We start from the raw sequence: 101535 nt of genomic DNA on the forward strand, positions 1-101535 counted from the left end.
AACACACTCGCCTTCGACAGCTGCCAATGCAGGCAACTCCAATACGAAGGATTGAATTCCTCTTCTCTACCACGGCATCCTGGAACTGCAAAGCTACAAAACCTGCACGACAAAACGACAAAAGAGAGAAAAACGAGCGAGTGCACTTGAAAGAATACGAAAGTGTACAATGAAGAAAAAACCACCAATATAAACTACAAAATACAAATAAATAAAAATAGTTATGAAGCCCTCAAGCAGCAAAATCTGCAAATCGGTAGGTAGAAGTTAAGGCAAATCGAAGTACATATATGCAGCCAAGGTACATGCATTTATAAAAAATACAACACTAACAACAATTTGGTACTTAAATGAAGCCAAGCAACAACACGAGCCTCGCATTCTGTTCGCTGAGCAGCCCGGCGTAAGCGCACGTGAAACTATCTCACATAACACTTTTTATATGCGCATGGCACAGGCGCGCCACCGATGATAAGCTGCGCAACGTCAGCAAGAGCACAATAGAAGTATATACATACATATGTATGTATATAGGGAGTAGGGATAGAGGCAAAATGTAATGTGAACATGCAATGAATTTCAAAAATAAATAAATAAATGCACCACCGGCACTACCAAATTACATATAAACATACTTAGTTTTGTAAATATGTATGTATGTATGTTTAAATGGAAGTGAGCACATAGACATGTACTCATCCATATGCACATACATACATACATACGTATCTACATGTACCTGTACCACACTCACTTTTCCATTTGCTCACCTACCGAAGAACTCACCAAGTCAATTCAATGTTATGGACAATATAAGTACGTATGTTTCTATGTGTGTATGTATATTTATATATATGTATGTGTATACATATCGATAGCAACAAAACTACCAAACACATTGGGAATAAATTTAGCACAACAGACATGCATTGCTGAGCTCTGCTGAGCCGAACTGCCTAAACAACTGCCTCACTGACTATCTGGCTTGGTCGTTAACGTGCTTGGCAGCCAAGCCTGCTGCCAGGCAGATGATCGAGTAGCTGCCGATGTACGAGTACATGTACATATGTATGTATATGGATGTGGTTGCTGCCAGAAGGGAGCGAAGGAAGCGGCGACGTTTGTTTTACTGACGCGTTCAGGTCGAACACGTTCTGACAAAGGCGCGCAACCGCAGTTGCGAAGGGATATGCGCGCCGTGTAGAGCTACGCGAAACTTAGATCGGACGAGCGAGCGAATGCGTTGTTATAAAAGCTAACGGACTATTATGAAAATATCCTCTTTATTGGAATGTTATAAAACAGTATACAAGAAATATTTAAACAAATTTTGTGGATATGAATATTTAAGATCCCGAAATCATTCCAATCATACTTAACCATATACATATACGTTTGTATGTATGTATATAAGTGAAGTGCCGCATCCTTTGGTGAAGCCACAAATGTTTGCAGGAGTTAGCACAACAACAACTAGAGTGAACAACTCGTGCTGCTACTTAAACATTCGCCGCATTTGTGAGATTCGTTTCGGAGGCTATGTCGTGCGCATCGCAGCCGCCTACTGTTCGAATGCGCAAGTGAGTGAATGAGTGACGCATGCGCGAGTGCAAAAACTACATAAAACTCGAGTAAAATAAATAACAAAACCCACATACATACATACATATATGTATATATATATAAATAACACAACGCAAAGGTATTCCAATAACAAAACGATTGAGCGGTTTTCTGCCTGTGGGAATGGTGGCAGCAGAATAGCGACAGCTGCTATTTTTCGATTTCTTTAGATAATTTAACTGTATGTGTTTAAAAAGTGCATATTCACATACATAATTACTTACATAACGGCATACGAAAGCAACAGCAGATGTATAAAGAAATTCAATGCGAGTCTAATAATAGTTTAAGCGATTCCAACTACAAAAATAATTATAACTATGTGAAGTGCAGCGAAATTCAAAAAAATTAATCCAATTGGAAAAATATCAGTGTTTGCATATTAAAAAATATTTTGCATAAAGTCCAATAAGAAGCTGATTTTTAACTTCACCAATACTTGGCCATTTATGGGTTTCTGTATTTAAGTTCTACGAAATTGGGTGAAGAGTTGTGTGTGTGTTTTTTATGTCTGGCAGTGAATGCAACTGCTTTATAAAAATAAATTTCTGGTAATTTCATTAAAATCCAGTGTATTGCGGTTTTCCGATTGTATTTTCGTATTACCAGTCTCTAAAGTGCTAGTGAATAGTTCAAAATGTCCCACTGCCTAGAGCGACACCGGTTGTGCAGGGCACTTGCCAACTTCTCAAGCACAAACAATAGCATATTAATAATCATTATCACAGTGTCCATGTATCTGACGACGCTGCCGCTAGCAACTGCACTGCATGAGCACACACATGCGCACCAACGCCATCATCACCACCAGCAGCACGGCGGCGTTGCGACAAATTCCACAGCCCCAGGCGCAGCTACACATGCCGCCAGCAGCAGCAACAGCACCACCAGCACAGCGTCCAGCACCGTTCCGATGACGGGCATTCATCACACCAATTGGCGTCGCATCGAAATGATGGATGCCAATGGCCTTTACTGGCTGGAGTGGTGGCTGAAAGGGTCCACATCGAAGGAGATATACTTTCGTGCTACCGCCAATACGCGCGGCTTTATTGGAATCGGGTTTGCGCGGAAGAGTGCGCGCATGGCCAATGCCGATCTGGTATTGCTGTGGGTCGATGATCACACCGGCAAAGCTAATGCACTGGTGAGTTTACAACACTCTAACATTCGGTACTCATAATGACATAGATATTTCACTTACACTCGTATATTTGTTCATTAGAGAAGACATTCTAAGGAGATCAAATTAAAATTGTTTACGTAGGTGAATCTTCAATACTATCACAAAAAATAAATAACTATAACGTGCAATGCTGTTAAAAGCTCGTTAATTAATTTCAATAGTCAAATGAAAAATAAGCACATAAGAGAGGCACACAAGCACACTTATCGAAGTCCGCTCGAGACTCAAGTAAAGTACAATCTGCTCAACTATCGGAAGTATGTATTTTTTCAGATAGTCAAGCAGCTATTTTAGCCTTAAAGTCACCTATATCCAATTCAAAAATCGTCAGAAAATGCAAAGAAGAATTTAATGTATTAGCGCACACCTGGCCTATCAACATAGAAGGAAATGAAAAAGCTGATGAACTGGCAAGATCTGGAGCATCCTATAACGATGAAAAGCAGTATAAATAGGCTGTCCCCAAGGAGTTCGCAAAAAGCAGATCTTTTCGCTATTCCAGAAGCAGGCCGTTTGCAGATGGACTAACAAGGATACCTGCAAAATTACTAAACAAACGTAGCCCAATTTCAACAAATCTAGAACTGACGAGTTGTTAAGAAAGCCATGAGCAGACACATTCAAAATTGCGTCAACAATAACCGGCCACTTAACTTTGAGAGACCATGGGGAGAAGATGGAGTGGTTGTACAACGATAGATACAGAAGTTGCAATTAAGAAGAATCTAAAGAAACGGTATTTCACTACCTGTGTGAGTGCCCAAATCTGGGTACTCTACGGCATAGAATGCTGGGCGAATTCTCAATGGTTAACTTGAAAGAAATTGCAGAAAAGAAAATAGGCAGGCGCAGATTCGTAGTCAAATCAAGATGGTTAGACTAATAAAAAGCAGCGGTTTTACAAGTGATGTATCAAAATGACATTTTTGTGCTAATTGGGTCTGGGCTGTGTCAATCAGACAGCACCTCCACCACCAACAGCTCCCCAATCTACTCGAAAAACAAAAAGTATGAAAGTATTCTTCAACATACTTCGTCCAACATTCAATTTGAACTCTCCAAATAAATCGACTACTAATGGACTTCAAAATATGGCACTTCTTTCAACGCTGACCTCTTCATTTGACCCAAATCTCTTACCGCCGACCCAAACCTTCATATCAACAGAATCTGCTGGATAAGGAGGTATTTCATAATTTTTTACATCTCTGCACCTCTTCAATGTAGTCGATCTCAATAAATGGCATCCTAAAAATAATTTCACCATCGCCTTGTTGACCGCTGAGCCTACTTCGATTTCGATTAATCACTAGAAGTCCTTGACCTCTTGTATGTGTAGTAAATCTAATTTTCGAAACGAAACGGTTTCATGTAAACTAGTTCGGATTACGACCGAACATCGCACATTCCTTTGAAGTTGTAAGATGATAACAAAATTTGTGATATGTATTTTTGTAACGCTGATATTACATTCGCATCACGCCGTGGATAGTACTGTTCCGATATCGCCACACGTTAAAAGTATCAGAGAAAAGTAATCGATACTTACTGGTATCTTTGCTATTTTATAAAGAGTTGCAAATGTGACTTTAAGATCTTCCCATTCTTCTAGCGGGTTTCTCTTTAAATTGATAACGCCATATATCTCGAAAAATCGCCAGTATTTTTTTTTTTGCGTATTTTCCAATCACGAGACCTCAGTGTTGTAACAAGCTCTCTGATCTTTAGACGGCTTTTGAATAAGGAACGGAGTCTGTGAAGTGAGTATATTTGAATCTAGGGTCCAAAGCTGTAGCTATAGCAATGGTTCTATGGCACTTTATTTGGCCGAATCGTTTTTCCAGCTCCAAAGTACAAGTATTGCCAAACCACTACATCACAATTCATATAATTTGAAACCAAAACTTCTTCAAAGGAAAGCAAGTTGGTACTCTAACTGCGTTCTCACAGTCACCTGAGTGACTAGCGAGAAGTGTTCGATTACAAAAAGTACTCAGTACTTTTAATAAAAGTATCTAATATTTGCCCGTAAATACTCGCATCGAAACAAAACTAGCTATGGATTGTGTCGAACATTTTTAGTGGTGACCTGAATATTCAGCGTTGTACGTGTATAACCGTAACGGTTTTCAGGAATAACGGTTTTCAGGAGTAACGGTTTTAGAATAAGAACTAAAACTAAAGAGTTTTAGCGTTGGAAGTATCCAATGCCATCAATGAAATAATATTTTTATCTTCCATTTCTTTTCAAAAATTAAAACGTCAAAATTCTTTAGACAGTTTGAACTTTTATAACTATTTACATATGTATGTATGTATATACTTAACCGAAAATAAAATTCTTGTACACTTTAACTTAAAAATTGTGGGATTTTTCCATGATTCAATAATAAAAGGTTTGCTCAGTAAGCAGCTTTCTCATTCACTCTTGACAAATCGGCTAGAAATTTTGACTAAAAGTGAAGGAAAAGTAAAATTTGTAGAAAAAACATTTCATTTTCAAAATGGACTGTTTACGAGCAACAACTCGCTCAAGAGTTTTCATCGGTATGTTCCGATTAAGTCAGGACATGATAGAGTATTTGACACAATCCGAGATCGAGATGAAGAATTTACAAAGCTTTATTTCTTATGATGTGGTGATTTAAACGGAACTCATGTTTTGCAAAGAGCTAGCGTTTGCTAAAGAGTTACAGCAGGGAGAATTATTGAGTACTCCCGACGCAATCGATTACATTGCAGACCTCATTATAAAAAGTTGGAAAAACTTGTTTCCAATGAGCCCACCTTCCTATGGATGGATGAAGTGTCCAGAGGAGTCTTAGAAAAGCACAGTACCAGTATGAAAGAGCTTCTCATAAAAAACCATCTACCGGAATCGGCTTAAAACTGTAGGGCCTTCCAATTGTGGAACGCGCTACAAATAGGAGAAGGATCTCGGCGAAACACCTAACAGAATTTTACGTGCCAATTATTTATTTAATATATTTTTAACAAAATAGTTTCATATTGGCGAAACGTCGCGATTGGTTTTAAATTTAAAAATTAATTCACAAAAAAAAAACTTGGATTATGTGAAATAATTTCTTGTTTTAATATTAGACTTGGCAATTTCCGCTAATCACTTCTATCTATACCATTATTTACATTCCAATATTAATTAAAATTTATTTTTTAAGCCGTTCGCAGTTTGTTTCCATTTAAGTAACAAAATATTTACTATTTTGCTACCATTTTTACCAAAAAGGATTTAATTTTTTCCTTTTTATGCACCTTCTTAAATACAACCTTTTGTAAGGGAGTGTCAAAATTCGAATGTCACTAGTGAGCAAACCTTTAATAATTGAATCATGGGATTTTTCTCTTTTCTACGACTTTAATATGTACAGTAAATGACTTTTCAGAATTTTGATTTATTTATTGTGCACCTAAAAGATTTATATAAAAATACTAGCAAACCCGGCGAACACCGTTTCGCCACCAAACGGCTTGTTTTTGGTAACATTTCGTTTGGGGATTAAAAGATGAAAAAAATTATGTTTTTTGTTTTATATTTGAAAAAAAGGAAAAATTTTATTTCATTTTACAACAGTAATTTTGGTTACAAAAATGAAGTGTAATTTAGAGGACTTTTCTCTAAGTAAAAAATGAAAGTGAATCCAAAGTAAATACTGAATCGAAGCGTTATACGTGTCCGCAATTTATCCGTTTCATTGAAGTGCTCTTTGGTAAACCACATTTTTTGTTCTTTGGTCTGACGTTAACACAAACAAAGCGGATGGTTTCCCAACTCGTGAACACGCAACGTATAGCTGCCCATGTGAAAAACAATGATTTTCTAAATTTATCCCGCAAACACTAAACGATTGGCCTTGCGACTTGTTAATTGTCATTGCGAACGCAAGGCGAACCGGAAATTGCAATCGTTTGAAGTCAAACGAAAGATCAGTCGGAATCATTGGTATACGAGGAATACATATATTTTCACCTGCGTACTTTGCGTTAATAATGGTTGCCTCAATCAAATTCGTCATAAGTCTTTTCACCGCAAGTCGAGTACCGTTGCAAAGTCGCGGTGGATTCAAATTACGCAATATCATAATAACTGAACCAACTTTGAGTTGCAAGTTATGTGGTGGAAATCCTGGTAACTCCAGAGAGTTCAAAGACTCCGTGGATAATTTACTACATCATCGGGATTTATTATGGAATCAACGGATTTGTATGTCACCAAATCGCCATCGATTTTTGATTGAATGGTGAAATTCAGTGCGTGTACATCATTATTCTTTGCGGCGAGAATTGCTCGTTGACTTAACCGAGCATAATTCTGATAATTCTCATTAATGCTTGGGAAAACATTTTCAATAAGAGCTAATTGAAGGTCTACAAATCGACAAAAGTCGTTGGTAAGAGTAATTAATCCAGATGTCGCATCAACTGGGACTTTTCCATTTCCAACAGCTAACAATTGTTTGGAAAATTGTGCAGCACTTTGATCATTTTGAAGTTGAACTCTTATACAGGGTGGCTGATGAAAGCCGCTACCAAAAAAAAATTGAATAACTTTTTTTCTTTTTAAGTTATCTGTTCCATTTTTGTTTTAATTTGCAGATTGATCTTTAAAATTTATTAAAATGGATAACTAGGACACGTAAACAAGAATTTGGATAGTCCGCCGCTATCACGCACTGGAGTCCGTAGTTTTGGTACAGAGAGAGTACAAGCGGATGTTTGGCGGCGATCCCCCGAGCAGATGGACCATAATGAGACTGGTGAATAATTTTGCTGAGCAAGGAACAGTCGCAAGAAGGCCTTATCATCGAAACCCACCAGTTCGGACGGAGGAAACGATCGCTGCTGTAGCTGCAGCTATACAAAGCAATCCAAGGGTTTCAACAAGAAGCTTATCTGCTCAACTTGGTGTCAGCCGACAGTCTTTGCAAACAATAATGCACAAAGATTTAGACTTATTTCCCTACAAAATTCAAATGGTTAACAAACTGAATGCAGCAGACTTGCCGATTCGCTTGGAATTTTGCCAGAAGATCCTGCAAATGGTGGAAGAAGACCAAAACATGTTAAACTGCCTTTTCATGTCTGATGAGGCCCGTTTCGATTTAAGCGGCAATGTGAACAAACAAAATTGTCGAATATGGAGTACTTCTAACCCACAGATACTCCACGAGACGGAATTGCATCCTCTTCGCGTGACAGTGTGGTGTGCGGTTTCTTCACGCTGTATTGTCGGGCCTTATTTTTTTGAAGAAAATGGTCACACCGTTACGGTTACTGGAGACCGTTATTTGAAAATGCTGAAAGAATTTTTCTATCCAGAACTACGCCGAAAGAGAATTCCTTTCAACTCTGTGTGGTTTCAACAAGATGGGGCAACGTCTCACATAGCCCAGACTGTTATGACAGAGTTGCGACGAAAATTTCCCAATAAACTGATTTCAAGAAACTCCGAATTTCGTTGGCCCCCCAGGTCGCCTGACCTTACTGCACCTGACTTTTTCTTGTGGGGTTTATGTAAACAAGAAGTTTATAAAACAAAGCCAACAAATTTGGATGAACTAAAACAATCCATTCGGGCAACAATTGCGGCTATTCCTGTCGCAACTCTGAAAGCAGCAATGAACAACTTTTTACTAAGATGCCGCACTTGTGTCAACGAGCATGGGGGGCATTTAAATTCAATTATTTTTAAAACTAGTTAAGCTACATTTAATAAAATTTAATGACCTTCAACTTGAAAAAAAAATAAATGAATTCCATACACTAAAAAAAAAGTTATTTGAGTTTCTTAATGTAGCAAAATTCATCAGCCACCCTGTATTAGTGGTTAGCGATAATGTGTTTACGTTATTCCACAAAGGTGATGCCTTCAGGCAAGCATTCAATTCATCTGCAGGCGTTCCCCGGGGAATTACTGGCAATGCCTGAAATCGCCTGCCAACAATATCATCAAGCCGCCAAAGATGTTTTTATTACGCCGAATATCCTGCAGTGTGAAGTTAAGTGCTTCACGTGATTTCTTATGTGCCATTGTGCACTCATCCCAAACAATGAGCTTGCATTGCATCAACAATTTTCCCATTGCATTGCATGTTGGAGTATCAATTGTGTTTAAATTGAGTGGCAACTTAAGCGCAGAATGTGCAGTACGGCCGCCATCTAGAAGAGTCGCCGCAATTCCAGATGATGCTATCGCCAAAGCTATGTCACACCTTGATCGAATAATGGCCAAAATCAATGAAATGACAAATGTTTTCCCTGTTCCTCCAGATGCGTCCAGGAAGAATAGACCACCAGTATTATTGTCCACCGCTTGCATTAATGTTTCGTATACTTGTTTTTGCTCTTCAGTAACGGCACATTATTTCGAACGAATTCCTACAATGTATCAACATTGCATTGCAGCTCTCGATTTAATTCTTGGTTGAATGCATCGATTTGGCGCAATTATTCCTACTTCAATCAGTAGTTTGTTTGCAATAGTCAAGCATTGATCCTCAATCAGAATCAATCCTTCATTGTAGATTTCATCGGTTATTTGCATGTGGGGATTATTCGTTGGAATGCGCAAGCGATGCAAGATATCTTCACATATGTCGTCTGTATTTGTTCCATAACTGAATTGGTTGTGAAGGGAAACACGTGGTGATGATAATTGTGAACATTTGATAAAACAACTGAATCCGCAAGTGTTAAATCCCAATGAGAATCGTTCTCCAGCAAACTCAATAGTTGACATGCTTCTCGATATGTTTGGCATTGGTGGCCATTCACAGTTTTCAAATGCGCAAATGAGGTGAGAATAGCGATAAAGCAGCTAAATAATAATAAAGCCGCGGCCGCCGACGGACTCCCGGCTGAGTTATTCAAACATGGCGGCGAGGAGCTGATAAGGTGCATGCATCAGCTCCTATGCAAAATATGGTCGGATGAAAGCAAGCCTGCCGATTGGAATTTAAGTGTGCTCTGCCCAATCCATAAGAAGGGGGATCCTGCAATCTGTGCCAATTACCGCGGGATTAGTTTTCTAAATATCGCCTATAAGGTTCTAGCGAGCGTATTGTGTGAAAGGCTGAAGCCCACCGTCAACGAACTGATTGGACCTTATCAGTGTGGATTTAGACCTGGAAAGTCTCCCATCGACCAAATATTTACAATATGCCAAATCTTGGAAAAGGCCCACGAAAGGAGAATCGACACACACCATCTTTTTGTCGATTTCAAAGCTGCATTCGACAGTACGGAAAGTAGTTACCTGTATGCCGCGATGTCTGAATTTGGTATCCCCGCAAAACTAATACGGCTATGTAAGATGACGTTGCTCAACACCAGCAGCGCCGTCAGAATTGGGAAGGACCTCTCCGAGCCAAACGAGGTTTCAGACAGGGTGACTCGCTGTCGTGTGACTTCTTTAATCTGATGTTGGAGAGCATCGTACGATCCGCAGAACTTAATCGCTTAGGCACAATATTTTATAAGAGCGTACAATTGTTGGCGTATGCCGATGATATCGATATCGCGCCAATCAAGAAGAGGAAGAATAACTCGTTCTGAAATTTGTAAAGAATGCTTACACAAATTCGGGTCGATATAATAATTCCAATAGAATCAACTTTCGAATCGAGTTACAGAATACGGCCCCAGGAAGCATTGAGATGCTAAATCCGCAAAAATAAAAACTACAAATATTTCGCCTTGTATTTTGTGTTCGACTGAACGCGCCAAGTTATTTAAATATTTGACAAAAACTGCATATTGTTAATTTCGTCTTCTTTAGTTATTTTCATTAAAGGGGCCGGTTGTATGTGGCAAGTAACATTAGCACAACAAAAACACGTTCGTACGAGTACATGCGAGTGTAAGCGAGTATATGAGCGGCAAATTCACGTCTTCCTGTTGTCACTACTCATAAAAAAGTTTCTCTTATTACCAGCTACTCCTATTACGCTTTATCTGCTATGTTCGGTTCCACTCCCTTCTTACCATCATTGAGCCACAATAGATGTGATGTGCGGTTCTTATTCAATACACATAAATTTTAAGGGCTTCTATCCGCTGCGCTGTTTATAGCTTTGTTTACTTTTGTTGTTGCTTCAATTTTGTTTTTGTTTTTGTTAACGAAAACCAACGCCTCTTGAAATTAAACTCCTGCCTTTTTATTGCGTTTGCGTTCAGCGCCGTTATTCGATATCAAATCCTCAGAAATAAAAAGTTGTAAAAAATCCTTTTTAGAGCGCATTTTTTAGCAGCTTAATTCTTAATCCTGTGAATTTTTTTCCACTTCTTACTTTTTTGCTTGTCGTTACCAGTTTATTTGTTGACTTTAAAGCATGTTTTCGTAATTTTTAATTTTTCATAATAGGCAATTGTCACAAATGTTTGAGGGAAAACTCCAACTATAAAGGGTGATTTTTTTATAAACTTTTTTATAATTAAATGGGCATAAAACTCGAGAAAATGGTTTTAAAATCCATGAAACTGTCTCTATTAATACGTGTTACATTGTTTTACTAAAATTTTTCAACTTTCATTCACCTAAAAAATAAACCTGAAAAATTTATATAAGAGGTGGAATGCAGTTAGAACACATAGAAAAGCTTTCATAATAGTGAAATATTTTCGAGTTCTTTAGTTTTTTATTAACTATGGGGTAATTGGATTTTTATTTTAATTATGTGTTGAATAAAATAGAGTGGAAAAACATCAAGACGCACACCACAAATATAAGGATTAACACCCAATAAACGGTGCAAGCGAGTGACAACATATGAAAAAATTTTGGTGGTTGAACCAAAATCGCAAATCTGAGCGACTGTGAGGCGGCACTCAAGGTATTGTCAACCTTTGTTGTTAATCCTCATTAGTGTTTGAGTGCATCGAGAAACTGAGTTTGTTGGGAATGTTCAAACGCATAGGAGTGCCAGAAAATTGGAGTTTAACTGTCAAATAAGGAGGACCCAACCCCTTCCTTGCCATGGAATCATTCATCAATAAGAAGGAGCTGAAAAACGAAGGTTTATACCTATGATGTGCGCCAAATTATAGGCGCACGCCATGCGAGGCCTTTACTGCGATGATATAATCACAGAAGGTTCAGGCAACTCACAATCCTCCCTAATAACAATCTGAGAATGATCACGGGCATACTCACAGGTCACTGCAGATTGCGCAGCCTTGTTCATAGGATTGTGGTATGGACCATTAATACCTGTCGTTTCTGCGCCCAGTACACGGAGTCTACAACTCGCCTTCTTCTCGAATGCGATGCTATAGCGCGAAGGAAACTGAGATATCTCGGCCGGATGTGGCCGGAAAAAAGCACATACGCTCAGCTCAACATTACTCTGTCTTAGATTTAAGATAAGAGCGCTGCGTTTCGATGAGGTTCTGTAAGGAATGGAGGGCACAAAAGACCGTGGCGTCGAAATGCAAACCTTATTTTCATTCATTCTAAATTCTAAGTTGATAAAAAAATTGTATGTAATAACTACAATATTTTGCATATATAATAGTAATTTTTTTAGTTTTTTCTCGAATGCATATACAAAAAATTGTCGCTGCAATGCCATTACAAATCTTTTCACCATGTTGCGGATTCACTTTTTATGTTGTTGTAAGGAAAATTACTATTTTTATTGTTTAAGTTAACCAGTTTTTGATGTATTCATATGAATGGAACTGCTGGTCATCTAGACCATGTGCCATGGATTGGAACAGGTGATAATCGGACGGCGCAATATCTGGAGGATATGACGGGTGGGGTAGGATTTCCCATTTCAGTGTTTCCAGGTAGGTTCTAACGGGTTTGACCACGTGAGGCCGAGCGTATCACTTTTTCATGCCTCTCCGCGTGTTGCGGTCACTTCTCGCGCAGTGCTCGGCTCAATCGCATCAATTGAAGTCGATACCGATACCCAGTGGTGGTTTCGCTTGGTTTTAACAGTTTATAATAAATAACACCAACTTCATCCCACCAAATGCATAGCATTACCTTCGCAGCGTGAATATTCGGCCGAGGTGATGACGTAGAAGCATGACCGGGTAGTCCCCATGACTTTCTTTTCTTTAGATTGCTGTAATGAATCCATTTTTCTCACCCTTCACGATGCGATGAAGAAACCCCTTCCTTTTTTGCCGCTGGAGCAGTTGTTCACATGCGAAAAAACGACATTCAACATCCCTTGGTTATAACTCATAAGAAGCCCAAGTCCCCTATTTCTGAATCATTCCCAAAACATGCAATCGCTTGGAAATGGATTGGCGGGTAACTCCTAATACTGAAGCAAGCTTTTCTTGCGTTTGACATGGATCCTCATTGAGCAATGCCTCCAACTTAGCGTCTTTGAATGTTTTTGGCCTTCCTTCACGCGGACGGTCGTCAACATTAAAACCGCCGTCTTTGAAGCGACGGAACCAATCTCGGCACGTTTTTTCACTTAAAGCAGCATCTCCATAAACTTTTTGTAGCTCTCGATGCGCTTCAGCCGCTGTATTTTTCGAATGAAAGAGGAAAATCAACACTTCCCGCAAATGACTATTATTCAGCACAAAATCCGACATTTTCACAAAACCAAAAGTATATGATACCAAAACGAATTATGTTAGAATCGAGTAGCACACACTGCTGGCGGCATATATTGACAAACAGCGGGAACTTAGTTGCGCACCTAATATATTAACACTTCAATTGCCAGAAGAGCCTCAACAAAAGCCAGCTATCATGGAAGAGTTGCTAGGAAGAAGTAATTTTGCCTAATAAATAGGCAAAAAGGCATTGCTTTCGCAAATGAGCAGATACACAGGCCACCAGAATTTTGGGAAAAGTTTTTTTTTCGGATGAACGCAAGTTTTTAATTTTTGGTATCAAAGGAAGAAAAGTTGTATGGAGTAAATCTTATTTGGATATTTGAAAACAAAAAGCATACGGCCAATATACTAAAACTATGGCTTCCCTATAATGTACCCAAGCTACTGTCAACACCTCGATAATAGCAAAATTTAAATCCTATTGAACACTTATGTGCGCTGGTGGAAGGAAATATAAAGGCACACCAAATTTCAACCCAAGAGGTCTTGAAAGATGCAGTGTAGGAGGAATGAGAGAAGTTTACTATCGAAGAGGGGTATTCAAAGTCTTAGTGATTTGTGGATAAACCAGATTTGATTGAGGCATCAGCATTACTTTTTCACGAGATACCGACCGAAGTCCTCCAGCGAATCAACTATTTACTTAAAAACTTCTTTTCGTGTTACTTTTTCAACTACACACACAAGGAGCGTAGATTTAGGGCACTAATACATTTGTAAATACAAATACAAGTAAGTGTAAATGCACACATACGTTCAAGTAGTATTTAATTTCCTTTGTTACGTTTCACACCATTTTGTGGTATTCTGCTTGAAGTGTTCATACGGTTCTTTGCGTGCAGTGGGATTTTAAAGGCACCAGCACCTGCGCCAACAAGCAATCAGTGGACTTTTGTTGCTTTTCCATCTTCATTGTTCTACTGAATCAGGCTATACCAAAGTTTATTAAAAGTAGATAATGAAAAGTTTACTTTGTATTCAGTTCTTTTTTCAGCGAAGTCTGCATAAAAGCCTTTGTTAATATTCATTTATTAGCAGTCGCACTGAGAGTTTTTCCGCACACATTATTTTCATAACCAAACGTACTGAAATGCGCATTTTCCTCGGATTAGCGGCTTGACGAATATTAGTGTTTGAAATTGAAGCTCCTGTCTATAATAGAGGTTATCGCTTATGAGACTTTTGTAGACCACTGAGGAACGTACAAAATCCGTATATTTATTACGCGTCTGATATGAAATTAATAAATTTCAAAAATCATCACTATTGTGAGATATTCTACTGGTATGTGGGCACACATACATACATATGTTCACCTGTATACACTTCGGTATATTATAGAGCCCATACATATACATATATAAATAAAAGTATAAATGTAATTATTTTCTGTTAAGAACGTGACAAGGGTAAATTTGCAGAATTATTTAAATGTATGTACCTGGACACATATGCACATAAATACGTACATATAAATAGGCATAAGCAGTAAAAAATTGTTCGCAGAAGTGTTTACCTGAATATGTGAGTTCGCCTAATAAATTGTTTTTGCTCGAATACCAAATTTTACAAAAGTAAAAAGTAAAATAAAATGTCGTAATATTACATGTATATTAGGCCGGGTCGATTTGTGGGGAGGCATTGCTCTGTGAAAATCATATTCTAGGGATCAAAATAAGAAACTTTGCCGAAGGAACCATACCTCTAAAACGAATTCTGATGTCCCCCAATTTGGGTCGAACTTTTAAGTTTCTTTTCTCATGTAAAGGCCAAAAATGGTGATATTTTGAAATGATTGTATGGGGAACCCCCCAGGGGAGTTCCAGGGGGTGTGCCACTGGCATGGGTGGATCGGCCGTCCACAGCTAGTGGGGGTCGGTCATACATTTGGACTCGATTGGAGCACTCTAAATGGGTCAAAGTGGGATTTTTCGTTCGACCCAAATTGGGGGACATCAGAATTCGTTCTAGAGGTTGTTCCTTCGGCAAAATTTCTTATTTTGATCCCTAGAATACGATTTTCACAGAGCAATGAGCGATTTTTAAATCGACCCGCCCTAATGTATATGCTCCTGCTAACATACAAATACATACCGTGCGGGCATATTAAATTCGTTGTAAAACTTTAATTCACGTAATAATTATTTTTAATACAAAATTAGATTATTTGAAATTTTAATTAAACGCTTAGCTTAAGGGGTTATACGCAGTTATGACTTTCAAAAAAATCGATTTTTTTATTGCATTTTTGTAATGTACATATATTCAAAAGTATACGCATGAAATTTGAAGTAGATCTAAGCAATACTTTCGGAGTTATACCTAAATATGTAGAGATGCCTCGGCACGTTTTAAGGTAGGTATTGAAACCTTAAACCTGTTTTTTTCAAAACGGCATTTTTCAAGTCGGTGTACACGATATCTCGAAAACGGCTTGTTTGATCGGTCAACCGTTTTAACTCAATCTTTAAAGATACATTTCCTAGTAATTAATCGTTCCTTTTGTAAATCTGAGTCTTATTTTCCATTTTATAATCAATTTACGGCCAAATTTTAACGTAAAAATCGAAATCATTTCTTTTAAAAGCTGCCATTTTGTGAAAATTCACTATTTTGATTAGCCGAACGATTAAATACTAGATAATCTAATATATTAACAAACTTTGTTTGGTTTTTTGATTTCAGATAATCCAATCCAGAGTTACGATGTACACCGTAAATCGTCTTTTTTTAAAGGAGGTTCCAGAAATCGCCTGCAGCGCGCTCTATAATCAACATTTTCATAAATAAAAAATTGTGTTACGTTCTTGAAGGATGCTTTTATAACCGCCAAAAATTTTTAAATTAAAATATTCTGAAGTTTCTTCAGGATAAATCCTTGACAACCCGTCTTTTATTTGCTTCATAACTGCGTATAACCCCTTAAAAAAAGCCATCATCTGTTTACTGAAAAAGTATAAAAGCTCACTATTGTTAACAATTTCGCGGGATATCGGAATGAAAACAAGGATAATAATAATAAAAGAATTTTCCAACTTTGTAAATTTTTCTGATATTAATTTGCTTACAGAGGGCGATAAATTTAGAGGTATCGGAGTTTAAATTGAAATAAAACAACGAAAGCTCAAATTGATTGTGGGCAATCTTTGTTATTTTCGTGTAGAGTCATTCATGACATCATTTTTTAAAGGCAATCGCTTTCAAATGTTGGCCGCAACTGCGCTGTAATTCAACCATTTTGAATGACTACTACGCTCGGTATCTCCTGAAAAACTGTAGTAATGCTGACTTCCAATGGATCAGTCAAAGCTGGTTTATCCACAAATCATTAAGACTTGAAATACCCCCACAAATATGAATCCAAAGGTGTGATATCACGCTATCCACTACGGCCAACCCACTGGTCTGAGACGAGAGATAAATGTCTCATCGAAACGGTGACGCAGTAAATCCATTGTTTCACGGGCTGTATGGCAAGAAGCGCCGTCTTGTTAGAGCCAAATGTTGTGAAGATCACGGGCTTCTATTGACGGCATCACAAAGCCATCACATTCTATGTTACATTGGCGCCAGTCTCGTCTTTGAAAAAATATGGGCCAATGATTCGTCCAGCCCATAGGCCGCACCAAACGATTGTTTTAAATGGGTATAATGGCTGTTCTTGAATGACTTTGGGTTGCTCTTCAGCCCAAATATGGCAATTTTACTTATTGACGTAACTATTAAGCCAAAAACTTTTCACATAGCGTCGATTTTCGTAATTCAATTGTACGATTTGTAAACGTTGTTAAGGCGTAAGTGTTTCCAGGATGAGATGTCAATGAATACTGAAAAAAATTATGTATTTAGTTTGACAGTAATTACGCTTGATCTGTCAAAAGGCCCTATTGGAGAAAGTACCTCCGATCTGATCACCCTTTATTTTATTTATTCAAAGAACTTACACCCCCATCTTAAACCATCCTAAACTAATCACAATAACTATCAACTATCACATATCCATTTTCGTCGGCGGCGCCATCACAGTCAGCAACGTTAAAATGAATGTTGATGAAATTTTTTCCTTTGCAGTAATTTGGCGCAGTAGTTCTGGACTTATTTTAAAAAAGTCATCGAATTCTGCACACGAATATTTCAAATTCCATTTTGACATAAGATTTGCTTTTAGCGTAACGACTTTGAATCTGTTCATGATTCCTTGATGCTCCATTGAAGCGCTAGAAATTTGTAAACATTTCTGCACTTCCACTTTTTAATTAGTTCGCCCATCAGTAATTCTTAACGTTTCAGTAATTCTCTTCTGTATGTGAAAAGTGGATTTAAACATTAAGAAAAATTTGTTCTATAGTAAAAATCATTATTGATATAATTTTCGTGGGATAGGTTTGCGGAACCTAAAAAAATAAGTGTCCCGAAAAAAAAATTTGATGATAAACTATTAAGTCATTTCACGTACAACCATAATTTTGGATTAAAAAACGGCGGATAAGACTGACTGTAGTAATCAAATCATTAAGTGAGATCAATGGCGGATAAATAGCGCTGAAGAGGAAATAGTTCGAGCACTCAGGTTATAGTCCAATTTCGTAATATTTTGAACATAAATCAGTCACGGGAAAAAGACTCTCTCAAGATTTTTTAGCAATGTTTCGTCCTTGGCATTTGTCAGAGTGCAATAGTACCACTTTTGATAAATGCTGAGTGGGGCAGCTATAATTTACTGTAATGGGTTCGATTCCGATCCAGAACCGTATAAGAATCCTTCAAATGCACTACGAAAATTGTGCACCTGTGAAAATTTGCAATATCCCTGATTTACGGATATTTTCGATCGTTATAATCGTTCAGCAGGGTACGAAAAAACACAATAATCGAAAAATCGTCATCGATTAGTCAGTTGAAGGCCGCCAATCATAAAGGGTGTTTTTTTAGAGGTTAGGTTTTCAAGATGAAATAAAACGTATATAATTTAATGTTATGGCCAAGAATTTAGCTTTATTATAAAGATAAGGGTTTGCCATTATGTTTTAAAAATGATTTCGGGCAAGTGGCCGCCGCGGCTGGCTCGAATAAATTCCAGCCGAGAGGCCCAATTTTCGACCACTTTTTGCAGCAATTGGGGCCGTATGTCAGCAATAACGCGCCGAATATTCTCTTCCAAGACGTCAATCGTCTCGGGCTTATCTGCGTAGACAAGCGACTTCACATAGCCCCACAAGAAATAGTCCAGCGGTGTTATATCGCACGATCTTGGAGGCCACGTCACAGGTCCACGGCGCGAGATAATGCGCTCACCAAAAGTTTCCTTCAATAAATCGATTGTTGCGTTGGCTGGATGGCATGTAGCGCCGTCTTGTTGGAACCAAAGGTCCTCCACATCAACATCGTCCAATTCAGGCACGAAAAAGTCATTAATCATGGCTCTATAGCGCTCTCCATTGACTGTAACATTATGGCCGGCTTCATTTTTAAGGAAATATGGACCAATGATTCCCTCTGCCCATAGAGCACACCAATCAGTGACTTTTTGAGGATGTAACGGCGTCTCAGCAATGGCTTGTGGATTATGTTGACTCCAAATGCGACAATTTTGCTTATTGACATACCCATTCAACCAAAAGTGAGCTTCATCGCTGAACAAAATTTTCTTGTGAAAATCGGGATCGGTGGTCATCTCGTTTGGGTAATAAATTTGCACGATTTGCAAACGTTGTTCAGGTGTAAGTCTATTCATTATGAAATGGCAAACCAAACTGAGCATAAATCAAGTGACAGCGGTCAAAAAGACCATCTACGAAAAAAGTAGTGCCAACTTGAAAACCTAACCTCTAAAAAAAACACCCTTTAGTTAAATATCCTCGAAAATTTCTCAAATTTCCCCAAAAAAATCGACATCTGAAGTGATGCTTACGCGAGGAACATTTAGAGCATATCATTTATCAACATAACCGGGCAGTTATGTTCCGGAAAGTTTACAATAAAACTCAAGCAAACTAAATAACGTTCAATATTTTATATCGAACGACAAAAGTCTCCTTTCTCCGTTAACTCCACACAATGATTTCTAAGTTCCTCCTACAATTCGATGCACCCTTCTTTATTCTTCGAAGTTAATCCGTTCACTATCGCGGCACTCAACTTCTTTGGCCTCCTGTGCGATGCCATGATGAGTTCCGTGGCAATGCCATGACACTAGCAGTCAGCGCTTATTACCTTCTAGTGAACAAACCACCCTTTACTGGTTGTTTGGCCAAGCTCTTCCTCCTATTTGTGATGTGCATCCTGATATTGCTCCACAAATGGAAGGTCCTACGGTTTTAAGCCGCCTCCCAACGGCAGATAGTTATTTATGAGAATCTTTTTCATGGCAGAAATACACTCGGAGGTTTGCCATTACCTGCCGAGGGGCGACCGCTGTTACCAAATACTTTTTCTATCATTTGAGTGTTTCGTGCTAACAGCGGTTGTCACATACAAACTCATTCACCTACAGCGGCATACCTAGTGGATTATTTCTAAATAATCATATCTACGGATATTTATTATAAACTCATTTACAAACAAACACGCAGGTAAATGGAAACGCAAAGTAGTTACCAATAAGAGCCAATATGAACAAGAAAATGGTCGGAGTTAGAGATGTAACAATATATCACTGCAAACATGTGTGTGTGTGAGTAAACGTGTAGGTGTGATATGTATGATAAGAAGCTTCTTAAATTTAATTACAACATTTGTATGCGCACAGGATATGGAAATGCACACGCTTATGAGAACAGGAAGCTTAGTTAACAATGCGTGAATTGTTGCTTCTTTCTAAGTATAAGTAGAAATATATGTACATATGTACATTCAGGTATTTTAGCACATGTTACGAGAAAAGAGGATTTATAAGGTTATGAATGTTCGCACGTCTCTCTGAAAGTGGACACTTATAAATTAATATGCATTACAATTTGGCAAGTGACAAATACGTTGTTACTTATGCATAAATATATGTATGTACGTTGTATGTACGTCATCTGTCGATTTCCTTGTGACACTCGGAAAAATAGAATTCGGAATTCAGAGAGCGAACGTTGGTTCGAATCTCGGTGAAACACTAAAATGAAGGAAAACATTTTTCTAACAGCGGTCGCCCCTCGGCAGGCAATGGCAAACCTCCGAGTGTATTTCTGCCATGAAAAAGCTCCTCTTAAAAACAATTTGCCATTCGAAGTCGGCTTGAAATTTTGGAGGGTCCTTCCATTTGTGGAACAACATCAAGACGCACACCACAAATAGGAGGAGGAGCTCGGCCAAACACCCAAAAAAAGGGTGTATGCGCCAATTATATAGGTATACAAATGCCCCACAAAGTCTGCGTTCACCCAAATAGCCTTCTTAAATTTATTGAAAACAAAATAGAATATTATTATTAAATTGAAATCTTTACAATTTGTTTATTCACTACATTCCCAGCTTTTAAAAAGATTCCTCACTTCACTTTTTAGATAGGTAGGTAGGTAGGTAGGTAGGGTGGTTGTCGCAAGACACACTTAGACCTTCAGCAGGTCCATTGTGATACCACTGGAGCTTATCCTTACTCTACGTGTTCCTTTTCAAACCATCCGGTTGCTTTAATAAACGAGCAGAGCTTCGTTAGTTTTAGATGGGCTATGTCCGCTACATCGGTTAGAAATGCTGTCTCGAGAGTGCGCAGCCTTCTCATAGCTAGGCTTTCACACTCACATAAAAGGTGTCTGACTGTTTCCCCTTCTTCTGTATTAAGACAGCTTCTACAGAAATCGAAGTAAGGGAGTCCTAACCTTCTAGCGTGGCTGCCTATTAAGCAATGACCAGTTAAAACACCTATCATTTTTCTTATAGATTCTCTGTTGAATCGTAGCAAGATCTTCGATCGACCGCTGTTCCAGTTCGGCCATGTCTGTCTGCTTAGTTCGCATGTTGTGAGGTTTTGCCAGATTGTATTTACCTTTTTGATGGTTTCCCTGTCTATAAGTAATTTACAAGTGGCTATGGGCATGGGTATCTGCGCCTTATCCGGTTGTACCGGTTCTTGCAAGTTCATCCGCCTTACAACTTTTTAGATAACGGGAAAATAATTTCAGCAGCATGTAAATGTGGCACCAAAAAGTCTGCGTTCAGCCTGTTTATTTTAATGATACCGTTAATTTTAAGATATTTTTCCTTGTTTATATTAATTTTTGATTGCGCATTACTTCGACTGTATGTTAACAAAGCTTAGTTGAACATTTTATTTATAACTGGAGATAATTAATGAACATGGAAGGAAAGAGAAAAGAAATAAGAGTTTCTGAGAGGAAAATAATTATAAAAATGTGGAAAGACGGAAAAAGTTTCCGAAATATTGGAAAATCTATTCGGGGAACGTATTTCTCTATTCAGCGAGTTGTAACAAATTTTCGGCAAACTGGAATTTTTACATCTAAGCCCAGGTCAGGGCGTCCGAAAAAATTATCGTCCCGGGAAGAGCGTTCTATAATCAACTTGGCAAAGGCTAACCCCCGGATTACATCCTCAAAATTAGTTGAAAACATCAATCAAATATTTAAAAAAAGTATTTGCCAGAAAAGTTATACGTCAAGCTGGATACCATGGTAGAGTCGTCCGAAGAACGCCTTTTATTTCTCTTGTGAATAGACGTAAATGCATTCAGTTTGCTAATGAGTACATAAATAAGCCTCCCGAGTTCTGGAAAAAAGGAATATTTTCAGACGAAAGTAAATTTTGTATATTCGGAATAAAAGGCCGTCAAATTGTTTGGCGAAAACCTGGAACAGCTCTTGAAAAGCAAAATCTTGTTGGAACGGTTAAGCACGGAGGGTGGAGGGGTTATGGTTCGGGGCTGCATGGCGGCAAATGGGGTGGGTCAGTTAGAATTTATTGATTCGTCGATGGATAAATGGGGATACTTGAACATACTAAAACGGAATTTAAAGCAAAGTACAGAAAATCTCGGCTTATCAAGAACATTTTGGTTTCAACAAGATAACGCCCCGAAGCACACAGCCGAGATCGTTAAGTTTTGGCTCTTATACAACGCCCAAAACAGCTTAAAACACCACCACAGTCCCCAGATCTTAACCCCATCAAGCATCTGTGGGATCTATTAGAAAAAAGAATTCGTCAGCAAGTGATTACTAGTAAAGAGCTTTTGCGGAGTGTCGTGCAGGCAGAATGGAGGAAGATAACAGCCGAGGAAACAGAGAAACTAGTAAGTTCAATGCCAAATAGGCTGAGTGAAGTCCTGAAGCAACGTGGATATCCAATATTAGATTTCATTTTTGCATATAGCATATCATGTTTTTGTATTAGATTTTAAGACTGAACGCAGACTTTATGGTCGCTTTATTTACTTGTTACAGCCATTATTCACCGTTATCTAAACACTTATGTGAGGAATCTTGAAATTTATTTTTGTTTTTGAAACTTAAACATAAAATAAACATATATGTAAATATATATATTACAAATTTATAAAAACTATAAAATCAGGTTATGTGTTTTATTTACTAAAAAGTTATTGTAGGGTGAACGCAGACTTTGTGGGGCATGTGTATATATATAATCAGGTAGCTGTCTGTCTACATTTAGAGAAGTCTATATTTATTCCGATAGTCAAGCAGAAATGGGTGGGGTGGGGTTATCACAAATACCATCAATACTCGCAAATGCCGAGCATCTCTTAATGAGATAGCGGAATATTTCCGCATCATTTGATATGGAAACCAGAGCGTAGTGACATACGATAGAATTGAAAAGCAGACAAACTAGCGACAATACCACTCGCCTGTACTTGGTATGGAGATTGTGCGTACGAGTATAACCCTCTCAACCTACAAACTGCGTGGAAAAGAAATAAATAAATGGTATTCAAAATCAATTTATCTCTCATTTTAAAAAAATCGCACGACATACGGCATGTTGAAAGTCTTCTAGTTTTCATAACGGTTTAGGCTTATTAAATCTGTATTGAATTTAATAAAGTTGTGCTTCGCGACGTACCTCGAAATCCCGAAATCGCAAGACTATGTTAGAAATATTCCGAAATCCTTACATTAACAAACACCGTTAATGTTGGCATCTTTAAAACATATATTCTGCAGGGATGTATGGTTCAGTACTAGTACTATTTGGCCTCTTGCGATCCACTCATGTCGCGATTCCCTTCCGAAAGTATAGGCACAAAATCGCCCTTCTTGCACATTACGATTAACAGGTGGTTAGTGAAGTACGGTTTATAAAATGCAAGGAAGGTATTATAATTAATATAAACTAAATTATAAGATTTACTTATGTGGAAGAAAATTACAAGTTATTTAACTATTAATACATATGTATGTATGTACATATGTGCAGGTGCACAAAGCGTATATATGAAAAAAATTTAATGAAAATTTTAAATGAATTTTTTTTTTATTTTCCAAAGCATGATTTTCAAAAAAAATATTCATAGCACCAGCTGATATATTTTATATATTTTCGCTATTTTTTCCTGAAATAAATCAATAAATTTAATATAACGCATTTATCACAGCTTCTAAGCTACGACGAGTATATTAAAATGTGTGCATAGCAGGCTGGAACAAGTTTGTCGAATTTAGTAATACTTCCGAAATAAACTAAAAAAACGAATGCCATGAACACAATGGACACTCCTTTCTTAAGAAACTATAAGAAGTATAGTACGACTGTGAACTTGTCGTGATTGCAAATTCCCAATAGCTATCCTAGTTTGAACCGAGACTATTTTCCTGTTGGGTGTATGCATACTTGTTGCAAACGTACATACACACAAACTTCCATTAGAAAAGTCCATTGACTAAATATATAATACCTGTATTTGCCCTACACATTCATGTGAAGTCTTGTCTTGACTTGCCTTATCTCACCTTTCCTAATAGATTTATAAAGGTCAAGCTCTTGTAATTTAGTGTTGGCTGTGTTGGTGTTCAACACGTGCAGTGACTTAACTTCTCCTTAATTAGCCACGTTCTTTTAATTGTACCTTACTTTTTGCTGGTTAGGCTTCAGAAATATGCACTCGTGTATCGTAATTTTTGACAAGTGACCAAAGGATAAGTGTGACAAAAGGCAGGCGGCAGCCAACAAGTCCAGCAACATATTTTCGCGCTATTAACAGTGACGACCAAATTTCCATATTTACGCAACTGGAGACTTCGTATGTGAATAACTTTATATACACAGGGTGATCCAATAACAAGTTTCTTTTTATTAAGCAATAAGTGATTTTAGCACTGGCATTTTTTTATTTATCGAGACGACCTCGTGCGGATTTTGTAGTGGTGTCATAATTAGCCGTAGTATTGTATTTTTTTTTTTTTAACACTATTTTATTAAACGGGAAGCAATACAGAGCCATTTTTAATGACTTTTGATAGTCTATAATTGAAGCTATGGACGTGGGTCCCGCAAAATGCCGCGTCATGCCACACAGCCTATCAAACAATCGATTTTGGTTCCGTATTCGTTGTTGTAGGTATTATTGTTATTGTTATTGTTGTTGTCGTTCTAGCATTTCATCAAGCTCTGCCAGTTACCGATCGTAATTGTCTCTCTAATCTAACGGTAGACCCAGGAAATTTGCTGTATCGATGAGTTGGATCCAAAGGGATGTGAATAGCTGGTTAGCATCGTGCGGAGCATCTTTACATGCCGGACATATGTTGAGTATGTCGGGGTCAATTCGAGATAGGTAGGAGTTTAATCTACTAAAATATCCTCAACGTAATTGTGCCAAGATAACACGGGTCCCACTAACAGCTGAAACTCTTTGTCTGACCACCAAATGAGCTACATTTAATAATCAAAGAAATGGATCTTTGTTTAATTTTTTTTAAACCTTGAAATTGAAACACACTTTACATACTTACATTATTGCTCAGCTACTATAGCGTCTACTCTTGTGGCTTTCATAACTTCGAATGACAACTGCCATGACGTATTCCCTGTTTTTACACGATTTTTTTTTTTTCAATTAAATTCCATAATAAAATTGAATTAATTTATTTAAACAAAAAATTGTTTTTCAGTGATAAATCCGCCTGGTATGGTTGTGTGAAGTTATATATATATACGCAAAAGAATATAATTGGCGCTTTTATCCTTTTTGGTTGTTTGGTCGAGCTCCTCCTCCTATTTGTGGCGTACGTCCTAATGTTCTTCCACAAATGGAGGAACCTACAGTTTCAAGTCGACTCCGAATGGCAATTTGTTTTTATGAGGAGCTTTTTTATGGCAAAAATACCATCGGAGGTTTGCCATTACTTGCCGAGGGGCGACCGCTATCAGAAAAACCATTCTCCTCATTTTGTTGTTTCACGGAGATTCGAACCAACGTTCTGTCCGAATCCCGAATGGTAGTCACGCACCAACTCATTCCGCTACGGCGGCCGCCAGTAGTACTATTAGAAAGGTTAAATAAACGATTAATTTTTAGACTTAAAAAAAAAATATAGCTTTGAAATTGGCTTAACAACTCCTTGCATTTTTCATTCGATATTATCATTAATGATATTATAGACAAAGATTATTGAATAAGCCAAGTAAATTACGGGTAGGAAAGGTCAGAATAATCTTGCCAGCCCAATTTAAACAACGCTATTTTTGTGAGGGTTTAGTGTGGGTTCCATATAACAGTACTCTATACGAAATCGTACTAAGGCAACATAGAGAGACTGCAAAGTTTCAGGGTCCTTAAAGTCAGTGGAATTTGTTCTGATGAGTCGGCTCATACATATATTTAGAAGATTCCACCTCCAAGGTTCGCATACCAAAAAAAACAAAACCATACTCATCTACACACATACTCATATACATACATACATACATAACAAAAGCGTAGCAAATTGCTTGACTTTTATATGCTTCAAATTCCATCAAATCCATAATCGAACGCAATGTCTACTGCTACTTCACTTTCACATTTCATGCACGTAAATGTGCATTTCGTCACAATAGTCCCTTTGTATGCAGACGATAACACACAGAAATTCGTTAACAACTTATAAAAATTCACAAAAGTAAGAACTTTGAGAGCTTTTGTTCTCAAAAATGTGCCGTTCAAAACATAAGAAAATAATTGATTGATTCTGTTACGTCCAAGTGACTGCTCTTATAGCCGAGAAAATTGGATAAATGTGGGCAACTGCAACTCAATTAGTTAAAATCAAAGTTTTCTGCCTCAACCCTTCCTCTTCTAATTCTTTTCGGTACTTTATTAATTAACTGAGAACAAGAGAACAATTTCACAATTAACACAACCTAAATAGTCGCTCGCTCAACCCAAGCATTGTGCAGCTGGTCATTGTTCGACAAATTATACGGACTGAGATTCGCTTTAAATAAACTTTGCTCTAAGTAAACTCTTCAACTTTTCCGCCAGCATTCATTTGAGTAATGTCGCTCCAACCGCTGCTGAGTTGATTGCATTAAGGTGTAAGTGTGAATGTATGTGTACGCTGGAATAGGCACGAGGGTGCAATTAACTCTTCTCTCTGCCACTGCTATTTAATCGCATTGGATTGACCTCTGAACAATAGCCATGGCCAATGGCACTGACAATGAACCAAGAATCGGCCGAACAGTGCACAATGACACGCAAAATAAAAGCAACCGTTTCGAATGGAAAGGATTTTGCGTTGTACTTTTTGCCTTTACTTCGCCGCCAAGGTTGGTTGAGAAACTTTGTATTGTCGTCTTCTCCGGTCATTGGATTATTTGTGCAGCTGGATAATTATTTATTTATATGGTTCTCAACACACCAGCAGCAAATGATGCTTTAAGCCAAGTGGGATGTTGCCATAGGAAGTCATCTTGTGATAACACTCGTGTTCAACTATCGAGCACTTTCTATGCCCTTTGAAATAGTATTATATTAAATTATGTTGATGCAGTAGTGTAGTATTAATGATGCCAGTTCTTAAAGAGTTCTACAGAAAATTGCGCTCTAATTAAAATGCGTACTGTAAATGTATATGCCACTCAATTTGCTTTTCTTAGCATTGTTTCTTGTCGATTTTTGACGAATCATCTTGAGCACAACAATCCAATAAAATCCAGACTTCTTTATTCAAGAATTTCGAGTGAATTCTGCTACATATATCGAGGAGCTAGAGACAGTAGTGAAACCCTGGCTTGATAGTGTACGTGGTGACTGCCCATACAACTTTCAAGAAGACTCTACTCCTTCAAACAAAGCAATGGCGACACAAGACTGGATAGCTGAAAATTTCCACCGCCACTTATCATTGAACTTATGGTCACGTAACACCCAGACCTTAATCCCCTGGATTACTACATATGGGGCGTAGTTGAGCGTGAACCCAACAAGCATCGTCATAACATCATTTCTTCTCTGAAGTCTGCAATTAATGATTTTGATTCGCGCATGCAATCGTTTCCGTCCCCGGATCTAGGAGATTATTGCAGCTAATGGAAATTTTATTGAATGATTTTATCGGTATATAATAAGTTAATATTGTGTAACAAATTCGTGAAGTTTCATAAAATTTTATAAACGCTAATTAGTTTTACTCTCAAGTTTTGTTCACGCTATACTAACACTAGAATTGAATGTGACCGATTTTTTTTTAATTCCAATTAAAAAAATTTAAATTTTGTATAAATTTATGAGCTTTAATTTATATGATATTTGTTGCAGAATGAAACATATTTTTATTGAAAAAAGTATGAAAATTAAAAAAACCAAGACAAATAGGCAAAACTGATCTAAATATTGTAGTACGTGAGAAACTACGTATGAAAATCCAATTTTTTTTCAATAATTATCAAAATTCTGCAGAATATGAACTGGAATTGAAACTGAAGCTCCCAAAATTATTTGCTCTGATTTTTAACATTCAAATATCTAAAATTATATACACACACAAATACACAAATTAAAAATGTTTGATCAAGTTTTCACTCTGCCTCAAAACCAAAATGTACCTGTGTATATATGTGTTTGCATCTACAACATACATATTTATATAGATGTTTTTGTTATTATTTGCGGCTTCCTGCGCAGAGATTTGATTGCACTTTGAGTTGTCCGCTGATAGTTAATGGGAGTATAAAGCAAAAGTAACTTCTTTGCTTGCGTTGCTTTTGATTTGAAATAATTTCACTCTCAATTTTTACCTTTCATTTTTGGCCAAAAGTATGAGGAGTGGGCGTGTACAAACATTTTTTTTTAAATTAAGCGATACCAGTGAACAACAAAACAGCATCAAAACAAAAGAACAGCAAAACGAAAGTAAAAAAAAAACTTGAAAGCAAGAAGCAATTTAAACGAAAACACTGCAAAATTAAATCGGCTCTATATGTGCACAGGATGTTTGGATTCGTCCATAAGATAATGATAACTTCCAAACCACTTCTTCTGACTTTAATTGAGGCAGCAATTTTCTGATCAGTCTGGGAGGCGTTTACTGTCAAATCACTGTTAGCTACCGTATAAGTGGTTGCTACGTTCAAAGCAACGGGCAAAGGTAATTTAATTCACGAACGACAGAATGTATACATGTGGCCGTATGTATGTATATAGTATGTGTATATGTTTACAATATTTTTACATAAACATAGGTATTTGAAACAAGGATTTATGTTTCCTATTTCATATTGAATAGTTGCTATGCTTATGTAAGCTAACGCCGTTGCTTGCAAGATCAAACATCAAAATACCAGCAACACAACAAGCGCAACTCAAAAGTTGACTAAGCATACCAATCTTTGTGTAACCCAACACCCACATCTGCAATCAACTAAGAGCTAACTAGAGCAGCATTTCGCTTTCCCATGGAAAACGCCTAATCAGCAAAATACGTAAAAATTACGTTGCCAACGCACGGGCATAACTTAGCGGGGACTTTAGCGCTAGTTTTACAATGACAACTCATTCTAAATTTACTTTAGGTTTTAGTTTCAAAGACCGGCTTAGCCGTAAGCTTTCTTCAGAAACCAAACGGTTTCATACTTATATGGGGGGTCGATCCCTTATGCCAGAAGCTTGAATGCGCACATTTTCCAACGTTCAGCTAATTTGTTGCATTGATTAGCCTTTAAATGGTTTATGATATACCAAAATCCAGAGTATCATGCATACATGAAAACTACGAATAATTGTTTACAGGGTCCGGCTCTCGAAAAAGGCCATAAATTTAGTTTGAAAAATTACTTTTATTCAATTCAAAGTAAAAAATATGTGAAAATAATACAACATTAAGAATCAATTTTCTTTAGCTCGATATGACCACCTTTTGCCTTAACTATGGCCTTGAGAAAGTCAATAAATGAATCGCAAGCTACCCGAATGTCTCTTGCAGGTATTTTGGCCCACTCGCGGACACTGGCTTTTTCTTGGTTCACTCGAGCTTTGTGAGAAGGGGCCGAGTCCTGTTGAAACGCCCATGATCTGCCACCGAAATATTTGTCTTCCCACGGTTTCAAAGCAACCTCCAGAATACTTTCCCGATAATATTTCGCATTTACCTTGACGCCAGGCGCGATGAAAACGATTGGAGAGCGCCCAAACCATTACGTGACGGGTGCAGCCTCCTAGTGGACAATCGATGACTCAAATTCTCGTATGAACGGTCGGTCAAATAAACTTCATCGTTTTGGAGTTTACGAATTGCTCAATTTGAAACATTTTCTCGTCAGAAAACACAATGTTCGGAAATTGACCGCTTTCGGCCAACCCAAGCAACTTCTTCGCTCACTCAAGTCTGACTTGTTGCTGCTTTTTCGTGAGCTCATGAGCCTTTTGGCTCATGTAAGGCTTGACTTTGAGATCATTTTTCAGTACGCGGCGGATACCACGGTCAGATATTTTCAGTTCTTTCGACATTTGATTGGCGGGGATCGTCGGGGAGTTCGCTCAAATCGCTTTTTCACTTTTTGAATCATTTCACATGGCGTTGCAGCCTTGTGATCACCACCTCCAAGACGTTTCGCGATGCTACCAATATTATTGTAACGAGTAATGGTGCGGCCGCCGTAGCCGAATGGGTTGGTGCGTGATTACCATTCGGAATTCACAGAGCGAACATTGGTTCGAATCTCGGTGAAACACCAAAATTAAAAGAAAAAGAAAAACATTTTTCTAATAGCGGTCGCCCCTCGGCAGGCAATGGCAAACCTCCGAGTGTATTTCTGCCATGAAAAAGCTCCTCATAAAAAATATCTGCTGTTCGGAGTCGGCTTGAAAATAGTGGGACCATTTGTGGAACAGCATCAAGACGCACAGCACAAATAGGAGGAGGAGCTCGGCCAAACACCCAAAAAGGGTGTACGCGTCAATTATATCTATGTATATAATGGTGCGATGAACAAAAACTTTATTTTAACTTTAAGTTAACAAATATTAGCTTAAAAACTAATAGTGAGGTTCAAAATGTGAATTGTTATTGTTATGGAACAAAACGAAATATATTGGTTAAGATAATTCCATTAAAAACTATAATATCAGTTAGTATTAGAGCAAATTAGTAGGAGAAGTATTTAGAAGAGAATAATTGAGTGTGTATTGTTAGTAGTGGGAGGATGGTTATGTAACGGTAAGCTACTTATATGACCGATTCGCACCACTGATTCCATTTCAAATCAAAAGAAATGGTCGATTTAAGTAAAAGTTTGCATTGGCATCTACGAAAAGAGTAACTTCATTGGCATCAATTTTACAGAGAAATAAAAGAAACCAGATATAGGTTGCACCAAAATGGCTACGGTGATTGCCGCTCGGTCCATATGAGAAGCCTTTTGATAAATTTAAGGACTTCTCCGATTTTTTATTCCATATTTCGAAAATTTTTACCACCTAGAAGGCTCTCTAGCGAAAGCGGCACATTCACAGACACAAAAACCGCAGGGGTTAAACCTGTGAGTTCACTGACTGACTGAGATTTAGTTCTCTGACTAAATTGAGGAATATATTTTCAGCCAGCTGTGATACGGTGCACTCTTGCAGCAAATGAACGATATATACAAATACAAGGTGGCATAAAATGAATCATCTGATTTTTTTTATAACTATTTTACTAAATAACCAACTAATTTACAAGGAAAAATGCACGATAACACACTACTATGTATGTACATCGATATCCTAAAGATTGACAGAATAATAATACTTATGACACAAGTTCGCCATGCCTAACAAAGTCAATTCAGCAGAGGTTTTGATATTTTTACTGACTTATTCCATTTGTTCACAAAAAAATTAAGAATAGCTGTGCTGTGTCCCTTTTTATTAAAAACAGGGCAAATTTTGAAGTATTCAACAACAAAAATGAGGGCATAGCATTGCACGCTGAGTATGGCTGGGATATACTTATATATATACATACACCCATACATACGGAAATAACTTATTTTCAACTGAAGCACAAAATGCGAGTTTCAACTACAAACCATTTTCTAGGCACTCAATGTATGTCTGGAAGACAGAATTTGCATATTCACCCAGTAGCAATAAAAAGCACAATTTCACCCACTTAAAACAGGCAATAAAATATGCAAACGATTAAAAAACTCTTTCACTCTTTGAAATAAAACTATTTGTGTGGGATGTTCATGGAAATACAAATAAAATATTTACTCGCAAATGCGCACCATTGTTATATACACACATGCACATATACAACATACTACACATACTTGACCCTCCAGCTGACTCACGCTAGGAGAAAAATATGTACGTAATTGAATATTTGTCGGCTATTTAAACATTTAAAGTGGAAAGATATATTGAGCTCACAAATCATTAAAAAACAATAATTTTTTTTTTGATATTTGATATATTTAAAATTGGAAACCAGATGCTACTGACAAGCTAATTGCGCAATTAGAAAATATAGGCAATAAAAGCTTTAATTGAGCTCAATTGATTAAAAAACTGAATCAAATTTCCCATGCAACCTTGTGTGATTCTACAAGGAGAAGAGTAAAGTAAGTTCAATGAGAAAAGAAAATGTCAGGCAAACAAGAAACAAAATAAGTGGAAGGCAAAAAGACATTTTGAGAAAATTAAAAAAATATTTTGAAAATAAAGTAACTCTCTTCAATTTTTATATTCTTTTAAACTTGAGTTAAGAAACAAATCAAAACCAAAACAAGAAGTGAATGGTGCGGAATAAAGATAATGGAGTAGAGCGGCTTTTCCTGATTTGCGATCTTAGCGAGTGTTGCTCCACAGGCAAAAAAAAAATTAAATACCTAAACACATCTACGGGCAGATGCAGATGACTTCTAAATTGTCTTTTATAGCAAAATTTGTCGCCAAAAAGTAAGAAACCAAATTGAAAATATTCAAATATTAAATGCTAATTGATTTGGCTTGATTAAGTGTGTTTGAACAACAAACTCGATAACTCAATTAAAAACTTAATTGCCTCAATTAAGGTGCAAGTCTGAACACAGTATACCATCTTGAAATCGATATTTGAAAAAGGCGAGCCCAAAAGCACCCAGTCATTGGTAACTCCTTAAACATTCCGACTAAAAAACCCATTGTATTCAAAGCTCTGGATAGTAAAAGGGTAGATAGTCAAGGAGGAAAGGGGAGAAGTAAGTCAAGAAGGGAGTCAAGAGAAGGAGTCAATCCAGGCAAAACACAACTCATATTGTTCACTAGGAAACATAGAATCCCTTAGCTAAGTCCAGTTATGCTCAAGGGGGAAGCTCTCGTGATTTCGGAAGAAACCAAGTACTTGGGAGACTAACCGTAGACAGAAAATTTACTTGGAAGTCAAACATCTTAGAAATAGTTAGGAAAGCGAGTCTAGCTTTTTATGTCTGTAAGAGAGCTTTAGTTAAGAACTGGGGAATTAAACCTAAGGTTGCTCGTTGGGTTTATACTGTTATCGTCACACAACACACTCGTTAAGATCTACACGGACGGATCTAAAATGGATACCGGTGCAGAATCCGGGTTATATTGCTAAGAGCTTTTTATCAGCGAATCCTTTAAACTATCGGTTCACTGTATTGTGTTTCATGCGGAAATAAACGCTATTCATGAAGCCTTAACACATTCGCATGGGGCTATTTTTCCTTAAATTTTCATAGAAATCGGGGTATTTTAGCAATGTAAAGATATTTAAACATATATGTATAAAAACTACGATAATTATTTTTGTAACTATTATAGTTTATAGAAAATTTCAGAAGTTGTACATAAGTAGTATTAGTGTTTTTTTTTAGTATGATAGTCGGTGAAACAGCTTCCTTTGTGTAGCGGTACTTCACAGAATTTGCTTACATATCATGTTTCGCTCCTTACCCCGTGTGTTTTACATACTAGACATATTCTTGTGGGATATTTTTTATTCTTTGTTGGCTTTATTGTCTCCAGGGTGTGTTTTTTAATGTGGGCTGTATTTCATCAACTTTTTCAGTTAACCAGGCCCTCGGACCTGCTAATAAATATTTTTTATACACAATTTTTTTATTTATATTTATCGCTTTGCTAAATGTTAAATAGTACAATTATATATAGTACTGCCTTTTTGGTCCATTTGGTTGTTTTTCGTATGATAAAATAATAGGAAAGGTATTGATCGCCGCGATCAACACCTTTCATGAATTTGTTGTATTCTATGATGCATAGTGGTTTCACAATATTCTCTTTGGTTTTTCTATTATGCTTTCCGGTCGGTACTATGTACTTCAGCAGAATGAATTTTACTTATCATTTTTATGTCTCTTTTATTTTTAAATATCAACAACAGACAAGCAAAATATTATTTGGGTGTAGGGAATAGTGAGACAGACCCTTTGAAAACGTAGTCGCCAACAGCTTTGTTTATTTAGGATCGGAATAGGAAAAAAACCCCAAATGAGATATTCGAAGTAAACAGTTAACATGTGTCGACCTAAAAGAGAGCCAAAGTAGACCGGGATGTAAATATCCTTGGAGAAAGTACAGGTATCCCTCGTATAACGCGATAGTTACGTTCCAGAAGAATTGCGCGTTATGTAATTCCGCGTTATCTAAAACACAGTTTTCATATAGATTTGGGGGTTATGTTCCAATAGGTTTTTTTTTTAATAAAATGCATACAAAATAACAGATGCACATATATTTCAACTCAATACTTAAGTTCAGACTTTCTTATACAATTAAAAACACAAGATATGAATAATAATACATATGTACATACATATTTCGAAATTCAAAAAACAAAATTTAAATAATTATGTGCACATTAAAAAATTTAAAAACAAACTAAAAAAATTAAAGGTTTATTAAAAACTTTATTGTTATTCTTTAAACTTCATATGGTAATTAATCTGTTTCACTGTCTTCAAAGATCTTTGCACGTGGGCGTTTTGGGGGAGCCATAGCTTCATCAGAAAATATTTCTTCAACATAGTTTTCGCTATTGGATAAGAAACTAGTTGTGGGACCTTGTGGTTCTTCTACTGATTTTATAATTGCAAAATCTGTTATCAGTTTTTGGTGGGTGGTTTTTTTAAGCTCCTTTTCAATTTCGTAATAAGGTGCTAGATTAATATCTATTTCCCTTATTATTTTGCTGGATCTCTCCAGCGAAGGATCATTAGTTGTAAAGAAAGATTTCATTTTCTCAACCAAACTTAAACCCTTTCGTATGCGCTTCAGAGGGAAACTGGGAATTGATTCACAGATATCTTCTACCGAAGTGACGTCATCTTGTGCGAGATTTGAGACGGATGGAGATTCAGTTGTTAATTGAATTAGGTCTGTTTCGGTGAGGTCTGTACCTTCATTCATAATTTCATAAATGTCATCTTCGTTTATATCGTCAAAGCCTTCTCCACAGCATTATTTTTTGCAATAATCTCCGGCCATACATATGTTTTTCCAAATCGCGTTATATCGAAACCGCGTTGTATAAGACCGCGTTATACAAGGGATACCTGTACTTATTTCTGTTCAGTCCAGGAAATCACACTTCTCACAAAACGAGAATTCTCGTTTCCCGACGACAACGTTTTTCTTTTGTAAACGAGAATTCTCGTTTCCCGATGCGAATGTGTTAAGATCGTTAAGAGTAAACAGAATATAATAAGCAGATATCTGCATTCTATCAGACAGCCAAGCTGCCCTACGGGCCCTGGATGCTTTCCAAATAACATCAAGGAGTGTCTTACATTGTCGCCAATCTCTTAATGAAATGGATAAACAGTATCGTATTATCTTATGTTGGGTTCCGGGTCACAGAGATATACCAGGGAACTGTAGGGCTGAAGAGAAGGTACCTGTGCCAAGCATAAATAATTTTATGGCGGCACTTCTCGCAACTTATAAGCCTCTTCTAAGTGGACGCACTAATTAATTCTTTAAATCAAAGATGGATTAGTGCCAATATCTGTGAAATTGCTAGGCAAACATGGCCAACGCTAAATCTACGTCTGTCCAAGAATATTATAAAATTTAGTAAACTTCAAATTAGGACCTTAGGACCTAGGGCCCTTACAGGACATTGTCTAATAGGAAATCACGCAAGGAGACTACCATAGACGTTTACAAGCATGATTTCTGTTGTAGCTGTAGGAATGAGGAGGAGTTGGAAAAAATTCAACAGCTTTTTTCCACACGCCCGGCTCGAGCCAGAAGCAGGAACTACTTCTTAATGAATATGGATAATCTATACACTTTATGTATCAACAACCTTTTACGCTTTGTCTAAAGCTCAGAATGGTTCAATCTGGAAGAGGAAATGAAGCCCAGGCCCTGTTGCTCACAACGGACCCATTTCGTGGCATTGCTATCTCTATGTGCTATGCGGCTACCAAACCTAACCTAACAGAGAGAAAGAGATAGAATAGAATAGAGACAAATCCATTCTGTGAGAATTTTCCAGATTCAGTGGCAAATCTGCAAATATCCTCCAGTTTGAGAGAACAAATATTACACATTCTCAAGTCATCGGAACCCAAAATTCGAAGCATTGTTTCAGCAAAGGCAAGACACTAACAGAGAAAATACTCAGTGCTATCCGCCTCTTTTAAGTAAGACAGGTAAATCCCTGGGTTATGTTCTGTTATAATACAAGTTTTCGAAAGAAAATTCGACAGTTTTCAGTTCGGGCTTGCCACAAAACACTTTGCAGTTCTGCAGAGTTCTAGTCTATGTAAACTGCATACATAATCGCTGATCCAACTCATGATTCCTGTAAAACTAATTCCAATTATTCGCTCTGGTCCCTATGGGGTAACTGCTAATCCGCAGTTGGCCAATGCATCAGCAATTTCGTTTTTTGAACACCGCGGTGTCCTAGAACCCATATAAGTACGAGTACATGCTTATTCCGTCTTGCAACAGAATTAAGCTTCTTCTTACATTAATGAACAATTTTCGATATTTGCTTTGCGTTCTTCAGGGCCTTCAGGGCAGTCTGACTGTGAATCTGTTTCCCGCATTTATCACATCTTAATTTCGCTCCGAATGAATGGCAGATGATTCGCTCTGTAGCACAAACTTAGGGCGCAAACGATCAAACACCAGTCGGGCATGGCATCTATTGCATCTTAAGTTCATCCCAGCCGATAGCTTATACTTTAACACACACAGCGTTGACAATCGTGTCACTGTGGTGCCCCCTTTGACTGAAATACTCGTAACATTCCCAGCAACATTTTTGAAGAAAGTGGCAAAAGATCAAAGCTGTCGGATACATAAGTTTGTCAAGGCTCCATACCCTTCGCTAGAGGGATTTCTACTGTTTATGCATGTGAAAAGTTCACCCGTAAATGATTTCTTACACAATTTTGTTTAAATGTGTTCAAATTATATAATAAAGATTAACATAAAAATGTATGTTGCTTCAAGACCAACTCAAAGAGCAAAGCTCTCGAAATAGGTACTTTTTAGGATATTCTTTATAAATTTATATTATAAGTATATTGACCTGTGAAATATCAAAATGTCTGCAAATTGCTTATATGTATGTGCATGTGTAAGTGCACATTTTCCTTGACGAAGTGTAAAATGTGCCGGCTCATTAAAATTTCATTATGATAAATTGACAATGATTTCCTTCCAACCTTTGAATATTTTGTTGCCGGCAAACCCGAAAAGCCACAACCCCAAACTCGATATGCAAAGATAAACGAAAAAATGTGACGGCGAAAGGTTACAGCAACAACGAAGTACTTAAATAAAAATAAAATAAAAAACTACTTGCAACTTATGGGTAAGATGGCGTGGAAATGGCCACCAATATAAAGGCGTGGAGGTCCAAAGCATAAGGAAAAAATTATCACAGCTATACGAACTTATTGAATGTACTTTTACATTAACACAAATATGCACATAAATTTGGTCCTTGCCTGCGGACACTGCATGCATTAACATACGTACACATACCTATAATACATAAATCAGAAATACTTGAGCTTGCGGTTGATTTTACTAAATTTAGGCATTTACCAAGTTCCCAACCAAATTCAATATTTATGGCAAAGAAATCATTCCAATCAGTGGGGCATTCCACGCAAAGTGGTTACATTAGAAACTATATTCCTCATACTTAAAAAATTAATTTTCTACTAATTACGTATTTTAGTTTTGTTCACATAACGGTTTGTAAGTAACAGCATAAAGAAATCGAGATAGAGTCGCTGATGGAATCACCCTCGTTGGCAACAACCATAAAATGTGCAAATTTTCACTTCCGGTTCGATTAAAATTAATTGGTTTTTTAGCAAAATATCTGGAGATGGCATTTTTCATATCAACCAAATTTGTAAATTTTTTGTTTGTGAAGAAGTTTTGCTGTGAACGGAATAAATGGAAATCCAATGCTGCGAATTGAGACGAGTATGGTGGATGAAACAGGACCTCCCACCCCAATTCATTCATTTTTTGCAAAAAACGTCTTTTCTATTGATAATCGCTGGATACTTTTCAATTATTGGTTGATTTACTCAAATTAATTGTTCAATGGCGCAAGAAAGTTAAAGGTTTAGGCAAGGCACTTTAACTTTAAAAAGTCGCTGACATTACTTTCAGCTACGCATGAACTCATAAGCGGTAAAGAAGTATTGACATGTGCAGAAACGACATTTCTTTTCGGTCCCCCAATATTTCAATGAAACTTGGCATACACATAGAGCATTCTTTGTCGAAGGTAGTTTGGTATTAAGAATGGGCGAAAGCGTTCAATAGCCACGGAAAAACGGGTTGTCTCTGCAAATAATGCTAAATTACTCAAATTTGATACAAAAGGAAGCAAATACGACGGAAGTATAATTTTTAAAAAGGTGCCACGCATACTTTTAGATAAATGTGTGTATGTCGCGTCTTATTAAAACTCGCCCAAACTTGGCACACGTATTGCACCCCCCTCATTTAGACCCAACATAATTATTATTGAGTCAGATAGAAACCTCGCCCAATTTTTATAAGTTACGACTAAACTTCCGTCTGTCCTGATGATACTACAAACTATAACACTCATGGCTTTGAATTTCTTGAATTTCAAAATTTGTTTCACATCAGCTCATATTAAATTTTTAATCTTTTTTTACTTTTAATTCGGTAATTTTAAATTCGGTCCGGACCGAATTTAGCACTTCCTTATTTCTTTAAAATGAAGATAATAATTATATTACAACGCTGGGACCAACGTTTACTTACAAACAGTTTCCAATCATATCATCCATAGGCATCAGTGAGCAATAATTAAGGCAACATTCCCTTAAGATACCAAAAGAATACAAAACGACTTAGTTTTTGTTTCACAAATTGATGAAATATCTTTAGTTTTTGATTTTGTTTTGTGCACTCAATCAAACCCGTCCACCAGCACTCCCCCTTCTCCCCTATTCACGCAAGCAAGTCTATCACATGGCCAAGTAAGTTGCAAATATTTCAAGTGGCAGCGGTTACCCAAAATAACCGAGCTGTTATTCGTTAAGCCAATATAATTTCTGTGGGATATAAAGCGCCCGCCGGTATAAATAAGTGCAAAATTAATTTAAAGAACCACACAGAAAGGGTAACTAAACATTTACACTTCTACAAACAGCGAAAGGCACATCAAAATGGCGCACAGTAGAACAGGGAGCCTTCAAAGATGGCAGAAACTCAATAATTTCCTACTGTGATTCGTATTGACGGAGGTATTATTATCTCCATCAAAATTCTTAACACCCTTCGACACGATTTTTGAATCTGATCAATTTTGAGTAACAGAGTAACATTTTTTTTTTTTATTTTACTAATAAAGAGAAAAATATATTGTACTTTTTCTTGATCAAAATGCGCTTTTGCAGAAACTATAGCACTTTTTCGAATTTTTAAGAAAAACAAACAGTTTTTTTACAATTTTATTAAAAATTCCAATCACTTTACATTACACTTATCAGTTTAGATGAGAAAATTACTTCGTTAAAAAGTGTTTTTTAGACTAATATTTTTGAGATGTAGTCAAAAATCTATTCTGAAGGCCCTTTTGCACGTGTTGCTAAAAGACTAAACAAAAGCGAATAAACTCATCTTTTATGGATATCATTCGAAATACGAACGCATTTACGCATTTCTTGCGTTGATATATTTTTTGTGACTTTTTGAGTCGCATACGTTAAAGTTTGTATAGTTCGGAATAGTTTGTGTGGGAAAACAAATTTTCAAGTTAAAGAGTGAACGTGGCCGCTTTTATTTAATTTGTCGTAACTTTCGCACTTTATGTCCAATTTGGATGCTTTTATGCTTTACATTATTGAAATGACTTTTAAGATTTACTCTTTAAAGCAAAAGAAAATTTAACAGATTTCGTGATTCAGAAAAAATGCACAAAAAATATGATAGTACGTTCGAAACTTTCTCAAATTTAAATTTTTACTTTCTTGGCTTCAAAAGCATTTTTGCAGTTAAGACAGACAAAGTAAGGTGCCCACCTTTTATTTTGCTTCCAGATTCGCGGATTAAAATAGACTTCATAAGCTTCAAAAGAGCTTTAAATTTATTGGCAAAGAAAATTTTTTGCTTCTTACTCTAACAAATTCACCGGAAACATACTGGAAGGTCATCCTGGAGATGGTCTCATTGCAAAATGAGAGGACGAAACCTCAATTGACAACCTGTGCTCTACTCCTAGAAAGATGGGCGTCGCTTAAACTCAACTTACACGAACGCTGGGCTAGTGTGTAAACGTGCAAGTCACGAGTTCCTTCTGGCCACGGGTAGATCGGAGGCGTTCGAGAGAACTTCTAAGGCTAACAAAGCTGCAGCTCTCGAACTTGGTAGGTATCTTTACTGGACATTGCCTGTTAGACGTCCATGCGGTGAGGCTTGGGATTGCTTCAGCTCCTTTCTGAAGAAACTGTCTAGAGGATGTGGTGGAATCATCTCAGCACCTTCTTCTCAGCTGCCCTACTCTCGTCGGACAAACATTTAGTTAACTGGGTTCCCACTTTTTTTACGCCTTCGGATATTGTGGATTTAAGTATCACACATCTGGTGAATTTCATCAAATCTTGAAGCGATTATTACAAATAATATAGTCGATATCAACTATATAGCTCCGATTTTTAAACGGGAAAAAAGGTCAAGATTACTACCGAAAAAGAAGAATGGCATAAGGGCTTTAGCTTCAAACACAATACACTTAACTTTTATACGGACGGTTCTAAAGAAGAGATTGTAGAACTACGATGTTGTGCTGGCGGGACATAGCCCAGTAGTTGCGTAGGAATCTCGGACAGCGAGACATACAGGAAATGTGGGGAGCAGGGCTCACGTAAAACTGTAGAGCAACTCCTTTGTGGATGACCTGCGTTATTCAAAACACGCTTAAAATATCGGGGAGCACCACATTATGATGAATTGGTAGATTGGAAATGTCTGCATAAATTCGCAATAAAAAAAACGAACTATGCGATTGGACTATGGAACGAAATATAATGAAGGCCATCTGATATCGCTATGTACCAAACCGGTCTATGCGTAACTACAAGTCAACCCATTCAACCTAACCTAACCTTTATTAAATTTGAGATATCACATCAAATGTATTCAAAAAGTTAACAAAGTAATTTAAAAGAAATAATAAAACTAAATTTCATTAAAACAAAATGGTATTTAATTTGAATATTTCAGTTTATAAATACTGTTTTCCTGTGAAGTTAGGTATGATTGAAACTATTTATGTTGTCTTGTCTTAAATGAATAGCCTTTAGTCAAATAAGAATATAAACGAAGTAAAGAATTTTCTCAAAAATCTCTTCGTTTTGAGGTTACAGTATTTAGGTCGATATACAGTTTTTTGAAAAAAAATTCTATTTGGTGGTATGCAACATGTTCCCAATGTGATCAAAATACTACTCTTCGTAAAATCAGTTAAAATCTTTAAAACTTACTTATCGACATAAAACAGAGAAAATCAAACTTCATTTATTGTGACCATTTTACGCATTCCATCCCACTGTAAAGCGCAGAATCAGATAACGACTTTTGGTTAGTTATTGCAAGAATTAAATAAATGCTTCAAATATTACAACTTGATTGAGTGAAGAAAATTATTTCGCCTTGGGACTTAAGTTAATCTCTGCCGTCAAAAGGTAATAGAATATAAAAATGGAGAAAATTTCGTTATTGTGCTGAAAATATTATACATAAAATGAATACTAACAAGAAACCTTTTATAAAATTATTTTTACCTTAACGTCGGCAAAGTAGACAAAAACAAAAATTATACTATAAGTAAAGCGTAGGAAAGCTAATCAACCGTAGATGATTTGACATTAAGGTAGTAAAAATATGTAAACATGTAAAACAAAAATAGTTCTCTTTTAAGCAATAAAAGATCAACATTATGCAGTAGCGTAAATTGATTAAGCGCCAGACTGAAATTCATTCACAGCTAGGACTTTAAAACTAAAGCTGTTGTGAACAGTTGCTGACGGGATGCAGCTGGTCTATCATTTAAAGACTGATTTAAGCATTTGACGAACACCCGCATTTCCGCTTCCACATGATTGAAAGTTATGAGGTTTACCATGACAGTTGCAGATTCTAGGACGGGCTAATATGATAGATCAATAGCGGAACAGCTTTTTATTATTTCGTAGTAATAAAATATAAGTTCAGTTGCTCAAGACTCTAGTAGTAGATGTTATGTTCGCCAAGACTTTGGTTCAATCGAGAAGCTCCGACTGCTATTTTCTATTATATTTATATGCTATATTACGCAGTCTGAATCATTTCATGAGTTGTTGTATAGTAGACATATGTAATTGTTTATAATAATAGACAATTGCTCCGAATGATTCACACCTCATACTTAGAGAATGGCCCAACTTCGGCTCCAGCCATAAATGTTCGGTTCGGCTTCGCTTCGACTTCGGCGGAAAAAAAACACGAGCTTTTGCCGAAAATTTCACTTTTTGCCATTAGAAAAGTTCATTGCAATTTACATGATAACGATAAGATTTGCAATAAAAGTATTATATATACATATATATAATTGGCGCGTACACCCTTTTTGGGTGTTTGGCCGAGCTCCTCCTCCTATTTGGGGAGTGCGTCTTGATGTCGTTCCACAAATGGAGGGACCTACAGTTTTAAGCCGACTCCGAACGGCAGATATTTTTATGGGGAGCTTTTTCATGGCAGAAATACACTCGGAGGTTTGCCATTGCCTGCCGAGGGGCGACCGCTATTAGAAAAATTCTGCGTTACGGTAGGTCGTTCGGCTTCAATTCTTGCACCAGCTGTATTTTGAAAGGCTTCACCCCAAAATCCTTTCGCAAAATTTTCCACGTTGTTGAGTAACAGAGGCCCAATTGCTGCGAACGACGACGAATCGATAATTGATGGTCATCATTAACACTGGCCGATACAGCTGCGATATTTTCTTCAGTTCGCACTCTACGTAAGCGTGTTGGTGGTTTGATGTCCAATAATGTAAATTTGGTTCTAAATTTAGTCACAATAGCTCGAATAGCCGCTTCAGTGGGTCGATTAAACTGACCATAAAATGGAAGAAACGCGCGATAAACTTTCTTAACAGAACACGCATTTTTATAATAAAAATCAATGATGTGCAAGCGTTGTTCGTTTGTAAGACGATTCATGGTTAAATTATATACCAAACTGAAGATGTTTGATAGTGAAACAAAACACGAAACGTGCGTCAGCTGTTTAAACCAACTGTTTAAAAAGATAATAACTAAAAAATCACCCGTTATAAGTTCAACTTTAGGATTTCATTCCAATTTTCTTGCGTGATTTAGGCCTTATTTCTGTAATAGAGATTCCATGGCTACCAACGGAAATGTCTCTTAGCAATATTTTGTGGCGTCTGCTGGTGGACTTCAAGGTAGTATCTTAGGACCCTTATTATCTACAATATTTACAAAAGATACTGGCTCATATCTCGAGACTTCAAAATTATTGCTATATGCAGATGATCTTAAAACACACTCTAGCAGGATTGCAGGATTTCTTTGGTTTGCTCTTCAATCATAACTCTATAAACTTGTGTCTGGGAGCGCTCGAAACCTTCTTAACTTCAATTTCAATAAATATATTCACTCTTCCTGTATTAAAAAGCAAACTACAATCCCTCTTCCATAAAGACCTGGAAGAGGCTCAGCTTCTTCGCGCATATGTATCGGTATTATACGCAATGCAGGTTTTTCAACGACGTAGCAGTTCGGTATTTTCAGACAACCTGAAGATTTTATACACTACGCTTATAGTGAAGACTACTACCAAAATTCAAAGAACAAAGAAATTGTTTAATTTTCATGTAGGCAGCTCTGAATTACCCCCTTTCATTAAATAGACAGTCGGTGCACTCGCGTATCGGCACCCACGTCACTGTTGCGAGTAATGATTTTGATGTTGTAAGAGACCAACATTAACACCGATAAACAGCCGTGAAATTCGGAGAATCCCCCTTGTCAACAAGTGCTACTTTGGATTAAGTAAGCAACTTAGACAACAACAGAGGATTTACTATACTATAATTCTCTCATTATGACCGTTCTATCGTATGGCGCACAAGCTTGGAAGATAACAATATCCGATGAGACGTCCCTTGAAGTGTTTGAGAAAAATATTCTGCTAAAGGTTTTTGGACCTTTGCACGTTGGCGACAGCGAATATCGCTTTACGATGGCATAGACATATATATATATATAATTGGCGCGTACACCCTTTTTGAGTGTTTGGCCGAGCTCCTCCTCCTATTTGTGATGTGCGTCTTGATGTTGTTCCACAAATGGAGGGACCTACAGTTTCAAGCCAACTCCGAACGGCAGATATTTTTATAAGGAACTTTTTCATGGCAGAAATACACTCGGAGGTTTGCCATTGCCTGCCGAGGGGCGACCGCTATTAGAAAAATGTTTTTATTAATTTTGCTTTCACCGAGATTTAAACCAACGTTATCTCTGTGAATTCCAAATGGTAATAACGCACCAACCCATTCGGCTACGGCGGCCCCCGTAGTGGCATAGAAATAGCGCAGCGAATAAAGATCGGACCCTCTGGCTGGGTCAAGTCGTCCGAATGGATGCAAATACTTCGGATCTGAAAGTATTCGAGAGTTACCGGCTGGTGATAATAGAGGAAGGTAGAAAGAGTAAGGTGGAGATGGACTTGGCTTCACTTGATGTTTCCAACTGGCGCTGGCTACCACGAGAAAGAAACGACTGGCGCGTTTAGTTAAACTCGGCCACAATCGCGTAAGTGGTTATTGCGCCAATCCAGATGAAGAAGAAGGCAGCTCTCGGCATGAAGAGTTTCTTGATTGATCCCAACAAGGGTGAGACAAATTCCTTCATCATGGCGAAATCACAGAATCTAAACAATCGGATTGGATCTCACAATAGAATAAGTTAGGTGTTTTTATTTTTATTTTTTTTAGTTAATTTGAAAAGAAGCATTGAAGTCTAAAAATTTTAACGATAGTATCGAATTTTTTCTTTTTAAGTATAGAAAAAAACGAATGAAACCACTCTCGGTAGTTTGCCCGCTTTGGTCAAGACTTGACGCTGGTTTTATTTTGAGGCTATTTATTGTCTCGCATATAAGCCGTATAGAATTAATTCAAACGGTTTTTATTAAATTTGCTCCCTGAACTTCCCTAATCCCACCCTATCTTACGAATCTCGTTGTCAGCTTTTGAATAGTTCTGTCCATTACCCTGCCCTCTAAGAAAAACTAGCCTTTATGCGATTGAATATTTCAACTGTAATCCACTTGTGGAGCGCAGTTGAAAGTAAGGACATAATACTGTGTAAGGGCCTTCTGAAAACCCGAATCATGGAAATTATGACCGCTTCATATGCTCCCAGCTGAAACAAATTATTGCAGTTGACCGAGCCTACATGGAATAGTTTTCAACTGAGTGCTTGCATTGTACCAAAATGCGTACAGCTACAAATTTACTTAAATTCTCTAAGTGTTTCTCTATTTCATTGTGTGGCCAGCAGCGAGCGACTTTTAAACACTTTTATGCTTATACGAAAAAAATGTGAATAGGTTGGTGGAAAAAGTGGAGTGAAATGAACCACCAAAATAAAAGAAAATGGTTCTTCCATAAGCTCATGGCGCCACTTTGTATTTTTATTTCGCGCCATTTAAAAGGGTAAAATCTTATTCTAAAAGTTTGTGTAAGACTGCGCAAAGCTTTTCCGTTGACTCTTTGTTTTTGATGTTTACAACTTGCCAACTTTGCAGATGGTTTACATTGACTTTCATTTACGAAGGGCAGTGCACTTGGGCTTTTTGGGAGCGCGATTGTTATCATAAATTTTCTTAGTTAACTAATAAACAATGGAAGTTAAGTAAATACAAATCTATCACAAGCGAGTTTTTAAATATTAAAACTTTCTCCAACTTATTCACTCATTATTAAAAATGTTTGGCTCAGACCAATCAGCCTTATTACCCAGGTAACAAATTATAGGAGCATATAATTATCTCCTTTAAAAATGTGAAATACGTACATAAATATAATAGAATTTAAAGTCTTTGATGACAAGGCAGCTGCTTTTTATTTCCATATCGCTTTAATTTTCAGTTGCTAAACTTTTGAAAGATGGCAAAGTTGTTTCATACTCCTCACAGTTTACAAAAATATTCTTTGATACTCTTATGTACATACAGTCTGTCTAATAGAAGCGTGACCGCCACATATTCGATTCTAAAAAACTCCATTTTATGGGCTTATAATATTCATTTTATGTAATATATTCAATAAAATGTATACTCTCCCGTATTAGCTATAGTAGATTTACATCTTCGAATCTTACTTACTTACTTAGGTGGCGCTATAACCGTATGTCGGCTTTGTCCGAATCCAAAATAGCGCGCCAGCTTTTCTGTCCTGCGCTCTCTGGTGTCAGTTAGACATCCCGAGCGCTGACAAGTCTTGCAGCACTGCATCGAAGATGTGATATTCCCCTTCTTCGTCTTCCGTTTTGAGGTACAGTTTCGGAGATTCACCTTGCTGGAGCGTCTTCCTTCATACGGGTGACAGGGTCAGGCCAACGTAGCCACTGGATCTTTATTCGGTACGCTATGTCCATGTCGTCGTAAAGCTCATACAGCTCGCAGTTCCATCGTATACGATACTCCTCACCAACGCGGGAGGGTCAAAGATCTTACGGAGAATTTTTCTCTCGAAAGCTCCCAAAAATTTCCTCACCTGCTGTTGACATCGTCCAAGCTGCTGCGCCATATAGCGCAACGTGAATGATTGTCGAGTGTCAGTTTGGTTCTTCAAGAGAGAGCTCTACTTCTCAATTGCCTACTGAGTCCAAAGTAACATCTGTTGATAAGGGCTATTATCCGCTCGATCTCCAGGCTGACATAATTTTTGTACTTGATGTTGGTTTCAAGATAGGCACAGTAATAATAAAAACAAAAAATAATGAAAAACAAGACTTCGAGTCATGCGTTGTGTTAATTTCTGTTTTGGAAGTAATCGGCACAAAATGAGTAGAATTTGCCTTGATAACTGTTTGACCGATCATATTTCCTTCGATCTTTTGTTAATCCAAATAGGATTGGCAACAGTCTATGATGGTCAATTAACATTTCAACCCCATTTTGCTTTTTCCACTCTTCACACTTTTGAATTCGAATTTTTTTAATTTTCTGTTCTTGTACTGCATTTGGGTTTCCTTTTTTAATTTTCTTTAAATCTACCCAACCTCCGAAGAAATCTGAGTAGATCTTATGGTGCCAAGGAGGTCACTTCTTAATCCATCAGTGTCACACCTGATTCGAGTGAAGAGACCCACAGAAAGTGGTCCGCCGTCTCATCCTCCTCTCCACATGCTGGGCAGAGTGTAGAGGGCCTGAGATGCCTACCTTTCCAAGTGCTTCGCCCATAGAAAGTGGCCCGTCATCAGTCGTTCGGACCTGGCAGGTAACATCAGTTTTGACCATCGATACTTGGGATCGTAGCCTTCTTGTAAAATCCAAGGTTGGCTAGTCCTTCCAAACATCTTTTGTACGGAATAATGTTTTTTGTAAATTTGATTCTTTAAACTGCATTCTAATTGCCGGTAAACACAAATAAACGACCAAATCCAGTACACCTGAACCAATGTACTCGTATGCAACTCTTCGCCCAAAAAGAAGATTCATCCTTGAATATTACGTTTGTCCAATTCCGCTCTGAATTTGCCTTAGCCTCAATATGTGATAATGAGAGCAGCGGTTTTTTAAAGGGCTCCAGAATTTGAGGTCCTCTGCACGTAAACGAACTCGAAGCGTGTCTTTGACTATATTAACACCACTTTTCTTTAAAACTGCTTCAGCTTCACGCAAAGATAAGATTGGGTTTGTCACAAACAAATCAATGAACTTCTGAATTTGCTTTGGAGAGGAATTTTTTTTTAATTTTTGGTTTTTTTGGTCTCCGTAAGTTGTTAAGGTTTTTAAGTGCGGTATATCGTTGCACTCATTTATTTCTGAACTTCTTCGACTTCTTCAAATATTTTGCTGCAGATGCACCTGACAATTTTGGACCTTTAAGATGTGTGCATAGGAACACTGCCTTAAATCATTTTTCATATAAGAAACCTTATTTTATAAAAACAAAGTACGCTTTCTAAATTTCTCCCAAAACTAACAAATTGCACAACTCGTGTGCGAAAAAGATGCGCCTATTTAGGAGCATTTCAATTTTTTTAACGGAACTCTAAGTTAGAATTTCGCCGGTCACGCTTTCATTAGACTGACTGTACTTCCCTGCACCACAGTTTTTATATGCCTTTACATTTTTTCTGTTTGTTGAAAAGTCCGTTTACGAGTCCACGTATAGAAATTTTAAATTTCCTTATTTAACGTGAGTGCATTTTGTGAATTTAGTTCCATTGTATTTTAGACAAAAAAAAATTAAGTAGCGTGGCTCCTTTTGTGAAATAATATCGTATGGCATTCCACCTGATATGTACATAAACAATAAGCTACATCAAAACGCACGTAACAAATAGGAGGAGGAGCTCGGCCAAGCACCCAAAAAGTGTGTAAGCGCCAATTATGTATGTATGTAAGACAAGATGCAAGGTGGATATACAAGTAAAATAGCAGAAACAAAAATTTCGAAATCCAATACTCCATCCTACTTATATACTCCAAAAAAAATTTCATTTGAAATATTTACGTTCGGCCTGTATAAAAATATGATTTAGAATGGTGACGTCACAGCGTCTTGGATGACTTTAATAGCTTCGGGACGCTTTACTTTCATTGCAATTTGTAGTTCAGGGAATACATACTAGTCATAGCATGTCAAATCAGGGGAATACGCTGAATGTTCCTACAATGTATGATAATTTTCATCTTTAATCGAAATTCCCCCACAATTCTTAACCGATGAAAAGGTTATTGAGCAAAAGTGGACAGCTGTAAATTTTTTAAGTTTACGAAGACATAAGGACTTCGATTACAAAGCAATATTATACAGTTGGCTGAGAAATTCCTAATTCTATTTCGCTGATTTTTACAAATTGTTTCTTATAGTTTTAGTTTTAAAACGAGCTTTTTCTATGTTTTCTGGGGATAATCTACTCTGTGGACGGTCTGGTCTTTCATCATCAGAAAACGTTTCTCTAGCGGACTGCCATTGTGCCTACGGGATAAGCAATCATCAACATGAAGCTTTTAAGGAATTTGGTCCGTTTCAGAAAAGATTTACCAAGTTTAAAACAAAGCTCAATAGCAGCTCTCTGCTTGACAAGAATTCTTCGACCGCAATGCACATCTTTCACATTATAGCAATGTCGTTGCTTAGGAACAACGTTTTCCTACTGCTTGAAGCGCCATCTGTGTGTCACATTTTTCTGGCAGAAGGATCACATAGATGGTTGAGGACTTCGCTCAATTTAGTGTGTCTGCGCTATTACCGCGATTGCCCGGTTGTTGGTTGAGGAATGAGATTATCATTCTTATTTTTTTTTTATAGAAAATGCCTGGCATCTCTTAAAGAGATGGCGAAGTATATCCGCATCCAGTTGATATGGCAGCCAGGGCTTAGTGGCATATCAGAGAATTACAATTCAGACAAATTAGCGAGAGAGGACACCATCACTCGCCTTCTTCATTATATGAAGGATTTAGATATACGCTTCTTAACCTACAAACGGCGTGGTATAACTAGAATTGTTGCTGCATGCAACACGAGATGGGTTGATAGTCTGACATTTAATGCTACTAAAGGAATTTGGCCAAAATGGGGGGGTCAGGCGCCCAAAGGCGCTACTTAATCGGTCAAGGAAAAATCTCGCTGTCTTAGTTGTTTTAATCACCGGCCACTGTTTTCTGAATTGACATACTTAAAGATTAAACGTACCCCGTACCGAAAAAGGAGGAGGTAGAGTCTATCCGACATCTTCTTTGTCGCCGTCCTGCGTGGCATGCCACTAGGTTTACATACTTTGGCACATCGTTCTTTAAAGATACTGATGACCTTAAGGATATAAGTGCCAGTCAGATCATTGGATTACATTTAAAACAAAATTGTTCAACGAGGAGTAGCTAGCAAACTGCTGCTGTGATATCAAAAAGGATCGGCAACGATACCTAAACTTCGATAAGGATTGCGTGTTTAAAGTTATTTGGAATCCTCTTTTCCATTTTCAGCCATGTGTATATGTATGCAATGGTACGATGAACTGTATGACGACACCGTACCAACTTGCAGTTCTGACCTCATGACGCACCATAGAGCGATTTGGTGGTATGAATGGCAAATTGATATTTTCCCCCTTTCTCTGTTTGCTCACATTCTGATTTGAATCTCTTGTGTGATTTCGGCTTGCACGTCAGCTCTAGCAATTAAACTCAAGGATACGAGAAAACGATTTTGTATATATTGAGTAGTCGAAAAAGTCTTTTCGTATTTCTAATCAAACTTCCACTCATTTTTTTTATATTTATAATGAACTTTATTAAACCAAATATGTGGCAGTTTGGTCGACCACCTTTTGCCATTTTTCTTCTAAAGACATAATTCCATCAGTGTAAAACTTTTGTGGTTTCTCGTGAATGTTTAGTGCCTTGGCGATGTCATGGCAGCTTACGTGACGGTCCTGGTCAATCTTTTCCATAATTTCATCGACTTTTTCAACGATAGGTCGACCGGAGCGAGGTGCATCTTTCACATCGAAATTTCCAGAACGGACGCGAGCGAACCATTGTTGTGCTACACGAACTGATACAGCATCGTCTCCGTAAACTTCACAAATTTCATTGGTGGCTTGGGTGACATTCTTCTCTTTTTTATACAAAAATTTCAAAATATAGCGAATTTCTTCATTATTTTCACTCATTTTTGAACAGCTATAACTTTTTTTCAACTTCTCCGAATTTAATTTTTTTTTTTTAATGAAGCTTAGAATGTCACCTTTCTAACACCATATGTTATGACACAATGTGATTGGTAGCACTGGAGATGGATGACTCCAGCGACATCTATTGACAAAATACGAAAAGACTTTTTCGACTACCCAATATTTTACAATATTTGACACATTTCTTAAATCTAACAAACATATCTGGATATATCTCCAAAGCTACATGGCAGAATAAAAAATTATGCATATTCCCGGTCTCAGTGACCGGTTTTACATAGGAATTGGATAGTTCTGGTTCTTGGGTGAAGAAACCATTATTATTGGGCAGACCTGCGTTATCTGTCACGCTTACCTAGCGGTAAGCGGTGCCGACTACTTCTGTGCATGCAATAGTACAAGGGCGGTTCAATAAATAAAACATGAAAACACCATTTTTTCAAAAATTTGTTTTTTTTATTTTTCATCATAGTCGCCTTTTAGAAAGATACGCATCTGCCAACGCTCCGGTCATGTCGGAGGCAATGTTGCCAAATTTCCCTTTCGTCCTATAGGCACACTTTTGCAGCTTTAATGCTTGCAAACAGTTGCCCGTGGAAGATGGAATATTATTTAACTTTGTATGTATAAATGCGGCCTACATTGTAATGGCCGCCACTCCTGCGAACCAATGCCCTTGAAATGAATTTTTGAAGCAGCGAATGCTCCTTCGATATCTTGAAAGACACACAAAGCAATCACCTTAAATTGCAAAGTCGAATAGGTTGTATAGCGTTTTGAGCTATTTAAGCTATTGTTTGAGTTCCCTGCCTGTCAACTGCAAAATCTACTCCATTCTTATATTATTTAACAAATTCCACTGTAATTAAATTCGTACAAATGTTTGATGCAAAGTATACGATTACTTGCATATACAGAATACTAATTTGTCTCAACTGGGGATATCAAAAATCATACAATTATGTACATGAGTATGTAATGTAGTCAAATAAAGTTACATGTCGTTAACACTCCCACTTGCAAACATAAGCAATAAACCCTCGAATATGCCTACAATTGTCAATGCCTACACTACATGAAATTACGAAATTTCTCAAACGTAAATAAATCAGTCGAAGTACATACGTATGTGTGTATGTCTGACTGTACACATGATTCCGCCGAATCAATTTGGGCGACAATAAAAAGAAACGGAAATTATCATTCAGGAGCCCGTCTCTTGGCTCAGAATCGAAGGTTGAGAAATATTTTACCTAATTTATAATTCCAGTGCAGAGCACTGGCTTAGGCTAACCAGGACTGTGCCTATGTAAACATAAACAACCACATACGTAATTATTTATACAGCTATTAATGTGCATATATACATATGTTTGGGGCCATTGATACTACATAGAAAGACGAACAATAAAATCATAATTCAAGTTGTCGCCTCATATGTCAATGACTTGCCAGTTCCCATAGCTGAAGCGAAGCAAACAAACCAGGCGAATAAGTGGTGGCAATTGTGGTAGCGAGAATAAAACACGAGTAAATTTGTGGATTCCCATGATGCGCGATGGGCTGCGATAAATTGTTGAGTTGGACTGAGCTGAATATGTGCATACATACGTACACGGCTTGGTTTTTTTTCCTGCGGTTTGGCATTGTTCGCCAAATGTCGTCGTCTGTCAACTGGAATAGCACTTATTTTACCGCTATAACAACTCGGCGCCACACTTTTAATCATTGGCACACAAATCATCAGCGAGAAGAAGTGATAAAAGCCGAGAAGGTGGGGAAGGCATCTGCGATATCTCATACTTTCGTATAACAAATTCGCGTTATCATCTCAAATCCATTTCGACGATTTTTTATAAAAAACAAAAAATATATTTATGTGTACTTATAAGTATTACGCAAGATAATATTGCAAATTCAGTCTGCATTCGTCATCATCAAGTCCTTTTGTCCCGAATGGAACATAGGGCTCCCTAGGGTGTAGGGGGGATTTAGAAAACTCAGGAATTAGCTATAAGCATTCAATTTCATACAAGCCCAATTTCTACCCTTATTTCCACCTGGTACCCCCTGGAGCCTGAGCAACCATAGCTGAAGGCGAGGTATCCAAACAACAACCGTTCCTACAACGTAACCGAGCGACCCGGATTTATATCCGGCCAAGAACGATCACCTCAGCAGTAGTATATGTATGTACGTATATGTTGCTACAACAACAATTATGTACCCAATCCGCGTAAGAAGCATGATTAAGGATAACAAGAAGAGAAGATTCGAGGGTTACTTTTACAACTTAAAGGCCTTCCAAAGTTCGCAGCGCTTGTCTCGGAACGAACGGCCATTACGTATCTTACCCGCGGAGCTCACGAGATGTTCCTTAAGCCTGTAACTTATGGATGTACTCTACATTTTTCGAGCTACACATATAAAAACATGAATTTCAACCCGCAAGGAAAACAGTCCTCAAGTGGTACCCACAGAAATGCTACGCCAGCATGCACGTTGGATCTGGAGGTGCAGAAATGGTATTTATATGGAAATAGTTCTACAACTGAACCCAGCCCGCATTGAAGAAATCATATTATCAAAATTTTTAAGCATTGTGAATAGAATTCAAAAAATATTGCTCAACCGGCATATATCTGGTGCTTCTTAGAGCTTCAGAACTTTCAATAGGGGCCTGTATGCCCAAATTTGCAATATTTTTACCATTTCTGTTCTGTACTACCAAAATTCCCGAGCTTGCACCAAACTAGTACTTCGCTCACTCAGCTGGTACGCAATAAGATGAATCGGTTTCAGTTTAGTTGCACTCTTACGGATGGTATAAGACTTGCGTTTTATCAAGCGCTAACATGGAAAATGGGCTAATGATGGAAAAATGTGCGTTGGTTGAAAATGGTTTTATTGCTTTTCAATGCACTTTGGCCATCAATACACTTTTGCATTCGTTTAAACCAATTTTCGAATCACATTGTGCAGTAGCATTTCCAGGGCATTTTTTAAATTGTGCGGGATCCAACGCGAACACAAAGTGAGGTTGCGAAATCTTAATGATGCCATCATACTAATGCCCAAGAATGCCCCAATCTTGCGGTATGTGACATGACGATTGTACTCAGTCCTTTCGCGCACAGCATCGATATTTTCTGGCACAACAAATAATTTCGGATGACCTTCCGGGAATCCGTGTAGATTAGCACACAGTAATTGTGGTCAAAATTCATTACATCATTTTTTAAGGTGTCTAAGAATGGTGCATGCTCGCAGTATAATGCTTTTAGTTCATCGATACATTATTGTATTGTTAAACTAGGCCTAAAATTGTGAAAAATAATCCCACAAAAATATTCACGATTTAATTCCATTTTTTGCCGAGATGAAATTTTAGAGCCACTGTAAACAACAATAAAAGCCATATTTGGGCTTACACATCAAAATGTACTGAGTGCTTTTATGGTAAAATATTACAAACTTTCCAAGGGAAATGTGAAATGGCATCTAGCAACACTAGAAATTTCCCAGGTCAGAAGCATAAATAACAACTCTCATATACACCTAATGTGAGTTTATACAACTGTATGCACCGAAATAGTCGGCACCGCTGCGTAATTAAGCGTAACGGATAACGCAGGTCTACGCAACATTAATGGTTATTTCATCCAAGATACAGATGATCATCCAATTTCTTTGAAAATGGGTCACAAATAACACTTTCGGATTAAAAAAAGATAAATCATAAAAAGTTCTAATATCTGAAGAATCCATTAACCCAATAAATATATTTGTTAGATTTAAGAAATTTGTTAAAAAAAATCGTTTCCTATTATATTTCTTACAATGCAAATCGAAAGTTTTTAAATTTTTCAGAAAAACAAGACATATCTTTAAAACTTTAAATTTTAATGAGGAGTAAAGCATTAATAGCAAATTGGATTGCATTTATTTTGATATGTCACTTGTTTTGATCGGTTAACGGGTTCTCCAAATAGTAGAAATTTGTATGGTCTACCAGTTTTCTTTACCACAAAACCGTAATTTGGAATTTATCTAAACTCTCGGACTCAGCTACTGATTGTGCCACAGGAACCATATGGTCGGGTTCTTGAGATTTCTGACTGTAAACCAGTTTATTCGTTCTCTACAATTTCGTCCTACGTTCGTGATTGGGCTACAAATTAGTTGGAAGTTAAACCAAATTTGCAGATCAGGTGAATTTTTACATCCTTAACAAAAAAAATAAGTTTCTGACTTACAAAGTATTTGAATAAGACCCAGAACAGAATTGCAGCGGGTATCGGGTCGCCGGCTGGTGATCAGCTGATCTATTTCCGTTGGAGAATTTGGTCGGTTAAAGGCAATTGCGACGGCGACAGAAAACACTACTGCCACGGGCCAGTTTTCAACTAATATTTTGTGTTTACAATAAAATTTATTTTTTAGAGAAAACTTTTCCTTTGCTATATTTGTGAAGCGACTCATTGTTGCAAATAAACAAATTCTTTCTAAATTATTGTATTATTCTTATTGCTTGTAGACAAATAAATTGTCATTAAGTAATCAGAAAAGCAACCCTAAGAATTCAACCCGACGGAGAAAATAGAAATGAATCTAATTATTTTGCCGGCGTTAAAATAACCGACGGCAGGAAACCCGTCCCCGCTGCAAATCTGTGCAAATTCAAGCTATGTATTCTAATTAGGTAGGGTACCCACCAACCCGTTATCCGGGTTCTGTTCAAGCGTATAAAGTGAAAATAATTCAGGCCTAGGAGCAATGCACTCAAGATGCCTTTACATCCGAAAAACGTCAATCTTTTGCATGGTACAATCGTTGTTTCACACTTTTTCAAAACTGATAATGCAGTCAACGTTACCATCAATGGCGAGCGCTGCAGGTAAAGAATTCGCAATTTGAGTTGATTTCATACCTCTTGAGAGTGAAAACATATCAAGTTTTAGTGACTGTCACCATTGAGATGTAACCTAAAATCGCTCTGGTCTGCAACTGTCATTTGAACTAAGTAGAAAAGCGTGAAGTTAAACCATCCCTCGATGAAAAACCATATGACACTCCACAAGATATATGAGCCTTTTAGTACGCCGAAAATGGCAAATATCGCTGACCTTGAAACTGTATAAGGTTTTATGCATTCAGCCACTCATCTAAGTAAGTACTTGATACGGTACCTACTAGTGTTAGAGAAAATTTGAGTATCATTTTCGTTTGAGAGACCTTCTTCAATGAAAACCCCAAACGACGAAAAACTTGGGGAGAAGCTATAAGTCTTGCCTTCTGGTACCAAAGTTCTCTAATCATTGAGCTGAGTGCAAATACGATTTTTTCTCCTTTTAGACATTTTCATTATAAAAGTTTTTCCAACAGTTTTTGTTTCATAAAAATTTAAGATTTTGAAAATGTTCCTTTAATTTTAACCAAGTACACATCTTTGTTTTTTATGACCAACATTAACTTCTTTTATAAAATAGCGAAAATACCTACCGTCAGCAGCATTTCCGCCCCCACCACAAGTAGCCACACTTAGTTCTAAACTCTTTCTACATAACGCCACTGCAGTCTAAATTTATTACCGCAGACACTTCATTTAGCTTCACAAGAGTACACACATACATACACATACATAGGCACGCAGTAATGTAGTCAATGCTTGCCATTAAGTAAACTGTAAGCGTCGCACCTGGAAATGGCCTTAGGAGAGGTTTTTTATGATTCAAATTACTGCTACCATTTATAATTATTGTCGTGAAAACAAATTGTTTGGACGTAAAATAATTATTCCCGAGAAGCTTAGTGGCATAATAATAAAATTTCGTTATGCTGTAAGCCATGAATCGTATTTTAAAGATGTTGACTTTGATGAATGTCTTGAGCAAAGCAAATTTTTATAGAAAATAGAAATTTACTTGTATTTAATGGATGCTCGCTATACTATGCCATTTTCAGCTACCTATTCATTAATAAATAAATGTGTTATTTACAAAATCTACACAAAATAATTTTCATAATATATTTAAAAAAGTAGTCACATGAGCCACTTTGTGAATTAAATTGCACAACATGAATTAGTTCATACAAAGGAAATAAAACAAAGCATTGTCGATTGTAAGCTCAATACATAAGAAGGAAATCTCCGCTTACAAAGCCCACTGAAGGAAGAAGCATACCTAGAAAGGCATTTAAGGGGCGAGCGCCTCCTCCCATTGTAAATTTGTTTATTTTTTTTATTGAAGTGTAACAAAAAATAGCTTAACATTTCATAGTATTACACCTAGCAAAGCTAACAAGTAATATTTTTCGCTATAATTAATTGACAATACAAAAACAATTATAACTAACTAAGACGCGTTGACCACTAGTCCCGAGGCTCGTAGTCCTCTTGTGTTTATGGCTTCTCTAAGTGCTGCAGCTTCCGGACTTATGTGCTCTTCCAGCCTTTTTTCTTTTTTTGGAACAAAGATATAGATATAATGTTGACAACCTTTTCCATGGTTGTGCAGATCGGTATTCCTTATACCTATACCAAGGAGCATTGGCCATGCCTCTGTGCACCTTATTTTGTTGGCGTTGAATGGTTTCGATGTTTGAAGCAGCTGTACATCCCCACAATTGAACGCGCTATGTCAGTACTGGTTTTAAAGCTTGATTGTAAATGTGTTTTGTATTGACAGTTTAGAGTTTCTGCCAATCTAAATGGTGGCTTTTTGATTTTATCTCAATTTCGTTAGCTTTTATTTTGACATGTTCCTTCCATTTTAACCTCGTTTCTAACGTCATACCCAAGTATTTAGCAGTATTACTATAGAGTACTGAAATGGAGGATATTTTCGACGGGTTATAAGTAATCTTCTTGCTTGTGAAGTCAACCTGTACAGATTTGCTCTCGTTTATTTTAATATTTCGGGTTTCAGTCTACTTCTAATTTCATCTACCGATGCTTGTAACTTTCTGTTTGAATCGTGCTTGGTGTCGCCAACAACTATCATAGTATACATGTACGAGTACCATCAGCAAACGTGGCTACTCTATATATCTATATATAATTGGCGCGTACACCCTTTTTGGGTGTTTGGCCGAGCTCCTCCTACTATTTGTGGTGTGCGTCTTGATGTTGTTCCACAAATGGAACTAAAATTAAGAAAAACATTTTTCTAATAGCGGTCGCCCCTTGGCAGGCAATGGCAAACCTCCGAGTGTATTTCTGCCATGAAAAAGCTCCTCATAAAAATATCTGCCGTTCGGAGTCGGCTCGAAACTGTAGGTCCCTCCATTCGTGGAACGTGGCTACTCTGCATGTAGTAAAAACTGGTAAATTTGCTGTGTAGAGTAAATATATGTAATACTGGTCCAAGAATGGCGCCTTGAGGTACACCCGCTTCGATTTTTTTAATCCTTGAGTAAGCCTGATTTTGTTTTACTCTAAAATACCTATCAGGAATATATGATTCTGGTAACTCGATGTATTGGTATGGCATCGTTTTTAGTTTGCAGATCAGGCCTTCATGCCACACTTTATCGAATACTTCAGCTACATCAAGAAATATTGTTGAACAAACTTGGTTGTTTTCTATAGCTTCTTCAATGGTGTATACTAAGCGATGTATTTGATTGATCGTGGAATGTTTTTCCCGAAAACCAAATTGGTGGGAAGGTATTAAATGTTTCTATTCTACTATTTGCTTTAGGCGTTTGGAAAATATTATAGTTTTTCAAATAACTTTCCGATTACTGAAAGTAATGCTATTGGTCGGTAGCAGGTGACCACATTGGTGGTTTTTCCCAGCTTTGGAATCATTTTAATTTCAGAAATCTTCCAGTGCATTGGTACATATTTGAGTTTCAAGCATGCATTCATTATTTAAGTTAATTTTATTAATGCTTTAGGTTGTAATTAAGTCATAATCTGTACTTTTCTTAAATTTTAAGTTTGAAATTTTCTTGGCGACATCATCAACGGTAAAATTTTCAATTTCAAGAGATTCTGGAACAGTGGGAGGAGGCAAGAAACAGTTTTCCTTTTCATGTGGTTCATATGTCCCATTGTTAATGATCAAGGACACTTACTGCGCTAGCTAACCCCACATATGATTTGATCCAAATGGTTCGGTAGGCTCCATGCCTCGACCGGAGCTATATGATGACACCGCACACATCTGCCCATCATGTGGTATTAAGTCACATAATCGCAAACCCCATCTACTCGCCCGAATTGTGAGATGTTTTAGTCGATTGTTAAAACACATCTATGGTTCTCGATGTTTTATCTCGTAGACGAAGTTGCGACGAATTGCTAGTCACTAACAGTCATACTCAAGTTGAAGTAAACTATTAGGTAACAATCGAACTCACTCCTAGCCTGCGATTGTTAACAACTCGATGGTTCTCTCTCCCAATCCCTGGCAACGAATTGGTCGCCGCATATAGCATTAGATAAAAATCGGCCAGAATATCTCGAACTAGCTTGTGAGGTTGTAAAAGACGTCGTCTATCTAGGAACCAGCATTAACACCGATAACAATGCCAGCTTTGAAATCCAACGTAGAATCCGATGAGGCGTCCATTGGAGTGTTTCAGAGAAAGGTTCTGCGGAAGATTTTTGGAACTTTGCCCGTTGGCGACGGCGAGTATCGTAGCCGATGGAATGATGAGCAGTATGAGCTTTACGACGACATAGACATAGCGCAGTGAATAAAGATCCAGCGGCTTTGTTGTCTGGGTCATGTCATCCGAATGGATATAAACGCTGTGAAAGTATTCGATGCGGTACCAGCAGGTGGTAGCAAATGTTCCTTTAATAAAGAGGACGAGTTTTAACGTTACGAATAGTAATTAAACACACAAACAATATTTTCAGTAAATTTTCCTTAATCTATGGTTTGGCCATTATCTCAAAAAGAAAAAAAAAAGTTTAATATTATATAAAAGTCAGCCGACTCGAAACAATAGAAAAACACCTCGACACAGTCGAGCGGCTAGTTAATTGTTGATTCGATAGTTTAAATAACTCGTGCTCGCCCATCACTAGGCCAAAATCGCAACAAATTTTGCGCTGTCGCGAACGTTGACTGGATGAGTGAGATAGTGCTCCAATTTATCAAGGAATGCAGGCATTATTAATAAATAAAAATATTAAATCCTCGCAATTGTCGCCCTTTTAATTTTTTCAATTCGGTTTTCTTGAGTGTTTTTTTTTTTTTTTTAATTAAGGCTACATTCGTAACTGAGGTAGACGAAGCTGTTTGATTACTACAAAGGGTATTAAGAATTCTGCGTTTGTATGTTATATTTACCGTTATGTTGTATGTTATTTTTGTCTTGAAAAAAAATCGATGTTTAAACGCAGTTTACATGGGCGTGAAATCTTTCAGCTTTCTGAAGATAGGCTAAGGGTATATTGAACATTAAGATTTAGGAACATATTTTTTTAAGTATCTGTTTGACTATTTCACAACATGACGAAGCTAAAACTACAGCAAAAGTGAACTTAAAGAAATATTATAATCAAGAAGTATTTCAGTAATAATTTCATCTAATCCTATTTTTCTTTTTATTTACTTAAATATTTATCTCTTTTTGTTGTTCTAATTTCAGGACTGTCATGGCTCAGCAAAACATCCTAACGCAGCACCCATACAAGATGATACGCAAAATTATAATGTGATCGATGGAGGACAAAACTCAACACATACCTGGGTGGAATTTTCACGTAAACTCGAAACTTGCGATCCCTATGATTTGCCACTGGGTGTAAGTAGTTTCCATTTTGATACCTGCATTTGATTTCCATGTCCTAACTGGGTTGCTTAAACCACTTAAATCTTTTTAAGAAGATAAATAGTCGAACAAGAGATACATTTTGCAAATTTCCCAGGTCTTCAAAGAAATAATCACCAAGCACGGCTTTTTGGCACGGCTTGTTTGAAGTGCAGAACATGCAGGAGGTGTTGTACAGACTCAATTTATTCTTCATCTCCGCAGCTCCTTCAGAAGTTATTGTGAGGTACAACCATTCTACTGGCTAGGATACCCATAGCGTAGTAACCCGTTATAACACCTGTGAGGACGCTGGTAGTTCATATGTTGAATCCAAGCAGGCACCCTATATATTCAGTTTTCGCCAGAGCAATTTGGAGACCCTGCAGTTAGTAGTCAGAGTCCACCTTCTATTGATGTCCACGTAGGTGTCCTGTGTACAGTATAGTATAGAGGAATGCTTACGTCCTGTACCACTCGATGAAGGTCAAGAGCCTTTCCTTGCATACTCATCCGCTCTTTCGTTTCCCTCCACCCCAGAGTAGGGAAGCCTACAAAATGTGGTGTTGTGTTGTTGGATAAGCGAGAGCGAGCTCCTGCATTCTTTAACACATCTTGAATTGATGCGCGTTAAGATCAGTACCTTGATGGCTGCTTGACAATCAACTATGAATATACTTAGCCTTGCCATAAATTCTGTGACAACTTTTAGAATGCGTACGGCGAGAACAATTTCTCAAAAAAAAGTTCCGTTCATAAAAGCCGTTAGAGAAAGAATTCGCAGAAATCCCCTTAAAAAGAAGAAAATCGTGTCCAGGGAAATGAATATATCAACCAGGTCCATGTCAAGACTAATTAGAGATGATATCCAAGTGAAAGTTTTCCGTCCCTCAAAATGACAAAATCTGTACCAAAACTTCTAAAGACGCAAAAAATGTTGTTCCAAAGGTTTCACGTGGCCACCATCCATTACCTCCATAATGATTTCGGAGGCGTTACATCTCTTCATGTCTACCAAAAAGGGGTTAAGGCCGGGGCAAAAGTGTACCAGTAGGATGTCTTAGAAGGTGTGGCGCTCTTCAATGGAGAGCGTTGGATCGTCCAGCAATATTCCTCTCCTCCCCATAAGAAGACAAAAACCACCCAGCAGTGTCTAAAAAACAATACTCCTAGGTTCATAGCCGCAGAAGATTCAAACAATCTTTGGTTAGAGCAGCGACGTCAATATCCATGGAAGCCGTGCGTGCTGCAATAGCTGAATAGCCTAATCGGTTGAAGACTTCCGTAAAAACAAATGTTTTTTTTAGTATTAAATAAAACTAGCTTCATTAAAAAAAGGATTATAATTTCATATGTATGAATAACGGACTTTACTTGACCAAGTTTGTATAAAACTTATAAAAAAAGCGCTTGTCAAGCGCTTGACGTGTCTGTAGTCAGCATTTTTACCAGTTTTGACTATTTTTCTTTTGTTATTTTAATGCTCATCAATTTTTTATAAAATATTGCTTATTGCATAACAAAACCCACATAAATCCAAATTTCAAATTTTGGGCAAAAATTTAAAAAATCATCAAACATTTATCAATAATTTCTAGAAAAGTGTTTGGTATGTGGACTTATAGTCTATTGAATTTTGTATATGGAAGAAGGTTCACACCTACATCAGCCAAACAAAACTTATCAAAAATTTGTCGAATTTTTTAGCAACTTCAAAAATCGTTTGTTCGATGATCAAACGCTGTACAACACTCACGAAAATGGTATTGAAAAAAAAAAAAACATTTAAAAAATCCATACAATAGGTATGCTAGTTATTATCTATAAATGCTTATATTTTGAGACTTAAGGACTGCCGCTGTAATTTTTAGAATATCGAATAACATGAGAACAAAGTAAAAAAATTACTTTTTCAGGTGTTTCTGTTTCGGAACACACAGACACTTTTTCTGTTTCCTGCAAAAAAGAAGTCAGGGTAGATGGCCACCGTAGCCAAATAATTTTCTGTTTTTGTAACCTGCCATCGATATAATCTTGAAAGCAAAGTAATCACGTGCGATCGAAAAATAATTTTGAATAACTTTTTTACCAAATAAAAGTAATGCTTTTGAGTAATGGAAATCTTTATTTTGGCCTTTATGCGCTCCATTGCTCGTCTGTTTGTACATATACTGCAGCTGTTCAGTCGACAAGTGTCGATGATTTTTTTACGATCTGATATGATTGATTTACGACTCCATTTGCAAAAACCATACGAAACTTTTACACAAAATATTTTATTAAAATCTGTTAAAAATTATATGTAATTAATAAATAATAATAATATATATATTTCCAGCAAAATTTATATTGCATTTCTCTTATCTTCTCCCATAATTTTAGCAGCCGTTTCGATTCAGCAGGTTAAAAATAAACATAATATAATAATACTAATAAACATAAATACATAAACACACATTCAATGAACAATAATATTAAAACTTATTTACCAAAAAACACAAATTAAAAACATAAAAAACGGGTTCACTTTTTCGCTAATTGCAGCGTTTACCACACGTTTCAACACCTCAGATAGCCTACGAATATATTCCGTTGATCTATCAGGTGAATGCGCTTTACAAACTATTCCAATGCCTCTTAACACAACGGCATAATTTAACGCATCCTATAAGCTGATCCATTAGCAGCAGGTGGTCCTCTTGACTCAGCTCGGGATCTGTTATAGATTTCCACCCATTCGCTAATTTGTGCTGGTGAAAGCCCTATAAAACATCATACGAGTCTTATTAAGTTGACAAGAAAAAGAAAAATTCTACGCCACTCACCGTGTGCCGTCTTCACTTCCTCCTCTGTGCTGGGAAAGCGTTTGAAATATTCTATAAGGGTTTTGTTTTGACGTAGGCAAGCCACACACAGAGCCGGCACTATTGAAGACTTGTTAAAATCTGAGTAGGAGCGAAAACTCAACAGCAAACGCACAATTTCCAAGCTGCCCGCATAAGTTGCTATCGTTAAAGCATTCTGACCTGCAAAGCACATTTATAATATATTCTCGGTGCTTTGCTAAATAAGTGCTCACCTAGATAATTTATAGATTTTAGGCTGGCTCCATAGCGTAGCAACAACTCCACATGTTCGAGTTTCGCCAAATAGCAGGCCTTTAGAAGTGGCGTATTGCCATAGATATCCGGTTCCTCCAGATCCAATTTCTCTCGCTTATTTTTGTAGCGCTCCAATAAAGCGCGCAGCGCTGTTGTGTTGCCTTCTTCAATACACTGACTAAGCGATACTTAAAATAAAATTATAAAAATTAATATGTGAATAGTTATGAGAATACATTTTATCGGCATACCACTCATTTTAACATCAAGTCAGACACGTTGCTAAATTTTATCTAAATACCGTTTCTTGGAAGCATTTTAAAGCAGTTAGTTAGCACTTGCAGAGTTGCAATTATTGAGTATCTAAATTTAAGTATTTTAATTTATGACACAAACATATTATAAATTTGCATATATACATTTACATATGTATTTCGTCTTTCTTCACAGGGAGACACTGTCAAAGTGTTGTGGACCTTCGGCGACACCGATCCAATATATGGCGATCTAAAGGGGCATGGCAAAAATCGTGGCTTTCGATCTCTCAACTTACTTGGTCCTATGTTTCGCAAAGAAAGTAACTCTGACACCCACAAATGGGATGTCACAGTCCAAAACGTATGTAAACGGGCCTATTGGAAATTTTACACCCATACATATTTATATAAGTAGATAAAATATTAACTTTTAAATAAATATTAACTTTTACGAAATTTTTTATTAAAAATAAGGTTTAAATTAAATCAAATGATATGAGTAATTTGTAGAAGAGTGGGTTGAGAAATAATTTGTCAAAGTCCATAACTGCATTTTAAGCTTTTGTTGAGAGGGTTCCGGTTTTTAAAATAATCAACTTGTAATAAAAAAGGAATAATAAATAAAATAATATAAATATAAAATAATATGTATAATAATAAAAAAATAATAATCAGGCTAAAATAAAAAATATTTTTTTTACAGTGCCGAAATCCTCTCAATATAAGCTGTAAATAAAAGGACAGACTTTTCCAACTTTTTTTTGTAAAGAGGCCGACCCGGCTTAATATATTTGTAGTATATTTATGTATACCTATCCACACTACTGCTAAAAACTAACCCATTAACAAAATCTTAATATACTCCTAGGTTACGATTGAATCGAACATGGATACGCTCTACTGGTGTAAGATTATACGGGCGCCCCTTTTAAATGAGAAACACCACATAATTGGTTATGAGGCGCTGTTGTCACGGGAGAGGTGAGTTTTTATAACATGTAATATTACAGGTATGCCTCTTTCCGCCAAGCGTTAGAAAGTCGCGAATAGATGGAGTAACTGCTATATTAAACATGGCAGCGCTGGAATAAAGCTTTTTTTCTTTTTGAATCCATTTAATTATTGCAATCTGTTTTCTAACATTCCGCAATATTTGTATCTAAACCTAAAACAATTTATTAGGCATGTATGGAAAGCACCCAATGGTGCAACCATTTCTAGAATGTTTGCTTAAAGGCATAATAAGTCCATTGTTGACTTCCTATTCAGTCTGTTAAAGGAGACGGGATTGAGAGTTATTTCTGTGATTAAAGGGCTTATGTGTGTTCGAAGTCTTTTATTATGAGATATGGCAAGCTTTTTTATTTCTTCAGCTATTGTGAGAAATTTGAGTGCCAAGTGCTTTGCGTTTGGGGAAAATATGCGTTTTCAATGTAAGTTTGCTGTCAAGGTGCATGCCAAGATATTTTGGAACATTATTTTGGGGAATGATTACACTATTGAATTTAATGGGTGGGCAAGTTTTTCGTATGAGTGTAAAGGTAACTTGAGCAGATTTCGTCTCGTTAGCTTTTATTTTCCAGTTTTTCAGCCATTGAGCTATTTTATCAAGTCCTTTCTGAAGTTTGAGGGAAGCCTCGTCAGGATAGGAGTCTATAGCGAATAGGACGGTGTCATCTTCTGTTTGCTTTGTGATTTTTGATCTTGTGTGTAAAGCAAGTAAAGTATTAGGCCCATTATACTGCCTTGGGGTACTCCAGCTAAACTTTCATAGAGTTCAGACTGTTCTTCGTTTTTGCTTAACAAAGAAGTGTCGGTATAAAGCTACCTAAACTTATATTTGTTTGTAAAATAGTGAGTTATACCAATTTGATGAGGTGTAACAATACTTGTAAGCGGCGAATTATGCTCGATAATTTTGTTGTTGCAAATTTTCATCAAGTGAGCCGAGCAGAGAAGTGGTCAATAGAAAAGCATTATTATTGACATAAAAGGAAACTGAAAGAAAGAAATATCAACTTAAAAATGCATACATACAATGTTTTATCCTTCCAAAGGGGTACGTTAGCCAACTAATGCAAAATATAGTAACGCTTTAGCACTCTCAAGAAATGTATGTAGGTATCCGTATTCCTAGCCTTAGGTGAGGTACATATGCACAAGTAAATTAATCCATTCAGTATAATTATTGTTTTCTTCTGTAAGAATTATCCATTACCTATATGAGCGATCCCATGTCAAGCGACTCAAGTATTTCGGACATGGTCTTAAATTTATCTATTTATTTATGGGGTTGAGTATAATAAGAAGTAAACTGAAAAAATTTGGAACAAATTTTAAAAATTTTGAGATGCATTCAACAGTAAAAATTTTTAAATGGAGTTCTTTTAACATCTTCAATTATTTTTAACATTTTCACAATTTTTTTATGTGTCAAAAATATAATTTATTTTTTTTTTTTTTATATGTGAATCTGAGTTGGGTTATTTTTCAAAAATTACGAAACAATTTTCGCGAAAGCTTCAAATAAGAAAATAAAATTTTCTTCCCAAAATTTTTTTTACTCTGTTCAAACGCCTAACGCAGTGTCAATCACAAAAATAAAGTCTCCAGCCATCAACCTTCCCTCTTTATGTATTCTTTATACAGATATGTATAAAGGTATGCATTAAGATATATTTATTTATATTTAGGTAGAGAATAATCATTTTAAAAAGGGGCCGAAAAACACTTTTTTGCTACTTTTGAAGATATGAAAAAAGATAAGGTACTCCTTTTCAAAAATGTTGTTATAGTTTCTGCAGTATTATCTGCTATGTTCGCGTTTTATTTTTATTATGAATACACCTCTATAGCTTAAATTCAAATTCAGTAAACTCAAAGGCTTCTTAAAATTTACAAAAAGGTTTTAAATGTTAAGAAGGGTTGAGAGAAGAATATTACCATTCTGGCGTAGCCTCAAAAACACCAAAGAATTAGAATTGCACTTGCAAAACATCAAATTTTATAAGAATCAACAACATTTCATAGCACTAAATCTTCTTAGAGTGGCTTTTTTGACATTTTTTTAAATATATAGGGTCCGCCATATAACTTTACGGAATTAAAAATGCTATAAAGAAGAAACTACTCAATATTTTTCCAAACTGTTTTTTTTTTTTATTTTGAAGTACAATCCTTCCGGTTAATGATGGAACACAACTTCATTCATATAGCTGCCTCGGCTAGCCATGCACCATCCCATACGATCGGTCTAATTTTTCAACATATTTTCGATTGTATGCGGCTGATGCAGCGCATCAATTGTTGCTGGTTTGTTGGCATAACACTGGTCTTTAACGGCACCCCAAAGATAATAATCCAACGTTGGTTTGTCAATAAGCAACCCAGTTTCTCTTACTTTTTTCGCAAAGTAACGCACATACGCTTCATTCAGTGCTTTTCTTCTTCCCATTGCCATACGTAATTTTGGTACACATTCTGCAACATTACCATGATTTTCAAAATACTGTCGCAATATTTCCCAGCGTTCTTTGAGCGTATATACAACCATTTTCGTTCAGCGGAAGAATAAAACTAATTTTCTATCAAATCAGATGACAGCTAAGTGTTACCATTCTTCAAATAATACCTAGTTCAAATCCGTAACGATAGATGGCGGGTCCTGTATATATATATTTTTTTTTTAATACTACAATTTTGTAACTTCCAACAAGAAACAAGCACCAACACTGCACAACTAGGTTAGGGTGACGTCACGCGCTCTCTGATTGGCGTTTCTTGTTTCTATCATTCTTATGTTCACGAGACTTGCAGATTTGTATTTACAAAATTGCAAAGCCATGTTTTCAAGACAACAAACTTAAGGCTAAATTGGATTGTTTGTATGGCTTTACATTTAAAGCAAAGTGTATTTTATGCTAAAAAGCAGAAAACTAAAATTACAAAAATGTTAAAAGCAACCGAAGGTATTTGACTTCAACAATACCCCATTTAAAATGTTCAACATTGAATAAATCTAAAACTTTTCAATTTTCGAAAAAATTGTAGATCATGTCCAAAATACTTGGAATCGCTCTTACACATGTACATATCTTAGTATTGTGTGTTTGTATGAGATGTATAATAAAGGGTGTTTTTTTTAGAGGTTAGGTTTTCAAGTTGGCACTACTTTTTTCGTAGATGGTCCTTTGGGCCCAAAACGAGATGGCCACCGATCCCGATTTTCACAAGAAAATTTTGTTCAGCAATGAAGCTCACTTTTGGTTGAATGGGTATGTCAATAAGCAAAATTGTCGCATTTGGAGTGAACATAACCCACAAGCCATTGCTGAGACGCCGTTACATCCTCAAAAAGTCACTGTTTGGTGTGCTCTATGGGCAGAGGGAATCATTGGTCCATATTTCTTTAAAAATGAAGCCCGCCATAATGTTACAGTCAATGGAGAGCGCTATAGAGCCATGATTAATGACTTTTTCGTGCCTGAGTTGGACGATGTTGATGTGGACGACCTTTGGTTCCATGCCATACAGCCAACGCAACAATCGATTTATTGAAGGAAACTTTTGGTGAGCGCATTATCTCGCGGCGTGGACCTGTGGCGTGGCCTCCAAGATCGTGCGATATAACACCGCTGGACTATTTCTTGTGGGCCTATGTGAAGTCGCTTGTCTACGCAGATAAGCCCGAGACGATTGACGTCTTGGAAAAGAATATTCGGCGCGTTATTGCTGACATACGGCCCCAATTGCTGCAAAAAGTGGTCGAGAATTGGGCCTCTCGGCTGGAATTTATTCGAGCCAGCCGCGGCGGCCACTTGCCTGACATCATTTTTCAAACATAATGGCAAACCCTTATCTTTATAATAAAGCAAAATTCTTGGCCGTAACATTAAATTATATACGTTTTATTTCATCTTGAAAACCTAACCTCTAAAAAAAACACCCTTTATAATGAAAATTAAAAAATGAGAATTTCCATTAATCGGTAACTAGTTTCAGAGTATCCTTAATAGAAAATATCTTCAGTCATATGACCAACACGAATGCGCTTGAGATAAATCATTCTACTCACCATTTCCCGACAATTCGTTTAAGCATTTCAGGTATTGCTGTTGTTGTTGTAGCAACCAAATTTTTGCTTTAATCTGAGAGATAATCTGTATTACAGTATGCCAAGTAATAATCGTATTCCATAATACACAAATGTCCACTAAAAAAAGCAAAAATAATTAATTGGCGCCTACACTTCGGTGTTTGGCCGACCTCCTTCTCCTACTTGTGGAGAGCGTCTTGAAGTTGTTCCACAAATGGAGGGACCTACAGTTTCAAGCCGACTCCGAACGGCAGATATTTTTATGAGGAGCTTTTTCATGGCAGAAATACACTCGGAGGCTTGCCATTGCCTGCCGAGGGGCGACCGCTGTTAGAAAATAACTTTTTCTATTATTCGACGTTCATGCACGGAGACTCGAACCTACGCACTCCCGAATGGTAGTCACGCACCAACTCATTCGGCTATGGTGGTGTACTAGTTATTTCTAATTTTTGGAAGTAAGCGTTCGTTAGCACCAAAAAATTATGCATCACGCAAAAATTGAAAGAGCGAAGTAATAGTTCGTCACAAGAGAGGCTTTCATTTCGCGCTGAAAAATTGTTAGCCAACAAAAATTACCCATCATGAAATCATATGATGAGAAAGCGTTGTGGAATTTTGTTTTTTTTTGTTTGTACTTCTGCCCTTGCGCCGATTTGAAATTTACATTCTAAAGTCTGATACAACAAAATGAAAAATTTAACAACAAAACACGAGAGTTTATAATAACTTTATATGTATTTGTAAAGTACAAAAATCTATAAACAATCCCAGAATATGTCTTCTACAGTTTTTTTTCAAGTATCTAATGGCAAATTTTGCGTTCGTTAACTTTTTCTGCTTTTTGAGAACGAACTTCGCTTACACTCTTGAAATTGCACACAACTGCGCAGGAGATGTCAACATAGAACTCCTCAACCCTTTGAAAATCAAACAAGCAAATACTTATTGGCACAAAGACGTCCTATTTTTTAAAATAAAGGAGATTACATACATACCTATACATTTCAAAGGCGAACCTTGTCATTCAGTTGCAAACTAAAATTGGCTGCATCATCTAGTAATCGCACAGCGTGGGTTATTATATATTATAAATACAAAGGGCTTGTATATGCATGTATGTATGTGCATGAGTTCATGTGCATATGTATGCATATTAATATTTTTATATGCATGCATTAAAATTCTTGCACTCACATTTTATACTCAAATGAATTGGCATACCAACTATAAAAAAAACAAATGAAAAGAAAATCTGGGCTTAAGGAAAAACTAGCCGTGCTAAGAGTCTCCTTGTGAATTAGTCTCGAAGTAACTAATATCTATTCAATTGAGGAACTAGTTCCACCAGATGTCTGTGTTCCACCACTACTAGAAATATTTTTAACTAGTATCACTTCTGGTCCTCATATAAAGTAGTCTCGTAGAATGCGGTTTTTATTCACTTTTCACAAAAGTACATAATAAATACTACCTCATGCCTACTAATCTGAAAGCGCCTAAATTTTTATAAATTTCACTACTATTCCACTATGCAGATCCTAAGCTAGGGTGGAAGAGATTGATTTCTTGTTAATTTAAAAATCAGTTATATTTATAAGGCTCATGAAAGCGACTAGATTTTTATAATTTAAAAAGTATCTTCATTACTATTATTACAAAATTGATTCCAATACTAATACGCAAGCGAACGGAGCTGACAATAACTTTATTTCTATTAAATTCAAATTTAGTTCCATTACATTTGACCGAGTACATTAGACCCGAAGGACTCGTTTTTTCATTCCTTTCAACAATACTTCCTCTGCTACTAAATGACAGTGACTTTATTTTTATTGTAACTACAGCTGGAATACATGGTTGCATTAAGATTTTCACATAACAAGCGTCCACCGGTACGGAAGGCACAACAAATTATTAAAAGGTAGTCAACCGCACGATATTCGTGTGCGCTAATAAGCCTTACGAGCTATAAAGTTTAAATAAATAAAGACGAAAATGAGCTCACACCGAAGCTCTAATAACACTCCCGCTAACCTCGATTCTCCCACTTTTCCTAAGCTATTGCTGTCATTGGGAATTAGCCTCCCAGAGACCAGTTTCTTATTAATGTTCAAACGGACTAATAAGCGGAACCAATTAAGCTTTAAACTCTGTCATTGAGTTTAATATTTGACAGCTGGAAGTGTTTTGATTTTGTTTATGCAAAATTCGGTGTGAGGAAAATGGAGAAAAGCTTAGCTTTAAAGCGCATTTTATTACTTTATAACAGATATACACCTAATTCTCTTTTTACACGAGTTGTTTTGTTTTAACACGATTTTCAATATTTTATGATTTTTTTTTTTAATCTCATAAAGCAAATGGAGATTTTTCGACGCATGTACGAAGCGTTTAAATTAGTCTCAAGAAGAGTATATGAAACTGGGTAGATTTTGCTCTCACCGTTTAATAATTTATTTCCTATAATATAGTATTTAATGAATGGAATTGTGTAAGCACGAGATAAATTCTTAAGTGAACCCCAACAAATTTTTTTAATATTATTCTCACCTAATTCTCTTTACACGAAGGTTGTTTAACTCGAATTTTTGAGAACGTATTTATCGTGTAAAAAGAGAATTTGGTGTATTAAACTTTTAAAGTCAATCCAATCGAGTTCGGATTGCTGCCAGGCCTTGTTAAAAAAAGCCAAACTATAAAGATTATTTGCTATTTCTTCAAAGTTTAAGGAGGCAGCTGTTATTGCTCCTTGCAGCATTAGAGCCAATTGCAACTTCAAGGTCGTTGTTGCGGCTTCAATAGCTTTTCCTTTATTTTATTTATTTTAGATTTTTTTTTCTTTTTTTTGTTTTTGGGAGGTCAATTGCAATTGAGTTCTTCCGCAGACCGCAAAACTCCTCCACTCGCAGTACCCAAAAGCTTAGAACAACGAGTTCACACTTCTCCCCATCCCTGTTTCTTCCATTTCGGTTTCGTCTTTATGAGTATCATTTTCAAAATAAATTGATTATTGAAACATATTTTCATTAACGGTTATTTCGTTGTTTCTTAATTTAATTTTATTGTTATTTGGATCTTTTTTGCTATGTCCTTTTCATGAAGCTTCGATTTCTCATAAATTCCTCCTCTCATTAAACAGGCTTTACAGGGTTGCATTGAAAATGTGACACAAATTTATTAATTAATTAGCAATCGATGATTTCAAATTTTGTATAATGCTGAAACAAGCTTGCTTCCAGATCCTTGTATAAAGGGCTTTTTAATAAGAGCTGTTATTTTGATATTCAAAGAAAAATGCTATTTTTTAATATAAATGTTCGGATGTTTATTTCATTATAAAGAGAGAGGTATGCCGTTAATAATGGAAAATAGCATCAGGCAAATAACTACCACGACCACGCTTACAAGCCAATATCCTTTTCATGAAATTTTCCATAACCGAATTGCAAAGTGGCTGCCCTATGTCCTCGATAGCCTCACGAATTCCATCTTTGAGGTCTTGAATCGACCCTGGGCTGTTGGCGTAGACCTTCTCTTTCACATGGTCCCAAAGAAAAAAGTCACAAGGTGTTAAATCACAAGATCCCGGTGGCCAATTGTGATCACCTCTTCGAGAGATAACACGGTGCGGAAACCTTTCCCGTAAAAGATCAATGGTTTCGTTGCTTGTGTGGCACGTAACCCGGTCTTGTTGAAAATAAACGTTGTCCAGATCAATACCATCCAATTCCGGCCATAAAAAATCGTTAATCATCTCTCGATAGCGCAATCCATTCACCTGTAACACCTGTTATTGGAAACCCCTATAGCATATTTTCGTACATTTTGTAATTCGCAAAAATTCCCGGAAAAAATTAGTTTAATTATGGGTTTTATTTCAATTTTCCAATAATGGCTTAATGTGTGATATTAAGAGTTAAAGCTCAGAAAATTACTATTTGATTTCAACTAATTTTACAATTTTTGTTTCAAATTGTTCGTTGTACATTCTACATATGTGACCTGGTCTACGAAAAGGTACCTTACGTGCGAAAACAAGTTTTCGAGAAAACAGCAGTGAAGGTTTAAACTTCTAAAAATCCTTGTAACTTTTTTAAATATTAATATTTTTCAATCCGGTTTGGCTTATTTTCTTCAGCATAGATCACAGTATCTATAAAATCACAGAAGCAGTGAAAAACATTTTTTTATATATAAATAAATAAGAAAAAGTTAATGCAAATCGCAGAAATCGTTTTAAAAAATAAGTTAGCTTTTGTACCGACATCCATGCCAAAAAAAACTTACAAGACCCGGTGACAAAAATTTTTTGAAAACAGACTTCAGTATCGTATTCACTACACCTCAGACTGTCCAGGAATGGTTCAGTTTTTAATTTGCTCAAATTATTGTCTTCGTTATTCTAATTTGTATCATGACAAAAAAATCAGTCTTTTTCGTATTTGTACTTTTCTTTTTTTTTACTTTTAACAAACTTTTAAACAAATTATGACTTTCTGGTTTCCACCATTTTAAAGAGCCTTTCACACACTATTCGAATCAACAAAAAAGTGAAAAATTATTTTTTGACACGCAAAGTACCTTTTCATAGACCAGGTCACATACCTATATTGAAAATGGAATATGGTTGTGTTAGATAACAAAATTAGTAATCACCAGCCATCAATCCACATCGAGAGAGTAAATGAAAATTCTTTCTGAAAGAGCAGAAAAAGCAAAAAAGTTAACGAACGCAGCATTTTCAATCACTTGCAAAAGCCGGTAAGAGACATATTCTGTCATTGTTTACAAATATTGTTTAAATTCTTTATAAATTCTCGTTTTTGGATGTTACATTTTCCATTTTCTCGTATCTTACTTTAAACTGCAAATTTCAAACCAGCGCAAGGCCAGAGGTGCGCGAAATACCAGACTCCGCAAAAAATAAATTTATTTCTTTACAAAAAGTTCAGTCATGCTTTCAGTTCATATGTTTTGATCCTTGTATGAGATCCTTAATTCCGACAGATCTAAGATCTTCCAATTCATTAAAGGATTGTCTACACAAAATAGTGAGTCTACGCCTGGATAGAGCAGGACAGTGATTTATATATTCAATATTTTTTAATACTTAATCCGAAAAAATGAATCAACATTATTGAGAAGCTCGCGTACCATATATAATATAAATAATGGGTTAATGATAAATAATGGGTTTTAAATATACTTTTTACTTTAAAGTGAAAACTATTTTACATCAAAACAAAAGAGAGTAATTAAATTTAAATGCATTTAAAATTACTTTAGCGCGCAAATGTCCGATAAAGTTACTTAAAGGACATTGAAAAAAGATCAATAAAAAAAAACTGAAAAAATTAACAAATGTATTTTGTGATTGAAAGAAGTTCATACATTTTTTAATCTCGTACAATTTAAGTGGAATAAGAGGAAATTAGTGGGCTTTATGTTAAGGCCGGCGGGCCAATTAGATGTCCTAAATTCAGTAGTTTTCGCGAAGCGTTGTAGGATGAGAAAAAAAACAATTAGCCAAATGAAGTAATTATCTTCGATGTGAACTAAGAAAATTGGGAGAAACACGTAAAATTCGAATTTTTGGGGAAGGTACAAAAAAAAAGTGGTTTTTCAAGGAAAAAAAAAATCTTCAACTGGGTAAAAAAGTCGCTTAAAAAGTTTTTGGATGTTTTTTTAGTTCACATAGAAGAGAAAACAATACTGAAGATAACGCATTTTGAATGAAATGGATAGCTCGTTTAGTTTTTTTGTAATCGTGTACATAAATTAGGTAAAATCGTGAAAATGAAAAGCCGAGAAAACGCGCTTCAAACTACAACAATAAGCGCACGGTTGCTCGACGCCGCACTACGCTCGGCTCTGTAGTTCTACAAATACTTGGAATTTAACTCTGAAAATTTGTGTCTCATGTTCTTGAATATCTAAGCTATTGATTTCAGGAAAAAAAAAATCGATTTTTTTGACCTTTTAATTGGCCCGCCGGCCTTAAACTAAAAAATCATGTAAGTCAATGTAATTTCTTAAAACAGAGGCATTCATATGTAAGTACGTATGTACAATATGTTATTCCTTTTATATCAAAACCGTAACAAAGATCTTCAAACATCCATATTTACGCAAAAAATAGTCTGTGTTTTTTGTTGCTAGTGAAAGGGGATTTTTCAACCTCGTACGCTTCGCACAAAATTACAAATCCCGTAATCGCGGAATTGGCATTCCTAGTATCAGACCTTTACTTCTGAAATTTATTTCATTTTTTAACTGGAATTAGTAGCGCAAAATAGTGATATGAGCCGTTTTCTTTGAAAGTGGTGTAAGTCTATTTTCACAAAAAAATAGTTAACGATAAAAATGAATACAATTTACTATGATCTTTTTATTTATAAACTTTTTCCAAAAAACTCCGTTAAAATTTCCATTGTTTCTATCATTACAAATTTTCGTAGCTAATCAGGTTGCAAATATAATTTCTTTGAAAATGGTGTAAGTACATTTTTATATGTATGGCAGCATTGCAAATGACATAAAAATTGTTGTAGCTTCGCGGAATTTCGTGTTTTCCTCGTTTATTATAGAAAATAAGGTCATCCAGTGGTGCCCAAGAAATGGCTTCTTGTTACTTGAAGTATTTATTGTACAAAATGTAACCACGTAACAAAATGTAGTAGCCTACAGCAATATGTGCACTGGATAAAATAGAAATTTGAAATTGGCTTTAATGTGGCTTAAAGTTGTTCAGTCCCCCAGAGCGACGTAGAGATTTTCTACCACACATTTTTATATTCTGAACACTCTTATCCACCAAATTATACCGATTTTGGAAATATCGAGATGAAATTTATTAATATGCGTTTCATTAAGTAACCTATTGAATTCGCTACGGGGATATTATTTAGATTTCTTACGAATAATTACAAGTGAACCAGGAAAACCAAGCAAGTCACTCAACCTACTTGTCAAGTGTCAATTACAGGCAAGGACCGCCAAGCAAATTGGTGTGGGTTGGTGTGAATCGAAATAGCGTACGCAGACTACTCCCACAGCAGAAATCCGCTAAAGGTTTATACTAGGCCACAAAAGATATTTGTTGGCATTTAAGTGGAAGTCTGTGGTGACATTTTTATATAAATAATCACTTAATTGCAAGTGCGTATAAACAAGACGTACCTGAAGTATGGAAGACCGTACCTGAGTTGATTTGATTTGATTTCCGATAAAACGGATAAATTGGTTATTTGTATATATATTACATTTTGCAAAATTTCAATCAAAATCGCAATATTTAAAAAAATTGTTATGAAATATTTCGATGAATAACAATTTCGATGAAAGCGAGTTCCACTGACCAGCATGACGCCGTCGTCAAACGTTTGTACCAGCAGCAAAATTAAAGGCACAGATTGTGCTTTGCGTTTACTTTGACAGCAAAGCGAGTAACGCTAGTATGCTCTTGCTGCCAACACTTTAAGCAGCAAATTGGGTAAATTTAAATGTTGTATTATGCAGCATAAGTTTAGTTATGAGCTGGTTGGCGTAATAAGTTAAAAACTTTTCGTCGGCATTAGCGTTGCCTGAGTCAATCATTACAAAAATGATGTCAATGCCAAGCGAAAGCCAACCAAAACTGTTGCACAAAAAAAAATTAGGGGGAGCCTAATTTTTTTAGCCACTATCACCCGGCGGCATATATACATATACATACATATATATTACACCTCAACTTCTCTCTTGCTGTTTTAGGAAAACCTAAAACGATATTTCGAGAAGGCGAAACATTCCAGGATAGCTGGTTGTGCGTTGGGTTTGGGACCCGCCACTTAAAAATCGCCCCCAATGAAAACTTTAAAAAAGCCTCGGATGAGACCTCCCTATACTGATGACGACCCCTGCAAACGAACTAAGGACTATGATTTGAGGGCATGCACCTGGAATGTCCGGTCCCTTAATGGGGAGGGTGCCTCTGCCCGGCTGGTTGATGTCCTCGTGAGAGTAAAGGCTGACATCACTGCCATCCAAGAGATGCGATGGACGGGGCAAGGAAAGAAAACCATAGGACCTTGTGACGTCTACTACAGCTGCCATGTAAAGGAGCGCAAATTCGGTGTCGGATTTGTTGTGGGAGAGAGACTTCGTCGCCAAGTACTGTCGTTCACTCCGGTGGACGAGCGTCTCGCAACAATCCGCATCAAAGCCCGTTTTTTTAACATATCGCTAATTTGCGCCCACGCCCCGACAGAAGAGAAGGACGATGCTACCAAAGATTCTTTCTATGAGCGCCTGGAACGCTCCTATGAGCGCTGCCCCCGCCACGACATAAAAATCGTGCTTGGCGACTTCAACGCCAGGGTGGGCAAGGAGGGAATTTTCAGCCTACACAACGAAACATCCGGTAACGGACAGAGGCTGATCGACTTCGCCGGGGCCCGAAACATGGTAGTCTGCAGCACCAGGTTCCAGCATAAAAAGATACACCAAGCTACCTGGCTGTCCCCTGATCGAAAAACGCGAAACCAGATCGATCATGTTGTGATAGATGGAAGACACGCTTCTAGTGTATTAGATGTACGTACGATCCGAGGACCCAACATTGACTCGGATCACTACCTTGTTGCAGCCAAACTGCGCACGCGCCTCTGTGCAGCAAAAAACGTGCATCTACCTACGCAAAGAATGTTCGACCTCGAAAAGCTGCAATCACAACAGACAGCCAGAAGATTCGCCACTCGACTCTCACTCCTGCTCTCAGAGAGTACTGCCCAACAAACCGGCATCCACGAACAATGGAGCAACATTTCTCGTTCTCTACGTACCGCCGCCGAAAAAGAAATCGGATTCCAGCGAGCCCGAAAAAACAATTGGTACGACGAGGAATGTCATGCTGCCGCAGAAAGAAAGGATGCCGCCTATAGAGCCACGCTGCGATCGGGCGCAACGCGAGCCATGTGGGATCGCTACAGAGAGCTGAAAAAGGAAGAGAGACGTATTATCCGACAGAAGAAACGAGAGGCCGAAATACGTGAGTGCGAAGAGCTTGAGATGCTGGCCAACAGGAACAACGCCCGAAAATTCTACCAGAAAGTTCGGCGGCTTACAGAAGGTTTTAAGACCGGGGCGTTTTCCTGTAAGAACAAAGACGGCGAACTGGTGACCGACGTACAGAGCAATCTTAAATTATGGAGGGAACACTTCTCGAACCTATTAAACAGTGACAGCTGCGCATGTCACCGAGAAAGTGAAGATCCCGATACCCCAATCGTTGACGACGGAATTGTCGTTCCGCTACCCGATCATGACGAGGTGAGAATAGCGATAACGCGGCTAAAGAACAACAAAGCCGCGGGCGCCGACGGACTGCCGGCTGAGCTATTCAAACATGGCGGCGAGGAGCTGGTAAGGTGCATGCATCAGCTCCTATGCAAAATATGGTCGGATGAAAGCATGCCTGCCGATTGGAATTTAAGTGTGCTCTGCCCAATCCATAAGAAGGGCGATCCTGCAATTTGTGCCAATTACCGCGGGATTAGTCTTCTAAATATCGCCTATAAGGTTCTAGCGAGAGTATTGTGTGAAAGGCTGAAGCCCACCGTCAACCAACTGATTGGACCTTATCAGTGTGGCTTCAGACCTGGAAAGTCTACCATCGACCAAATATTCTCAATACGCCAAATCTTGGAAAAGACCCATGAAAGGAGAATCGACACACACCATCTTTTCGTCGACTTCAAAGCTGCATTCGACAGTACGGAAAGGAGTTACCTGTATGCCGCGATGTCTGAATTTGGTATCCCCGCAAAACTAATACGGCTATGTAAGATGACGTTGCTCAACACCAACAGCGCCGTCAGAATTGGAAAGGACCTCTCCGAGCCGTTTGATACCAAACGAGGTTTCAGACAGGGTGACTCCCTGTCGTGTGACTTCTTTAACCTGATGTTGGAGAGCATCGTGCGAGCCGCAGAACTTAATCGCTCAGGCACAATTTTTTATAAGAGCGTACAATTGTTGGGGTACGCTGTTCGTTCTGCCTTCTCCAAACTGGATAAAGAGGCAAAGCGAATGGGTCTGGTGGTGAACGAGGACAAAACGAAGTACATCCTGTCTTCAAACAAACAGTCGGCGCACTCGCGTATCGGCACCCACGTCACTGTTGACAGTTATAATTTTGAGGTTGTAAAAGACTTCGTCTATTTAGGAACCAGCATTAACACCGATAACAATGTCAGCCTTGAAATCCAACGCAGAATCTCTCTTGCCAACAAGTGCTACTTTGGACTAAGTAGGCAATTGAGTAGTAAAGTCCTCTCTCGACGAACAAAACTAACACTCTACCAGACTCTCATCATGCCCGTCCTAACGTATGGCGCAGAAGCTTGGACGATGACAACATCCGATGAAGTGACGCTTGGAGTGTTCGAGAGAAAGATTCTGCGTAAGATTTTTGGACCTTTGCACGTTGGCAACAGCGAATATCGCAGACGATGGAACGATGAGCTGTATGAGCTTTACGACGACATAGACATAGCGCAGCGAATAAAGATCCAGCGGCTACGTTGGCTGGGTCATGTCGTCCGAATGGATGCAAACGCTCCGGCTTTGAAAGTATTCGATGCGGTACCAGCTGGTGGTAGCAGAGGAAGAGGGCGGCCTCCTCTGCGTTGGAAAGATCAGGTGGAGAAGGACTTGGCTTCACTTGGTGTGTCCAACTGGCGCCGGTTAGCACGAGAAAGAAACGACTGGCGCGCTTTGTTAAACTCGGCCAAAATCGCGTAAGCGGTTATAGCGCCAATTAAGAAGAAGAAGAAAACGATATTTCAACTCACCTTCTAAGAAATAAAGTATACGCAATGCATAACTCTGTGCGTTTCGCCTAACAAAATGAAACTTCAAAGCCCTTTAAATGAACCATAGCAACTTGTGCTCTTGTTTTTGTTTAGTCTTAAAATTTATTCTAAATAATAGTAATGATAATAAAGCTCTTGAGAAAATGAAAACAGAGTATACAGTTTTACTATATTATATAAAATTTGTAGTTTCACGTGCGTATGAAATGTTTCCTGGATAACAAAAAAGTCAGTTTCTGACGCACAGTGCAATACTGCAATAGTGTATAATGCAATTTAGGTATTCCCAATTTCGCATTTAATACCCATAACAATAGCAGAAGAGAAAAACCATTCAACAGATTTTTAACTTCTTTCGAATCTTATATTAGGGCGATTCCATGTGAAGTGATCCAAGAGTTTGGGCATGGTCTTTAATTTTCCTGAAAGTTTATTTGTTTTTACATTTGAGAATTTCTATATTCTAATTATATATTCGCTGGATCGGTGCACGTATTTGAATATACCTGAAAAAGTTGTCGGGATCCCACCATGAAACTTGCCATAATCTCAACGACTAATAAAACAATTAAAGAAATAAATTTAGGGTAGGTGTTTTTAGAAAAAACATAAGAGTTTTATAAAAAAAAAATGTTGACGTATATTCTATCCTAAAAAACAAAACAAAATTTAAAAAATAACTGAACATATTTAAATTTAAAAGTTAAAAAAAATGCTTGAAAATGTTTAACAAACCATAAAAGTTTTGTCTAAAAGAAAATGTTTAAATATATTTTATCCCAAAAAAACGAAAAAATAAAATACAAATTTTAAAAAGAACTGAAAATATTTCAATTTAAAAAACTCTATACCAAAATTTTAAGCATTAAATAAATCTCAAAATTACTCAATTTTTTCAAAATTTGTTCAGTTCACCTCGTGTTATACTCAGGCCCATAAACAAACGAATTTTCAGAAAAATTCAGGACCATGTCCAAAATACTCCATCGTAAGAAATTTTAATACACAAACAATTTGTCTTTTTTGAAATGCGCTGCTTTCATTCTGCAAATTTTTTATAATTTTGTATGACTAAAAAAGCGTTAAAATATTAAGCGGAGTATAAATTAAAAAAAAATTTCTGTTTCGTATCCTACTACTAAGCAAAGATGCTCCTGAGCATAACAATTTTGTGAAGGAAAATAATTTAGCTTGGCTCTTTATACTCGTCAGCTTTGATGAATGATCGTGTTTTTCTTATTGTATCGGGGGTTTTAATTAATTAAAATGAAATATTGTTGCATTGATTTTTTGTAATTATACTATAATCTGGTAGATATGACACATGGCACTTATTGTTTGAATATAATTTCCGGCATATGACCGCCGCGGCTACGAGTTACATGGCCCATTCGATTAGTCCACTTTTTGACAACTTTATCTAATAAATCTGGCCGTATGGCATCAATGATCCAATGCTTCAAGAGTACTGGTTTGTCAGCATAAGCCAATGACGCAACATAGCCCCATAAAAAGTTATTCAGAATCGTTAAATCGCACGCGTGATAGGGCCAGTGAACAGAACCACTTCTAGAAAGGGCGTTATTATCAAATTGATTTTGCAATAAATTGTTTGTAAAGCGCGCTATATGGCAAGTTATGGAACCAAGTTGTTGGAACCAAATTTCGTCGATGTTTAGCTGATTAATTTTTGGAAGCAAAAATTCAGTCAGCTTGACTCTATAGCGCTCGCCATTCACCATAACGGCAACTCCTATATATGTATTCTTATTGCATATGTATTAGATTATATACACACAAACATGTATGTACATACATAAATAGGTCAAACATTTCTTCGAAAAAGCATCACTCAAACATTACTGCCCGGGTTTTAACATTTTTTACACCGTTGGAAAGTCGATGTGTCGTAGACGGTTTGTGTGTAGCACTCATTTTAGTTGGATGATGCCACATATTTGTATTTGCAGCAAATATTTTTGTGAAAAATCTATTCCAAACAATTTTTTTATAGCGTTGTCACCTTAATTTTATTGCAAAAAAAAATATAATTTTCCCACATTTCAGTTGATTATTAAGTTGTAAGTATCAAATGAAATTTGATTTAGCAAGATTTCATAAAAAAATTTAGTTAGTGTTGCCACCTTTTTTTAAATTTAAAATAATTTAATTAAACATTTCATTTGAATAGTAAGATATAGATATCAAATGGAGGTGTTTTAACAAGCTGTCCTAAAGAAATATATTTAGTTAGTGTTGCCGCCTTTTTTTAATATACAATATTTTAATGAAAAATGATTACAAAATTATTTGAATTGTAAAAGCTATATAGTAGTTATACATTCATCAATGCAAAGAATGAAAATTTTTTGGCGTTGCCATCTATTTAAAAGAAATAAATTAATAGTCACATTTAATTAGAGGTTAGATATTGACTTTAAACAAAATGTGCTAAAAAACAAGTAATATAAATTTTTGATTAAAATTATTTGTGCAAAGCGTTGCCACCCGTTGTCACAAATGGTTAATAAAAGAAGCAAATATTTTGTTTTTAAAAATATATAGTAGTTCTGCGTACATCAATGCAAAAGTAGAAATATTTTTTTCGTTGCTATTAAAAAACTTTAAATAGTTTGCCATATTTAATTAGAGGTTACATATGAGTTTTAAACAAAATTTGTTCAAAAGAATAGCCAAATTTTTAGAGTTAACATCAAAAGAATCCGTAGTTTTTCCTTGTTTCATTACTTTAGTTACCGTTCCTGACAAGTTTACCAGCGACACTTTGCCGACGGAGAACAAAAGGAAGTTTTTTTCAATCCATGCTCGAAAGTTTTTTCAAATTTTATAAATAGGCACGCTCATATTTATACAATTTTTCGAAGATTTCGCACATTACGAAGCACTGATCCATCATTGATCTATTTGTTCGAAATCTACATTGATACTCGCCCAGAATATCCTCTTCAACAGCATTAATTCTTTCGACGAGTATATCAGTGAAAATCTTGTGTTAAATGCATTAAGTATTTAATTTTATATGCAAGCAAAGCCGCGCTTAACGGTTAGTATATGTATGTATGTAAATGTTTTATGAGTAAAGCATTAAATGAACAGAAACAGAAAAATTCATCTATTGTAACAAACATAAAGTGATTCTTCCATTACATTTAATGAAGACAGTTGTTATTTAACAAATAATTGTTAAATAAAGAAATATTACATAGAGACTTTTCAGTTGTACAATTTTTTCCTTTCTTGCGCACATAAAACCACATTTACTACTTGTAGTTACGTCCTTCGTAGACCACGCCAAAGCATAAATTTAATGCAATATTTATTTAAATGCGTCTACACACTTGCCCACATGCAGAATTGTAGCAAAGAGTTGAATAAACAAACTAAGAATTGGTAAACGACTTGGTGTACAAAAAATGAATTTCAAAGAGCTTGAACGCCTAACGGCAGGCTATACAACGTGCGAACATGCAATTGCAACAGAATGTTCGCTTTCCACTTCTCTTCCTTTATGGTTAATTGGAATTTATTGCTTCCATTTTTTCACTTACAATTTCATTCTGATTCCAGCAACACCAACCAACCGCTCGTGCACCACATGACACTCTTCGAATGTTCGACAAAGTCATATCCCGGCTCGGATCCCCTCTCTTGGGAAGTGTGGGTGAAGAGTAGCGGCGCGGTATGCAACAGTAATTTATTGACGCCACATGACTGGGACTCCTGCATCACACCAGTGGCAGTATGGTCTGTTGGCTCGACAGGTACGCATACGTAACTACATACAAACATACATACATACATACTTCGAAGTGTTTACACTGTATGCAAATTAATTACCGCTGCAATGTAAAGAATTCTTCAATTTGTACGCCTTTTTGGACATTTACAGGACAATTTCTGCCACAGCACGTCGGCATACCTTTGGGTGGAAAACAAGGCGCTAAATACTATATGCTGGAAATACATTACGACAATCCGCGCGCCCAACAAAGTAAGTAAATTCCATCCACCGAATACTGGCTACCAACTACCAACAAATACGAATCTCATTTTCCACTTTTGCTCTACACTTACAGTGGTCGATCACTCAGGCTTTCGTATCCATTACACCAATAATCTGCGACCAAACGATGCTGGTATAATGATTTCCGGTGTATCCGTTTCGGACACCCAACTCATTCCGCCCGGCCAAAGACTGTATCGCAATGTTGGCATTTGTGGGCCATCCTGCTCGAATGTGGTGCGTATGTCGCTTTCATAAAAGCGGACAACAACAACACATGTCTTTATTGAAGCCGTAATTTGCGGTATTAATTTATTATGTTTTATCTGTTTGTCAGATGTTTCCCGCAGACGGCCTCAAAATCATATCCGGCACACTGCACTCACATCGCGCCGGTCGCAAAATGACACTTCGGCATGTGCGCGATGGTAAGGAGCTGGAGCGCATCATCGAAGACGACAACTACGATTACAACTACCAACAGGTGCGTCAGCTGGAACAGGAAGTTGTAGTACTGCCGGGCGATTACATTATTACAGACTGCGCTTATGAGGTAAGCACGCGATTATCACTACAGAGGCAGGCAACAAATAGTGGATGGCCGTTTGTTTGGCAGACAAATTGTATAATTTATTATCACTTAACTCCACTATTTGCACACAGACAATGAACCGTAAACATCCAACCTTCGGTGGCTACTCAACCAAACAGGAGATGTGTCTGTCCTTTATCACTTACTATCCACGCATTGAGTTGACTGGCTGCTACAGTATGACGCCTGTGCGGGAGTTCTTCGAGACATTTGGCGTTTATCAATTCTACTCGCTAAACATGACAGATGTGGAGAATTTATTCCTTTACAATGGGTGGGTATTTGAAAGGAGAATAACTTATGACCTAAAAGGCATGTAGGTGGATTATTTACTTGTTTATTATTTTCCATTTTAGTAACGTCTTGGACTACATACCGAATACGATTTATGCGAAAACGAAAAAAAATCGCGTCAACATGACTGAGGAAGAGCGGCTCTATGAGGAATCGTTACTTAGTAAGTTTAAACACAGTTATTAAATGTGTAATTTTAAACAAGAAAAGTTATATAAAAAAAACAATTACCAATATTTCACAAGAACCCACATAAGTTTATTTTTTTGGCTATCAAAATGTTATAACTTTCACTTTAAAATATGTGACCTAGTCTACGAAAAGGTACCTTACGTGCGAAAACAAGTTTTCGAGAAAACAGCAGTTAAAGTTTAAACTTCTAAAAACCCTTCTAACTTTTTTAAATATTAATATTTTTCAATCCGGTTTGGCTTATTTTCTTCAGCATAGATCACAGTATCAATAAAATCATAGAAGCAGTGAAAAACATTTTTTATATGTAAATAAATAAGAAAAAGTTAACGCAAATCGCAGAATTCGTTTTAAAAAATAAGTTTGCTTTTGTATTTTCGTATTTGTCCTTCCTTTTTTTTATTTTTAACAAACTTTTAAACAAATTATGACTTTCTGGTTTTCACCATTTTAAAGAGCCTTCCACACACTATTCGAATCAACAAAAAAGTGAAAAATGATTTTTTGACACGTAAGGTACCTTTTCATAGACCAGGTCACATATATCTAAAATATTTATCAAAAATAGCTTCTTTCATAGGATGTACATGTACGATGTATATTTCAAAAAATATATTTTTTTTTTCATTTCAGATAAATTAATAATTTCGGACCCCGTCGAATTTCATGATCGGACTTTTCTCTCGCATTTAAAGCAGCTGCCCTGGTCTGAGCCGCTTTTTACGAAACGTGTCGAACATACCATGATCACTGGCAAGCATATGACTTTCTGCAGGGTATCAAACGACTCCATTTCCATAGTAAGTCTCAGAATTCAAGAGCTCCTAATATTTATTACGATGTGTGTAGCGAAAATTTTGTTATAAATTATGGGAAGAGCATCATAAAAAAATTGCTCTAGCCATATTTTAATCCTTTTCTTTTAAAATTTAATTAAATTAATCTTAACAAAACATATTTTAAGCTAAATTTTGCAATTTTTATCTTACTTCATATTTTTTTTTTTATTTAACTTTTTATTATTTTATTTTATGTTAGTTAAGTTTTTCTCTTTAAATGAATGAATGAATACGTTTAGAGTTTTTGATCGTTCTGAGTGCAGGCGTTCGGTACCCAACAAAATTATTGCACACGCCTGAGATGTTTATTTATTGGCTAAATTAAAGAAAGTCAGATTTCAAAATCCTCTAATGTGGATTTATTGTACTTGTTCTTTATCTTAATTCATTTTATTTTAATTTTTGTAGCCAGTGTGCTAATTAAGTTAGGGTTATATTGCATATATCCCCTGTAAATATATGTATTAATTTTAATTTTAAAATATTTGTTTGCATTACTTAATTAAATTTACTAATTTTTTTAAATTTAATTAAATTTTTCTATGCATATTTTCCTTTTCTTAGTCTTTTATTTATTTATTTTATTCCTACATTTTTTTAATCTTTTTTTATATTTGGTTGGTTGGTTGGTTTAAGGGTGACCCCGCATCGGAGTGCCACATAGACCGCAAGTTGGGTCCGTTGTGTTGCCCTAGAGCTCATTATGTTACATGATTTCCCCACCTAACCGAGATTTTTATTGTGGATTTTGGTCAAAGATATTAATTCGTTTCGAGAATTTGATGAGAGATTCGATTTTCAGGCTCGAGAGTACTGAAAGATTGTCAATTGTTGGAGAGCCAAGAAGAGCGAGGCGACTTCTGGCTAGACCGGGACAACTGCACAGCAAATGTCTACTCGATACTTCTTCATCTTCGTCCTCGCAGTATCTGCACAGGTCGTTCTGAGGAACCCCGAGCCGACGTGCGTGAGTGCCCAACAGGCAGTGGCCGGTGATAAGAGATATTATATGCCTTAGTTCGTGTTTCGAAAGACTTATAAGGGTTTTCGTCTGTTTCAGATTGTAGGATGGCCAGATTTGTCTGGTCGTAACGCAAGTAGTTTCCACTCTCCACCTCCGATCAGCAATGATGTGAAATTCTCGATCAATGAGCAATTTACATGTTGAGAGCGGAATGTGGATTGTGGGTAAGTTACTAACATTTGATTGCGCAGCTCCGGCTCTTGCGAGCTCATCAGCTTTGCAGTTACCTTCGAATCCACTGTGACCCGGTATCCAGATAACTTGGACAGAATTCTGAACACTTATCTCGTTAAGAGATAAGAGACAGGATCGAACCACATCTGAGTGGGTATAAGAGGAGCTGAGTGCTCGAACGGCCGCTTGACTGTCGGTGAAAAAGCGGATATCCTCTAGTGATATTCTATTTTCTAAGAGAGTTTTCGCAGCATACCAGATAGCGCATACTTCCGCTTGGAATACGCTACAGTAGTCGGGTAATCTAAATGATAGATTGATGTGAGGGGAATTGGAAAAGATTCCAAATCCCACTTTGCCGTCTTGTTTTGAACCATCTGTATATATAGTCAGAGGGCCATTGATTTCGGTTAGATTTGTCTTCCATTCTTCCCTAGTTGGGAGTGAACAGGAGAATAGCAAGGGTGGTGATGGAAGACTTACATGATAGTCTGTGTCAGAAGAGATAACAGTGTTCCTGTTCAGTATGGCCGAATGGCCAAGATACTTATTCCATTTCGATATAGCATTCATGCGTGTCGCTGCTTTCGCTGCAATCGCTTTGCCAGCCAGATCGATAGGGAACAAGTGAAGCAACGTATTTAGAGCCTTAGTAGGTGTTGTACTTAAGCATCCTGTTATCAGGAGGCAGGCTGTTCTTTGAACTCGATCAATTGTGGCTACTCTACACCGTTTTTCGAGTGCTGTCCACCATACAACCACACCGTAGAAGAGTATCGGTTTGATGATCGAGGTATATATCCAATAAATGATCCGAGGTGAAAAACCCCAGGTTTTGCCTATAGCTTTCTTGCAAGTATAAAGAGCTATGAAAGCTTTTTTGCATCTGTTTTCGATGTTCAATTTCCAACTCAACTTCCTATCTAGAATAACTCCTAGATATTTAGCTGAATCAGATAGGAGTAATGATTCCCCTTTTAAGGTTATTGTTTGCAGTGGAGGAGATTGTTGTTTCCTATTGAAGAGAACAAGATCTGTCTTTGCTGGATTCGCATTTAGTCCGCACTCGGTGCACCATTTTGACAGAATATTGATTGAGCGTTGCATGAGCTCAGTAAGAGTATTCAGGTGTTTGCCTGACACGCAGAGAGCAATATCATCTGCATAGGCTACAACCTTGCAGCCTGCTTTTTCGAGATTTCGGAGCAAACTGTTTACAGCGAGATTCCAGAGAAGGGGTGAAAGTACTCCGCCTTGAGGAGTGCCTTTGACGGCGTACATTCTCATGCGGCTTAACCCAAGCTCTGAAGTGATTATTCTACTTTGGAGCATTTGTTCGATCATCTTACGGATGGAGTAATTAATACCCAATTTGGCAATTTCAGACAAAATAGCGTTGGGTTCAATATTATTAAAAGCACCTTCTATGTCCATAAATGCGACAAGAGAGTACTCCTTATTGTGAAGGGAAGTTTCCACTGTTTGCACCAGTGAATGAAGTGCCGTTTCAGTCGATTTCCCTTTAGTGTAGGCATGTTGTGCCTCTGAGATCAACTTAGTATCAAGTTGGGTTTTGATTTGCTCATCTAAGACTTTTTCAAAAGCCTTTAAGCAAAAAGAGGTTAGGCTAATGGGCCTGAAGTCGTTTGGTTTACAGTGTGAAGGCTTCCCCGTTTTCGGAATGAATACTACCTTCGATTTCTTCCAAATTGTCGGAAGATAAGACAGATTTAAACACTTGTTAAAGATCCTGGTTAACCAAGGCAGTAGAATTTCTAGTCCTTCTTGAAGTTCTGCTGGAATGATGTTGTCAGGACCTGGTGATTTAAATTTTTTAAAGCTTAGTATTGCTGTAGAGATGCTATTAGAGCTGATTAGATCTGATCTATTCCCATAATTACTCTGAAAAGTGCTGGGAAGTGCAGGTAAGTTGGCAACACAGCCTGGAAAGTGAGATTCTAGAAGTATTCTAAGAGTGTGGTCAGTTGAAGTAGTCCAAGTTCCATCTTGAGTCATGATAAAACTGGGAGAGACTGGGTTTGAAGCAAGAATCTTGCGTAGTCTGCTTACTTCTGAGGTGTTTTCTAATTCTTGAGTGTATGATCGCCAGGATGTGCGTTTTGCACTTCTGACAGCTTTCTTAAAGTCTTTGAGACATTGTCGATATTCTTCCCATTCGTCTGTTATTTTAGATTGGTTAAAGAGTTTCCGAGTTCGATTGCGAAGTTCTGAGATTTCTGGAGTCCACCAAAAAGGTTTATGCTTACCTCCTGTTTTTGTCAGGGGACAAGATTGTCGTGCTGCGCTTTGACACGTCTTCGTTATCATGTTGACAGCGTTTTCGATATCGTTTTTATTTGCCATTTCAAACTGCCTGATATCAGGAAGTCCATTGGCAAGATGTTCTTTATATTTGATCCAATTCATACGCTTTTTGTTAAGGTACTTCATGGGTTTTGCCGTTTCGGCTTTTAAAGTGAATGTTATATATTGGTGGTCGGAAAAAGAGTGCTGTTTATCAACGCTCCAGTCCTGCACCAGTTGTGTACATGATTCGCTAGCAAGAGTAATATCGAGTACCTCTCTTCTAGACGAGTTAAGAAACGTAGGGACATCACCTCTATTACATATATCAAGCTTATTCGCTAGAATATAATCAAAAAGTTGCTCACCTCGTGTGTTGTTGTTTGTACTGCCCCAAACAGTATTATGTGCATTAGCGTCTGCTCCAATAATGACGCGTTTCTGGATCAGATGCGCCGTATTGACGAGCCTTCTCACTGCTTCAGGAGGAGGCGCCTCCGCTGCGTCGTAAGGCATGTAAGCCGACACAATCCAAATCGGGCCGTGGACAGCTTCAACCTCTATGGCAGTGGTGTCAGCATTGCTAAAGGGAAGAAGAAAAGCATTAATATGTTTTCGAATGAGAATACAAGAGCGCGATCTAACGTTAGCCTCACCTTGAAACAAGGTGTAGTGCCTATCTTTCAGGCCGCATATCTTGTTGTTTGATATCCAAGGTTCTTGGATGAGAATGATGTCTTCTCTGAGGTCAGAGAGACGAAGAATGAGGGCTGCCGAGGCAGCCTTAGAGTGGTGCAGATTAATCTGCAGCACTTTTAGACGGACATTCGATGACTGTGGCGTTCGCGTCATCACCGCTATCTAAAAGACTATCCTCGTCCCCGAGTTGAATGTTAAATAAGTTTCCCACAAGTTCGCTGTTTGATTCCGAGTCGGACTCAATCGTCGAATCTTGTGAGAGAGGCTTATCGACATCCATCTCGGGGGCCGCCGTACTCTCTTCGCTGGGTGCGAGGAGATTTTTCGGCTGATAGGTCCAAATGGTAGTGGTAGTGAACCCGAATGCCACAATCCCCTTGCGGTCGTCCAGTGCTTGAACGCTTTCCTGGTCCAGGAGCAGCGTGACATGTCTGGAGTTTCCTGAAGGCTCTTCCACCTTAACTACCCTCCAGTTTTCGGTGGGTAGGTTCGGGTTTCCGATCTTCAGTAGCTCCAGGATGGTTTCCGGATCGGATGGCTCTACAGGTATTCTTGCTCTGCCGCGGGGTTTGTTGGGAATTTCACTCTTTTTGATGAGTTGGAGATTCGCTCCGGGCCATACCTCGCCGAGTCGGTCGAGGGCCTTGCCGTACAGGCTGACCGAACGTTGATCCGAGCACGCGATCAACTTGACCCTTGCCTGGAACCATCCCGCGTCAGAGCAGAAAGGAGGAGGCCCTGGGTTCTGCTTCAGAACGTCCAGGTATCCCAACTGGAGTTTTCTCTCCACAATCTTCCAGTTTGATGGAGAGATGAAACCGTCAGGGTGGCTCTTATCCACCACCGCCATGACCAGACTATCTCTGGCAACTTCGCAGAACTTGCGTAATTTGACCTCAGAGGAAGCTTTATGCTTCTTGGGGTCGTTGGAGCTAGAAGGATCCTCTGAAGACCGCTGCCGCTTAGCTGCACTCGGTTTCTCTTTGGACGCCTCATACTTCCGAAGAAATTCCCGGGCCCAACCGAGAGTTGACTTTTGTTGGTCGGACAGCTCCTCCTCAGGGGTTTTGCCGAACTTTTCCGTAAGGAAAGTGGCGCGTCTTCGATCTCTGTATCGACGGAGATGAGGAGGGATAGGTTTTCTGGAGACTTCTGTCCGACTTGTTTTCCCAGTTTCTGGCAAAACAGATTTGGTGATCAATGGGTTCTCCGCACCCGAGTCGGTTTTGGAGGAAGTAGAAGCCACCTGGGAGTGCGGTGGTGTCTCCTTGACGGTCTTGCTCTTAGTGAGCACTTTAGCCACCGAAGGGGTGGTTTTTGACCCCGCCATAAGTTTGGTGGAGCCAACGGGTCTTCCGCGTCGGGAAGGAATTTTTTGTTGTGTTGTTTGTTTTATGTTAGTTTTGTTCATTTTTGCGGGGCGGTCACTCAGCTGACGAGTCAGCAGTCGTAACCAGAGATATTCGTAGGGAAATAATGGGGTTCGCCACGGCAGAGCCCTATGCCGTGGTAAGTCGAATTTAAACTGGGGTGCGACAGGTGCCCCAGAGTCCGCATACTAGCGACTTAGCTCACCCTAAGCCATGCATCCCTCGGCGTATGCTGTTCCACCTTGGATTGGTAGCCTTTGATATAAGGAAGTGGCCTTCTCCCCGTGAGTCCATGTTTACTCCATTCGTATTAGCAGAGACATGACCTACTAATACGAGTGGCTTCTCGCCTTCCACCGAAGTGGATATGGGTCACTGCCAGCAATTATGGCAGTTACGGCACGCGTGCAGTAACACTGCACTACATGTTGTTCCCCCTACCATAGTTGTTGGTTGACGAGAACTAGGCTGGTTCGCGAGTAGGCTTTTACCAAGGCTATGACCTACTTAACCACAGAAGATAACTGTGGCGTACCCTATCCACCACCTGGGACGCGCCGCAATAGGTGCCCAACCAAAGGGTTTTTTTATATTTACATATTTATTTTTTTTATTTTATTACTATTTATTTATTTATTTTTTTTTTGTAATTTCATTATCGTTTTCTGTTTTAACTTTATTTAATTTTATATGCAAACTATTTTTTTTTAATCTGATTTTATTTTAATTAATTTAATTTTATGTTAATATATCTTTTCTTTATCTCACCTTATTTATTTATATTTTGTATTTTGTTATTATTTGCTACTTTTTTTACTTTATTTAATTTTATATACAAAATATTTTTAAATTTAATTTTATTTTATTTTTCTATTTTCTTTACCTTAATTTATTTATTTTATTTCATATATGTATATACCAAAATTACCAAACATACCAAATATTTTTTTCAAATCTAATGACAACTTAATTTATTTTATTTTATTTTATTCTATTTTTCTTTATATCTTTTCTTTATCTTATTTTATTTGAATTTTGTTTTATTTGTTAATATTATTATTATTTTTAAATTTGGGTTTACTTTATTTAATTTTATATACTAAATATTTTTTAAATGTAGTTTTATTTTTCTTTGAAACTTTACTTTTTGTTACTTTATTTATTTATTGTGTTTTAGTTTTTTTTTTCTGAAATATTTTTATTCAAATATTTTTACTTTTTCTTCAACTTACTTCATTTTATTTCAATTTTGTTAATTTCATTTTGCTTCATTTTATTTTATGCATGTACTTTTTACTTTAAATCAATTTGAGTTTATGTTATTTTATTTCTCTTATTTATTCATTTTATTTCAATTTTTGTTTTATTTTTTATTTTTATTATTCATATTATTTTATGTTTTTTATTACTTGCTTTTTATAGTTCAACTTTCCAACCAAAAAAGCTCCTTTCTGGGTTTTCTCTATAAATTCTTATGCTAGACATCGAAATACACCAAATTCCATACAAACATAAGAAAATCATGGAGAATATTTACTTTTTATCGTGATTAAAAAACTTCCATGATCAGAAACAAATTTTGTGATTATAATTTATAATAAAATTTTGCAAAAATCATACTCGAAAAATTGCTCTGGTTTCTGCAAAAGTCAACTTAAACCTAAATATGAACCGAAAATCTGGTAGACCGGTGTTATATTTACAGTTCTATTGATTTTGCGTTCTTAGGTAGTTTTATTTGTGGGTACATTTCCCTATTAAGGCAATTTCTTTTAAGTTTACAAAAATTAATAAAATTTTTAGGATATTGTTCTAGGATTTTCTTACATGCGAATTTATTTTATGAAAAAGCTCCTCATAAAAATATCTGCCGTTCGGAGTCGGCTTGAAACTGTAGGTTCCTCCATTTGTGGAACAACATCAAGACGCACGCCACAAATAGGAGGAGAAGCTCGGCCAAACACCCAAAAAAGGTGTACGCGCCAATTCTATATATATACATATTTGAAAAAATTGTAACAAAAATTAATTCGATGAAGTTGAAAGTCTTTTCAAGACTTTTTTCAAAAATGTAGTCAATTTCCCATTTACAAAACGTTTAACTTGTAACTAAGAGGATTGCCTTTTATATTTTGCGCCCAATAATAAAAACACAGTAAAATATTAGTGAAAATGGTTTTATTGTATTCTCCTTGTAAGTCAGTACATTTCTACATTCGCTTGAACCAATCTTCAAGGCACTTTTACCATTCAGAAGAGGATAGCTCCAAAACGAGCGGTTTTAAGGCCTTAACAGCTCCTTCAGAGCAACGTTGACTGCGCGTTTTATTTTTAATGTTCGGGTGATGAACATTAGATGAAAAATCAGAACTGTAAAGCAGATGACTCATTAATTCGATTTTTTGAGCGCTCAAAAGATCAGCTCTTGTGTGAGCCGATGAGTGAGATCTCTCATTGTCTTGGTGAAGGATGATGGCGGAAAAGAAAACCTACGTTAATTCTTCGAAAACTTGTCAGAATTGACTGTTCTAAGTTTTCCTAGTGATACATTTGCGACATGATAATTTTTCTGAAAAAAGAACAAGCGACCATTTGCTTTGAGGTACTTTTTCTGCGAATAACTTTTGTGGGTTTAAGCTAGTCTTGGAACACCCACACTGTCGATTGCAGTTTTATTTCCAGCTCGTTTACATAGATCCAAGATTCGGCATCTGTTAGGATGTCATAGGCGTGCTTTAAACTACCGTGTTTCAATTTCTTCAACATTTATTTACACCAATCGACACGAATCGCTTTTTTGGCAATTATTAAATCATGCGGTATCCAACTAGAACAAATTTGCTTGACAATCAAAGGTTCATGAAATATTGAATGTTTGCTCTATCTTGCGATTTCCACATGACGATCTTGAGTTATCAATTGATATATACCGCATTGATTATTTCTGGCACAACCACAGTTTTTGGACAGACTTCTCGAAATCCATATCTTAAGGTTCGACGGCCACGTTGGAAGTCGTTGTACCAGCGCTTCAAAGCTGCTAAGACTGGTGGTTCAACGCCAAAAGTCGAAGAGAGTTGATGTCTCAACGGTATCCTGTAATCAACGTCGAAAATCGTAATAAATCGTCACTCAAACATTTTTACGAGTTAAATCCATGCGTTTCAACTCACAAAAAATAACAAATAAAGCTTCTAAGTGAAAACGTTATATGAAATTTTATGCTAAAAATGCCAAACCTTTCTTGCATGTAGTGTTGCAAAGGTGCAAAATATAGAAAACACCCTCGTATTACTTCTAACGGGTGATTTTTTAGCTATTATCTTTTTAAACAGTTGGTTTAAACAGCTGACGCACGTTTCGTGTTTTTTGTTTCACTATCAAACATCTTCAGTTTGGTCTATAATTTAACCATGAATCGTCTTACAAACGAACAACACATGCAAATCATTGAATTTTATTATAAAAATGCGTGTTCTGTTAAGAAAGTTTATCGCGCGCTTCTTCCATTTTATGGTCAGTTTAATCGGCCCCAAGCGGCTATTCGAGCTATTGTGACTAAATTTATAACCAAATTTACATTATTGGACATCAAACCACCAACACGCTTACGTAGAGTGCGAACTGAAGAAAATATCGCAGCTGTATCGGCCAGTGTTAATGATGACCATCAATTATAGATTCGTCGCCGTTCGCAGCAATTGGGCCTCTGTTACTCAACAACGTGGAAAATTTTGCGAAAAGATTTAGTTGTGAAGCCTTTCAAAATATAGTTGCTGCAAGAATTGAAGCCGAACGACCTACCGCAACGCAGAATTTTTGGTGAATGCGCTCTTGGAAAGTTGGCCGAATATCCACTTTTTTATCGAAAAATTGTGTTCAACGACGAAGCTCATTTTGGGATCAATGGCTACGTAAATAAGCAGAATTGTCGATTTTGGAGTGAAGATCAGCCAGAAGAATTGCAAGAGCTACCAATGTATCCAGAAAAGGTCACAGTTTGGTGCGGTTTAGGGGCTGGAGGTATCATTGGACCGTACTTCTTCAAAGATGCTGCGAATCTTAACGTAACTGTGAATGACTAGCGTGAGCGCTATCGTGAAATGATATCCAACTTTTTTTTGCCCAAAATGCAAGAGCTTGACTTGCATGACATGTGGTTTCAGCAAGACGGTGCCACATGCCACACACCACGCGTAACAATGGACTTGTTGAGAGGCGAGTTCGGTGAAGATTTTATTTCACGTTCGGGACCTGTCAATTGGCCACCCAGATCGTGCGATTAAAGCTCATGTCTATTCAGACAAGCCTGCTTCAATTAACGCTTTGGAAAACAACATTAAAGCATTTATATGTGAGATACCGGCCGAAACATTGGAAAGAGTGTGCCAAAATTGGACTAAGCGGATGGACCATTTGAAGCGCAGTCGCGGTCAACATTTGCATGAAATAATCTTCAAACATTAAATTATATGGACTGTACTATCGATTTAAATAAAAATTTCATGCATTTTTTTGAATTTAACGTGTGTTTTTTTGAAATCTTTCCTATAGCTCTCAAAAAATCACCCTTTATAAGTAAGTTTTTCGCTTGTCATATTTTTTTAAATTTTCTCAGTTGACTTAAATTCCCGCCGTTAAAATAAACTTAGTTACGCTTCTCTATTTAAATATAAAAATTCATCTAGTTTGCATTAAATAAATTAAAATAAATCTTCATTATTCTTTTGCAGCCTTCCGAGATTATACGATATCCAAATTTCACAACGTTCGTCAAGGAGCCCAGCATCTGCCCCTACCACCTGTTGATAGACAGCGCACCCCTCAATACCGGCACTACAGTGGTGTTATGGCGCCCAATCATTTCAATTTCTACACTGGTGATGATGCTGACAAATTTCGTATCTTAACTCAGGCTAATTTATTTAATTTTTTATTATACATTTTAGTATTTATTCAACATAAAATCCTTCACTATATTAATTTATTTTTTCCCCTTTACTTTTCCTCCGGATAAGTGTAAAAATGTATAACGTTTGTATGTATATATCGATACTTGTATTTACCTAATTTATTAGTTTGAAATATTTACACTAACGTTTGTTTCGAAGAACGTCTAAATTTGTATTTTATTAATCACTCCATTGTATACTTGCATGAATTTGCCTGAAGTTTTCAGTCGTTTCAACTACAAACGCGTAGTCGTATCTTCTAAGAAAAAATAAGCTCTTTGCAAGAAGGGAAATAGTCATAAAATATATCAGCGCTACTTAATATACTTTTTAAGTTTTACTAATTTTAGGTGATGATATGTATTGCGTGCTCTTATGAGTGCATAGTTTTAAGAATCTCGATCCAAAGAATTAGTATTAAAAGATCTTCAATGACCATGTAACATCATAGCACTGTAAGGAACGAAAACAAATTCATATTTATCAATAAAGATTTAACTCTAAAGAAAATGATTATTTCGTACACGTTAACGACAATTCTGTCTTTAGACTCGCGGATCTTTTTTTTTTACTTGATTTCATTTATACAATACCCGTCTCGTTTCTAGGCTTCTTATGAGTAAAAATTTAAAATATATAAGGTTGGCAAAAAAGTCTTGCGGTATTTTTATTGAATTTTCAATTGTTCATAAAATTGGTTATAATAATGCGATTTAAGTCAAATATGCGCCGTTTTGTTCGATGACGAGTTCCCAACGAGATGCCAACTTCATAATGCCCCTCTTATAGAAGCTCGCTTCCCTATTGTCAAAAAACTCGGAGAGTTAATTTTCACAGGACTCTCTTGTGGACAACTTCCGACTACCAAGCTCGTTCGCCATGGACAGAAATAGGTGGTAATCACTTGGTGCGAGATCCGAACCATACGGTGGATGCAAAAGAACCTCCCATCCGAGCTCCCGGAGCTTCTGGCGCGTCACCAAAGATGTGTGTGGCCTGGCATTGTCCTGATGGAAGACAATTCGGCCTCTGTTGATCAAAGATGGCCTCTTCTACATGAGTGCTGCATTCAAGCGGTCCAGTTGTTGGCAGTACAGGCGTTTGGTCATAGGTCGATTTTGTTGCGATTCAGAAGCGATTCGCATGCATCCATACGGGCAAAAATGTTTTTTTGCGTCAAGTCGTGTGGCACCCATACATCGAGCTTCTTTTTGAATCCAAGCTTCTTCAAATGGTTTATAACGGTTTGATGACTCATGCCCAGCTCTTGGCCGATGCTACGGCTGCTACTATGCCGGTCTCTTTCGATCATTTCAGCGATTTTATCGCAATTTTTGACGACAGGCCTTCCGGACCGTGGCGCATCTTCGATCACCTCTGCACCAGAACGAAAACGGTGAAACCATCGTTGTGCGGTGGAAATGGAAACTGTATCGGGTCCATAAACTGCACAAATTTTATTGGCAGCATGAGATGCATTTTTGCCTTTATCGTAGTAGTACTGTAAAATATGCCGTATTTTCTCTTTATTTTGCTCCATGTTTGCGACGCTATAACTCACGAACGACTAAAAGCAAACATCAATTAATCAAACACGTGTTAGCACGTGAAAAGGGCTTTCCAAAAAGATCTAGCGTGAACCGATGCGACGAATACAACTAGAACTATACAATCTACTAAAGTGATTAGATAACCAATGTTGGAAATGAATTGTTAAATATTCCTATGAAGTCTTAACAATAATGTAAATTAAGAGCCCTATTCCCATACCCGTTAGGCTCAAATCTGATCTTACTTTCCGGTCAGCAGGCCCGCATGAGCATTTTGCTTTTCTCTTAGTTTGAATGGAGGAAATCTGTCCCGATGTTGGTACCTCTGTTGTTGTTGTAGCAGATAAACATTCCCCATACATGTGCGGGGAGTGCTGCTGGAGTAACAGTCGTTGGCCGGATATATAGTAAATCTGTTGGGGGCACGATACCTGTCTTCTTTAATGGTTCCAAAATGGAATCGGGCGTCAGGGCAGGAGTTTTCCCTAAATTAGCCAATTTATCTATTTCTTTTAATCTGCCGAATACTGCTAGTGTTTTTCAGTTGGAAGTATTTGGGATCCTGCAGCCATGCATAGTGTTTAGGGAACGCGGAAGCGAGGGAGATGTTGACATTTTCCCGATAGTCAACCTGCGATCAAGGCACTGACGACGCCATAGTGCTGATCCAAACTGGTCAACTCCTGTAAGAAGATAAAATCTCTTGGGTGTGCAGGTAACATCTCTCTGATCTGGGTTCCAGGATATAGGAACATAGAGGGAAATTTATTTAAAGGGGAATCATACAACTTGTTTCTCAGAAAAGCGCAGAACAGATGGAGCTACAACTTTTCGCGTGATATTTCGAAAACCCTTTGTTCCCAGTACAATAGGCCGAGGACTCAGAAAGTTCTGGGGACTCCATGCCATTCCATTTCCAAACTCGTAAGTGTGTGTACCGGTCACTGGACGATCGGTATACAAGCGAAAAAGCTAGGTTACCATTGCACAAGCTGTGGCGACCTGTCAGAGAAGGAAACTATTGCGCACTCTTTCTATAGATGTCCGGGTTTGGCAGCTATCCGATTAAGATCACTGGGGGCTCCTTTCTTCGACAGCCTGGGGCAGTGCTCCAAGCTAAATCCTTCTCCATTACATCAACAGCTGCTGGTTTACGTTAGAGGTCTCAAAATGGTATCAAAACGGCGCTTTAGTGCTACTTGGAGTGCCAAACTGGTACTTCTACCATTTCACCTACCTGCATAGTTTCGATGGGACATTTTTTCGCAGAGTTCGACTATTTTTCAATTTTTCACGAGTTCAGGTTTCGCATTGTTGCCCGTACCTCTTATGACGTTACCTCGCTCTTCATATGGCACATCGTTTTTTATAGAAAAGTGTGAGGTGTGATTGTTTTTTAATATTTTCCGATGACTTTAAATAATTGCAATTGATAATTTCTTGTTATCAACTACGTTTAGCATCGGGATTATGGGTATTTTTATAAAACCACGATTCCTACTAATCGCTGGAAAAAATATAATTTCTCTCTCATTTCTATTTCTAATTTATCGTTTATACTCTCATATTTCGTCTTATGTTCAGTTTTTTAATATAATGGGTGTTTTTATAGCTGCATGAGAACTATCGATATCGATAACTTTAGGCAGATACCTGAGAATGGCAAGCTGTGTTGACATTTCTATTCAATAAGGTTTGGCCAGTCATCATGAATCGTTTAATGCTAGAATAACGCATCCAAATTGTGGAAATTTACTTCGAAAAAAATAAATAAATCTGTTCGCGAAGTTCATAGAACACTTCGTCCATTTTACGTGCGGCTTACACGCTGGTAGCATCATCGGTCCTTATTTCTTTCGAAATGAAGAAGGAGCTGCCATTACTGTGAGTAGCGAGCGCTGTCGAGCCATGCTGACTGAATTTTCGTTTCTAATAATTAATCAGCCATATATCGACGACATTTGGTTGCAACGATTTATTGCAATTTTCAAGCCACTATTTACGCCATAGGGCCAGATTTATTGGCAAAAGTAGTCAAAAATTGGACTGATCGAATGTATGATATTCAACCAATAAATAACATGAAATTATCTACCAGATTATAATAAAAAAAATACATTTTATTATCATTTTAAGTTCTCGAAATCTTAAAAAACACCCGAAATATTGAGCATTTTAAACACAAATTCATTTCATCGGTTCGAGTGCCTTTAGTGACTTGCGGAGGGTAACAAATTCTAGATTCTTACGTAATATTTCACAAAGTCTAAAATGATATTGATCTTAACTTTAACTAAATCGCAATAAAATATTACCAACATTATTTGTAAGCCAATTAAAATATTATCTGTAAAATAAATTCTATGCTTTTGCCTCAAAATTTCACTATTACAACAACAGCAATTAATTTATAAATGTTAATTACTTTCCATACATTTTAACGTTTTCCGTAAGAAAGGCATAATTGGAGAGAAAAACGTAAGGTGAGAAATCAAATATTAAGAGCCCCAACCTAAATAAACCTCTTTGCCTCGCTACAACGCGTTCCGTCAAGCAGTAACATTAGTAGGTAGTGAACGATTAACTTAATGCTTGCGAATAATCCACGGGGAATACCAAATTTTTAAGATTACATAAACATCAAATATTTGTTCAGCTTTTATACCCCCATTATAAGATGTGAATGCTTTTCTAATGTACGAATAAAGTATTTTGCTTATGTTGGAAAAATCATGTTTGTGATATTTTATTCAGACGGGATCGAAAATTTGAATCATAAATACCATTTTTTCGAAATATACCAACGTCAGCCACACCTAGGGGATAAGACATTATGAAAATCGACGTGCCAGTGAATTAAAAAGGAAAGCTAAAATCTATTTTTATTGCGCTCAGCTGTTTCATTCTTACCTTAAAATTCGCCATTCATCAGTGGAAAGGACTATTATATCGAGAATATTTTAGTGACTAAAACTAAATCAAATAAACAAATTATGTTGAAAATCTAGTTCCCAACCCAAATTGGTCCGAAACCGAACGTGTTTTCAATAGTTAAACATAAATTGCATTAAAAATCTCGTGCCATCGTAGACAATTATAAAGCCAATTTTGTTTTACGGAGTCCTTGTCTAGTGGAACTCGTTGGAAAGGATGACATCAATTAAGAAGCTGGAGAGGGT

At 37.1% G+C, this 101535-nt stretch overlaps 2 protein-coding genes across 2 annotated transcripts; one reads left to right on the forward strand and one right to left on the reverse strand.

Moving 5' to 3' along the window:
- Positions 1–1190: 1190 nt before the first annotated feature.
- LOC128865648 (MOXD1 homolog 1) lies at positions 1191–97316 on the forward strand. Its single transcript, XM_054105880.1, has 12 exons — positions 1191–2770; positions 60872–61027; positions 64585–64752; positions 65260–65372; positions 83931–84124; positions 84253–84354; positions 84440–84603; positions 84704–84919; positions 85030–85232; positions 85315–85415; positions 86078–86244; positions 96588–97316. Exons 1-12 carry the CDS (start codon positions 2261–2263, stop codon positions 96762–96764), a joined length of 2271 nt encoding a protein of 756 aa, XP_053961855.1. The 5' UTR covers positions 1191–2260; the 3' UTR covers positions 96765–97316.
- Positions 63290–64496, reverse strand: LOC128865649 (DNA replication inhibitor plutonium). The gene is made up of 4 exons (XM_054105881.1): positions 64386–64496; positions 64113–64322; positions 63859–64059; positions 63290–63795 (listed from the first exon to the last, which is right to left on the reverse strand). Exons 1-4 carry the CDS (start codon positions 64390–64392, stop codon positions 63689–63691), a joined length of 525 nt encoding a protein of 174 aa, XP_053961856.1. The 5' UTR covers positions 64393–64496; the 3' UTR covers positions 63290–63688.
- Positions 97317–101535: the final 4219 nt, after the last annotated feature.

This window comes from Anastrepha ludens, chromosome 6, assembly GCF_028408465.1.
Source record: "Anastrepha ludens isolate Willacy chromosome 6, idAnaLude1.1, whole genome shotgun sequence".
NCBI lineage: Eukaryota > Metazoa > Arthropoda > Insecta > Diptera > Tephritidae > Anastrepha > Anastrepha ludens.

Bases quoted from the DNA above. Each gene is read 5' to 3' on its own strand.
- LOC128865649 (XM_054105881.1), bottom strand. The intron at 64,060-64,112 runs GTGAGCACTTAT...TGTGCTTTGCAG, and splicing joins AAAATCTATAAATTATCTAG to GTCAGAATGCTTTAACGATA. The intron at 63,796-63,858 runs GTGAGTGGCGTA...GATGTTTTATAG, and splicing joins GGAAGTGAAGACGGCACACG to GGCTTTCACCAGCACAAATT.
- LOC128865648 (XM_054105880.1), top strand. From the start codon at position 2,261: ATGTCCCACTGCCTAGAGCGACACCGGTTGTGCAGGGCACTTGCCAAC. The intron at 2,771-60,871 runs GTGAGTTTACAA...TTCTAATTTCAG, and splicing joins CCGGCAAAGCTAATGCACTG to GACTGTCATGGCTCAGCAAA. The intron at 84,355-84,439 runs GTAAGTAAATTC...CTACACTTACAG, and splicing joins CAATCCGCGCGCCCAACAAA to TGGTCGATCACTCAGGCTTT.